At 48.8% G+C, this 128,001-nt stretch overlaps 5 protein-coding genes and 1 pseudogene across 5 annotated transcripts; 4 read left to right on the top strand and 2 right to left on the bottom strand.

Annotated features, from left to right (window-relative positions):
- The first annotated feature begins 807 nt into the window (after window positions 1–807).
- LOC116836553 (uncharacterized) lies at window positions 808–48,515 on the top strand. Its single transcript, XM_075071702.1, is given in 7 exon segments — window positions 808–955; window positions 4,595–4,721; window positions 28,965–30,154; window positions 30,156–30,227; window positions 30,398–30,579; window positions 44,773–44,778; window positions 47,552–48,515. Coding segments are annotated over 6 exon segments (2,409 nt in total). The 5' UTR covers window positions 808–955; the 3' UTR covers window positions 48,384–48,515.
- Window positions 11,135–13,984, top strand: LOC142047605 (uncharacterized; annotated as a pseudogene).
- LOC116836450 (uncharacterized) lies at window positions 17,709–21,036 on the top strand. Its single transcript, XM_075071662.1, has one exon. The coding sequence runs from the start codon at window positions 18,455–18,457 to the stop codon at window positions 19,250–19,252; it is 798 nt and encodes a 265-aa protein (XP_074927763.1). The 5' UTR covers window positions 17,709–18,454; the 3' UTR covers window positions 19,253–21,036.
- A 7,624-nt stretch (window positions 48,516–56,139) lies between the features above and the next one.
- Window positions 56,140–62,709, bottom strand: LOC116836439 (uncharacterized). Its single transcript, XM_032800031.2, has 3 exons — window positions 62,580–62,709; window positions 61,602–61,728; window positions 56,140–60,487 (listed from the first exon to the last, which is right to left on the bottom strand). The coding sequence occupies exons 2-3, from the start codon at window positions 61,726–61,728 to the stop codon at window positions 59,292–59,294; spliced, it is 1,323 nt and encodes a 440-aa protein (XP_032655922.2). The 5' UTR covers window positions 62,580–62,709; the 3' UTR covers window positions 56,140–59,291.
- A 6,599-nt stretch (window positions 62,710–69,308) lies between these two features.
- On the bottom strand, window positions 69,309–115,841 carry LOC116836528 (uncharacterized). The gene is given in 5 exon segments (XM_075071695.1): window positions 69,309–72,044; window positions 94,929–95,941; window positions 112,324–113,611; window positions 114,599–114,715; window positions 115,728–115,841. Coding segments are annotated over 5 exon segments (3,546 nt in total). The 5' UTR covers window positions 115,762–115,841; the 3' UTR covers window positions 69,309–70,950.
- A 3,341-nt stretch (window positions 115,842–119,182) lies between these two features.
- On the top strand, window positions 119,183–122,038 carry LOC116836796 (uncharacterized). The gene is made up of 2 exons (XM_075071477.1): window positions 119,183–119,210; window positions 121,194–122,038. The coding sequence occupies exons 1-2, from the start codon at window positions 119,183–119,185 to the stop codon at window positions 122,036–122,038; spliced, it is 873 nt and encodes a 290-aa protein (XP_074927578.1).
- The last annotated feature ends 5,963 nt before the right edge of the window (window positions 122,039–128,001 follow it).

The raw sequence follows: 128,001 nt of genomic DNA, 5'->3' as shown, positions 1-128,001 counted from the left end.
ACCAGAGGTCGGCAACCTTTCAGAAGTGCTGTGCCAAATCTTCATTTATTCACTCTGATTTAAGGTTTCGGGTGCCAGTAATACATTTTAATGTTTTTAGAAGGTCTCTTTCTATAAGTCTATAATATATAACTAAACGATTGTTGTATGTAAAGTAAACAAGGTTTTTAAAATGTTTCAGAAGCTTCATTTAAAATTAAATTAAAATGCAGAGCCCCCGGGACCAGTGGCCAGGACCCAGGCAGTGTAAGTGCCACTGAAAATCAGCTTGCGTGCCGCCTTTGGCACCCGTGCCATAGGTTGCCTACCCCTGCTCTAGACTATTTGTGTTTTTTTTTTCTTTTTTAAATTAATGTATTTAAATCTGTAAACCTGTAGTTGAGTGGAGGGGATTCCCTGGGACTTCTAGTTCTCAATGCACGTGTTTCCCAGTCGTTAACCCACTGCATGGCAGCCACCCACCTTGTGGGGGGGAGATCATGGGAGGGGAAAGAGGAGGGGAAGGGGATCTGCTTTCCAATCCCTACCCATGGGCAGCCTCTCCCAGGATTCACTTCCCGATGCAGGGGACACGTGTCGCAGGGACACTGACTTTACGTGGGATTTGTTTTGCAGATCTCCGGAGTGAAAGGGCAGAGAGAGAGAAGCATTAGGACACGGTTCCTGCCCGGTCCCAGTTCTCTGTGTCATTGAGGGAGGTGGAGTATAGGGAGGGGGCGGTTTATTAGCTGTCCTATCCGTAGGGCCCTGGTTCTCGTTCAGACGGGGGAAGGCGGCACCAATCTGTTTCTGCTTCTCTTCCTGGGTCAGATCCTCCATTGCGAGCTGGGAGCCCTGATTGAGGAGCCGGCGGGGGGGCAGAGACCGGCATTAACCCCCCTCTGTGCCCAATCCAGGTGGGGACTTTCTCCGGTGGCTGGAACCGGGCTCTGCTGACCTCAGCTGGAGACTCCAGGTGATGAGAGAGAGAACTGGGGGTGGGAGGCAGGAAAGTGAGTGCACAAACAGGATCTGAGTTTGTTTGCAGCAATCAGGAGCCTCATTTTGGGGAAAAAAATCAGAGGGGGCCCAAAGTCCTGTCAGCTGATGGAGCATTATGTGTGATTAAGTATCAGAGGAGTAGCCGAATTAGTCTGTATCCACAAAAACAAATCTGTTAGTCTTTAAGGTACCACCAGCTTCCTCCTTGCATATGTGTTTGGAGTAGGACCTCAGAGTTAGGAACTGACCTGTCAACCACATGCCTCATTTGGAAGCGGAAATATGCCATCAAGCAGCAGCAGAGCCGAACCAAAAAAAGCGAATACAATACAATGTCGTGTTTAAATGTAAATTACTTTTAAAAAAATGAAAAGAAGGGTTTTTTTTAAAAAAAAAGATCTGACAAGGTAAGGAAACTGTTACTTGCCTTGTTTTGTTTAAATTAAGATGATGAAAAGCATCATTTTTCTTCTCCAGACTAACATTTCAAAGCTGTATTCAGTCAGTGTTCGGCTGTAAACTTTTTGAAAGAACAACCAGCCTTACGAACGTTTCAGAGTTACAAACAACCTCCGTTCAACTCTGAGGTTCTGCTGTATATTACCATCCTGCAAAGTTGGGATGGGGAGAGGGTTAAATGACAGCAGTGAGTCGCTTCTGTCCTTCTGCCTAGCATCTGCTCCAGGATCCCAACTCAGGAGGAGAAATAGGTATGGTGTTGGGGGGGCCATGAATAGATCCCAGTCTGTCTCTTTGTTCCTCAGAGGATGTGTTGTTAGGGAGGGAATGGATGAAACATAAAGAGGTGTAGAGAAAAAGGAGTGGGTGGAGGAAGGGTGACAACAAAGGAGTTTCGTTGGAGGTTGTTATTTCTTTTAAAAATCAAATCCCTTTAGTGCCTGTGCGATATTCCCCATGAAGTCCTTGGAGATGTGGAATACTCCTAGACTGTTGGAGTTTAAGGGCAGAAAGGATTGCCAGATCATCCAGTCAGGCCTGAACTGAAGTGAAGTGAGAGCCCAGCTGTGATATTGTGAACCTGTACTTGTGTTTTAAGACTTGAAGAGCGTGAAATGGGCTAAAAGTGCAATAAAGTAAAGTTTAACAAACGGGGAGTGGAGAGCGCCAAAGACGCACCTCGCCTGGGGTGCCACTTGGTCTAGGGCCGGCCCTGGTCTCAGGATCAGGACGAAGAAGGTCTAGGATCCCAGGAGATGGAGACGATGAGAGCCATGATGGTGAAGCATTGCTCCAGTATCCTCTCTCTGTTCTACCATCTTTTCCTCTCAAAGCCTCTTTAAGGACCCCAAAAGAGAGTGATGGGTGGACTCACCCATCCCCTTATTATTCTTCCACCAATGATGCCTAATATATGTTCATTTAGTTAATTAATTTCCAGTTCCACATCTTCTGTTTTCACCAAGCAGGATTTCAACACAGTCCTTAGTTATATCAGGAGGCCTTTTTTGTAGACTAATTTAGTCTGTCTCCCTTTTGTACCTTTTTGTCGTCACCATTTGTTATTATGGGTTATGGTGACATTCTGTGAACTTTCACATACTTTTTACAGTTGAGATCCCAATTTAGTATAAATCTGTGGGCCCAATTATCCTAACAGCCCACCTCTATGTATTGCCCTTTTCTCTCTTTAATTATGAAATAATCATATAAAAATCTCTCACCTATTACCTTTTTCATTCTTGAATGATCAGATACTCTATAAAATCCCTGCAGATTTGACCCTTTTTTCTTGGTCCAGTTATCAAATGATTGTATACAATTCCCTTAGATTTTCTCCTTTGTCTCTCCTTTATTGAATATTAATATCAAATCCTCTCCATTTTTGCCATTTGTCCCCCTGTAGTTCTCAAATATTGATATATGCCCTTTCTCAGATTTGAGCGGGTTTCCCCACCCTTTTCTGACTGTACCAGCTTCGGGTTTAGGTGGGAAATGATTTCTCTGGCTCACTCCCCGGAAGTGATGTGGGAGACGGGGTCTAATTTATCTAGAATGGATTTAATACCCCTTTTATGTTTTGCCCCTTTTCGCTCATTATCTGATATTAATTAAAACACCGTATCCTCAGACATTCTCAACTTCATCTCAATGGCATATTGATGTAAAATCGCTGCTTTCTACCCCTTTCTCCTTAATTTTTCTCCTCTCAGATCAAATCTCCTTACACTTTGCCACTTGCCCTCCATTTCTTGATTATTGATGTAAAAATCTCCTCGGAACTTGGATTCTTCCCACCCCTTTTTTGGCCAAGTTTGCCACTTGGCCGCCCCCGCCCTCCATCTCTGCTCCCCGTGTGTCTGTGAGTCCCAGAGATGCCATTGATGACACACATACCAATTAGCACCCCTGGGAGCTGATCTGGCTGTCAGAGCATGAAGGGCAGGCCACAGCGAAGGGGATACTAGCAGGACCTCCCCCCAACTAGAGGAGAAAGGAGACGGAAAGGGAGAGAGAAACTGAACAGGGCAGCAGGAGCAATAAGTGGGGAGAGAGGTTCCCAGCTCCTAGGCTGGCCCAGATCTATTCCCTGCATCTTCCCTGGGCAGATTGAGTTCCTGGGAGTGAGGCGAGGAGCCGAGGGAAGGAAAAGCCAATTTATGGCTCTGCCGAGCTGCCACGCTGCTGGGAGGACGCGCTGCCCCAGGGGGACATTGTCAGGATGGGAATCTTCCCAAGCAGCCTCTTTGATTTTGCTCTTTTCTAGCGGTTGGCTCAGCGACTCTGTTACTGGGAGATGCTAAAAATGTCTTGGTGGGTTTAGCCCTAGTGAGAAGGGCCAGGTCTGTGCTGGAATAAAGTGACCCAGTGTTTTCTCAGCCTGCCAGCGTATAGAGCCTCTGCCTGCAGGGAAAGAACCGAGAGGCAACTGGGGTGTGAAATGGACTCAAATGCCTTCTGAAATGTCCTGTTGCCCTGCTCATCCTGACAGGCTGCAGAATCATGTCCATGTTTTGCTCGAGATTGTCCCATCCTCCGAGGGGATGGGGAAGGAAAATGACTGGCTCAGGCTGGGAATTTTCAGGAGCTGTTGGAGGAGAGCAGGGGTAGTCTAGAGGGGCAGAGGCAGGAAATAGACAGGGGGAGAAACTGCTGGGATGTGTTCAGTGTGGGGCCTGATTTTTGGAACAAGCCCATAGGGGAGGTAAATTCCCCCATTTGTGGAACAGGGAACAACTGCACTGGACAAGGCTGGGAAAATGGACCAGACTCCCACTGGTACAGCCTGAACTCACCAGGCAGAGGCTGCTCTGAAATATGAGGGGGGCACCCAGCGGTGAGGCCCAGAGGAGAGGTCCTGTCCCCTCACCCCCAGATGCTGGGAATGGGGAGGGAGCTGGGATTCCTACCAGCCTCTGGCTAGTAGGTGTGTGATAACCAGGAAGGCCCCTGCCCTCCTCCATGGGCTCGGAGGGACAAAGAGCTCTCTCTTTCTCCCCACCCTGAAGCCTCCTGGCTGCTCTGAGCAGGGTGGGGGTGGGATTCTGCTACTCTGGCCCTCCCAGAGCTTCCATTTTATCAGCCTCCTCCGCTGTGACTAGCGAGATTGTGGTTGGGGCAGCAGGTGCTGAGTGGGGGACTTGCGTTGTTTCAGATGCCGGTGACCGTCGAGGAGGTGGCTGTGTATTTCACCCAGGGGCAGGGGGCTCTTCTGGACCCCGCTCAGAGAGCCCTCTACAGGGATGTCATGCAGGAGAACTACAAGACGGTGACCTCGCTGGGTAAGAGATTCCTTCTTCCCTTGGTTACTGGAAACTGCCACATCTGTGATGTGCTCTGTTGAGCATCTGCTCAGGTTCTTCCCTGCTTGCTTCAGTTTTGGGGGAGTGGCCTCCGTCTTCCCTTGCTCCAGTGGGAGACAGAGTTGGATCTCAAAACCTGAGCTCAGGGAGACAGAAACATAACGGAGATGCAGCTTCATCCCCACAGCTTTCAAGGGGGCAACAGCAGTGTATTGTCCTGTCTGTGTTACTTCTCACTCACACACAGAATCTTTGTTCGCATCCCATCCTGGGACTAGGTTCCATCTGTGAGGTAGGCTCTGGAGGTTTAGAAATAGGCAGAGATTTAACTCCACAGCTGTGTCTAAGCCAGGATGTCCTCCAGAGTACACGGATCCTGGAAACTCCCACTGTGCATACAAACCTTATTCTCCCCTCCCACACATAGACTCATAGGCCTGGAAAGGACCTCGAGAGGACATCTAGTCCGGTCCCCTGCGCTCATGACCGAACTAAGCTCTCCAGCCGTGCAAGAAAAGGGAGATCCCGAGAGGTCCCCGCACAGGGACGCAGTCTGGGAAACTGACGCCGAAACCATCTGGCGAATGAAGGAAAAATCTGGGACTCCCACTAACGTGTCGTGCACGAGCTGCCCCAGTTCTGCCTCATCCCACACAGGGCAGGGCTGTCGCCAGCAGGTGTCCTATCCTGACTCAATGTTTCCCACCCATCTGATTGACAGCTGGCAGGAACTCCCTCTCTGACTTTACATCCCCGAGTGTTTGGAGGCAGAATCCAATTTCTCCCTTTTTTGCACTTTGTGCTCCAGGATCCATTACAACTGGGTTATTCCTTCTCCCAAACGCTAAAGAGCGGCTTTTTAGTTTTTTTATTTTTTGAAGAAGAAGGTGGCATGTGAGCCAATAAAATGTTGAGAACCGCTGCTTTGGGCCTCTCCTCTCTCTGTGTCCAGACAGGAGTGTTTTCCATTACATTTTTTTATTTTTCTCCCTCTCCTCTCTGCCCCCCTGGGTCAGGAGAGGATTTCTGGAGAACAGGAGTCTGTAGGAAACCAGTATTTGAGGAGAAATCACAGCAGTACAGCAAGCCCAACTAAGATCAAACCTGGTCCTTCTCATGGTCCAGCTGTGCGATATCAAGCCATCTCCTACACTCTAAAGTGGTTCTTTAATGTGTCTCTTTGCAGCACATGATATTAAAACACCCTGTGATTTAATTATTAAGCATTCTAAGTTATTAACCAATCAGGACGCTTTTACTATGTTATTAACCAATTAAGTTATCAACTTGTACTAAATTATTCATATATTTGCAGTGAAAATAATATCTTTATCTATCTCTCCCATCTGTCTACCACACACCCCATCTATCTGTCTGTCCTATCTGTCTACCACACACCTCGTCTGTCTATCTGTCTATCTATCCACCACACACACCCTCTATCTATCTGATCTATCCACTACACACCTTATCTATCTGTCTGTCTGTCCACTACATACCCCCTCTATCTATCTGATCTATCCACCACACCCCCTCTATCTATCTATCTATCTATCTATCTATCTATCCCCATACACCTCATCTATCTATCTATCTAAACTAAATACTTCCCCTGTCATACTGTTTAAATATGCATATACAGTACTTTAGGAAATGAAACAATTGAGTTCACACTGCTTGGCTCTTTTGGGTAATGCTGATCGCTAATTTGGCTCCTGAACCACTGAGATCTGAGTATCCCTGCTCTACAGCAGCGTGGCAGGCAAGACTTAAGCTGTTTAATTCATCAGCAGGAGCTGGCTTTGCAGAATCTCCAAACCAGCTGTCCCATAGCTTTTGGAAGCTATTTGAAAAAGCCAACTCCACAGTAGGGATGTGGCTGGAACATCGTAAGCTGCTTAGGGTAGAGATACAGCTGAAGAACCTGGCTTTTGGGAAGTAACAAACTAGAGAGCCTTAGCTGTAGCGGGGGGATGGGTGTGCTCTGACTGGGGTGAAATATGGTAGCCAGGAGAGGACTTATTGATACCCCACATATACAAGATAATATTTGTACATCCTGACTGGACCTTTCAGTGGCTTAAGTCCATCTACTTCTTTCTCTATTTCCAGAGGAGACCCTTACTGCTCTCCCAGGATCTTTCCCACCTCTATCAGACATTCCTGGTTCTACCCCAGTTACTCAAGGAAATTTTCACAAGTTGTATTTCTTCTAGGAAATCCTCAAATATTTGCTTTCAGGCAACTCTAGTTAATTTGTGTGACAGTGACCAGATGTGGAAAATGTCCCAGGGTGGTGTTACACCTCTGTACCCTACAAACTGTCCTGGTTTTGAGTGGAATTCTAGAATCAGGAACTAGATCATCTTCTACACCACAGATGGAGCTCAGAGAAACCCCATGTAGTTCAGGGCAAATGGTTGTCTGAGAAAACTCGTAAGAACTTCCTGGAGATACAAGCAGTGAAGAAGGTGGTTCTCTCTCTCTCTACTTTTAAGTTTGCCTCTGGATTAGTTTGTCATTCATGTGAAAAGCAACACTAGGAACGCCATGGCATGCTGACTCTTCCAGGCATTAATAAGAAATTACGTGTTAAAAATCCTGAATGAAGCAAGAAATATTCTCTTGCTCCTGGCACAGGATAGTCTTTGCTCTGAGGAGATAAGTGAGAACACCAGGTATCTAATGATTAAAACAACTGCATTGGACCCAAAAAATCCACCCTACCAGTTAACTAGGGTTGCCAGTTTTGATGGGGTGTATTGCTGGAGGTTTCATCACATGACCTAATCTTTAATTAGCAATGGAGGGAAGGATAGCTCAGTGGTTTGAGCATTGGCTTGCTAAACCCAGGATTGTGAGTTCAATCATCAAGGGAGCCATTTTGGGATGGGTGGGGGGGAATCTGTCAAGGACAATACTTGGTCCTGCTAGTGAAGGTGGAGGACTGGACTCAATGACCTTTCAAGGTCCCTTCCAATTCTATGACATAGGTATATCTCCATATGTAAAAACTGTAATACCCGCGGGAGTAAGAAAACCAATCTAAATATTGCCTAATGTAATAAGATTTAAGGTTTAGATCAGTAGTCCCCAACCTTTTTTGTCTGGCGGGCACCAGACGACAAGCCACAGAGGACATGGCAACGCATCTGCCGAAATTCTGCCAACAAGCGGCAACTTCAATAGACGTCACCGCCAAAATGCCACCGACAAGTAGTGTCATCCAGAAGTGTGACTGCCGAAATACCGCCGAAAATTGGCAGCATTTCGCCGGCGACGCCTCTGGATGACGCAGCTTGTCGGCGGCAGTTTGGTGGATGCTCGTCCACAGGCACACTTAGATGCCCCAGTGGGCACCATGACGCCTGCGGGCACCGCATTGGGGACCCCTGCTTTAGATTGTACATTTTTCTTTTATTTTCTGTGGTAACTTTCTCCAATTTTTTATACCTACCACTTCTAATCACTTTAAAATCACTCTCTCTAGTTAAGAAATCTGTTTTATACTTCACTTAAAACAGCATGGTTTGGTTGAGGTGCTTGGGAAATCTCAGCTCAGTTACAAAGGCTGGTGCACGTGCTCTCCACACTGAGGGAGGGGCAGCCTGGGTAATGACCTTATACTGGTCAGGTTTCTGACCAGGGCAGGACAGTGCCGCTCAGCGTACTATGGGAAGTAAGCGAGGAAAACAAGTCCTCTATTATAGTTTTTCTATTGGTTCAATTTTCTTGATCTTTTGAGTTTCCCTCTTGTTTGTGGAGATTGATTTTAGTATTGACTACTTACCTGTCATAATGGATCATTGATCACCAGGTACCTAAGAAGGAGAAAGGTAAAAATTATCAACCCATCCATCATTTTCCCTTCTCTGAAGTGGGCTCTGGTGCTCCATGAGACCCGACACACGTTTTACAGTAAATTCCAGTTGAAGGGGAAATATCTCAATCCTTCTTTATTTCCCCATGGAAACCTCCAGCAGAGAGGTGGAGAAAACTTAGGAGTCCCACCTTTGGGGATCTTGCTTTGCTGTAAACATTTCCATTTTTGTGTACCAAATAAATAAGCAGATGAAGTATCCTGCCTGGAGATGACAAATCTTCTGTAAAGTTTATTCATCAGAACTTTACTCCTGGGGGAATTCTGCACACATTATTTTAGAATTCTGCAAAATTCTGCATATTTTATCTGTCCAAATAACACGATATAATCATGCCAGTTTCAATTATTTTGGTAATTTATTTCAAAATGTCTCTTGGCAAGTACGTCTATAACAATAAAGACAAAAAAAAAAAGATTCTGGTAATTCTGGTTTCTGACAAGTGGATTCCTTACCAGGCATACAGTAACTTCTTGCTTAACGTTGTAGTTATGTTCTTGGAAAATGTGACTTTAAGCGAAACGATGTTAAGTGAATCAAATTTACCCATAAGAATTAATGTAAACTGGGGGGGTTAGGTTCCAGGGAATTTTTTTTTTGCCAGATAAAAGACATTATTACATATACAGAATAAGTTTTTAACAAGTTCTAATCAGAGGATTGTCCGGGGACCTGCTCATGAGCTCCCTGAGCTTCTCCTAAAGCAACCATGTTGATATCAGGTGGGATATTTCCCGGGGAATGCCTTGCTGCTAAAAGATGAACTAGCACTCGGCTGAGCCCTCAAGGGTTAACACATTGTTGTTAATGTAGCCTCACACTACAAGGCAGCATAGAGGGAGACAGGAGGGAAAACACACAATAGACGCAGGGCAGCAGTTGTAAACACTTCCTTGGGGAAACTGAATGTGATGATGAACCCACACTATCCCTCTGGAGTGCACCACTCCCTCCTCCGGACAGCATATGCACGGCTGCACAGATGCCAACTTTCCAAAGTACCCGGAGGGGGGAAGAGTGCTCAACCCCCAGCTCTGCCTCAGGCTTGCCCCCATTCCACCCCCCTCTCGATACGCTTCTTCCTCCTTTCCCCCCAGAGCCTCCTGAATGGTAAAACAGCTGATTGCTGCGGGCAGGAGGCGCAGGGAGGGAGGGGGGAGTTGCTGATCCGTGGGGCCACCAAGAGGCGGGAGGTGTTGTGGGGGTAGAGGGAGGGCTGCCAGTCCACCCTGGTTCCAAGCCCGCACAGCTAAACAACTTTATAAGGAAATGTTGCGCAACTTTCAATGAGTATGTTCTCTAATAGGTCAGGGACAAAACAGCGTTAACTGGGACGTCGTTAAGTGAGGAATTACTATATCAGTACAGAACTTTTTTCCCCCACAGAAAATACATTCTGCCCCAGAAGTTCTGCAGTTCTGCCTTTTGCCCACCAGAGGCTGCTATAGCACCACAGCAGCCTGCTGCGTTCATGCTGCTTGCCGGTTTGGCACCACAGCGGCCTCTGGTGGGCGAAAGGCTAAACCGCAGCAGTTCTTGGGCAGAAAAGTATTTTCTGTCGGGGGACAAAAATCTGCAGAAGAGCTGAATGCTGCGCATCCTCAAAGGCGCAGAATTCCCACAGGAGTAGAGTTTATAGCTTTTCTTCCGCACTTTGGCATTTGTCTTGAGAGTTAGAGAGAGAAAATGTTCACAGAACACCTCCATCTTCTGGCACAACATTGTGATGCTAGAAAAAAATTATTTTCTTTTATCTCCCTGCTCCTAAAATGAAGAGGAATGACCCAATGGTAATGGATTACTGAGCACCAGAGGCTCACTTCAGAGAAGGAAAACTTGCAGACAGGTAAGTAACTTTTATCTATCTCAAAACTCCGTCAGTTCTTGTGTTTTCTTTCTTCTCTTTGCTGTTCCCCTTTCTTTCCCTTTGACTCTAGCACTGGGAATGATTCTAGTCTGAATTCTCTCTGTATCGCAGCAGGTGAAGAGATGCTGAGTGAGAATGAAGAGGAGAATCTCCAGTAGGGAACCCCTAAGCAAGTGGAGCTGCATGGGACGTTATCAGGAAGATCTAAATGGAACGTTTCCAGGAGAGTTGACCACAGAAAATCTTGTGAGAGTCATTGCAGGTCAGAGGGACAGCAGAGAAACCAATTGTGGAAGGAAGTAATTAAATACATTACTTGTGAGGAAGGGTGCAAAGACCTGAAGGAAACCACAGCCCAGCAGAGAATCCACACACGAGAGAAAAAACACACGCACAATGCACAGCAAAAACTTCAGTTCGAGATTGCACTTTATTAGACACCAGCAAACCCAGACAAGAGAGAAACTTTATAAATGCTTTGAGTGTGGAAAAAGATGTAGTGACAACTCGCACCTTATTAGACATCAAAGAATTCACATGGGAGAGACCCTGTAACTGCATTGACTGGGCGTTGGTTTAGCAACAGAAGTACACTTTATTAGGCATCAGAGAACCCCCACACAGGAGAGAAACTCTGCAAATGAATTGACGGTGAGAAACGTTTTTTTCAGAGCTCACATCTTATTTCACATCACAGAATCCAGACAGGAGAGAAACTATGTAAAAGCCAAACCTGTGGGATACATTTCAATCAGAGGTCAAACCTTGTTTGATATCAGAGAGTCCATACAGGAGAGGCGCCCTATAAATACCTTGACGGTGGGCAAAATTTTAGTGACGACTCACAACTTATTACACATCAAAGTGCCCACATGGGTGAGAGACCCTATAAATGCTTTGACTGTGGGAAACGTTTCCTTCAGAGCGCACATCTTATTGCGCATCAGCGAACCCACACGGGAGAAATGCCCTATAAATGCCCCGACTGCGGGAAAAGCTTCAATCGAAGTTCAAACCTGGAGAGACACCAGATAGTCCACATACGAGAAAAAGCACATAAATGCCTTGACTCTGGGGCAAAGGTTAGTGATAAGTCACAACTTACTACACATCACAGAAGCCACTCAGAAGCAAAACCCTATGTATGCAAGGACTGTGGGAACAGTTTCATTCAGAGCTCAGATCTTATTGTGCATCAGAGAGTTCATACCGGAGAAACACCCTATAAATGCCCCGACTGTGGGAAAAACTTCACTCGAAGTTCAAATCTTACTAGACATCAGAGAACCCACACGGGGGAAAAAACCCATAAATGCCTGGACTGTGGGAAAAGTTTCATTCAGAGCTCAGATGTTATTGTGCATCAGAGAAGCCATACAGGGGAAACGCCCTTTAAATGCTCTGACTGTGGGAGAAACTTCAGTCGGAGTTCCAACCTTGCTAGACATCAGAGAATCCACACTGGGGAAAGACCCCATACGTGCCTGGAGTGTGGGAATAGTTTCATTCAGAGCTCAGATCTTCTTCAGCATCAGAGAATCCACACAAGAGGAAAAAAACCATAAAAGTCTCCACTTGTGAGCAAAAGTTTAGTAACAAGTCACGTCTTAGCACACGCTGGAGAACCCATGTTGGAGAAAGCCCTTATTACTCCCCGGACTGTGGGAAAAGTTTCCATCAGAGTTCAGTTCATATTTCACATCAAAGGATCCACATGGCAAAGCGACTGTGTACGTACTCCGAATGCGTGAACTGTTTCATTCACAGCTCACAGCTTTGTATACATCAGATAGTCCATGCAGGAGAGAGACCCTATAAATCAGTAACTCTCAACCTTTTGAGACGACTGTTCCCTTTTCCGGAGGCTGATTTGTCTGGCCAACCCCCAAGTTTCGCCTCACTTAAGAACAACTTGCTCACAAAAAGAGACATAAAAACACAACAGGGTCACAGCCACCAGTACTGAAAGGTGGCTGCCTTTCTCATTGTTACCCTGTCATTCTTAAATAAATTGTCAGCTGTAGATTGAGAAACACTGATATAGATGCAGTGGCGACTAGTAACTGTTGATGGTGGGGACACAATGGCAACCCCCTCCCCCTTGCCACCAGAGCCGCTGTCAACGTCCTGGTGATGGCCCGGCCCCCCTTCAGCAGCCCCCTCTGACCACAGCACCCTGGGCAGTCACTCATGTCACCCTCCCGGGGCCAGGCTTGAGGAAAATGGCACTCTGGGGGAACTGGTATTTTGGTGTTCTGGCGCCGGCTGCCTCCCCGGCCCTGCACCCATCCACTCCCAGGTCCCTACTTCCTCCTCCAGCCCCCTACCCATCCCCCCGGTCCCTGCTTCCTCCAGCCCCCCTCCCATCCCCCCAGTCTCTGCTTCCTCCTCCGGCCCCCCACTCATCCCCCTCAGTCTCTGATTCCTCCTCTGGCTCCCCACCTATCCTCCCATCACCCCTGGGCCCCACTGCCTTCCTGCCTCCCTTTCCATCCCCAGCTCACCTGGGCCCCACTGCCTCCCCCTATTGCCCCAACTGACTCCCCGAGCGCCCTTCTGCATGCCCCAGGCAGACTAGTCCAGACTCGTAGCTGCCGGCGAGGAAGGGACAGATTCAGCCGGCTTTCCCGCGCCCCCAATGCTGCCAGCCCGGTCTCGCTTCCCTGCTCTAGGCGACACCTAGTGGCACTCAGCGGGAGCGCTCGCTGTTGCTGTCTTTCCCAGGCACCTTCCTCTCAGCTGCGTTCAGCCCAACACCCACCGTGGCATAAATTGGGTGGGGGGTAATATGACCCAGCATGACCCCCCACCCAACACGTCACCTATTGATATAGCATATAGAGCAGTGTAAACAAGTAATTGTTTGTATGAAACTTTAATTTGTCCTGACTTCGCTAGTGCGTCTCATGTAGCCTGTTGTGAAAGTAGACAACTATCTAGATGAGTTCACGTACCCCCTTGAAGACCTCTGCTGTCCCCTCCCACAAACCACTGCAATAAATGCCTCGATGGTGGAAAAAGTTTCAATCGCAGCTCACGCTTTATTAAACACCACACCGGAGAGAGAATGTGAGTGACAGGGAAGCTTCAACTGGACTCTGACCGTATCAAGCATGAACAAATGAACACAAGGAAGAGACCTCTTAGATCTTCTGAGCAGGGAGTATGGAGCTAACACCACGTGGGATGGTGTAGACTCCTTCTCCACACTGGAAGGACATTCTCCCAGTGCCTTGATTAGTAAAAAGAAACCCCAAACCATCCATTTTCTACTTCCCAAATCAGGGACATTCGACTACCTCGCATCCAACTGTGTGTCTCAGGGCACAGCGTCTTTTTCAAATTCTCTTCGTTTTTCTGCCTGCTGTAAAATGGAACTCTGTTGCTGGCGCTCCGAGCAGCAGTGTGCTGAGCTGAAACGCACTTTACTGAGTGGGGCAGGAGCTTTTCATTTCTGTCTTTGGAATAATTAAAGTGAAATTCAGTTCCTTAAACATCCAGAATCTTTTCTCTAGCATAATGACTAAAAAATGGTCTTTGGTGGACTCGGAGGCTGTCTACGAAGCCTCTTTTAGGTGTTAATTCCCCAACCCTGGGCTCCAGATTCCAGAGCTTTTCAGACCCTTCCAGGAGTCTGTGACGGAAAAACCCTTGTGTCCAAGGGAAATCCTTTCTGGTTGGCATTCCTGTTCACCTGTCTCTTGCAGCGGGACACAGTGAGTCTGTGAGAGCTCTGCTGCTTGTTTTGTTAAAGGCTGGTAGAGCAGTCTTGGAGAGAAACAGTGATCAGTTTTGCAAAATGCTCTGATGGCTGATGTACAGTGCTATTTCAGAGCTAGGTATTATTCATTGCCCAAAAATCAAGCGTGAGGTGCACAGTAAGTGGGGGTAATACAAGCATTACAAACCCACACAATGTGTCGTTAAAGTTACACACACACAGTCCAGGCCAGGTGGGCTGAGGGAATGCAGGGAGGTCACCCAAAGCATCTTAGCTCAGCCTTGTCAATGCACTGTCAGACTTCCCCTAGAGTCGAAACACACTGTGCTCCTCGTACTGAGTCCAGCTTAAATCAGGAGAGATCCCACTGGAGTCACTTGGGCCCCAGTCCCCTCACTCACCTCCGAGTAAATCCAGAGTGACCCCCTCTCCTTGGCGTTACATGGTGTTTATTCCAATTTCCCCCAGTGTAAATCAAGAGTAGCATTGGTGCCTTGTAGGCTGATTGCCCCCTCTCTCCAGGGCCGCCCAGCAGGGCCCCTCTAAAAGAATATAGTATTCTATAGGATTGCAACTTTTTTTTATGGAAGGAGCCCCCAAAATTGTTTTGCCCCAGGCCCCCTGAATCCTCTGGGCGGCCCTGCCTCTCTCAGCCTCGTACAAATCCAGAGTCAACCCATGGCAGACCCTGGAATGGTCTACAGCAGCATGAAGCACTTGTAGGGGGGAAATCAGATGCTGATTTCTGAACATAAGAACGGCCATACTAGGTCAGACCAAAGGTCCATCAAGCCCAGGATTCTGTCCTCTGACAGTGACCAATGGCAGGTGCCCCAGAGGGAATGAACAGAACAAGGAATCATCAAGTGATCCATGCCCTGTCGCCCAATCCCAGCTTCTAGCAAACAGAGGCTAGGGACACCCTCCCTGGCCATTCTGCTGCTGCATGTCTAACCCACAACCGCTCAGTAGGACACTTTGCCCCTCTTGTTTAGTGGATGGGCCATACAGAGAGGCTGATGAGCACTGGATGATAGTCTTAGGGTGCATCGACACCGGAAAAAGAAAGACCACAGCAGCAAGTGTCAGCCCAGGTTCACTGATTTGGGATCATGCTCTGGGGCTGAAAATAGCAGTGGATATGTTCCTTCTCAGGCTGGGCCTGAGACTGACCCCTCTTAGAGCGGGAAGGTCTACACTGCTATTTTCAGCCCCGTAGCCTGAGTCAGTAGACCCGGGCTCGGAGGCTCACCACCATGGGGTTTTCTTTGCAGTGTAGAGAGACCCTGGGGCGAGTGTTGTTTACAGGTCAATGTAAGTCTGGACTCATATTCATGCCCAACCCCTACCCACCTTCCGTCTAGACACAAATTTGACTCAGGGCAGTAAGCCCTGGGGACCTGGGCCCTAGGACCCAAAAAAGGGGAGGGGGTGTCTGAGCTCAAGTCCTTTTGGAATTTGGGGTTCACATTGCATTATTTTGCAGCGTGGACTTAGCTGGGGCCCAGGTCTTCAGAGTCATGCTTTGAGAGTTCACCAGTGCTCTCCCACAATCCCCTGGGCTGCTTGGTGTTTGGCCCTGGTCTTGGGTGTCCCCCTTCTCCCCACCGTGTACCCAGTCTCCACAGAGCTGGGGCAGGAGGTCTGGGGGAGCATGTGTCTGCTGGTCCCTCCAGGTGCAGAAGGGGTGCTGCTGTGTTCAGGCTCCCAAATGCTCCGCTTAAAGAGACAGCGCTGACACACTCACGTTCCTCCCAACACACACATGTGCATGCACTCTCTGACACACATACACACTCCCTCCTACACGCATAAACACACAGTCACGCACACACACACTCTCCCAACACACACACACACACACTCTCACACACACACTCTCCCTCACCCACACACTCTCTCTCCCTCACACATACAATCCCTCTCTCTCATACAAACACACACACTCTCTCTCTCAGACATTCCTCCAACACATACATACTCTCCCTCACACAGTCCCCCCAGCATACGCTCTCTTTCTCTCTCACACACACACGTTATCGTTGTTGTTGTTACTTCTTGGTACTTCTTGTCAAAATGTGCAAGGCACATATATTCTCTGTAATTTTATCCTTTAAAGTTCATTAAGGACACAGCGCTGTTAGTTCAGTTTTTTAACTGGTCTGTGCATTTCATCATTTTATTTCTCTCTTACACTTCAGTTTAATTCTTTGACAAGTGAGTTCTAAAAGGCCTAACCTGTCCTGGCTGGAGTAATTATCATTAGTACTTTTATCACCATATTGGGCTTCGTCTCATATTCTCTTGCTCCTGGTAAAGGATAGTCTTTGCTCAGACTCCCAGGCCCATGGCACCTCGGGGGTTTCCCCTGGAACCAGGGAGGTTTTCCCTTCTGGAGCATGAATGGTCAGGAGAACGCATGGACTTCCTGCTCAAATCTAGACACTGCCCACAAACCTGGGCTTTTCTAGGGATTCAGATAACTGGATCTTCATGATGCTCTTGACAGGACAAGAATCCTATTTTGTCTCACAGTTGGGGAGATATAGGATCTCTCTTTCTAGACAGGTTCTTGATTGGGTCTGAGTGCTAGCTTAGGTCATTTCCTTTGCAGAATAGCACAATCCTTCATTCAGGTAATTTTGCCATGTATCCCCAGTCTTCAGTGTATTTCTCTTTCCTGACACTGGGAAGAAATGTGGTGGTGTTTGTCTGAAATGTATTTGGACAAACAGTTCTGCAGTCTCTCTCTTGGCCTTTTGTCATATCTTGAGGGAAGGAAGAAAGGAAAAGAAGCCCTCAGATAAGAGCTGTTTTTCCTGTTGGCTCAATTTTATTCACGTTTTAAGTTCCCCACTTTTTTGTGGAGATTGGTTTTAGTTTTGGCTTCTTCCCTAATGTAATGGATCATAGATCACCAGGTACCTAAGAAGAAGGTAAAAATTATCTACCCATCCATCGTTTTCCCTTCTCTGAAGTGGGCTCTGGTGCTCGATGGGAGGCCCCACGCAAATTTTGCATTAAATTCCAGTTGAAGGGGAAATATCTCAAACCTTCTTTATTTGCCCTATGAAGCCATCATCGAGAGATGGAGAAAACTTAGGATTCCCACCTATTGGGAATCTTGCTTTTCATTAACCTTTATTTCCATTTTTTTTTTGTATACCGAATGAATAAGTAGGAAAAGTGTCCTGCCTGGAGATGGCTAATCTGTAAAGTTTATTCATCAGCACTTATATAGCTTGTCTTCTCAACTTGGGCAGTTGTCGTGAGTGTTAGAAAGGCAGAATGTTCACAGAACACCTCCATCTTCTGGCACAACACTGAGGTCCTAGAAACATTTATTTTATTTGATCTCCATGTTCCTAAGATGAAGAGGAGTGACCTAGTGGTAATGGATCACTGAGAACCAGGGGCTCACTTCAGAGAAGGAAAACTTACAGATGGGTAACTAAACTTTCCCTTTCTCAAAACCCCAACAGTTCTTGTGTTTTCTTTCTGCTCTTTGCTGTTCCCCTTTCTTTCCATTGACTCTACCACTGGGAATGACTCTAGTCTAAATTCTCTCTGTGTCCCAGCAGGTGAAGAGATGCTGAATGAGAATGAAGAGGAGAATCTCCAGTAGGGAACCCCTAAGCAAGTGGAGCTGCATGGGACGTTATCAGGAAGATCTAAAGGGAACGTTTCCTGGAGAGTTGACCAGGGAACATCCCATAAGAGTCATTGCAAGTCAGAGAGACATCAGAGAAACCAACTGTGAAAGGAAGTAATTAAATCCCTTATTTGTGGGGAAAGGTGCAAAGACCTCAAGGAAACCACAGCCCAGCAGAGAATCCACACACACCAGTGGAAAAAAACACATGCACAACGCACAGCAGTGTGGAAAAAGATTTAGTGACAACTTGCACCTTATGGGACATCAAAGAATTCACAGAGGAGATACCCTATAAATTCATTAACTCTGGGAGTTAGTTTAGCAACAGAAGCAAACCTTATTATGCATCGGAGAACCCCCGCACAGGAGAGAAGCCCTACAAATGACTTTACTGTGAGACACGTTTTTTTCAGCGCTCACATCTTATTTCACATCCCAGAATCCACACAGGAGATAAACCATATATAGGCCTGTGGGGAAAATTTCAATCGGAGGTCAAACCTAGTTTGATATCAGAGAGTCCATACAGGACAGACACCCTATAAATGCACTGAGTGTGGGAAGGAATTTAGTGATAAGTCACGCCATATGGGACATCAGAAAACTCACACAGGAGATAAACCCCGTAAATACCTTGACAGTGGGAAAAGCTTTAGTGACAACTCACAATTTATTACACATCAAAGCGCACACATGGGTGAGAGTCCCTATAAGTGCCTCGATTGTGGGAAAATTTTCCTTCAAAGCTACAATCTTCTCGTGCACCAGCGAATCCATACAGGGGAAACACCCTATAAATGCCCTGATTGTGGGAAAGGCTTCAATCGAAGTGCAAACCTTACTAGGCACCAGAGAATCCACGTAGGAGAAAAAGTGCCTACCAGCCTCAACTCTGGGGAAAAGGTTAGTGATAAGTCACAACTTACTACACATCACAGAAGCCACTCAGAAGCAAAACCTTATGTATGCGAGGACTGTGGGAACAGTTTCATTCAGAGCTCAGATCTGATTGTGCATCAGAGAGTTCATACTGGAGAAACACCCTATAAATGCCCCGAATGTGGGAAAAACTTCACTCGAAGTTCAACCCTTACTAGACATCAGAGAATCCACAGGGGGGTAAAAACTCATAAATGCCTGGACTGTGGGAAAAGTTTCATTCAGAGCTCAGATCTAATTGTGCATCAGAGAAGCCATACAGGAGAAACACCCTATAAATGCCCCGACTGTGGGAAATATTTCACTCGGCGTTCCAACCTTATTAGACATCAGAGAATCCACACAGGGGAAAAACCCCATACGTGCCTGGACTGTGGGAAAAGTTTCATTCAGAGATCAGATCTTCTTCAGCATCAGAGAATCCACATGAGAGGGGGGAAAACGTAAAAGCCTCCACTTGTGAGCAAAAGTTTGGTGACAAGTCACGTCTTACCACACATTGGAGAACCCATGTTGGAGAAAGTTCTTATTAATCCCCGGACTGTGGGAAAAGTTTCCATCAGAGTTCAGTTCATATTTCACATCAAAGGATCCACATGGCAGAGCGACTGTGTACGTACTCCTAATGTGTGAACTGTTTCATTCACAGCTCACAGCTTTGTATACATCAGATAGTCCATGCAGGAGAGAGACCCTATAAATCAGTGGTTCTTAACCTTTCCAGACTACTGTACCCCTTTCAGGAGCCTGATTGGTCTAGTTTCACCTCACTTAAAAATGACTTGCTTACAAAAGCACACATAAAAACACATCCTCTCCCAAGGCCCCTTCCCCCCCACCTGTGGGGTATGATTACACGGCAGTGTAGGTCTGAGCTCATATTCATGCCAGCCCCCACTTCCATCTATTCACAAATTTGCCTGACTTAGGCCAATAAGTCCTTGGAACCTGGGCCTTAGGACCCGAAAAGGGGGGTGGGTGGGTCGGAGGCCCAGTCCTGTTGGAACTCGGGGTTCATTTTGCAGCATGGACTTAGCTGGGGCCCGGGTCTTCAGACTCGTGTTCTGAAAGTCCACTAGTGCTACCCCACAATCCCCTGGGTGTTTGGCCCTGCCGTTGTGTTCTGACCTCTGAGCTGCAAACAGAGAGATCTGTCCCCTGCGTTAGCTACGGCCGCTGGTAAGAGGACACCCTTTGCCCAGTGCGCTAGTCATGGGACTAGCGTCAGCTTCTGATCAATCTGCGGTCTCAGGTGAGCCAGACATTGGAGTCGGTGAGAGCACCGGAAATGACCAGGTGTACCAGAAAATAGCTGGCAGCCTGGCAGAGTTGGGGATTAATCAGACCCATGACCAGTGCAGGGAGCCAGGGCTGGCTTTAGGGGTCAGTTGGCTGGGCCGCTGTGCTGGGGGGGGGGCGTATTGGTCCCTCCCACCCACCTGCCCTGCCGACAGCCAGTGGGCTTGGAGGCAGCCAGACAGGTGCAGCAGTGCCTGGAGAGGGCAGACAGACCAAGCTGCAGTGGGGGTGGCTGGTAACTCCTCCGAAGCGGGGGTGCCCCTCCTCCCCTGCTGCCCTGCTCCACTGGGTCTGCAGCTGCTGCTGCTCCTGCTACCCTCACCCCCACAGAGCCACCCCAGCCAAGCTCGGGACCTGGAGCCTGCCTCCTGTCTGCAGTGGGGGCAGGGGGCTCGGATCTCAGGGTGTCCCCCTCCCCTCACCTGCGTACCCGGTATCCACTGAGCTGGCAGTGAGGGGGAGCATGTGTGTGCCGGTGAGTCTGGGTGCCCAGTGGGTGCTGCCAGTGCTGCTGTTCCGGCTCCTGAATGCTCTGCTTAAAGAGACAGTGTGCTGACACACTCACTTTGGAACACTCACACTTCCCTGATACACACACACACACACAGTCTCACAGACACACACTCTCTCAGACACTCCCCCAACACACACACACTCTCTCTCACTCCCCCAGCACTCTCTCGCGCACACACACGCATATTATTGCTGTTATGGTTACTTCTTGGTACTTCAAGGCACATACATTCTTTGTAATTTTTTTCTTCCCAAGTTTGTTAACGATCACAGTGCTGTTATTTTCGATTTTTAACTGGTCTGTGCATTTCATCATTTTATTTCTCCCTTATGCTTAAATTTAATTCTTTGAGTAGTGAGTTCTAAAATGCCTAACTTGTCCTGGCTGGAGTAATTCTCACTGGTACTTTTATTACCATGTTGTGCTTTGTCATTCATTATTTAAAGTGGTCCGATCAAATAATAGTATCCTTCTGGAATGTAAATTTAGCTTGCAGTCACCTGAGCAGTGCCGGTTCAAAAAAAATTAGCTAAACGCATAATTGTAGATACTGTGCAGATGAAGGTTGCTTATTTTCAAATGGCATTTTTAGTTAGATCTGTAAAATAACTTCAAATTAATAGGAACATAAATGCGGTTCCAAGTCTGATACTAATAGTAATGATGGAGTCAAACGTTAGTGAGTCACATACGTGATTGTGATCGGTAAACATAAACGCCAAAATAATTAGAAAACTAAATTCCTGTTCTTAATAAAAGAGGGGGAAAAAACCTTACATATGTTAAAATGAAGTAAATAAGTATTGAGTGGAGTATAAAACAATTGACTAAAATAGAGTCGATAACGGCAGTAACACAGTGTGTCTGTTAGAGAAAGCAAGCAGATTTTAAGCAGATTTTATTTATTTTTATTTCTCTCTCCTAAAGATAGTCTGGAAAGTATCACGCTTGTAAAAGCAGCAAAGAATCCTGTGGCACCTTATAGACTAAGACGTTTTGGAGCATGAGCTTTCGTGGGTGAATACTCACTTCGTCAGATGCATGCAAGTGACATGCATCTGACGAAGTGGGTATTCACCCATGAAAGCTCATGCTCCAAAACGTCTTAGTCTATAAGGTGCCACAGGATTCTTTGCTGCTTTTACAGATCCAGACTAACACGGCTGCCCCTCTGATATATATCACAATTGTGTTTCTGATACCTGTATTAAAGCTCCAGAACTGATCCCTCAAGGCTTGGGATTGGAAATATCTTGCGGTATTGTCTCCTGATTGTTCTAAACTTTCATATAAACTGAAAACGTGGCTTTAATAGGTGTTTGTATAATTTTCTTTCTTTCTTTATGTAGAAATTAGATACAGTGCTCCTGTCAGATAATTCCTAAGGTGTTATCTGCAAAAAAATCTAGTTGTCAGGTTAAAGTTGCACCTCCCACTAACATCTGAAATGGCACCCCGAGGGAATCAGGAGTGGCCAGAGAGCTGCAGGATGGCAGTCAACCTGTGGAACTCTTTCCCATAGGATGTTTTGAAGGCCAAGACTATAACAGGGTTAAAAAAAAGAACTAGATAAATTCATGGAGGATAACTCCATCGATGGCTATGAGCCAGAATGGCCAGGGATGGTTTCCCTAGCCTCTATTTGACAGAAGCTGGAAATGGGCAGCAGGGGATGGATCACTTGATGATCACCTGTTCTGTTCATTCCCTCTGGGGCACCTGGCACTGGCCACTGTTGGAAGACAGGACGCTGGGCTAAATGGACCTTTGGTCTTTCCCAGTATGGCCATTTTTATGTTCTTATGAATAGTAAAGAGCTACAAAAGGATCAGGCTGAAAGGACCAGGCTGAGTATTATAATGAATCGTGTTCATTAAGGTAGGGCTTAAGGGCCCACTGAGAAAGGGTCTTCCTTGGGCTAGGCACTGTGCAAACAGAGGAGCAGATCACAGCCAAGAAGGAAGCCAGGGAACTAGTCCACAGACCTCTTCAGCCGTGAAGCCAGGCCGACCTCCATCACCATGACCAAAGTGAGAGCTAGTCTACACTAGAAGAGCTACAGCTGTGCAGATGCACCAATGCTGCTGCACCACTGCAGCGCATGTGGTGAAGATGCTCTATGCCGCCAGGAGACAGCTCTCCTCTCGGCATAATAAATCCACCCCCGCAAGCAGCATAAGCTGGAATGCATTTTGTCCAGACTTCAGATCAGGTTTATGTCTCTTTTCTGCGCTGTTTCCAATTTTTCAACATCCTTTTTAACATGCAGATACCAGAACCGTATCTGCTGTCTCAGTATTGGTCTCCCCAGTGCCATTGACAGAGGTAAAATGACCTCCCCGCTCCTGTGTTTGTACATCCAAGGGTCACGTTAGCTCTTTTTGCCCCAGCATGGACTGGGAGGTCATGTTGAGTTGCTTGTCCATCATGATCCCTAAACCTTTTGCAGCCTCACTGCTTTTCCAAGGGTATTGGGGCCTTGAAATGCAATGCCTAGAAACCCCAGTCTCCCCCTAAAATCCTACCATAAACAAACTTTAAGGAGTATTTTTTTTAATTTATTTTAGGCTGATATAATCCACTGCAGCCTTTGCCTTTGGCCTGAAGAAAGGGAGAAAAGCGGTGGGGAGAAGACATGGGGTTTTAGCTGGAATGCTCTGGGTTTCATGCCGGGCTAGGGTCTGAGACAGTACAAAGTGATTCACTTGGGATCTGGCTGCCCGGTCCCTTGAAATGCTACAGCTGCAGCCTCCCTGCCAAATACCCCCTCCAGTTTCCTCTGCTGCACCCTCCCTTCAGTTCCAGCTTCCCCCCTACCCCATCTTTCTCCTCCCCCACTCTCCTCCAGCAGTGTCCTCTTTTTCAGAACCTGAAATATAATAACCCTGTGTAAACCCCTGATAAGCAGGTGTCCGTATAGCCCAGTAGCCAGGTGGCAGGATAGGGACAGTGCAGGGGATCTGGAATTGACCCAGCAACAAAGCGTTACTGTAGGGAATGTAATTCACTCTCCTTCCCAGCTCCCTTTCTGGGTCCTACACAACCCCCTGGGGCAGTCTGGCCCAGCACTTGGCGGGGGGGGGGTCTTGCACAGACGCCTGTCAGTGGGGGTGGAAAGGAAGAGCCCGAAGGATCCCTGGGAGGAGGAGAAGTGCGATTTCTACGGGGACCGGGGATTGGCCCCAAATCCGAAGGGGGTGCGGGGGTCGCGGGGTCCTGGCCCCCAAGGGAGCCTTTCTTAGAGACCCGGGCGGTGGGTGGGATTCGCTAGAGGGCAGAGAGCAGGGATTTCGGGCGCCCCCCCCCGGCTGAGCGGGGTGTGGGGCGGGGGGTCCGTAGCTGCTGCCCCCATAGGGCCCTGGTTCGTGCTGGGAGGGGGCGGGCTGCGCTCGCTCTGCCTCTGTTTGTCTTCCTGGGTCAGATCCTCCATTGTGCGCCGGGAGCCCGGGCTGAGCCGCTGCCGCTCCCCGGCGGGGTCCGTGCGGGGCGAGCCCGGCACTAACCCCCCTCCCCGCCCCGGGCTCTGCCCGCCCCAGCCCCGAGCCGCAGCCTGCAGGTGAGGGGGGCCCCGGGGGAAGGGCCGGGGCCGGGCAGGAAAGTGACTCTGCACAAGCGGCCCCAGATCTCACCTCCCCCGGCAGCTGCTCCCTGGCTGGGAAGCGCCTGGCGGGGGGACCGGAGCTGCGGCCCCAGCAGCGAGTTGCCGCCCGAGCTCTGCCCAGGATCTGCTCCCGGGGCCGGCTGGGGGTTCAGGCGGGAGGGGGGGCCACAGGCGGGCCCCAGGGGGGAGAGCGGCTGAGGGGGGCATGGGCGGGCCAAGGGGGGTTCCCTGTTGTGTCCCTGGGGCTGGGTTGTCAGGGAGGGAGGGGTGAAAAATGAGATTGAAATGGAGGGGAGAGGAGAAGTGGGGGGGTTATTGTTGATGTGCAAATGTAACCCCGCTGCAAACCTCTGAGCCCCTCCCTCCCCGAGACAGGCCCCTTCGTGCCCCAGCGATGGGTGAATCTCCCCAGCCCTGAACTGCTGCTGGGCCCTGTTTGCTCCATCAGAGACACCTGCTCTGAAAGGGGGCAGGATCCTGGTCTGCTGAACAGCCCAGAGTGTGACCCGCACACAGACTGTATCCTAATGCACATCTGCCAGGCAGCCTGAATAACCTGCTACTGGTGTAGTGCGGGGGGGGGTGTTTATAGTGAGATCAATCTGCTCAAATTTTGTTTCTCTTCTACATACATAGGCTTGGAAGGATGAGATTTTTGTTATAAATATGAGTAAAACGTCAGTTTCTCCTTAGACACACAAAGGGTGGGTGAAAAAATATTTCCATCAGAAATAATTGAAATGTACAGATTGGCAAAGGAATAAAATGCTGCGTGAGAATTTCTTAAAGTTCGATTTAGAGATATTTACCTGGTATATTTTGACAGGTGATAAGGACTGTGTGTTTAACATTTGTAAAGCTTGAACTTTTTCAATTCTCAATATCTACAGTCATTAAGTAATTGTTGTCTGATCTCCCCCACAATTTTGAAAATGTAAATCAATAAAAATTGAAACTAAATCCTTAAAACTAAACATTCACGTTACTATTGAAATGATAAAAATAATCAAATTCTGCTAATCTTGTACATAAATATAACAATACAGTCCCCACTAGTCTAATCCGTTTTCTCTCCATTAATAAAATATTCCTGTGTAACCCCTCCGATTTTTTCCTTTTTCTGAGTTCCCAGATTTTTATGTAAAATCCTTTCAAATTTTGTCCTCTTTCTATTTATTAATTAACATATTATCTGCATAAATGTTTTCCTTATTTTTCTCTAAATACACACTATAAAGAAAAAAATAGATTTTGCCGTCTCCCTCTCTAATTAGCTGAAATCAGTCCTTTCCTATTTCCCTAATTTTCTCTCTCAATTGTCAAATAGTGATATAAAATCTCAAAATTCACTGAGGTTTGCACTCTAATGTTTGTATTATATAAGATTTTCTTAGTTTTGGAGAAACATTGTCCTGAGTCACTGATTTCATTACAAGGGGAAAATGTCACCAACTCTAAAGGCCTCTTAACTCTAGCAGAGAAAGGCATAAGAAGAATGAATGGCTGGAAGATAAAGCCAGAGAAATTCAAACAGCAAACTAGGGGTGATTAAATACTGGAAAAAATTACCCAAGGAAGTGGTGGGCTTTCCATTTCTTGAGTTCAAGATACCTTTCTGATAGACGTGTTCTAGTCCAACACAAGTGACTGGGCTTAATGCAGGAGTAACCGGATGAATTTCTCTGGTTGGATTGTACAGGAGGTCAGAGAAGATTTTCTAAATTCAGTGTTCCCTTTTCCGTTTGGGCTTAAAAATCCCTAACACCAAATGCAGAGTGAGTGGGTGGGTGGGGGATTGAAATCCCCAATGATCAACTCTCCCTGATATCTGAGAAGGAAATTGTTTCCTCCTTCTTTAAGCCTCCCCCAGGTAGGGAACCAGTGTCTCCCAGATACTGATAGGAAAATCACTGAAGGCTAGATGTGCAAAGGGATTTAGGCATTACAATGATCAGCATAGCAGCATGTAACATTTAGGTGCCCTGCCTCCCGGTGGAAACCACAGCCCTGAGTTAGGCTTCCAGGCTTCCTGTATTATCCCTGGGCAGAGCTAAGCACCAAAAAATGCTGACTGGAGAGCTGCCAGAGCTAGCCAACAGGAAATGCTGAGGAGAGGGGTGGGTCATGCACCCACAGGTGCCGACTTTCCAAAGTGCCAGGGGTTGCTTGACCTCCGGCTCTGCCCCAGGCCTCACTCCCACTCTACCCTTTCCCCCAAGGCCCTGCCCCCACCCTGCCTCTTCCCACCCCCGCTCCCTCCTGCCCCACCTCTTCTAACCCCCTCTCCTGAGCGCCACATCCTCACTCCTTCCCCCACTCTTCCCCAGCCTCCTGATGCCTTGAAACAGCTGATTGCAGCAGGTGTGGGGAGGGAGGGGGTGTCATAAGGTATAATTCCCAATTCTGAACCTTAGCGTCCAAAATTTGGGTACCTGCATGAATCCTCGAAGCTTAATTACCAGCTTAGATCCTGTAGCGCTGCCACCAACCAGGAATTCCAGTGCCTGGTACACTCTGGTCTCCCCAAAACCTTCCCTGGGGACCCCAAGACTCAGATGCCTTGAGTCTCACAACAAAGGGAAATAACCCACTTCCCTTCCCCCCTCTTTACCTCTTCCCAGGCTTCCCCTCCCTGGATTACCCTGGAAGATTACTGTACTTAAACTCCTTGAATTACAAAACAGAGAGGACAATTCACCTTCCCCCCTCCTTCTTTTTCCCCCTCCCAGTCTTTCCCTGAGAGAGACAGTAATCCTGGCACAGAGATTCCTATCCCCTTGAACCTCAACTAGAAAAGAAAATCAAACAGGTCTTAAAAAGAAAGAAAAGACATAAAAATTGTCTCTGTAATCAAAATGAAAATATTACAGGGTCTGTTAACTTATAAAAAATGAATAAACAGCCTTATTCAAAAAAATACAATTTAAACATTTCCAGCAAACTACACACTTGCAAATACAGAAAACAATGTAAAAACCTATATTGTTTTTCTATCTGTACTTACAACTTGGAAACAGAAGATTAGAGAGCCTGGAGATAGTGTGATCACCCTCAGAGCCTAGAGAGCACACAGACACAGAACAAAGGACCCACACCCAAAACTTCACTCCCTTGAGATTTGGAAGTATCTTGTTTCCTGATTGGTCCTCTGGACAGGTGTTGTTTGTTCACCCTTTACAGGTGAAAGAGACATTAACCCTCAGCTATCTGTTTATGACAGGGGGAGGCACTGATCCACGGGGCCTGACGGTGGGCAGAAAGTACTGGGGGAGTGGGGAGAGCTAATGGGGGGCTGCTGATGGGTGCTCTGCACCCACCATTTTTTCCCCTTGGGTGCTTCAGCCCCGGAGCACTCATGGAGTCGGCGCCTATGCATACACCCCTGCCTCTCAAAGGGACCTATCTCTGCTTGGTCCATCTCAGCTGCGAATGCCACCATGCAGAGGCTGCTGTGGAATACAAAGGGGGCACCCAGCGGTGAGACCTAGGGGAGAGGCCCCATCTCCTCACTCCCAACTGCTGGGAATGGGGAAGGGGTTGGGATTCCTGTCCCTGGACCCTGCTGAGGGGGCTCCACCTCCTCTATCAGCCTCTGGTTAGTAGGTGTGTGACAAACATGAAGGCCCCTGCTCTCCCCCCTCCTGAGAGGGACAAGGAGCTCTCTTTTTCTCCCCTCCTGAAGCCTCCTGGCTGCTCTGAGCAGGGTGAGGGTGGGATTCTGCTACCCTTTCTCCCACCCTCCCAAGAGCTTCCATTTTATCGGCCCTCCTCCCCTATGAATAGCGGGCTTGTAGCTGGGGCAGCAGGTGCTGAGTGGGGGACTCTTGTTGTTTCAGGGGCCAGTGACCTTCACGGAGGTGGCTGTGTATTTCTCCCAGGGGCAGGGGACTCTGCTGGACCCTGCTCAGAGAGCCCTCTACAGGGACATCATGCAGGAGAACTATGAGACGGTGACCTCGCTGGGTAAGGGAGTCCTGTGCCTTTGGTTATTGGAAGCGGGGTGGGGGGTGGTGGTGATGTAGCGAGTTTGGCTTCTACTCAGGTTCTTCCCAATTCCCTTAGGTTACGTCTACACAGCATCGAGGAGGTGTGATTCCCAGCTCGGGTAGATATACTTGCACTAATTCTGCTCGAGCTAGTGCCTAAAAAGAGTGGCAGAAGCATTGTATTGTCCTCTCTGTATTCACTCATGTCTATTCCCCTCCCTTCCTGGGACTAGCTCCATCCATGGGGCAGAAGTCACCCACCCACGCTGACGGAGATCTGGCAGGAGGTCCCTGCCCCCAGATTTTACCTCCCCCTGAGTGTTTGGAGGGGATCTGGAGGCAGAATCCAGTTTCTCTTGGTGCTCTGTGTTGTCTGTTACAAATAGGTTATTACTTCCAAGCATGGATACTACATTTTTTCTTTAATTTATTTTTAAAACCTCTGTTTCTGGCTTTACCCTGTGGTGCCGTTGTTGTACCTGACGCAGTACAGTGTGAAGGTAGAACGAGTGAGAGGGCTTCAAAAAACAGAGCAGTTTCCATGCTTGGAAGATGAGGAGGAATATCCGAGTTCTAATGAATCCAGGCGCACCAGGGATCCACTTCAGAGATGGAAAAATTAGAGAGGGGTTAGTAAATGTTCCCTTTCTCAGTCTCCCCAGCAGTTGTGTTGTTTTTCCCCTCTTTGCTGTTCCCCTTTCGTTCCTTTCTCCTCAGCACAGGGATGACTCCTGTCTGGATTCTCTCGCTGTATTCCAGGGCATGCTGAGATGGTGAGTAAGAATGAGGAGGAGAATCCACAGCAGGAAGGTGGTGAGGACGTGGGTCTGCAGGGAACAGTATTGGGAAGATCCAAGCAGAATTTTTATAAGAATCATAAACAAGGGAAAACCTGCAGAAACCAACGCAAGTCAGAGAGGCTGCTGGGATACGACCCAGGGAAGAAAATGTGTGAACCCATAAATCATGGTGGAGATTGCGAGGACCTCAAGGAAATCACAGTCCAGCAGAGAATCCCCACAGAAGAGAGAAAAAACACATGCACCGAGTGTGGGAAAAGCTTTATTCGGCGGTCACACCTTATTTCCCATCAGAGGATCCACACTGGAGAGAAACCCTACAAGTGCCTTGTCTGTGGGAGAGGTTTCAGCCAGACTGCACACCTTATTTCACATCAGAGGATTCACACGGGAGAGAAACCCTATAAGTGCCTTGACTGTGGGAAAGGTTTCATTCAGGGTTCGCATCTTCTTAGGCATGAGAGAACCCACACAGGTGAGAAACCCTATAAATGCCTGGAGTGCGGGAAAAGCTTCATTCAGAGCTCAGATCTTATTTCACACCAGAGAACCCACACAGGGGAAAGAGCCTATAAGTGCCTTGACTGTGGGGAAAGTTTTGATTGGAACATGCAGCTTGTTAGACATCAGATGCACCATACTGGAGAGAAACCCTACAAATGCCTAGATTGTGGGAAAGCATTTAGTGACAGTTCAGCCCTTATTATTCATCAGAGACTCCACACGGGAGAGAAACCCTATAAGTGCCTCGACTGTGGAAGAAGATTCAATCAGAACTCACTCCTTACTAGACACAAGAGAACCCATTCTGGAGACAAACCCTACAAGTGCCTGGACTGTGGGAAAAGTTTCAATCAGAGCTCATACCTAATTGCACATCAGAGAACGCACACAGGAGAGAGACCCTATATATGCCTCAAGTGTGGGAAAAGTTTCAGTTGGAGCTCAGATCTGACGGCACATCAGAGAACCCACACAGGAGAGAGACCTTATAAGTGCCTGGAATGTGGGAAAAGATTCCTTCAGAGCTCAAATCTTAGTGTGCATCTGAGAATCCATACAGGAAAAATGCCCTATAAATGCCCCGACTGCGGGAAAAACTTCAGTCAGAGTTCAAACCTGACTAGACACCAGAACACCCACATGGCAGGAAAAACCTCATAAATGCCTTGACTGTGGGAAAATGTTTAATAGTAAAGCACAATTTAATACTCATCAGAGAACCCACCCTAGAAAGAGACCCTATAGAAGTATTGACAGTGAGCGAAAGTTTAATGACAAAGTACACCCTTAGTATACATCAGAGAACCCACACAGGAGAGAAGCCCTATAAATACCTTTACTCTGGGAAAACATTTTTTTCAGAGCTCAGATCTTATTTCACAGTACAGCATCCATATGGGAGAGAAACCATATAAATGCCAGGACAGTGGGATAAATTTCAATCATAGGTCAAACCTGATTCGACATCAGAGGATCCATACAGGAGGGACACCTTATAAAGTGTGGGAATTTAGTGACAAGTCACGCCTTTTGGGACATCAGAGAATCCACATGGGTGATAAGTTGCAGGAGTGGGTGAGTGAGATTCTGTGGCCTGCATTGTGCAGGAGGTTGGACTAGATGATCATGGTGGTCCCTTCTGACGTTAAAGTCTGAGTCTATGAGTCTATAAATCCTATAAAAGCTTTATTTATTCCTCACATCTTATTGTGCATCACCAAAACCATCCAGGAGAAACACCCTATTGGGAAAAAGTTCCCTTGAAGTTCAAGCCTGACTAGGCACCAGAGAATCCACATGGGAAAAATCACCATAAATGTCTTTCAACTTTTTCCCACAGTCGAGGCAAGTCACCACTTAATACACATCCGAGAACCCAAACTGGAGGTCGCTTCTATAAACGGCTGGCTTGTGGGAAGAGTTTTACTCAGAGTTCAGTTCTTATTTCACAGCAAAGGATCCACAGCGAACGCAGAGATGCTTTGAATGTGGGAAATGTTTCATTCAGAACTTTTTACACGTCACAGCCCCTCCTCCCTGCTGCAGCCCTGGCTGCCGAGCCGAGGGGCCTTTCTGCCTCCAAGAGTTGTCTAGTGCAGGAAAACTGGTCAAGTAGCTGGCATGTTTAGCCCTGGCCTGGACCAAACCTCCACCACTTCTAGTGTAGACCAACCCTGAGCATCTCATTTATACAGTGGTCCCAACCTAAGTTCCCTGTAAGCTGCGTGGTCGCAAGGCCACCCAGAAAGTTTTCAAGTGCTGCGCACTTCAGGTGTCCCTCCCACCACTGCCACGCTGCTCCTGCCCTCTGCCTTGGAGCTGCTCCCAGGAGCCTCCTGCTTGCTGTGCAGAGCAGGCGGGAAGCGGGGGCACTGATGTCAGGGTGTCCCATGCCCCTGTACCCCATCTCTGCAGAGCGGGGAGGCGAAACGCAACAGGGCTCAGGAGTGGGGCGGAGGGAGCTTGCTGGCGGCTGCTGCTGTGTCTGTTTTGAGTGCCAATCTAGCTAAAAGGGGCAAGGCGTGTCTCTCACACACGCACACACACAATGTGTGTGTCTCGCGCACATACAGTGTCTCATGCACATGCACTGTGTCTCTGTCTCACACGCACTGTCTGTCACACGCGCACACTCACACTCTGTTTTTCACACTCACCTCCCAGCATATGCTTGTATTATTGTTGTTCTTGTTACTTCTTGATACTTCCTGCAATGCACATATATTCTCTGTAATTTTATTCTTTCAAAGTGCTGTTGTTTGAGGTTTTTGACTGGTCTATGCATGCATCATTTTTATTTCTCTCTTACGCTTAAATTTAATTCTTTGAGTAGTGAGTTCTGAAATGCTAAATATCCTGGCTGGAGTAATTATCACTATGGTAACTTTTTAGAACTCTATATATTATCTCTAGGGTTTTTGTTTCTACTGGTGGGGCACATCCACATATTACCTCGGTAATTTGGTGCACAAAACAAAATTCATTCCGCACATGAATGGAAAAAATTAGAGGGAACATTGGTCGCAACCTCCACCAAATCAGACTCCTGAGGGCTGGAGATGAAAGTGTCGCCGACCTGGAGGGGGAATTTGACTCAATCCCAAACACAGTGTGATTGTTCTGACCCTAAATCCCAGTTTCCATCTGTGGGTAAAGCAGCTTCTGGCCTTTTTCTTGCCCAGCTGTTTGTTTTGCGATGGGAGTTTGGGTTTTCTCCTTTCATTAGATGACGTTAGAACTTTTGTAAGTAACATGACCATATAAGGAGGCGCTGAATGGGACAGATGTAGACAGTTCAGTCTGTTCTCCTGATTTTGAATCATCTGGAACATGCTCTGGGATGCTGATTTATCTGAACCTGGAGTGTCTTACAGCCCACCCTGTATTGTGGATTGTTCTCTATTTGCTGAAGGCGATTTGATCCCGTAGTAGGATATTAGTTTTGTTTTACAGGACGTAGCGCAGATTTATCAGAGACTTCATAAGACAAAGGACCATTTGCCAGGCCACACTCATTTTATTTGTACCATTTTCCAACTCTTGCCATGAGATTTGAGTGTTGTTTGGACAATGATTATTATAAATCACCAGCAGCACAACCAGTGATGGGGCCAGTTGCAGTCCAAGAGGCAGAGACTGAGACATGGTCTACAACTACATATATGTCAACCCAGCTATGTTGCTATGGGGGGTGAGAAATCTAAAGCCCATAGCTGTATAGTTAAGCCGACTTAACCCCCTGCATAGACAGCACTAGGTTGAGGGAAGAAGTTTTCCATTGACCTAACTACCGCCTCTCGGGGGGGTACGTTATATTTAAATTCATAACTTTACTAGACACTACAAATCATGTATTGAACAGAGACACTCACACTGGATTTATGGCTTATTACAGGGGAAGCCAAACTTACCCTCCGACCTTCATATAATCTTCAGAAGTTTGTGAGCTGGGCATGCCTGCTGGGTGTTGGGGCTTCTCCTCTGCTGCAGGGCGGTGGGAGTAGGGGCTTCTGCCCTGTAGGGAACACTGAGACTCCCCTCCCTGCTGGGTAGAAACCCCTAATGCCACCGCCCTGCCTCAGGGCAGAAGCCCTGAGCTCCCGCCAACTCCCAGTTTGGTAGGCGGAGAAGGGGGGGCACCGTGCTAAGCTACATGGCTGCATGTGGCTCACAAGCCAGGATTTGGCCACCCCAGCTTATTCCAACAATCTGTAACCCACATCCCCTTTCTCCTCGCTTCTTGTTTTCCCCCATGCAAGCAGAGAGGTGTTAACTGGCCTCTTCGCCATGAAGGATCCTTTGAAATACATGTTAACTTATGCTTCTGTTCCCTCTAGTAGTTACCTGTGACCCTCTCAGTACGACGACGCAGAGCTCTGTGTAAGCTCGAAAGCTTGTCTCTCTCCCCACCAGAAGTCGGTCCAGTAAAAGAGATCCCCTTCCCCACTGTGTCTCTCTCACATCCTGGGACCAACCTAGCAACCATGCCACTGCGTACGCGGATTTGCTTTGTAAAAGGCTTTGAGCTCCACGGGTGAAAAGTGCTAGTTAGAAGTGAGGTGTTACTATTCTTGATTTCATGAGGGTGGCACAAACATTGTTGCTTCTTTAGGCTGAGTTCATCACACACCCAATGGGCACATCGCATCCCCACACGGCAGGGTGAGGCTAGCCTGAGGAGGGGCAGAGGGGCTGAGTTGGAGGGGAGGGGATAGGTGGATCCAGGGGCACAAAGGAGAAGAATTGTTTGGAGCACAGCGGTGCAGGGCCTGGCTCGGCGTACAGCTCAGGCTACATAAGCCAGGAGTCACGCAGCAGGAGGTGGGGTAGTCTGGCCTAGTGATCAGAGCCGGAGTCAGGAACAGAGCAGGGCTGGACTGCCAGGAAGAGGAACAAGCCCAGCTGCAGGCATAAGCATTGAGACGCAGGGTCCTACCGAGCTGAAGAGCCGTCCTGGCAATGCTACTCAGCTGCCGTTCAGCCAAGCTGCAATTTCAGCTGCCGTTAGCTGGCTGATCCCAGGCCCAGTTGCAGGCTCCCATTCCTGGCACAAAGCAATTGGCCCTCTGTTAAGCGGCTGTGATATGGCTGCTCCACTGCAATGGTCTCCACGGGCTTTTAAAGTGCTCACTAATGACTTCATGGGAAGGGAATGGGAAGCTGGAAATCATTAGGGGGGGAGGGGGATTTCTGTGTTGCAGGAAAAGGTGGGCTAAGTTCCCTCTAAGCTGAGCGGCCTATTAAGCACTGCGAGGGCACTCAGGGCTGTAGCAGGAAGAGATGCCCCAGATGTGCCACGGCTGGGGAACAGGCACCCCTCTCCTGGCCCTGACCCAGCCCAGCCTGGACCTGCCACAGCCAGGGGACAGGCGCCTCCCCCCACCCCAGGTGCTGCTGCGGGGAGAAAGAGCTGGGGAGGGAGTCCTCCTGACCATAGGCCCAGGAAGCCCCACTGCACCCCAAACCCCTCATCCCCAGAGCCCACACCCCCAGTCGGAGCCCCCACACACACACACCAACGCTCTGTCCCAGCCCTGAGTCCCCTACCACACTCTGAACCCCTCGACCCCACCTGCCACATGAATTTTGCCAAGTGCACGTAACAAAATTCACTGCGCACGTGGGTGGGAATAATTAGAGGGAACCCTGAGATGGGTCATGGAGGAGAGAGACACACCCGTTTTCTTTCAGGTGTTTAAAATTACTGTAGCCAGTGTAGATAAAACTGTCACAGTGCTGGGCCAAAGGCCTTTATCTGGGATTTCTCTCCCTGCCCTCTAAGCAGCTCCATGTTCCAACCATTCTGAGACACAGCCATCATCCCAATTCAACCTTTGCAATGTGTCAAGGAGAGAACGACCACTTAGGAATCACAGAGCATCCTTGGCCTTCGGCTAGCCACAGCAGTGCCTGAACTGCTGACAATTGCCCACCAGAACATATTCCCTTTCCACTAAAAACGGAATCTAGGAATTAAACTGACAAATGAACTTTGTTGATCCTGAGTGAAGACTGCCCGGTGGAGCTTGGAGTTATGCAAACTGCCAACCTCTGAAAAGCCTGAAATGCAGAACTAAGGGACACGCTAAAACGTCGTCAATCATTTGAGCTATGCCCATAGCGCACATGCACTCCCGCTCGGCCTGTGCAGAGCGTGCCTAGCACTATGATACTTGGGCACATGACAATGGTAGGACAGAATCTATCCCTTCTTTTTGCTAGCGCAGATCTTAAATAGAAACAACCTACTGAATAGAAACAACCTACACTTGTGAAATTTTACAGCCCCTTCCCTCTCATGCCAAGGAGATCTCCAACGTTACACTTTAATTTACCCATAGCCCACGGGCCACACTCATTGCCCACCTAACTACTGACAGTCCTCATGGCAAGAAGCCCACTGGAATCAGTCTGGCTTATCTGTGTCTTAGTATTGTTAAAATAGATGTCAAGTTTATAAGAGTGTGTTTAGAGTTTATAAGCTGCTTGTAAGATGCTGCAGGCATTAATCTTGTTATAAGAGGATATTAAGTGTCTGCTCTGTAATTGTGTAAGTCAGCAAACAGGAAAGAAACATTAGCTCGTGTAAAATCCTCACTTCCTACAGAAGGAATGGCATTTTCTCTGGTGCCTGGCAAATTACCGGACTTCAACTGTTGTAAACTACTGATCTTGTGAAGGCACATCAACAGCAGATGACCCATCGGACACCCTAGAACAAAAGACTCTGTGCATCACTCTTCCTGCCCTGCCCCCCAGCAACATGAGGTGAGGATATGCAGGCAAATTTCTACTGTTGGGGTCGCAAAGAGGAATAAAAAATCCCCTGCAAAGAAGTACTAAATTGTATGTTGCTGGACTTTGCAAGGGCAAAATTTCTAAGCAAAAGCATGGGATCCCCAGCTATACAGCCCAGGATAGTGCTAAAGGACTTGTAAAGGTTACTTATGATAGAAACTCTTCTTACTTTTTGGAACTAAAGACTGTAACTCATTCGTGTGTATATGTTTAACTGCTTTAACCTTGTAAATAACTCCCATTTCTTTCCCTTAGTTAATAAATCTTGCTAGTTTATTACTGGATTGGCTACAAGTGTTGTCTTTGGTGTAAGACCGACAGTGCAATTGACCAGTCCTATGGGAGTAACGTGAATGTTGTTGTGATTTGGGGTTTAAGGGACCATCTATCACCAAAGGAAGCTCACCTAGAGGGCAAGACAGACCAGAGTGTCCAAGGAGGCTGTCTGTGACTCCATGGTGAGGCTACTGGGGCCTGAAGAGTTTACACTTAATATCTGGTTCGTGAAATCTAAGTATAGAACTCAGCTGGGGGTTGGGCCCTGTCTGTAGTAGTCTGCCCTGAAGTTGGCATTCATGTTCGGGCTGCTAAACGACAGCTTTCCACTAAGCCAAATATGCCATGCTGCAGATTGAGCCGATTAGTTCTTGTCCTACCTTCAGGGGCCATGGATAACCATTGATTCCCATCCTCTTTGCAACAGCCCGTAAGATATTGGAAGACTAGGGTCAGGTCCCTGCTCCATCTTCTTGTTTCAAGACTAAACCTGCCCAGTCTTTTTTTAACCTTTCCTCATAGGCCAGGGTTTCTAAACCTTTCATTTGTGTTGCTCTCCTTTGGCCTCTCTTCAGTTTATCCCCATCTAAAGCTGTTTCAGGGCCTGCTGCATTTCTGCTCAGCTTCGATTCCATTCCCCCAAAATTGGGGGAAAAAAGAACCCTTTGACAGAGGCAGATTTTAGCAACATGTTTCTATTTCTCCCCACAGCCAGATTCAAACATCCAGGGCTTGGCTGTTACTCTGGTTCAGAGGCTGAAACCTGTTGCCTTGAACTCCTTGAGGTCTTGTTCATCATTTCCAGCTAGCAAGACCGTTCGACTCGCCGTCCGACACTCACCTATCAAGAGAGCTAAATTATCTGGCAAATATTGTGTTCTGTTTTGCTCCTCCCAAGGGACAACGGTTGCCATACATGAATGAACTAGGGTAAGTGTCGAACAACTGTGACCATTGTGGTCAGGATCAAGGACATGGTTTGACCCCAAAGATGGCACAAAAAAAGTTGGTAGAATCCCTCTACTCTATGAAAAGCTGTTCCTTTGCGGGGTGCTATATCATTGGAATTCAGAGCTCTAATGACCCAAAATTTTGGTCACTGACTTAAAGTGTCCTCATTTAAGCTGGCCTTCACTTAACTGTTAGCTGGTGCTCCAGTAGAACCATGCGTTAGAATCCTACGCAAAGGGTCCTTCTGGTCCCATGAGTGAGAAAAGGTGGAAAATACTGGAAGTGAATCATTGGCTGTGCAACAGGTGTGAACCTGAGGGTTTGGGTTTTGTTGAATATTGGGCTATGTTCCCATGGGAGAGGAGGGCAGTCTGAATGGGACAGTCTGCATGTTCCAGATAGGGGTGCTCATCTTCTCTGGAGACAAGCTGGAGCAGCTAGGCCCATGTTAAATTAGCAATGACAGGGGCACATGCTAAGACACGTGCAGTACAAATGCAACTCAGCGTGCCACATACAAATCAAACCCATGTGGCAAAGGATGTGAAGAGGGGGCTAAAAAATCAGTTGCTTTGTACCAAACGCTGGGAATCTGGGTGATAGGCAGAACTCGCTGGAGGTTCTCCCTGATGAGATTTCTGGTCCATTCTTGACCCATGTGCAAGTTGTCTTTCCTTAATCTTCTGTAACAGCATTATTTCTTGCCCTACCCATTTTCTTACCACTTCATCTTTTATTTTCTGCAGTCTTGAAGCTCTCAATATTCCCGTCAACCAGCTCATTTCTGCAGTCAATATCAATACTCCAACTCCACCTCTACAAGATATGCAGGGCCAAAAACATTTTAATAAAAAAAATCAGCATATATGAGACAACTGTTGAGCCGATACTGCTGTATAGGTCAGAATGTTGGTGCATAGCTCAATGTGCTAGCTTACAAAGACCAGGAGAAGATATTGGTGTGGGTCTGTGATAGGCCATTGAATCAAACTAGAAGAGTTACTGCGTAAGCACCTGTCTGTAATTTCTGGAAAGAAAAATTGTGTTGATTATGGATTACTCCAGTTTGTGAGACATATGCTGGAGGTTTCATGTAGCCAGGAGTAAAACATCATTAGATTGTCTAAAAATTATAAATGACGTTTGTCTAAAACAAAAGATATTGCCCCTCAAATTAAGTAATTATTTTGGACCTTGTGATGGATAATTACTGGACTGGAAGTGGGTGATTGCCTAGGGATCAGTGATCATGACTTGATTACGTTCAATATGGGGAAACAAAGATTAATCCTAACCAGTAACATATATATGGTTGGTGCTTCAAAAGGAGAAATTTCCCAAAGCTAAGGAAAATTATGAGCAAAACTGACCGTGAAGAAAAAATTAGAAAAAATGTGATTGAAAATGGGGATTTCTTTAAGAAGTTATTAGATGGCAACAACATAAACAAACAAACAAAAAACCAACATGATTCTACAGTTGAAAAAGAGGACTGCTTTGACTAAAAGCCTATCCCGGTTCAACGGTGAAGTAAAGGCAGCAATTAGAAATAAAAAAGCAATATAGAAGAAGGGGGAAAAAGAGGAAATATAGTGTAATAGATATATATTAGAAGTTCTGAAGTGTAGAAAATTGATAAGGGAAGCTAAAGACATCAGGGACTAACCCATGGTTGGCAGGGCTTAGGACAGTAAGAAGGAGTTGGTAAAGTATATTAGGAGCAAAATAAATCTTAACAGTGGTATACGCCCACTACTAGCTGGAGATAGTAAAATTGTTATTAGGGGTGCAAAAAAGGCAGAAGTGTTTAATAAAAATTCCTGTTCTGTGTTTGGAAAGAAGCAGGATGATGTGCTTGTATTACATGAAGATGAAAAAATACTTTCCAGTCCACTAGTAACTAGGGACAATGTTCAACAACATTTACTAAGGATAAACATTTTTCCATCAGTGAGGCCTGGATAACTTCCACCTCAGAGCTCTAAAAGAGCTTTTTGAAGAGAACTCTGCCCCAAAAATATAAATTTTTAATAAATTATGGACTAACAGAGGCATTCCTGAAGAATTCCAGAAAAGCAAGTGGGATGACCTGGATAACTGTAGGCCAATTAACCTGACGCTGAAGTGCTGCTGATCGTGGCTTCTTTTTTTTTCCCACCACTTGTGTCATAGCTTCCTACTCAGATTTAAACCTTAGCGTTCATAAACTGAGAAGCTAGCATGAACTCTCTAAGCTTAATTATCAGCTTAGATCTGATATCGCTGCCACCGGACAGGAATCAGTGCCTGTCTCACTCTGGTCTCCCCAAAACCTTCCCTGGGGAACCCCCAAGACTCAGATGCCCTGAGTCTCACAACAAAGGGAAACAACCGACTTACATTCCTTATCCTGCTCTTTGCTTCCTCCCAGATTTCCCGCCGTGGTATACTAGGAGATTTCCCTGCTTAAATCCTTGAAACACAAAACAGAGAGGACAATTTACTTCCCCCTCCCAGTCTTTCCTGAGACAGACAGATAATCCTGCACAGAGATTCCTATACCCTTGCCATAACTAGAAAAAGAAAAGTCAACAAGTTTTTAAAAAAGAAGGCTTTATATAAAAGAAAGAAAAGAGACAAAAAAATCATCTATGTATCAAAGTGACAATACAGGGTCAATTGCTTAAAAGAAAATATGAATAAACACCCGTATTCAAAAGAAATACAATTTAAACTTCCAGCAACTACACACATGTAAATACAAACAAAAAACATATAAAGCCTATTGTTTTGCATACCTTTGTATTTACAACTGGGAAACAGAAGATTTAGAAAGGTGGAGATAGATCCTGCTCATAGCTGGAGAGAGCAACAGAAGAAGACAAAGACCCAAGACCAAGAAACACACAAATTCCCTCCCTTAAGCTTTTGAAAATACGGTTTCCTGATTGGTCCTCTTGTCAGGTGTTTGGTTCCCTTTGTTAACCCTTTACAGGTGAAAGAAACATTAACCCTTAACAATCTATTTATGACAACTTGGGGCACCAAAAATGCTGGAGCTGGCCCTGGCTACTAGCATCTATTAATACTTTCTATGATTATTTGCTATTAAAAATATCAATTAAGTAGCACAGTGACATCCATTGGCAGGGTGTGAATGTAGGGGAATGATGAGGGGCTAAGAGGAATAAAAAATAACATTAAAAAAAGTAAAGAATTGAAAGGAGTGAAACCACAGTGGATTACAGGAAAAGATAAGGGATTATTTTCAACATTAAAAATGTATATTGGAATTATAATTTTTGAGCGTGTGGGGGGTGAATGTAAAATATTTATCTGACTCAAGTCTCCTTTAGGAGCTCAATACATCCTATCGCAGGGGTAAGCAAACTATGGCCCACGGGCCAGATCTAGATCTGATCCCTCAGGGCTTTGGATCCAGTCATCCGGCCCGCGGCACCCCAGGCACCGCGGCACCCCAGGCACCACGGCCCCTCCAACCCCGGGCGGAGGGGCAGAGGGTTCTGTGGGTTATCTCCCGGCACCGCCCCCGCAGCTCCCATTGGCCGGGAATGGGGAACTGCAGCCAATGGGAGTTTCGGGGGAGGTACCTGGAGGCGGGGCAAGGTTAGCACATGCTGAACCCTCCGCCCCACCTTCCCCAGGGGCTGGAGCACTTCCTGGAGCGGGGGTGCGCTGGGGTGGGCAGGTTGCCTGCCCTGGCCTGCGTGCGCGCCGCTGTCTCCCTGGAGCCAAGCAGTGCCCGGCCGGAGCTTGAACCCCTCTTGCACCCCGCCCCCCAACTACCTGTCCTAAGCCCCCTTGTACACCCTGCACCCCAACCTCCTGCCCTGAGCCGCTTGCTGTGCCCTGCACCCCCTCCAGCACTCCAACCCCCCGCACCCTTCCTGCCCCAAGCCCCCTTGTGCATCCTGCTCCGAGCACCCTGTACACCCTGAACCGCTCCTGCACCCCAACCCCCTGACCTGAGTCCCCTGCTGCACCCTGCACCCCCAACCCCCTGCACCCTTCCTGCCCCCCAATTCCCTGCTCGAAGTCCTCTGCCTGAATCTCGTACCATCCTGCCCCCAACTCCGTGGCCTGAGCCCCTGCTGAATCCTGCATCCCTCCTGCACCCCAACCCCCTGCCCTGAGCCCCCTCGTACACCCTGCACCCCTCGTCTGCCCCAAGCCCTTTCCCTGAGCCCCTTCCTGCACGCCGCACCCCCTTCCACACCCCGCACTCCAGCCCCCTGCCCCGGCCCTGCATACAATTTCTCCACCCAGATGTGGCCCTCCGCCCAAAAAGTTTGTCCACTCCTATCCTATCGGCTAGGGGTAATGGGATGCCCTGGGCCTTCAGATGTGCCCTTCTGCAAGGGAGAGAAAAAGCCCCTCTGACCCACAACCCCTATTTTTGCAACTACTGCTGCTGGCTCACCCTATCTGGGGTGACTCATCCCTTCTGCCCCTCCCTATCTCCGGCGTCTCCCCTTTGCCACCATCAGGCAGAGCATCTGCCCCGTTCCTAACCCGCCCAGCTCCTACCCCCCGTCCCCATCCCTGATTTTGCCCCTGAGCCCCTCTCTTTCCCCTGCTGCCAGCTGTCCGACCCTCCTGGGCATTCAGTCCCCCCCCCCCAACCCCTGCAGAGATTCTGCCCCTTCATCCCCTCGGATTTGCCCCCTTAGCCCCTGGCACCAGCAGGGAGACATTGTCAGGTCAAGGGCGGGCAGAGTCCGGGCAGCAGCTTCAGCAGATGTTACTGAGCATCCTCCGCTCCTGGGCGCCTGCCCCGGCCCTGGCTCTGTTTCCCTTCCCGGGCCAGGCGCTGCCGCCTCCTCCATTGTGCGCAGGGAGCCCGGGCTGAGCCGCTGCCGCTCCCCGGCGGGGTCCGTGCGGGGCGAGCCCGGCACTAACCCCCCTCCCCGCCCCGGGCTCTGCCCGCCCCAGCCCCGAGCCGCAGCCTGCAGGTGAGGGGGGACCCGGGGGAAGGGCCGGGGCCGGGCAGGAAAGTGACTCTGCACAAGCGGCCCCAGATCTCACCTCCCCCGGCAGCTGCTCCCTGGCTGGGAAGCGCCTGGCGGAGGGACCGGAGCTGCGGCCCCAGCAGCGAGTCGCCGCCCGGGCTCTGCCCAGGATCTGCTCCCGGGGCCGGCTGGGGGTTCAGGCGGGGGGGAGAGCGGCTTGGAGGTTGCATGGGCGGGCCCGGGGGGGAGACCGGCTGGGAGGGGGCATGGCCGGGCCCCAGGGGGGAGAGCGCCTTGGGGGAGGGGGGCATGGGTGGGCCCAGGGAGTTTCCTGTTGGGTCCCTGGGGCTGGGTTGTCGAGGAGGGGTGAGAAATGAGACTGAAATGGAGGGAGGAAGGTTATTGTTGAACTACAAATGTAACCCCGCTACAATCCGCTGAGCCCCTCCCTCCCCTGAGACAGGCCCCTTCCTGCCCCAGAGATGGGTGAATCTCCCCAGCCCTGAACTGCTGCTGGGCCCTGTTTGCTCCATCAGCGACACCTACTCTGAAAGGAGGCAGGATCCTGGTCTGCTGAACAGCCCAGACTGTGACCCACACACAGACTGTATCCTAATACAGGGTTTTCAATCTTTTTCCTTCTGAAGCCCCCACAACATGCTATAAAAGCCCCACCACCCAGCTGTGCCACAACGGTTTTTTGGCACATAAAAACTGGGGCTGGTGTTAGGGGGTAGGAAGCAGGGCAATTGTCCAGGGCCCCACACTGCAGGGGTCCCTGCAAATCTAAGTTGCTCAGGCTTCAGCTTCAGCCCTGGCAGGCAGGGCTTCGGCTTTCTGCCTTTGGCTCGAGCAACTCTAACACCAGCCCTGCCTGGCAGACCCCCTGAAACCTGCTTGCGGCTACCTTTGGGGCCCCGGACCCCTGCTTGAGAACTTTCGTCCTAATGTATGAATGCAAGGCAGCCTTAACAACGTGCTTTTAGTGTAGTTTGTGTGGGTTATAGTGATATAAATCTGTTCATTTTTTTCTCTTCTATATAAATAGGCTTGGAAGGATGAGATTTTTGGGGGTAAACGTCAGTTTCACCCTACACATGCAAATAGATGAAAAAGCATTTCCATGAATAATAATCAAGATATACAGCTTGGCAAAGTAAGAAAAAAGCTGCTTGAGAACTTCTTGCAATGTGATTTAATAGAGGGGAGGGGGCATGTTTTGACATGTGATGCTGACCATTTGTGTATTAATGGTTATAAAGCTTTAACTTTTTGAGTCCCACTGTCTACAGCCATGAAATAATTATTGTCTGACCCACTCCGTAGTTTCCCGGAACTGTGAAAATTCAAATAAAAAAAAAATCAAAGAGAAATCCTCACAAACATTGATATTATCCATTGAAATGATTAAAAAAAAATCAAATTTTGTCAAGCCTATGTATAAATATAGCAATACGATCATCGCTAATCTAGCCCGTTTTCTCTCCATTAGAAAACTATAGATTTGGAACCCCTCTGCTGTTTTTTCTCTTTTCTCACTTGCCAAATTTTGATATAAAATCCCCTCAAAATATGTTCAGTTTCTCTGTTTATACACTAATATGTTATCTGTATAAATGTTCTTACTTATTTCTCTAAATAACCACTATTAAGAAAAGAAAAAGATTTTGTCTTCTCCCTTCTAATTAGCTGGCATGTGAATCCTCTCATATTTCCCTAATTTTCTGTCTCAGTTGTCGAATAGTAATATAAAATCTCAAAATTCACTGACATTTGCATTCTAATTTTTAAATTAGATGAAATTTCCTCAGTTTTGAAGGAGAAATATTGTGCTGAGTCATTGATTTGGTTGTGAAAAGAAAATATCAGGTTCGAAAAGCTTGAATATAGCAGAGAGAGACATAAGGAGAAAGAATGTCTGAAAGCTGGAGAAATTCAAATGGAAATTTAGGATGATTAACCACTGGAAAAAAAACTACTATGGGAAGCAGTGGATTCTCCAATTCTTGAGTTCAGGAGGTCAGACTAGATTTTCTAAATTCAATGGTCTCTTCCCCTTCTGGCTTTAAAAATCTGTGACACCAAATGGAGAGTGGGTGGATGGGAGATTAAATCCCCAATGATCAAAGGAAAATCACTGAGTGCTAGACGTACAGAGACTTAAGCATTACTTTTAGGTGTGAAGCCACAATCCTGATTTAGGTTCCCAGGCTCTCTATATTATACCGGGGCAGAGCCAAGCACCTAAAAATGGAATCCACAAAACAGCATGCTGACTGGGGAGCTAGCCAATGGGAAACGCTGCGGAGAGCGGTGGGTCATATGTCCCTGCCCCTCAAAGGGACTTAGATGGCTATCTCTGCTGAGTGATTCCTAGCCCTAAACCCTCTCCTGGAGTTTGGTGCATAGGGCTATGGGGTACCCCTCAGTCTCACCCGTTGAAGCTGTTCCACCACGTATAAATGGTTGCATAAGTGTTGGGTGAGAGAGAGGGAAACTGACTCCAGCTCTGGGGCAGGGCGTTCACTTGGGTTTTAGGAGACCCAGGTTTCAGACTCACTCCTCCCATGTCTATTTAGGCTGGGTCAGCTCAAACAAGAAAGGTCTATCTCCTTTGTGTATCTTTCTCTAGCAACATTTGTTGTTATCAGTGGTTGTAACTTTTGTATGAATTTTCACTCTCTGTCTGAAAATGAAGCTCCCCACAGGGGTAGGGCTGCCCGATCCCAGTGGCTACAACACATCCTGCAGGGGGACAGGAAACCGTTCAGAGAGGGGAGTTTCAGGTAGCTGCTGGTGGGTTTGTGTTAGAAGGGCTGGAGCAGGAAACACGCAGGATAAGGGAGGTGGTGACAGAGTCGGGAAACCCTGCTGGGACATGTTCAGTCTGTGGCATAATGTTCAGAACAAGCCCTTTGGGGGGATGCAAATTCCTCCATTTGTGGAACAGGAAAGAAATGCACTGGGCAGGGCTGGGAAAACGAACCAAACTCCAGTGCAGGCACCTGAACCCACTAGCCAGAGGCTGCTGTGAAATTTGAAGGGGGCACCCAGCGGAGTTGCCCCGTCCCCTCACACCCAGCTGTCGGGAGGAACTGTCACCGGTTCTGGAACAGCTCTGAATCAAACCCAGGCAGGACCCTCTGCTGTGTGTCCCCCCCCTCGGGGCACACTCTCACTTCCTGCTTGGCTTCAGCGCCCCTATTCCGCACTGGGAGCTCCCACAGCGAGCCCACCTGGGGGAAGACCTTACACCCCTCTGAAAGGGGAGTCCTGCACCCCCAACTTCCACAGTGACTCCCAGCCCAGCGCTGTAAAACAGAGGGATTTATTTTAGTTCTCTGGAATGCAGCGTGGAAAAGTTCTTTGTTACTTCAGAACACAAGAAGTTACAGCAAAGCCAGAGCCCAAAGTCCTGATTCTCCCCCCTGCCCCAAAAAAGGAGAGTAACAGCCCATCCTCAGTCAGGCCCAGTTGCTCCTCCTCCATCCTTTGGTCATCCGGCCTCCACCTCTCTGTCTCTTCTCAAACTTGTCACAACTGGCTGGCTTCTTGCAGTGGGTGCCTCCCCACTACCCACCCCCCCAGCCATCCATTTCTAATTTACAAAATGTCCATCCGTTGCTTGGGACTGAGCAGCTAGACAACAGTCACACCTGGCCCCCTAGGGTTCGCTGAGAAGATCAAACACCCTTGCAACAGGCAGGGGAAACTGAGGCGCACACACAGTGTTCATACAAAACATTTACGAAAATGTCCTGCTTTGGCACAGCCTCAAAGCCTGCAACCTGTATAAGCCTCTGGCTAATAGGTGTGAGATAAATGGGAAGGACCCTGCCATCCTCCATCCGCTGGGAGGGACAAGGAGCTCTCTCTTTCTCCCCTCCTGAAGCCTCCTGGCTAGTCTGAGCAGGGTGAGGGTGGGATTCTGCTACCCTTTCCCTCCGCAACCCTCAGAGCTTCCATTTTATCGCCCCTCCTCCCCCATGAATAGCAGGCTTGTAGCTGGAGCAGCAGGTGCTGAGTGGGGGACTCTTACTGTTTCAGGGGCCGGTGACCTTCGAGGAGGTGGCTGTGTATTTCACGCAGGGGCAGGGGACCCTGCTCAGAGAGCCCTCTACAGGGACATCATGCAGGAGAATTATGAGATGGTGACCTCGCTGGGTAAGGGATTCCCGTCTCCATGGTTATTAGAAGCTTATTGGGTGGGGAGGTCTATGATGTGGCCAGTTTGGCTTCTGCTCAGATTCTTCCCAAGTCCCTTAGGTTACGTCCACACAGCATCGGGGAGGTGGGATTCCCAGCTTAGGGGGATTTACATGCACTAGTTCTGCCAGAGCTAGTGCCTAAAAATAGTGGCGCAGATAGCGGCTAGTGCTAGTCGCCTGAGGACATGCCCAGGGGCAGGGCAGGATTATACTCAAGTGGCTAATCCGAGCCACAGCCCGTGCGGCCATGGCCACATTGGTATTGTCAGACATTAGTGCTTGTGTGTCTACCAAGTTGGGGATCACACTTCCCAGCAGCTGTGCAGACAGACCCTGCAATTTCAGGGGAATGAACCCATACTTCCCACAGCCCATTTGACAGACTTTGAGCCCCACTCCCTCAGCCATGGGATAAGAGACTCGGAAACACAAGGGAGACCTAATTCATCTCTATCCTGCATCCTCTGAGGTGGCAGAAGCATCGTCTTGTCCTGTCTATATTCATTCTTGTCTCTTCCCCTCCCTTCCTGGGACCAGCTCCATTTTTGGGGCAGATGTCACCCACCCACACGCTGACTGAGATCTGGCAGCAGCTCCCCACCCCCAGACTTTATGATCCCTGGGTGTTTGGAAGGGATGTGGAGGCAGAATCCAGTTTCTCTTTTGTGTGTCCCTGGTGCTCTGTGTTGTCTGTTGGAACTAGGTTATTTCTTCCAAGCATGGAGGCTCTATTTTTTATTTAATTTATTTTTAAAACCTCTGTTCCTGGCTTCACCGTTTGGTGCCGTTGTTGTATCTGGTGCAATGCAGTGTGAAGCTAGAGTGAGAGAGAGAGAGTGTAAAAGAAAGAAACTCCTTTATGCTTGGACGATGAGAAGGAATATCCCAGTTTTAAAGGATTATGGAGCACCAGGGACCCACTTCAGAGAAGAAAAAATTAAAGAAGGATTAGTAAATGTTCCCTTTCTCGGTCACCCCAACGGTTGTTGTGATGTGTTTCCCCTCTTTGCTGTTCCTCTTTCATTCCTTCCTCCCTGGCATCGGGGATGACTCCTGTCTGGATTCTCTCTCTGTATTCCAGGGCGTGCTGGGCAGCTGAATGAGAAGGAGAATCCACAGTGGGAAAATTGTGAGGACATGGATCTGCAGGGAACAGTATTGGGAAGAACCGAGGGGAATTTTTACCAGGATCGTAAACGAGGAAAACCTTGTGGAACTCAGCGCAGATCAGAGAGATTGCTGGGATGCAACCCAGGGAAGAAAACACGTGAACCCATAAATGATGGTGGAGGTTGCAAGGACCTCAAGGAAACCACGGCCCAGCAGAGAATGCCCAGAGAAGAGAAAAAAAACACATGCAGCGAGTGTGGAAAAATCTTTATTCGGCGGTCACATCTTATTTCACATCAGAAGGTCCACACTGGAGAGAAGCCTTACAAGTGCCTTGTCTGTGGGAAAGTTTTCAGTCAGAGCTCAAATCTTATTTCTCATCAGAGGATCCACACAGGAGAGAAACCCTATAAGTGCCTTGTCTGTGGGAAAGGCTTCAGTCATACTGCAAACCTTATTTCCCATCAGAGGATCCACACAGGGGAGAAACCCTATAAATGCCTTGACTGTGGGAAAGGTTTCAATCAGGGTTCAAACCTTATTAGGCATCAGAGAACCCACACAGGCGAACAACCTTATAAATGCCTGGAATGTGGGAAAAGCTTCATTCAGAGCTCAGATCTTATTAGGCATGAGAGAACCCACACAGGTGAGAAACCCTATAAATGTCTGGACTGTGGGAAAAGCTTTGTTCTGAGCTCAGATCTAATTTCACATCAGAGTGCTCACACGGGAGATAAACCCTATAAGTGCCTGGAGTGTGGGAAAAGTTTCAATCAGAGCTCATACCTAATTTCACATCAGCGAACACATACAGGAGAGAAACCCTATAAATGTCTCGAGTGTGGGAAAACATTCAGCTGGAACTCAAATCTAATTTCCCATCAAAGAATTCACACAGGAGAGAGACCGTATAAGTGCCTGGACTGTGGGAAAAGGTTCATTGACAACACAGCCCTTATTAAACATCAAAGAGTGCATACAGGAGAGAGACCCTATAAATGCCTCGACTGTGGGAAAAGTTTCAGTCGGAAGTCAACTCATATTGGACATCAGAGAATCCACAGAGGAAAGAAACGTTGAATGTGGGGTAAGCTTCAGCTGGGGTCAGCTTGTATCACACATCAGGAAAGTCGTACAGGGAATAAACCTCTTAAATATCTTTAACATGGAAAAAGCTTAGAGTGGAATTGACATTAGAAACTCCTCACAGGAGAGGAAGTGGGGCTGGTCACAGTTTATTTAAAAAAATCTGATTCCCCTGCATATATCTTTGATTTCTTTCATGCTAAGTCAGATTCGGGAGGGCTGTGGGTGAAAATGTTGCAAAACTGGAGGGAGAATTCAAATGAATCCCCCACAGTCTGTGATCATTCTGAGCTTAAATTCCAGTTTCCATCAGATGAGAATTTGGGTTTTCTTCTTTCATTAGGACGGTGTTAAAACTTTTGTAACCATCATGACAATATAAGAAGCAGGTGTTGATAGTTCAGAGGAGAGTGTGGGTAAGTCTGTTCTCTTGATTTTTGAATCAACTGGAACATGTTCTGGGATGTCACTGTATATGAACCTGAAAGTTTCTTACAGTCCACGCTGTATTGTGGCTTGTTCTCTATTTGCTGAAAGCCATTTGGTCACCTAGCAGGATATTGGTTTTGTTTTGCAGGACATTGTGTAGATTTAGTGGGGACTCCAAAAGACGAATGACCATTTGCCAGAACACTCTTCCTTTATTTGTACCATTTTCCGAACCTTTGCCATGAGATCTTAGTGTTATTTGAACAATGATTATTCTATGTCACCATGAGCACATACACCGATGGGGCCAGTGCGAGAGTTGCAGGCGGAGAGGCAGAGACTGAAATGGGGAGGGAAGTTCGTGCTGGATCCCTGCAGTGATGGGAGATAGGTCAGGAGAGAGATAAAGGGCTGGGAAACTGCAGGGTTTTCTCTGGAGAGCCAGACAGCCGAGGCTGAGAATTGTTAACTTGCTGCACTGGAGCCGGAGAGAGACAGGAACTAGCCTGTGATCACTGGGTGAAACTGTCCCTGAATCCCAAAGAGCTTCAAATGACACTGCTTGTGGAGTTGCTGGGTCTACCAGTGATTCCTGGGAGGACAAGACTGAGCAGTGATAGGAAGGAAACTAGGGAAGTCAACAGGCCTGCCTGGCACTGAGGCCAGCTGACGTCCATCACTGCGACTGGAAGGCAATGGGGAGTCTGTGAACCAAGATGGTCACTGCTACCCCCCTCCACAGCGTCCTTGACAGAGACTCTCTCTGTCACGCTCACCACATACATGCCAAGGACATCCCTGGGGCATACCCTCAGCCAGGATTGGAGATGCCGCACCCTTCTCCAGATCCCATTAACCCGAGCTCCCTGGCTTTTCTGCTGTCACAGCGTTTGTGTCCCTGTGACTGAATCCCAGCATCTCTAATGGATCCACTGCATTTTTTCTGCCGACTGTACAATGTTGCTGATGCCTGCGGGAGGTGGGAGCAGTGCCTTGCTGGGCGGGGGCCGAAATGCTCTGAGCTGAGGGTACTGGGTGTGGGGAGGAGATTTTAACTTTTATTTCTGGCTTGGAAAGAATAAAGTAGAATTTAATTTCTCAACCTCTGAGTCCTTTGTCTTGAATCATGAGTAAAAATGGCCTTTAACGGATGTGGAGTCCACCTGGGAATTTTCTTTTAGGTTCGCCCCACACACACACACACACACCTGCTTAAGGCTCTGGGAGGGAGTTTGGGTGCGGGAGGGGTGTAGGCTCTGGGAGGGAGTTTGGGTGAGGGAGGGGGTTTGGGTGTGGAGTGATAGCTCTGGGCTCGGGCAGGGGGTTGAGGTGGGTGAGGGCTGTGTGCTGAGGCAGAGGGTTGGGGTGCGGGAGAGGGGTGCGGTGCTTACCTCAGGCAGCTCTCTAAAGTGACCCGCATACCCCTCTGGCAGCAGCTCCTAGGCGGAGGGATCAGGGGTCTCTGTGCGCCGCTGCCCACAGGCACCGCCCCTGCAGCTCCAATTGGCCGCAGTTCCAATGGCAGAGTGAGTGCTTGGGGCGGGGGCAGCGTGCAGAGACACCCCCACCTGCCAAGGGGGCCACAGGAACGTGCCAGCTGCTTCCAGGAGCGGTCCATTGTGTGGAGTGAGGGCGGGCAGGAAGCCGCTTTAGCCCTGCTGCGGGGGCGGCAGGCAGGGCAGGGACGGGAGATGCTCCGGCGGAGGAGCATGGGGGGAGCAGGCGGGGCCAGGGGAGAGACCCGGCCCTGAACATTGATGGAGCCGAGCCTCCATGCTCTGAATATTCCTGGAGCATGGGCACCATGGGCCCGTACAACTCACCCATGAAGAATCCCGTTAGCTTTTTTTGCCACAGCAGTGCACTGGGAGCTCATGTTAAATTGTTTCTCCACAATGACCCCTGAATCCTTTTCAGAATCACTGCCATCTTTTCCTTAGTTACACCCTGCATCCCTTAGTCCTTGATGTGCAGCTTGGTATGTGGCCTTATTAAAACACTGTGTGTTTGAATGGGCCCGACGACCCTGTCCTCCTCATTCTTTACCACTCTCAATATCTGTGTCGTCTTCAACTTGGCTCAGCAGTGATTCTATACTGACTTCCAGATCCCTGATGAAAATGTTGAGCAGTGTGAGGGCTCTAGAACCAATCCCTGAGGAATCCCCACTAGAAACACCTCCATTTGATGATGATTTCCCGACTGACAGCTACTTCCTGAGATCTGTCATTTAGCCAGTTCTTAATTTAGTTAACGTGTGCTTTATGGATACTGTACAGGGGTAATTCTTTTACCAGACTGTCATGCAGTTAAAAAGTGTTAAGCATATTACATTTACCCAGTTATCTTTATTAACCAAATATTTAATCACTTCAAAGAATGAACTCAGGTTGTTGTTTTTTTTTACAAGACCTATTTTCCGTAAAGCCATGTTGACTGGCATTAATTATGTTCCTATTCTTTAATTATTTATTAATTATATTAATTAATTTTTCTGTAATTTTTTATGTCAGGCTAAGCGGCCTATAGTTACCCAGGTCATCGCACTTGCCTCTGGAATTCTTCAGGAATTTCTCTGTTATTCCACGATTTATTAAAAGTTAATATTTGGGGCAGAGATCTCCTAAGGAAGCTCTTTAAGAGCCTTGGGGTGGAAGTTATTCAAGCCTGCTGATGGAAAAAAGTTTATCCTTAGCAAATGGTATTGAACAGGCTCCTTAGTTACTAAAGGACTGGAAAGTACTTCATCATCCTCATGTGATACATATATCATCCTGCTGCTTTCCAGACACAGAACAGGAATCTTTATTAAACACTTCTGCCTTTTTTGCATCCCTAATAACAATTTTACTATCTCCAGCTAGTAATGGGCCTACACCATTGTTAAGATTTATTTTGCTCCTAATATACTTTACCAACTCCTTCTTGCTGTCCTTAGTCCTGCCAGCCATGGGTTATTCCCTGATGTCTTTAGCTTTCCTTATCAATTTTCTACACTTCACAACTTCTAATGTATATCAATTGCTATCTATTTCCTCTGTTTTTCCATTTATTATGTTGTTTTATTATTTTTTATTATGCTTTTTTATTTCTAATTGCTGCTTCACTTCACCACTGAACCAGGATGGGATTTTAGGCAAAGTTGTTCTCTTGACTGTAGAATCATTACAGGGTTTTTGTTTTTTTGTTCTGGTTTTCATTTGCTTGTTTATGATGTTGCCATCTAATAACTCTTCTTAAAGAAATTCCCATTTTCAATCACATTTTTTCTTCCCAGTCAATTTTGCTCATAATTTTCCTTAGCTTTTGGAAATTTCCCCTTTTGAAGGACCAAACATACTGGTTGGGACTAATCTTTGTTACCCATATTGAATGTAATGTCATGATCACTGATCCCTAGGCACTCACCCACTTCCAGTCCAGTGATCATCCATCATGAGATCCAAAATAATTACCTCATTTGAGGGGCAACATCTTTTGCTTTAGAAAACTGTGATAATTTATAGACAATTTAATGATGTTTACCCCTGGCTACGTGAAATGTCTAGCATATGTCTTCCAAATTGAAATCACCAATAACAACACAATTTTTCTTTCCAGACATTACAGACTGGTGCTTATGGAGTAACTCCTTTTGTTCGCTAATTTGATTGAATGGTCTATAATAGACGCACACCAGTGTCTTCTCCTGGACTTTATAAGTTAGCACATGGAGCCATGTACCAATGTTCTGATCCATACAGCAGTACTGGCAGAGGCGTTCTCTCACATATGCTAATTTTTTATTAAAATGTCTTTGGCCCTGCATCTCGTGCAATGTTGGAATATGAGGAAAGCCAATGAGTGAAAGATATTGACTGCAGAACTGAGCTGGATGAGGGGGGATATTGAGAGTTTCAGGACTGCAGAAAATAAATGACAATGTGATAAGAAAATGATTTGGGCAAGAAATAATGCTGTTACATAAGATTCAGGGAAATGTGAATGATGGTTTAGTTATGGATCAAGACTAGATCAGAAATCACATGTGGTGATTTTAATATATGGAGATATGCCTAGCTCATAGTGTTGGAAGGGACCTTGAAAGGTCATCAAGTCCAGGCTGCTGCTTTCACTAACAGGACTAAGTACCATCCCTGACAGATTTTTGCCCCAGATCCCTAAATGCCCCCCTCAAGGATTGAGCTCACAATACTGGGTCTAGCAGACCAATGCTCAAACCACTGAGCTATCCCTTTTCCCACCCTGCTTAGTAACTAAGGAGGCTGTTCAATACCATTTGCTAAGGATAAACTTTTTTCCCATCAGCAGGCCTGAATAACTTCCACCTCAGGGCTCTCAAAGAGCTTCCTGATGCATACCAGAGTACCAAGCAACTAGACGTAGAGGATGCCCGAGGCTGCGTTGGTTAGTCGTGGTGAAGAACAGAGAATAAAAAGATTTAAAGATGATGGAAGCCAAGAATCTGATACAAGACAGAAGGTGGTGGGAAGACTTCATCCAAACCCATCATTGCTGCTGAGCTGATGGGCAGGAAACAAAGGAGAAGATGACACTGAACCATATGCATGTAAGATCCTGCAGTTCCAAGTTATCAATCACTCTAAAACAGGTAATGGCGTCTGTCATAAAGAACACCACCCCCGCCCCCCCCAACACCTCTTTTGCCTGCAGAGATTTTAATGTTGTGATCATAAGGATCATCCCATCAATCTTCAGTAAAGCCAGTTCTATCAAATGTCTTCTCATTCGGGAGAACCTCCAGCCAGTCCTACCTCTCACCCAGATTCCCAGCGTTTGGTATAAAGCAACTGATTCCCTCCTCCCCCCCCCCCCCTTTGCCACATGGGTTCAGTTTGTTTGTGGCATGCAGAGTTGCATTTGTACTGCACATGCCTTCTTAGCACCATCCTCTGTCATTGCTAATTTAACATGGGCCTAGCTGCTCCCGCTCGTCTCCAGAGAAGATGAGCCCCCCTATCTGGGAGATGCAGGCTGTCCCATTCAGACAGCCCTCCTCTCCAATGGAAACGTGGCGCCATAGTCAACAAATCCCAAACCCCCAGGTTCACACGTGTTGCACAGCCAATGTTTCAGTTCCAGTATTTTCCACCTTTTCTCACTCATGGGACCAGAAGGACCCTTTGCGTAGGATTCTAACGCATGGTTCTACTGGAGCACCAGCTGGTCGTTAAGGCTGGCTTATTACTGCCATGTCGACTTTGGGTCAGTGAACAAAATTTTGGGTAATTTGAGCTCTGGGTTCCAGAGATACCGCGTCCCTCAAAGAAAGAACTTTTCGTAAAGTAGAGGGATTCTACCAACTTTTTTTTGTGCCGACCTAGGAGTCAAACCATGTGTCTGAGCCTGACTGCAATGGTAATAGTCATTTGACACTTATCTTACTCAGTGTACGGCAACCGCTGCCTCTTGGGAGGAGCAAAGCAGAGCACAATGTTCGCCAGAAAGTTTAACTCTTGCGATTGGTGTGTTGAACACTCATCTGCCGAACGGTTTACACGGCGCAGGTGAAGACAGAGGGTCAAAGGGACTTGCTAGCCAGAAAAGATAAACAAGACCTCTGGGGGTTCAAGGCAACAGGTTACAGCCACTGAACCCAAGTGAAAGCCAGGCCCTGGAAATTTGAGTGTGGCCCTTGGGAGAAACCGACTTGTTGCTAAAATCTGCCTCTGTCAAAGGGTTATTTTTTTTGCCAATTTTGGGGGAATGGAATCGAAGCTGAGCAGAAATGCAGCAGGCCCTGAAACAGCTTTAGGAAAGATGGGGATAAACTGGAGAGAGGCCAAAGGAGAGCAACACAAATGAAAGATTTAGAAACTCTGGCTTATGAGGAAAGGTTAAAAAAGACTGGGCAGGTCTGATCTGGAGAAAAGACGATGGAGTTGGGGACCTCATCACCGTCCTCCAATACATTACGGGCTGCTATAGCAGATGGGAATCAATGGTTATCCATGGCCCCTGAAGGTAGGACAAGAAATAAAGGTTCAATCTGCAGCAAGGGAGATTTTGCTTAGTGTCAAGCTGTCTTTCAGCGGCTCAAGACCATGAATGCCAACCTCGGGGCAGACTCCCACAGACAGGGCCCAACCCCCAGCTGAGTTCTATACTTAGATTTCACCAGCCAGATATTAAGTGTAAACTCTTCAGGCCTCAGTAGCCTAACTCTGGAGTCACAGACAGCCTCCTTGGACATTCTCGTCTTTCTTGCCTCTAGGTGAGCTTCCTTTTGTGATAGAGGGTCCCTTGAACCCCAAATCACAACAATATTCAGGTTACTCCCAGTCTCATAAGACCGGTAACTTACCCCAGGCCAATTGCACCATATCTCTTATATCAGAGACAACACTTGTAGTCAATCCAGTAAAACTAGCTAAAGATTTATTAACTAAGGAAACAAAATGGGAATTATTTACAAGGTTAAAGCAGTTAAATGTGTACACACAAACAACTCACAGTCTTTAGTTTCGAAAGGTTGAGTTTCTATTGTAATCAAACATTGCATGTTTTTTAGGGGTATCCCAGGCTGTATAGCTGAGGATCTCATGCTTTTGCTTAGAAATCTTGCCCTCGCAAAGTCCGGCATCATAGAGATAACTTAGTCCTTCTTGTTGTGTGTGTCTGGGGGGGGGGGTGAGCTAGGTCGATGTGAGCTATGGCGCTCCGGGGTGTGTGTTATTTTTTTTGCACTCCGAAGTGACGTAACTTTCATCGACATAAGTGGCAGTGAGATAGCAAATACAGTTCTAGTGTTTGCACGTTAAAACAGATGTTGAAAATACTGGAAACGGCACAGAAAAGAGCTGCAAACCTGATCTGAAGTCTGAACAAAATGCATTTCGGTGACAGACTTAAAGTTCAATCTGTTTCAGTGGTTCTCAAAGTGTGGGTGGGCCCCCACAGTGGGTCTCAACCCTGTTTTAATGGGGTCGCCAGGTCTGGCATTAGACTTGCTGGGACCCAGGGCTGAAGCCAAAGTCTGAGGACTTCAGCCCTGAGTGGCAGGATTTGGGCTCCCTCCCCCTCTCCTCCACCCACGCGCCCAGGGTGGTGGGGCTCAGGTGGGCTCAGGCTTCGGTCTCCCCTCCTGGAGTCGTGTAATAATTTTTGTTGTCAGAAGGGGATCATGGTGCACTGAAGTTTGAGGACCCCTTTATCAAATGGACAACTGAGAGGGGACGTGTTTGTGATATACAAGTACTGGGTCCTGAAGGGATTTTAAATCTAGCTGTGAAAGGAATAACAAGAACAACTGTCTGGCAGCTCCAGCCAGAGAGATTTAGTTGAGAAACAAGGCACAAACTTGCAACAGTGAGAAATTTAATCAGTGGAGCAAGCAGTCTTCAGATCACGACTGGACATTATTCTTCAGACAAATACAAGAGACTGGGCTCGATAAAGAGGTAAAACTGGATGACACTCTTTGGCCTCTGTTACAGATCAGACCAGATGATCTAATGGTCCCTTCTGGCTTGGAAAGCTATTAATATTATGGAAACGTGCTCATGGAAACATAACTGACAAGTGGACCATGAAAGTAAGATAGCCAGTCCAGAAATATAAGCAAGTCAGTAGTAAAATGAACATCCAAATGACTAATGAAGTAATTGATGAGAAGCATATGCTCTCGTCTTTGCTGAACGGGGGAATTCGTTAAAAAAATTAGAGCAGAGAGGAGGAGGGGTATATAAATAGATATGCTTGGAGGAATTTGATTTTTTTAAATAATTTTGCTGGATAACATTTATTTTAAATCATTTTTTATTATTTTTTACCAATGTCAGTGTTCCCAGTTGCACAAAATTTTGCATTTTAAGCACTATTTTACTTTATTTAAATTGTCACTGTTGTGGGAAATTATAGGGGGTGTCAGACAATGGGCAGGGCCAGACAATAATCCTTTAATGACAGTAGATGTTGAGATTTAAAATGCTAAAGCTTTATAACCGTTACACACAAATTCTCAACATCACGTGTCAAAATATACCAAGTAAATCTCCTTAAATCAAATTCTAAGAAGTTCTCAGGTGGCAGGTTTCTTACTTTGCCTGGCTGTACATTTCAATGATCAGGTATGGAACTATTTTTTGTTGGTGTGCTTGTGTGTGTGTGCCGTTAAATCAATGTTTATCAACATTTACTGATAAAAATCTAACTCTTCCAAGCTCCCCCCCCAAAAATATATTACAAGGGGAAAACCGAAGTAAGTATTACTGCAAATCCAAACCAGTATCAAATATTTTAGGACTACACTAATCATTTAGGCACATCGATTCTTTGAACACCTGTGTAATACAGATGAGAGAAATGTTAACCATTTATTCCTTTACTGTGTTTAACTAAAGCAAATCTTCAAGAGAAGGCAGCCGGTCAATCTGAGGACATGACGTAATGGAGAACCTGCTGCTTCCCTTGGTGGTTTGTCCCAAAGGTTGATCACCCTCATTGTGATGGGGGGAGGGACAGCTCAGTGGTTTGAGTATCTTAGACCCAGAGTTGTGAGTTCAATCCTTGAAGGGGCTATTTAGGGATCTGTGGCAAAAGTCTGTTTGGGGATTGGTCCTGCTTTGAGCAAGGGGTTGGACTAGATGACCTCTTGAGGTCCCTTCCGACCCTGAGATATTCTATAATTGTTAAAAAATGGTGCCTTGTTACTAATTAGAATTTGTCTGGCTTTAATCTCCAGCTATTGGTTCTTGTCAAACCTCATCCAACCTTCTCACTCTAGTTCACAGCTCTTGTTATCAATCCAGCACCTCTGCTCCCAACTCCCCCAGCCACTGGCAAAAGAGCAACATTTGACAATGGGTAGAAAAGTGCAGTGAATCCACAGGGTGCCAGGATCCAGCCAAGGGAGCAAATGCTCTGAGAGCAGGAAGCTCAGGTTAATATGAGCCAGAGATCAGCAGGAGTTTAGAGCAGGAGCAGCAGCTCCAATCCCAACAGAGGGTTTTATCCCCCCTCCATGGATGTCCCTGGCACGTGAAGAGTGAGTGAGGCAGAGAGAGTCTGTGGCATCCCTACACGGGAGATAGTGATAGGTGGGTGAGGGCTGACAGCTGGGCTGTCAGGCTCTTTGATTCACTTTGGCCTTGGTGATGGGGGTCGGCCTGGCTTCAGGGCTGCAGAGGTCTGTGGATTAGTTCCCTGGCTTCCTTCTTGGCTGTGATCTGCTCCTCTGTTTGCACAGTGCCTAGCACAAGGAAGACCCTTTCTTAGTGGGCCCTTAAGCCCTACCATAATGAACATGATTCATAATAATCAGCCTGATCCTTTATGTAGCCCTTTACTATTCCAGGAGGGCTTCACCCAACATTTGTAGGACAGCCCCTGTCTCTCTCAGGCCCCAGTGCAGCAAGTTCACAGTTCTCAGCGTCGGCTGTCTGGCTCTCAAGAGAAAACCCTGCAGTTTCCCAGGTTTGCATCTCCCACTTCCTACACTCTCCCCGTTCCTGACAGGATCTCACCTCATTGCAGGGATCAGGCAGTGACCTCCATCCCCATTTCAGTCTCTGCCTCTCAGACTGCAACTCTCCCACTCGCCCATTGGTGTTTGTTTATGGTGGTTATTTAGAATTATAATTGTTCAAACACCACAGATATCTCATGGCATTGGGTGGGGGAAAAGGCCAAATAAAATTTATAAAGGCCTCTTCTGGCAAAGGGTCATTTGTCTTGTAAAGTCCCCGGTAAACTTACTTTTCATCACATCAAACTAAATTAACATTCAAAGACAAGAAGTATTTCATTTCCATTGTAGGGCTTAGTGTGTGGATGCTGGGTGGGGCTGGTGGCCTGTGATCCCTTCTGACCTTACATTCTATGATTCCATGTGACCAAAAGGCCTTCAGCAAAGAGGGAACAACCCACAATACAGACCAGGCTGTACAATACGGTTAGGTTCGTGGAAAGTGACGTCCCAGAGCATGTCTCTTTTGACTCAAACTCAGGAGAAAAGATTTACTCCTGGTTTCCCCTAAACCTGCCTCATTTGGAGCCTTCTTATATGATCACATTATTTACAAAAAAGTTTTATCATCATCCTAATGTAAGGAGAAAACCCAAATTCTCTTCTGCAATCTGAGCTGGGTAGGAAACAGCCCAGAAGCAGCTTTACCCATAGATGGAACCAGGGAACGAAGATCAGAAGTATCAGGCTGCGTTTGGGATTTATACAAATCCCCCCTCCAGGTGTGAGACACTCATCTCCAGCCCTCATGAGTCTGACTTAGCGTGAAAGACATCAAAGACGTGTGCAGGGGAATTGGATTCTTTTTTAATAAACTATGGCCATTCCTAGTGATGGAATTGATAAAATTTCTCTTCTGTGTGGAGTCTCCAGTGTCAGTTCCACTTGAAACATTTTCCATGCATAAGGTATTTAAGAGGTCTTTTCCCTATATGGATTCGCTAATGCCCCATACGCGCTGACCCCAACTGAAGCTTCTCCCACATTCAAGGTTTTTCTCCTGTGTGGATTCTCTGATGTCGAATATGGGTGGAGCTCTGATTGAAAGTTTTCCCACAATTGAGGCATTTATAGGGTCTCTCTCCAGTATGGATTCTCTGATGTTTAATAAGGGCTGAGTTGTCACTAAAACTTTTCCCACAGTCCAGGCACTTATAGGGTCTCTCTCCTGTGTGAGTTCTTTGATGTGAAATCAGATCTGAGCTCCAACTGAATCTTTTCCCACACTCGAGGCATTTATAGGGTTTCTCTCCTGTATGTGTTCGCTGATGTGAAATAAGGTATGAGCTCTGACTGAAACTTTTCCCACACTCCAGGCATTTATAGGGTTTGTCTCCAGAATGGGTTCTCTTGTGTCGAGTCAGATGTGAGCTCCGATTGAATCTTCTGCCACAATCGATGCATTTATAGGGTCTCTCTCCCGTGTGCAGTCGCTGGTGAGTAATAAGGGCTGAACTGTCACTAAAACCCTTCCCACAATCCAAGCATTTGTAGGGTTTCTCTCCCGTGTGATGCATGTGATGTCTAACAAGCTGCATGTTCCAATCAAAACTTTCCCCACAGTCCAGGCATTTAAAGGGTCTTTCTCCCGTGTGGGTTCTCTGATGTGAAATAAGATCTGAACTCTGAATGAAGGTTTTCCCGCACTCCAGGCATTTATAGGGTTTCTCACCTGTGTGGGTTCTCTCATGCCTAATAAGATGGCAACTTTGATTGAAACCTTTCCCACAATTAAGGCACTTATAGGGTTTCTCTCCCGTGTGGATCCTCTGATGGGAAATAAGATTTGAGCTCTGATTGAAACCTTTCCCACAGACTAGACACTTGTAGGGTTTCTCTCCAGTGTGGACCCTCTGATGGGAAATAAGATGTGAACTTCGACTGAAGCTTTTCCCACACTCAGTACATGTGTTTTTTCTCTCTTCTGCGGGAATACTCTCCTGGGCTGTGGTTTCCTTGAGGTCCTTGCAATCTCCGCCATCATTTATGGGTTCACATGTTTTCTTCCCTGGGTCATATCCCAGCAGCATCTCTGACCTGCACTGATTTCCACAGGCTTTTCCTGGTTTACGATTCTCATAAAAATCCCCTTTGGATCTTCCCAATACTGTTCCCTGCAGATCCACATCCTCAACACCTTCCCGCTGTGGATTCTCCTCCTCATTCACCATCCCAGCACCCTCTGGAATACACAGAGAGAATCCGGACAGGAGTCATCCCCCGTGCCGGGGGGAAAGGAATGAAAGGGGAACAGCAAAGAGAGGAAAAACAACACAACCACTGTGGAGACGAGAAAGGGAACATTTACTAACCCCTCTCTAATTTTTCCTTCTCTGAAGTGTGTCCCTGGTGCTCCATGATCCACTAGAACTGGGATATTCCTGCTCATCCTCCAAGCATGGAGGCACCTCTTTTAAACCCTCTCTCTCACTCTAATTTCACAATGTATTGCACCACGTAGAACAATGGCACCACAGGGTGAAGCCAGAAACAGTTTTCAAAAAAAAATTTTTTTTTTTTAAATAGAGCCTCCATTTGGAAGAAATAATCTAGACAACACAGAGCACCGGGGACCAACAATGGAGAAATTTCATTCTGCCTCCAGATCCCTTCGAAAGACCCCGGGGGAAGTAAAGTCTGGGGGCGGGGAGCTCATCCCAGATCTCAGTCAGCGTGGGTGGGTGACATCTGCCCCATGGATGGAGCTAGTCCCAGGAAGGGAAGGGAAGAGACATGAATAAATACAGACAGGAAAATACAATGCTTCTGCCACCTCAACAGATGCAGGGATGGAGATGAATTAACATCTCCTTTGTGTTTCTGACTCCTCAGTCCCATGGCTGGGGGAGTGGAGATCAAAGTGTGTCTTAAATGAGTTGTGGGGACTATGGGGTCATTCCTCTGAAATCGCAGGGTCTGTCTGCACAGCTGCTGGGGGGTGTAATTTCCAGCTTGGTAGATGGACAAGCAGCAGCATCTAAAAATAGCAGTATGGCCACAGCAGCACCGGCTGCGGTTTGGACTACCTCCCTGACTACAATCATGCCTCTGGGCATGTAGTCAGGCGGCTAGCGCTAGCCACTATCTGTGCTGCTATTTTTAGGCATTGTTTTTGGAAAACTGTTGCATGTACATCTACCTGAGCTGGGAATCCCACCTCCCAGTTGCGGTGTAGATGTAACCTACATGACGAAGGAAGAACCTGAGAAACCCAACTGAAAACATCACAGCCACCCCTTCCTCCAACTTTCTCTCCCTCCAGGTTTCCAATAACCAAGGGCACAGGAATCCCTTACCCAGCGAGGTCACCATCTCGTAGTTCTCCTGCATGATGTCCCTGTAGAGGGCTCTCTGAGCGGGGTCCAGCAGAGCCCCCTGCCTCTGAGTGAAATACACAGCCACCTCCTCGAAGCTCACAGGCATCTGGGACAACAAGAGTCCCTCACTCAGCACCTGCTGCCTCAACCACAATCCCACTAGTCCCAGGGGAGGAGGGCTGATAATATTAAAGGTCTGGTGGAGACAGAGGAGCAGAATCCCACCCCCACCTTGTTCGGAGCAGCCAGGAGACTTCAGGGTGTGGAGAAGGTGGAAGCTCCTTCTCCCTCCCAGCCGGGGGAGGGGGCAGGGGCCTTCCCGTATATCACACACCTGCTAGCCACAGGCTGGCACAGGAGATGGAGCCCCTCAGCAGGGTCCAGGGACAGGAATCCCAACCCCCTCCCCATTCCCAGCAGCTGGGAGTGAGGGGATGAGGCCTCACCGCTGGGTGCCCCCTTTGTATTCCAAACAGCAGCCTCTGTCGGGGGGGGGGAGGGGGAGCTCCAGCACTGGGAGTCCAGGCAGGTTTCCCAGTCCTGCCCGGGGGGGGCGGGGGTTCCAGTTCCAGAAATGGGGGAATTTCCACCCCGGATCCCAATAGGCGTCTTCTGAACATACTCAGGTGATTAGCTCAAGCCCCTACCAAGGCCGTGTATTTCTCACCCCCCTCCCCCGACAACCCAGCCCCAGGGACACAAGAGGGAACCCCCCTGGGGCCCGCCCATGCCCCCCTCCAGCCGCTCTCCCCCTGCCCGCTTGAACCCCCCGCCGGCCCCGGGAGCAGATCCTGGGCAGAGCCCGGGCGGCGACTCGCTGCTGGGGCCGCAGCTCCGGTCCCTCCGCCAGGCGCTTCCCAGCCAGGGAGCAGCTGCCGGGGGAGGTGAGATCTGGGGCCGCTTGTGCAGAGTCACTTTCCTGCCCGGCCCCGGCCCTTCCCCCGGGGCCCCCCTCACCTGCAGGCTGCGGCTCGGGGCTGGGGCGGGCAGAGCCCGGGGCGGGGAGGGGGGTTAGTGCCGGGCTCGCCCCGCACGGACCCCGCCGGGGAGCGGCAGCGGCTCAGCCCGGGCTCCCGGCGCACAATGGAGGATCTGACCCAGGAAGACAAACAGAGGCAGAGCGAGCGCAGCCCGCCCCCTCCCAGCACGAACCAGGGCCCTATGGGGGCAGCAGCTACGGACCCCCCGCCCCACACCCCGCTCAGCCGGGGGGGCCGCCCGAAATCCCTGCTCTCTGCCCTCTAGCGAATCCCACCCACCGCCTGGGTCACTGAGAAAGGTTCGCTTGGGGGGCAGGACCCCGCCACCCCCGCACCCCCGTCGGATTTGAGGACAATGCCGGACCCCATAGAAATCCCTCTTCTCCCCCTCCCAGGGATCCTTCGGGCTCTTCCTTTCCACCCCCACTGACAGGCGTCTGTGCAAGATCCCGCCCCCGTGCTGGGCCACACTGCCCCAGGGGGTGGTGTAGGACCCAGAGAGGAAGCTGGGAAGGAGAGTGAATTACATTCCCTACAGTAAGGCTTTGTTGCTGGGTGATTTCCAGGTTCCCTGCACTGTCCCTATCCTAGGGTGTCCAGACAGCAAGTGTGAAAAATCGGGACCGGAGCGAGGGGGGGCGTAATAGGAGCCTATATAAGAAAAAGACCCAAAAATCGGGACTGTCCCTATAAAATCGGGACATCTGGTCACCCTACCCTATCCTGTCACCTGGCTACTGGGCTGCACGGACACCTGCTTGTCAGGGGTTTACACACATACAATCGCCCTGAAGTTGAACTCTGTGTAACCCCTTCTAATGTGCAGAAGAGACGGGACTCTGACCTATGCTTCAGCAGAGAGTCTAGCTGCTGCTCAGGAAGAATGGGGGTGAAATAGAATACGGCCTGGTCTACGCTCAAAAGTTGGGTCGACCCAGCTACCTCCCTCAGGGCAGGCTGTGAAAAATCCAACCCCTGAGCAATGTAGTTCAACCAAGCAAAGTCCCCATGTAGCTCAGACCTTGCCAGGTATTCCCCATTTTGTATCTGCGCATTTGATTTTTCCTCCCTAACAGGGGCGGCTCTAGGCATTTTGCCACCCCAAGCACGGCAGGCAGGCTGCCTTCTGCGGCTTGCCTGCGGGAGGTCTGCCGAAGCCGCGGGACCAGTGGACCCTCCACAGGCAAGCCGCCGAAGGCAGCTTGCCTGCTGCCCTCACGGCGACGCAGAGAACCCCCCACGGCTTGCCACCCCAAGCACGCGCTTGGCGTGCTGAGGCCTGGAGTTGCCCCTGCTTCTTAAGGTCAGGTCCACTCTACAAACTGACAGCGGCACAACTGTTGCTCAGGGGTGTGAAAAATCCACCCTCCGGAGCGACGCAGGTATATTGACCTAATCCCTGGTGAAGATAGCGCTAAGTCGGCAAGACCATGTTGGAAGACCCACTGGCCTGATACCTGGGAAAGAATTCTCTGTAGTGACTCAGAGCCCTCCCCATCCAGTGTCCCATCACTGGCCATTGCGGAAATTTGCTGCTATAATCCTGTGACTTTTTAAATATTGGGAATTGGGGAGCAAAGGAGTGGGAGGAAATGGAGAGAGGGGTTTGGGGCTGCAGAAGGGGCGGCGGGAATGGGGAATAGTAGTAGGGGAAGGGACAGAGGTTACGGGGCTAAGGACAGTGGGATGGGGTTGAGGGAAGTGGGAGGAGAGAGGCGTGGCACTGGGACATTGCAAGAGAGGGGCACCTCTCAGCCCCATATAATCTCCTTCCATGTATGTGCTGAGATCTGGGTGTCCTTGCCCCTCCAGTGCATGTCCAAGCCCTCTCTCTGATCTGCATGTGATCCAGCATCTGGGGAAGGCCCAACCCTCTGGAGGAGGAGCTGAGAACAGGCGTGCTGGGAGCCTGGCTGGTCAACATCCGCACCAGAACTGCTTTTCCTCATGGGTGCTGGGTGAATCACAGGTTCGGGGAGGCTAGCCCCTGTCCTGGCCCACCCCTTCTGCCTGAGGCCCTTCCCTTCCCATCCCCCTTCCCCCGCCGAAGCCCATGCGCCCACCCCCAGTTGCAGGGCACTGGGGGGGCCCAGCCACCCCAAGTCCCAGCCTCAGCAAGCTTCCCGGGAGAGGAGCAGCCTGCCTAGGCTAGGGCCAACTAGCAGCAAGCATGGGGAGGAGGGGTGCCTCGGGGCTGTTTGGGGTTACACAGCCTTCTCCAACCTATTATATGCACCGCCACCCATGCCAGTCCGGTCTCCCCAGTCACCATCCCAGAGCTGAATCAATCAGGAGGCCGGGGCAATGTTTTAAATAAAGGGGTGAAACAGCCCTGCTGCGGGGTGGAGTCCCAGCTCCTGTGCAGAGTGCTGTTCCAGCTTCGCTTCCTAGCAAAGCCCTCCAGTACATTAATAGCCACTTCATATGGGGAGAAGACAGTGTTCTAAAGCAGAGGTGGGCAAAAATTTTGGCCTGAGGGCCTCACCTGGGTATGGAAATTGTATGGTGGGCCATGAATGCTCAGAAAATTGGGGGTTCGGGTGCAGGAGTGGGTGAGGGTTCTGGCTGGGGATGAGGGTTTGGGGTTCAGGAGGGTGCTCTGGGCTGGGACCAAGGGGTTTGGAGGGCAGGAGGGGGATCAGGGCTGGGGCAGGGAGTTGGGGTGTGGGAGGGGGTCAGGGCTGCAAGCTCCAAGCAGTGCTTACCTCAAGTAGCTCCCAGAAGCAGCGGCATGTCCCCACTCCAGCTCTTACGCAGAGGCGCAGCCAGGCAGTTCTGCATGCTGCCCTGTCCAAAGGCACTGTCCCTGCAGCTCCCATTGGCCATGGTTCCCGGCCAATGTGAGCTGCGGGGGCAGTGCTTGGGTTGGGGGCAGCGTGCTGTGCCACTTAACTGGCCCTATATGTAGGAGCCAGAGAGGGGACACGCCACTGCTGGGAGCTGCGTGGAGCCACAGTACGCACAGAGCAGGGCAAGCCCCCGACCCTGCTCCCCAGAGGAGCTTGAGGGCCAGATTAAAATGTCTGAAGGGCTGGATGCAGCTCCTGAGCCATAGTTTGCCTACCCCTGTTCTAGAATGAAAGTCTTATAGAGATCCAGGGAACAGATGCTTCATCTGCTGAACCTAAATAACTGTACCACTTTAGATACAGTTTGACCAGCCAGTGAGAACCAGTCTGTTATCAACCCATGGTCTGGAATGCTGCTTTCTGTGGAGATCCCCAGATTGTCAAGGGGTTCAGAAGCATTTTGAAAGGGCTGAGACGCTGTCGTTCTTCTCAAGCTGTGAAGGGTCCAGGGGACTTGAGTCCAGAAAGCCAAAGTGTGGGAGGTCAGACTAGATGATCATGAGGGTCCCTTCTGATCTTAAAGTCTGTGAATCAATGAGACACACACAGCACATACAGTGGCCACACTACAATGACTGAGAAATCATCTCTGCGAGACCATCAGAGGGGACCGTGTTTTGATGTGCGTGCTCGAGGTCAGGAAGGTAGATATCGTGTGGGAACCTTATATTTGAACATCTGTAACAGCAACAAAATGGCGACGTCTGTATACGGAACGCCTGTAGATTTGCTGCCCAACAGCTTTTCTTTAAATGATATTCACAGGATTCCAAATCCTGTCTACAATGGGTTGTCCTCTTTATAATAATTTCTGTGTGCCTGAGATGTCTGTTTTTCCCAGGGCACCCTGTGGGACTCTCTCTTCCAAGCCGACTGGGCAATGTTACCACCTACTTAACAAGGTTTTAGATACATACTGTTGTAGGAGCAGCAGTGATCTGTATGCTCTGTATAACCTGTATGCTCAAAAGGTCTGTTAAACTCTCCCACCCCCACATCCCTCTTTGAATACCTGTGATGTGGCTTTCCCCCACCTCTCCCTCCTGGAATGCTTGTGGGATGAGCTGTTTAAACAGCTGGAAGATCAGAACAGCTCCAAGGTAGACAAGGTGTCTGGGACTCTAATTAGGCAGCGATCACACCCCCAATGCATGGACACTGCATGGACACAGCCTGAGGTGAAGTGTGACCAACCAAGTCATCCCTAGTAGCAGGCCATGAGAAGCAGGTCCTTAAAATGGGAAGGGGCCATGTGCTCAGCTTGTATCTCTCATGAAGGCCCTTCACCCGGACCGCCTGGCCAGTGGTTTGCTGTGTTGCATTGCATCGTGCCTCAGAAAAACATACCTTCATCGCACCATCCATCGCTGCGCTGTGGGACACTTACCTTGAAGGATCCTGACATCTCCAGTGCCGTGCCTGTCCTGGGAGCGTGAGTATGCGAGTGTGAGTGTTATACCCCCCACACACACCTTCTTTTGAGCTTAGCTATCAGTATAATAAACGTGCTGCTTTCTGCCAGATTCTGGTGGGTCATTAGTCCTCCCTAAGCTTACTAGCTGGCCCAATTTCAGGTAACACATACAACAGCCCTGAAGTTTAACTGTGTCCTGCCTTGTGAAAAGAGCTCTGGCCTGGCTTTCACCAGCGAGTAACGCTGAGGTGCGGGCAGAAAGGGAGCATAATAGAATTATACGTAATATTGTGTGAGTGACCCCAGGCCTCATTACGCCAGCGGGGCCGTTTACCTTTCTGGGTTGGTTTTTATTCCACTTTGCGTGGCCCTGGCTGACAATGAAGTCGCCCCAAACCAGGTAGGACAAACTCTTTAGGGTGACCAGATAGCAAGTGAAACATCTCGACGGGGTGGGGGGTTATAGGTGCATATATAAGAAAAAGCCCCAAATACTGGGACTGTCCCTATAAAATCGGGACATCTGGTCACCCTAAAACTCTTGCACAGAGATGCACTGTATGTTTGTACAAACAATAGGGTCCACACTGCAATGAAAGACCCCTAGCATGGCCAGGCCTGGCTCAGCTGGTTGGACTGCACAGGGATCAGTCTGTGGAGCTATAAAATTGCAGTGTAGATGTTCAGGCTGGGGTTGGAGCCCCATGGGGGAGGGTCTCAGATCTCAGGCTCCAGTCCAAGACCAAATGTCTATGCAGTTCATTTTAGCCCTGTAGTGAGATAACCCAGGCTCACACTCAAGGCCACAGGGTTTTTTTAATCTCAGTGTAGACATAACCCAAGCCACATCCCTAGCTCGTCCATTGGAACCCGTGGGGCCAGATCTTCAGCTGGTGGGAATCAGAGGGGAGGATCTGGCCCATGGGACTTGCAACACACACACATATTCCAGGCAGTCCCCAGCTGGGAAGAGGGATGTGAAAATTCACTCCTGACACAGCCCAGCAAGGGGCAGGGATGAATCAGTCACACTGAGCTGATCGTTCCCACTCAAATCCCCAGCCAGCTGCTCAGGGGCCTGGGGCAGTTTAACCTGAGTGAGGGGGCATGGATCTCAGTGTCATGGGTGGGACTCGCGCTGCAGGTTTCTACAGTTAAAGGGCAGAGAGGAGGCACTGCTGACTCTGTCCCTGCTGGGTCTCAGAGAATCTCAGGGTTTGAAGGAACCTCAGGAAGTATCGAGTCCAACCCCCTGCTCAAAGCAGGCCCAATCCCCAGACAGATTTTTGCCCAGATCCCTAAATGACCCCCTCAAGGATTGAACTCACAAACCTAGGTTTAGCAGGCCAATGTTCAAACCACGGAGATATCTCTCCCCAATCCCTCCTGCTTGATGGGGTGGAGCAAAGTGAGTGTGCGGGGAAGGGGCTTATTAGCTGTTGTCTCCAGGGAGCTGTTGCTCAGATGGAGGACAGTGTAACTTTACAGATGGCTACCATCACAATTCGGTACCAGTCACAGTTACTGACATCTACTGGGTGTTCTTTTCTGCTGCTCTGTGACAATGTGCGGGGGGGGGGGTGCGCCTGTCACATCTGATCCAGGGGTAGCAATTTGTGACAGATGGAGGTACGCCTGTCGCAACTTGCCAGCTTTCACCTTTCTCCATCTCCCGATCCAGGGGGCAGCACGGTGTCATTGCCCATCACAATTGGCTACCATTGAGAAAGCTCTGTTGGAAATTTGGACACAAAGAAAGAGAGGGAGCGTTGTCATTTGCAAAAGCACAGGTACAGAGTTAAAATGCAGGGTCATTGTATGTAAACCCCATAATGACGCTATTGGTTTTTTCTTTATTAGTCTCATTGCCCAGGGATGCTGCTGCGAAGGCCAAAACTATAACTGGGTTCAAAAAGGAATTAGATCAGTTCATGGAGGACAGGTCCATCAATGGCTATTAGCCACGAAGAGCCTGCAGAGTTGGCTGCTCCGGGATCAGGGCCGGCTCCAGGCACCAGTGGAGGAAGCACATGCCTGGGGTGGCACATGCTAAGGGGTGGCATTCCGTCAGTTCTTGGGGTGGCACAGTCCGGGTGGCTCTTTCTTTTGTTTTGCCTGGGGGTGGCAAAAATGGTAGAGCCGGTCCTGGCTGGGATGTGCTGTCTGTGGTGCTCAGGGTTGGGAAAATAAAGCCTCAAAGACAGGGCTGCCCAGAGGATTCAGGGGGCCTGGGGCAAAGCAATTTCGGGGGCCCCTTCCATAAAAAAAATAAGTTGCAATACTATAGAATACTATATTCATGTGGGGGCCCCGTGGGACCTGGGGCAAATTGCCCCACTTGCCCCCATCTCTGGGCGGCCCCGCTCAAAGAAGATTCCCAGACAGCCTCTGAATCCATTAAAGGCCATTTTTCCTTATGACTCAAGACAAAGGACTCTGGGAGTTTGAGAAACTAAATTTGACTTTATTCTTTCCAAGCCAGAAATAAAAGCTAAAATCTCCTCCTCACACCCAGAGCCCAGCTCAGCACATGGCATTTCAGCCCCAGCTCAGCACGGTGCTGCTCCTGGCTCCCACAGGCATCAGCAACGGAGCAACGTTGTACAGTGGGCAGAAAAATGCAGAGGATCCATTAGAGATGCTGGGATTCAGTCACAGAGGCAAACACTGTGAGAGCAGGAAAGCCAAGGAGCTCGGGTTAATGGGAGTTGGAGAACAGTGCAGCATCTCCAATCCCGGCTGAGGGGTTTATCCCCCAGGGACGTCCTTGGCGTGCATGTGGTGAGTGTGACAGAGAGAGCCTCCATCGTCCCAATAAAGGATGCTGTGGAGGGGGGTAGCAGTGACCATCTTGGTTTACAGACTCCCATTGCCTTCCAGTCGCAGTGATGGACGTCAGCTGGCCTCAGGGCCGGCCAGGCCTGTTGACTTCCCTAATTTCCTTCCTATCTCTGCTCAGCCTCGTTCACCCAGGAATCACTGGTAGACCCAGCAACTCCACAAGCAGCATCATTTGTAGCCCTTTGGGATTCAGGGACAGTTTCACCCAGTGATCACAGGCTAGTTCCTGTCTCTCTCCAGCTCCAGTGCAGCAAGTTAACAATTCTCAGCCTCGGCTGTCTGGCTCTCCAGAGAAAACCCTGCAGTTTCCCAGCCCTTTATCTCTCTCTTGACCTATCTCCCATCACTGCAGGGATCCAGCAGGAACTTCCTTCCCCATTTCAGTCTCTGCCTCTCGGCCTGCGACTCTCACACTGGCCCCATTGGTGTTTGTGCTGATGGTGCTGTATGATAATCATTGTTCAAACAACACTAAGATCTCACGCAAAGGGTCATAAAATGGTACCAGTAAAATAAGACAGTGTTTTAGCAAACAGTCATTTGTCTTTTGGCATCCCCAATAAACCTGCACGATGTCCTGCAAAACAAAACTAATATCCTACTAGGTGACCAAATGGCTTCAACGAATAGAGAACAATCCACAATACAGCGCGGACTACAAGACACTCTAAGTTTCATAATAATCAACATCCTGGAGCTTGTTTCAGATGATTCAAAATCAGGAGGACAGACTTACCCATGTTCTCCTCTGAACTCTCTATACCTGCCCTGTTTGGAGCCTCCTTAGACAGTCACCTTAGTTACAAAACTTTTATCATCATCCTAATGAAAGGAGAAACCAAAACTACTGTCTGCAAATAATCGGAGGTTGGTAGGAAAGATACCAGAAGCTGCTTCACCAGTATGTGTACACTGGGATTTAAGCTCAGACCAATCACACAGAGTGGGGAATTCATTTGAATTTCTCCTCCAGGTCTGTGATACTTAAATCTCCAGCCCTCATGAGCCTGACTTGGCATGTATGAAATCAAAGACACCTGCAGAGGAATTGGATTTTTTTTTTTTTAAATAAACTAAAGCCAGTCCTAGTGTTGGAACTGATAAAATTTCTCTCCTGTGTGGTGTCTCCAATGTCAATTCCACTTGAAACATTTTCCAAGTTAAAGATATTTAAGAGGTCTGTTCCCTGTATGGATTTCCTGATGCCTGATACAAGCTGACCCCAGCTGAAGCATCTCCAACATTCAAGGTTTCTCTCCCATGTGGATTCTCTGATGTCGAACATGGGTTGATCTCCGACTGAAACTTTTCCCGCAGTCGAGGCATTTATAGGGCTTCTCTCCTGTATGAATTTTGTGATGTTTAATACGGGCAGAATTGTCAATAAACCTTTTCCCACAGTCCAGGCACTTATATGGTCTCTCTCCTGTGTGAGTTCTTTGATGTGAAATCAGATTGGAACTCCAGCTGAATCTTTTCCCACACTCGAGGCATTTATAGGGTTTTTCTCCTGTGTGGGTTCTGTGATGTTTAACGAGTCTTGATCTGTCAGTGAAGCTTTTCCCACACTCAAGGCTTTTATAGGGTTTCTCTCCCATGTGGGTTCTCTGATGTGAAATGAGGTACGTGCTCTGATTGAAGCTTTTCCCACAGTCTGGACACTTATAGGGTTTATCTCCTGTGTGGGTTCTCTTGTGTCTAGTAAGGTGCGCGCTCCGATTGAATCTTCTCCCACAGTCAAGGCATTTATAAGGTTTCTCTCCCGTGTGGACTCTCTGATGAATAATAAGGGCAGAACTGTCACTAAATGCTTTCCCGCAATCCAGGCATTTGTAGGGTTTCTCACCTGTGTGGTGCTTCTGATGTCTAACAAGCTGCATGTTCCAATCAAAACTTTCTCCACAGCGCAGGCATTTATAGGGTTTTTCTCCCGTGTGGCTACTCTGATGTGAAATAAGATCTGAGCTCAGAACAAAGCTTTTCCCACAGTCTAGGCATTTATAGGGTTTCTCACCTGTGTGGGTTCTCTCGTGCCTAATAAGATGTGAGCTCTGAATGAAGCTTTTCCCACAGTCAAGACATTTATAAGGTTGCTCGCCTGTGTGGGTTCTCTCATGCCTAATAAGATGCGAACCCTGATTGAAACCTTTCCCACAATCAAGACATTTATAGGGTTTTTCCCCTGTGTGGATCCTCTGATGAGAAATAAGGTTTGCGGTCTGATTGAAACCTTTCGCACAGACAAGGCACTTGTAGGGTTTCTCTCCAGTGTGGATCCTCTGATGGGAAATAAGGTGTGATCTCCGCATAAAGCTTTTCCCACACTCAGTGCATGTGTTTTTTCTCTCTTCTGTGGGGATTCTCTGCTGGGCTGTGATTTCCTTGAGGTCCTCGCAATCTCCACCATGATTTATGGGTTCACACGTTTTCTTTCCTGGGTTGTATCCCAGCAACCTCTCAGACCTGCGCTGGTTTTCGCAGGTTTTTCCTGGCTTATGATTCTGGTAAAAATTCTCCTCGGATCTTCCCAATACTGTTCCCTGCAGACCCACGTTCTCACCACCTTCCTGCTGTGGATTCTCCTTCTCCTTCACCATCCCAGCACCCCCTGGAATACAGAGAGCGAATCCAGACAGGAGTCATCCCCCGTGCTGGGGAGAAAGTAATGAGAGGGGAACAGCAAAGAGGGGGAAAACACACAATTGCTGGGGAGACTGAGAAAGGGAACATTTACTAAACCTCTCTGTAATTTTTCCTGGTCAGAGGTGCACCGTGATCCATTAAAACTGGGATATTTCTCCTCATCTTCCAAGCATGGAAACTCCTCTGTTTTTAAGTCCTCTCTCTCTGTGTAGTTTCACAGTATACTGGCACCACAGGGTGAAGCCAGAAACAGAGGTTTTAAAAATAAATTTTAAAAAATAATAAAGCCTCCATGCTTGGAAGAAATAACCTAGTTCTAACAGACAACACGAGCACCAGGGACCCACAACACAAAAATTGGATTCTGCCTCTAGATCCTTTCCAAACACCCAGGGGATCATAAAGTCTGGGGACGGGGAGCTCCTGCCAGATCTCAGTCAGCGTGTAGGTGGGTGACATCTGCCCCAGAAATGGAGCTAGTCCCAGGAAGGGAGGGGAAGAGACATGAATGAATATAGACAGGACAAGACGATGCTTCTGCCACCTCAAAGGATTCAGGATAGAGATGAATTAGGCCTCCCTTGTGTTTCCGAGTCTCCTATCCCATGGCTGAGGGAATGGAGATCAAAGTCTGTCTTAAATGGGCTGTGGGGACTATGGGGTCATTCCCCTGAAACTGAAGGGTCTGTCTGCACAGCTGCAGGGAGGTGTGATCCCCAGCTTGGTAGATGGACAAGCACAAGCATTAAATAATACCAGTGTGGCCATGGCAGCATGGCCTTGGCTCAGACTAATCACCTGAGTACAACCCTGCTCTACCTCTGGGCACTCAGGTGGCTAGCCCAAGCCGCTATGTACGTGGCTATTTTTAGGTGCTAGCTCTAGCAGAACTCGTGCATGTAAATCTACCTGAGCTGGGAATCCCACCTCCCCGACGCTGTGTAGGTGTAACCTAAGTGACCAAAGAAGAACCTGAGTAGGAATCAAAATGGCCACATCACAGACACCCCCCACCCCACCCCCAGGCTTCCAAAAACCAAGGCAACACAACTCTCTTACCCAGAGAGGTCACCATCTCATAGTTCTCCTGCATGACGTCCCTGTAGAGGGCTCTTGGACCGAGGTCCAGCAAAGCCCTCTGCCCCTGGGTGAAATACACAGCCACCTCCTCAAAGGTCACCGGCATCTGAAAAATAAGCACCAGAGATATAGAATCCCACCCCGACCCTGCTCAGATCAGCCCAGAGGCTTCAGGAGGGGAGAACGAGAGAGCTCTTGTCCCTCCCAGTCGGTGGAGGATGGCAGGGGCCTTCCCATTTATCACACACCTGCTAGCCAAAGGCTGATACAGGAGATGGAGCTCCATCAGCAGGGTCCAGGGACAGGAATCCCAACTCCCTCCCCATTCCCAGCAGCTGGGTGTGAGGGGACCGGGCCTCTCCCTGGGTGCCCCCTTTGTATTTCAGAGCAGCCTCTGTCTAGTGGGTTCAGGCTCCAGCACTAAAAGCCCAGTCAATTTTCCCAGCCCTGTTGGTTTCTTTCCCGTTCCAGAAATGGGGGAATTTTTATTCCAGCCCCCAAAGGGTCCTGTTCTGAACATTATGCCACAAACTGAAGATGTCCCAGCAGGCTTGTCCCATCCTGTCACCAACTCCCTCGCCCTGTGTATTTCCTGCTCCAGTCCTTCTAACACAAACCCACCAGCAACCCCCTGAAAATCCTCTCTCTGAACGGGTTTCCCGTTCCCCTGCAGGGTGTGTTGTTGTCACTGGGATTGGGGAGCCCTACCCCTGTGGGGAGCTCCATTTTCAGACAGAGAGTGAAAATTCATACACGGTTACAACCACCGATAACAATAAATGTTGCTAGAAAAAGGCACGCAAAGGAGACAGGCTGGGTCAGCCTAAACAGAAAGATCTAAATAGACATGAGAGGAGTGGGCCTGAAACCTGGTCTCCTAAAACCCAGGTGAGTGCCCTGCCCCAGCCAGGGCTGGAGTCAGTCTCACTCCCTCTTACGCAACACATATGTAACCATTTCTATGTGGTGGATCAGCTTCAATGGGAGAGACTGAGACGTACCCTGGAAAAGCCCAAAGCCTTTTGTACCAAACTCCAGGAGAGGGCTCACAGCTGAGAGTGATCAAGTAGAGATAGCTGCCTGTGTCCCTTGAGGGGCAGGGGCGTATGACCCACCCCTCTCCTCAGCATTTCCTATTGGCTAGCTCAGGCAGTTCCCCACTCAGCATGCTGTGTTTTGTGGATCCAATTTTTAGCTCTGCCCAGGTATAATATAGGGAGACTAACTCAGGGCTGCAGATTCCACTCAGAGGCAGGGCATCTGAACATTAGGGGCTGCTATGCTGACCTTGTAATGCCTAAATCCCTTTGTACATCCAGCCCGCAGCAATTTTCCCATCAGTATCTGAAAGACACTGGCCCCTTAGCTGAGGGAGGCTCATTAAATATGGAGGAAACAACTTGATTTGCAGACATCGGGGGAAAGTTTATCATCGTGGAGTTTAATCTCCCACCCACCCAATCCCCATGTGGCATTATGGATTTTTAAGGCCAGAAGTGGAAGAGACCATTGAATTTAGAAAACCTAGTCTGACCTCCTGTATGATAGAAGCCAGTGCAATTCATCCAGTTACTCCTGCATTGAGCCCAGTCACTTGACTAAAATACATTTACCAAGACATCTAGCACTGAATTTAAGAGATGCAAAATCCACCGCTTCCCTTGTTAGTTTTTTCAGTAGTTAATCGCCCTAATTTTCCATTTGTATTTCTCTGGCTTTCACTTTCAGCCATTCTTTCTCCTTACGCTTTTCTCGGTTAGAATTCAAGAGCTCTTTGGAGCACCAGATCATTTATTCTTGTAATCAAATCAATGTCTCAGGGCAATATTTCTCCTCCCCTATATAATTCAAAAATTAGAGTGCAAACATCAGTGGATTTTGAGGAGATTTTGTATTCCTATTTTATAACTGAGAGAGAAAATACAGAAATGATTCGTGTGTAAGTTAATTAGAAAGGAGAAGTCAATTAATTTTTCTTAATAGTGGGTATTTAGAGAAATAAATTCTCAGATAATATATGAATCTATAAATAGAGAAATTGAACAACATTTGAGAGGATTTTATATTAAAATCTGGCAAGCGGAAAAAAGGGAAAAAATCTGAAAGGTTATAGAGCGGTATTTTATTAATGGAGAGTAAAGGGACTAGATTAGTGATAATTCTATTGCTATATTTATATATAGCCCTGGCAGAATTTTTTTTGAACTATGTTAATGGATAATATCAATGTCTACTTTTAAGGGTTTCCATTTTGTTTTTATTGATTTAAATTTTCACAGTAGCAGGAAATTACAGGGTGAGTCAGACAATAATTATTTCATGACTGCAGGGCTGCCCAGAGGTGGGAGCAAGTGGGGCAATTTGCCCCAGGCCCTGGGCCCCACAGGGGCCCCCACTATAGAATACTATATTCTTATATTGCAACTTTTTTTTAATGGAAGGACCCCTAAAATTGCTTTGCCCCACGCCCCTTCAATCCTCTGGGCAGCCCTGCATGGCTGTTGATATTGGGATTAAAAAGTTAAAGCTTTATAGCCATTAAAACACACATTGTCAGCATCACACGTCAAAACATACCAAGTAACTATCCTTAAATCAAACTTTAAGAAGTTTGAGAACATGACCTAGGAAGGAAGGCTGAAAGAATTGGGTTTGTTTAGTTTGGAAAAGAGAAGACTGAGACGGGACATGATAGCAGTTTTCAGGTATCTAAAAGGGTGTCATCAGGAGGAGGGAGAAAACTTGTTCACCTTAGCCTCTAAGGATAGGAGAAGACCGCAATGGGCTTAAACTGCAGCAAGGGAGGTTTAGGTTGGACATTAGGAAAAACTTCCTAACTGTCAGGGTGGTTAAACAGTGGAATAAACTGCCTAGGGAGGTTGTGGAATCTTCATCTCTGGAGATATTTAAGAGTAGGTTAGACAAATGTCTATGCGCGATGGTTTAGACAGTATTTGGTCCTGCCCTGAGGGCAGGGGACTGGACTCGATGACTTCTCGAGGTCCCTTCCAGTCCTTGAGTCTATGAATCTAAGTTCTCAAGCATTATTTCTCTTACTTTGCCTCTCTGTTCATTTTGATTATTATCCATGGAAATACTTGTTCATCTGTTTGTGTGTGTAGGGTGAAAGTGACGTTTACCCTACAAAAAATCTAATTTGTCCAAGCCTATTTATACAGAAGAGAAACGAAATTTGAGCAGACTGATCTCACTAAACTCCCCCCCCCCCCACTACACCAGTAGCAGGTTATTCAGGCTGCCTGGCAGATGTGCATTAGGGTACAGTCTGTGAGCGGGTCACACTCTGGGCCGTTCAGCAGACCAGGATCCTGCAGGTGTCTCTGATGGAGCAAACAAGGCTCAGCAGCAGTTCAGGGCTGGGGAGATTCACCCATCGCTGGGGCGCGAAGGGGCCTGTCTCGGGGAGGGAGGGGCTCAGAGGTTTGCAGCGGGGTTACATTTGCAGATCAACAATAACCTCTCCACTCCTCCTCTCCCCTCCATTTCAGTCTCATTTCTCACCCCTCCCCTCCCTGACAACCCAGCCCCAGGGACACAAGAGGGAACCCCCCTTGGCCCGCCCATGCCCCCCCCAACCACTCTCCCCTCTGGGGCCCGTCCGTGGCCCCCCTCCCGCCTGAACCCCCCGCTGGCCCCAGGAGCAGATCCTTGGCAGAACTCGGGCGGCGACTCCCTGCTGGGGTCGCAGCTCCGGTCCCCCCGCCAGGTGCTTCCCAGCCAGGGAGCAGCTGCCCGGGGCGGCGAGATCTGGGGCCGCTTGTGCAAAGTCACTTTCCTGCCCGGCCCCGGCCCTTCCCCCGGCCCCCCCCTCACCTGCAGGCTGCGGCTCGGGGCTGGGGCGGGCAGAGCCCGGGGCGGGGAGGGGTGTTAGTGCCGGGCTCGCCCCGCACGGACCCCGCCGGGGAGCGGCAGCGGTTCAGCCCGGGCTCCCGGCGCACAATGGAGGATCTGACCCGGGAAGGTAAACAGAGCCGGGGCCGGGCAGCCTCTGACTATCACCCAGACCGGGCCCCGCGCAATTCGCAGCTGGGCTGCTAGGGACGGAGGATGCTCAGTCGAGGTCTCTTCCAGTCCTACACGTGTGTGACAGTCTGACACCCCCCGGGTGCTGGGCCGGGCTGCCCCAGGGGCACTGGCTGCAGGGAACGGGTCTAGCGCTAGGACCCAGAAGGGAGCTCGGGACGGAAGTGAATTCGCTACAGTAACGCGTGGTTGCTGGTGGATCCCAGTTCCCTACAAGATCCCCGAGCCCCGGGGGCTGGTGCTGGGAGCCCGGAGCCCTGGCTGCAGCCGGGAGAGGGGAATCTCCAACAGGGCGCTTCCCGCTGCTCCCCAGGAGCCTCTCCCATGGCAGAGCCCCCAGCCTGACCAGCATCTCGGTATAGGGAAGCCAGATTCCCCCCACACCGGAGCTGAGATCCCAGCCCCGAGCGGGAGACGCTCTCCACTGATCAGCCTCTGCTCTCAGGCACAGCACACCCTGGAGGGAAGGTAAGAGGGACCTTCATTGCACTCTCCGCCCTGAGCGAACGGTGCCTCCGGGTTTCACTCTGGCTGCAGGCAGCGGGGGTGACCCCACTGATTTCCCTACACCCAGAGCCGGCTCTAGGCACCAGCAAACCAAGCATCTGCTTGGGGCGGCACATTTTTCCAGCCATTTTTTGTGAGTTTTGTGTTTTTTGCTTCAGGCGGCAAAAGCCTAGAGTGGGTGTAGTGAAGGCTATTGCTCCTTGTAGAAATGTGCTACCTGCAGCGTTTTCCGAACCGTATAGATTGTTAGAAGCCGCTATTGTATTAAACTGCTACTCGATGTAGCAAATGCCCACATACAGCAGTTTCTTGCACGGTAATATATGTGAAATTGCTACGGTAGAGAGATCGGTAGCAGTTAGTGACACGTATAGGTTGTAAGAAACAGCTTCTGGAAAAAGATGCTATTTTATTTGTATGTGTGTGGTAAACTTTTTCCCAAATCTGGACTTTAGCGTACAAAACCTGGGTGCTTACTGTGAAGCTTATACCCAGCTTGGATCTTATTTCGCTGCCACCAGCCGAAGTTTTCCAGGGTTTCGGCCCCCTCGGGTTCCCCAAACTTTTCCTTGGGGGACCCCTCCAAGACCCAGAGCCCCTGGGTCTCCTCTATCTTCATCCCCCAGCTTCCCCCTTCCTGGGTTAGCCGGTGCGATGCTGTCTATTCCCTTTGAATACAACCAGAGAGGCAATCTAGCTTCCCCGAGGCTATGCATTCAAACCTAGTCAGCTCAAACACAGAGATTCACCCCCCCTTTGTCCCGTAGCCTTTTCCCGCCCTGGGACAATAGGAAAGTAAGACACAGAGCTTGGGCTTTTCCCTCCCCCCTAGCCTATCACCGAATAACAGAGCTCTGGGCACAGAAATTCCTCTCCCTCGCCTCCCTAGAAAAAGAAACTCCCACAAGTTTTAAAAAGAACTTTATAAAAGAAGAAAATACAGAACAATAATACTGCATTAAAAACTCAATACAGGAATATGGCTTATAAGAAAATAGGAATAAACAGTCTGATCTAAAAGATAGCCCAATTAAACCAGTCCAGCAAATCAACACCCATGTAATACACAAAAGCACATCACAGCCGATTACTTTGGTTCGTTTGTACTTACACTTGATAGTAGTATATTGAAGAAGATGGAGTTAGAAGAAAAGCTTGTTTACTCACAGCCGAGGAAAACAAAAAGACCCCGAGTTTCCAGTTCCTCCCAGACTTTAAAAAAAATCCAGGTCTCTGATTGGTCCTCTGGTCAGGTGTTTGTTCCCCCTTTGTTCACCCTTTACAGGTAAAGAAAATTAACCCTTACCTATCTACTTATGACAACGTGCTAGAAAACTGTTATCATATTTCTATGCCATTATCTCAGTCATTAAGATTTTGAATAGAAACATATCCAGGCCTGATCCCTGGAGAACCTCACTGTTATGTCCATCATATTATCCAGGAGCGGTGTCAGGGTTTTTGGTGCCCTAAGTAGGGGTCCTTCCACGCTCCCTGTCGTTGGCGGCAATTCTGCGGCAGGGGGGTCCTTCCGCGGCTCCTGTGCTTTGGGCACTTTGGCGGCAGGTCCCAGAGCGAGTGCTGCCCCCAAATCCTGGAGCTCTAGGTCGCCTAAAGGGAGTGCCGGCCCTGAATTTATCGTTCTGTCCAGCTAGGTTTCATTTCCATAGTTTGTTTATGAGGAGGTCATGGAAGACCCTATCAAAAGCCTTACTAAAGGCAAATAGACCACAGGTACTGCTTGTAGGCTGTACACTGTTAAAGCTATCCAGTTGGTTTTACACGTGAGACTGCTTGAAATACCTGTTTTAGCAAAGTTGGACCTTTTGCTGCTGCGGGTTGCACGGTCCTACAGGTAGCAGTTTCACACGCACACACGTGTATGAAATTGCAAACTGCAGGGATGTGCTTACCTGTAACACTGCAATGTGATGAAGCTACTGTAATCCTGCAGGCAGCAGTTTCTCACACACACCCGCATGTGAGACTGCTCTCTGTAGGAATCAGCTACAATGGCAGCGGGTCCTAACGTCTTGCCAACGATGAGTGGCCATTACATTGCAGTCTGCCCAGTGAGCAGCGCTAGATGAGACTGGCAGTAGCCCAGAGACAAGGTGGTTTAGAGGGTTAGGAGTTCCCTGGGAGGGGAAACCCAGAATAAGGGTTACTGTGGGGGCAGCACCCCAAGGTAAAGGCATGGGGTCGGCAGGGACACGGGTGCAGCGGGCAGATGAGACACTGGGCAGTATGATATGCTCTGTATACTGGAGAGCTAATTCCCTAGACGACCAGCAGGAGGCGCTGCGCTGATGAGTCTTGACAGTGCCATGGCTTAAAGGCGCTTTGTGGCAAGAACCACCAGTAGAGCAATGTATGTGTAATGTAACTATGTAAAAACTCCCACCTTAACCTATTACTTCCAACTCATGAGATAAAAGAACTAATGCGCTGGTGGCGAGGAGACCCAGTGCTGGGGTAGCAAGGGTGCGGATGCGGGGGGAGGGAGAGCCCAGGGCTTCGGCGGCAGGGGTGGGTGGGGGAGGGCACTGGTGGGGGGGGTGAGAGCCCAGGACTGGGGTAGGGCAACCAAATTTTTTTTTTGCTGGGTGGCAAAATACCTAGAGCTGTGCCTGCCTCGCACTGAATCTCTCCCCACCCAGTTTTGGACTAGTTACATCCAATTAGTGACTGTTTGAATTTAGATGAAAATGAAACATTAATATACATCTATAAGAGTACAATACAGTGTATGATAAAATACAGTATTGAAAGATATAGATAAATGATAATAAGAAAGTATGCACATAGACTAGCTTCTTATACAGCTGTTTTTTATGACAATGTCAGTGCATTCATGTCGGTGATGTTGGCCAACCTAGTAATTTCAAATGATGATTGTAAGCAAAGTCTAAATGAGCTCTCCCTGACGGCTAGTGATGAGCCAGGGGCTGTGGGAAAGGCTTCAGGACCAGATTGTATACATTCACACCTACTCTACCGAGGTATCCAGCAAACAGATCTGTGTTGCCCGAGTGATAGATTTTGGCTGGGTTGGTTACAAATCACTTGAATGCGGGAGGAGGGGGTAATGAATGTTGTGTTGTTGTATGAGTAAAGGCAGTAGAACTGTACTTAGCCTGTGCTGATTGAGGGCATCCATAGAGAGGGTGTGGGAGGTGTTTTGCTTGATGGTCTGCCTGAATCACAAGTACTTTTGACCTGCCGCTCTCCACTGTTTAAAGACAGAGCTGATTAGGCTCCATAGATAGTCTTTGGTTCTGTTAAGTGACCACTGCAGCTGAAATCACTGATAATCAGGTCTAAGTGCTTAGACCTGCGTGTGAACAGTGTTTCGTGGAAGAGACAGCCAGTCTGCACTAGCAAGCGAGGTCCCCCACTGGAGAGCTCAGCTGAAATCACTGAGAGATAGTGGCCTCAGAGACCAACTCGCAGAGGCACAGTGGCAGGTGGCAGCAGAAGGTGACAGCGCAGGGCCATTGGCAACAGAGCGGTGGAGTGAACAGTGGCAAATGAACAACAGTGGCCAGAATGAACAGTGAGCAGCTGAGGAACGAGCAAGGTGCCTTCTCCCCCACCTGGAGGTGAACTCACATGAAAGCACCTCTGAACTCTGAGTTTCCACTGACCAAGGACAACACCGCTGAGTGGGTGTGGTGGAGGAAAAAGTGAGGGGCATGTTAAATAAACATTTGTTTGTTGGATTAATTTTAGTGACTTGCTCCAGAATGCTAGTTTTGTGACTGGAACGGAAACTTACGTAAATATGTTTCTTAGTAGGCTAAGTTTTTAAAATGCATTATTTGCCAAGTGTGTTATCTCACATCATTGCTATCTTGAGAGGCATTATGTTGGGGAGTTCTGTACTAAACATTTTTATTATAATTAATTTTTACATAAGAATGGTCAGATTGGGTCAGACCAATGGTCCATATAGCCATGTCCGTCTTCCGACAGTGTCAAGGCCAAGTGCTTCAGAGGGAATGAACAGAACAGGGGATCATCAAATGATCCATCCTCTGTTGCCCATTCCCAGCTTCTGGCAAGCAGGCTAGGGACACTCAGAGCATGGGGTTGCATCCCTCCCCATCCTGGCTAATAGCCACTGGTGGACCTATTCTCCAGGAATTTATCTAGTTCTTTTTTAATCCTGTTATAGTTTTGGTCTGCACAGCATCCCCTGGCAAAGAGTTCCACAAGTTGACTTTATGTTGAGTGAAGAAGTTCTTCCTTTTGTTTTGTTTTTTTTTAAACCTGCTACCTATTAATTTCATTGGGTGACTGCTAGTTCTTGTGTTATGTGAAGGATTAAATAACATTTCCTTATTCCCTTTCTTCACACCAGTCAAGATTTTTATAGATGTCTATCATATCCTCTCTTAGTAGTCTCTTTTCTAAGCTGAAAGTTCCCAGGCATTTAAATCTTTCCTCCTGTTTCATACCCCTAATCATTTTAGTTCATCTCTGTACCTCTTCCAATTCCAATATCTTTTTTGGGATGGGGTGACTAGATCTGCACACAGTGTTCAAGGTGTGCACATACCATGGATTTATATAGAGGTGATATATTTTCCGTCTTATTATCTATCCCTTTCTTAATGATTCTCAACATTCTGTTTACTTTGACTGCCGCGGCACATTGAGTGGATATTTTCAGGGAGCCATCCACAATGACTCCAACATCTCTTTGTCGAGTGGTCACAGCTCATTTAGACCCCATCGTTTTGTGTGTATAGTTGAGATTGTTTTCCAATGTGCATTATTTTGCATTTCTCAACATTCTGCCATTTTGTTGCCCAGTCACTCAGTTTTGTGAGATCCCTTTGTAACTCTTTGCAGTCTGCTTTGGACTTAACTGTCTTGAATAGTTTTGTATCATCTGCAAATTTTGCCACCTCACTGTTTACCCATTTTTCCAGATCATTTATGAATATATTGAACAGTAATGGTCCCAGTACTGACCCCTCAGGGATACCACTATTTCTCTCTCTCTCCATTCTGAAAACTGATAATTTATTCCTACCCTTTGTTTCTCAACTTTTAATCAGTTACTGATCCCTCAGAGGACTTCCCTCTTATCCCATGATGGCTTACTTTTCAATAGTCAATTTAAATTAAATACATTTTTTTTTAAATTATATTTTTTTAGAAATCTAGACCTGTTGTGTTTTGGTGTATTTTGCATTATCCTTATGATAAATTTGCATTATCCTAACAAAACATTTACTTTATTCATATCTCTTTTATATATTGCAGGTCAAAGTGAAAATGAAAAGACAAAAAACAATACAACAATTTTTCCACTCAAGGGCCTCAAAAACTGACCAAGGTGAAGAACACATCAAGAACCAAGCATATATCAACATGTCATCTGAAGGTTCAAGTGGTATATCTACATCCGACCAGCCCGAAGCACAAATTCAGCTACCTACTGAAGAAAGTGTCTCCAAAACCTAAAGGCAGTTCCCGATGTTTGTCGGTCAAAGTATTTCCATTTATTCAAGTTACAAAAGATGGCTATTGGTGCACCTCTTGCAAAAAAGCTTACGAAGAAGGCAAGCTTCCCAATGCTATAATTGGTAAAAGTGGAGGAGCTTGGTTTGTCAGACCAATCAGCAAAGCCAATGCTGACAAACTACGTGAAAAGGCAGCAAAACACCAGGCCTCTGGACAGCATCGATATGCAGAAAGCCTTATAAGCCCACTTTCAAAGCCAATTTTAGAAGTACATAATGAGGCTGTTAAGAATGCTGGAGACACAACACAGTTCATGCAAAGAAACATGGCTGTGGCTTCATACTTTCTATTTAAGCAAGAGATACCACACACTACAAACTGGTGGCCAATGTTAAGTGCATTGTCATTTGTTCATCCTGAAGTTGAACACTGGTTCCGAGCAAGACCAGCAAATGTTCACCATCTTTCTGCAAGAAACTCAGCTGACTGGCTAGAAGCATGTGGTGCAACAGTGAAAGACTCAACAGTGGAAAAAGTGAAGACCTCTGTCATAAACAGATAGCTAAGGGTTAATGTTTCTTTTACCTGTAAAGGGTTAACAAAGGGAACCAAACACCTGACCAGAGGACCAATCAGGAAACAAGATTTTTCAAATCTCAAGGAGGGAAGTTTTGGGTGTGTGCCTTGTCTCGTCTCTGTTGCTCTCTCGCTCTGAGAGTGATCTCTCTATCTCCAGACGTCTAATCTTCTTTTTCCCAGTTGTAAGTACAGGTATAAGGACAATAATAGGCTGTTTATAGTGTTTTTGTATTTACATGTGTGTAGTTTGCTGGAATGGTTAAATTGTATTTCTTTTTGAATAAGGGCTGTTACTCATTGTTGTTTTCTTTTAAGCCAATGACCTGTACTATTGTCACCTTGATCAGAGACCATTTTATGTCCTTTCTTTCTTTTTATATAAAGTTTCTTTTTAAACTTGTGTATTCTTTCTAGTGAGGCTCAAGGGGGATAGGAATCTTCTGTGCCAGGATTCGGTCTCTCTCAGGGAAAGACTGGGAGGGGAAATCTCTGGTGTGTTAGAGGGTACAAGTTGAATGTTGGTAGTAGCCTGCGGGAGGGGGGAGACCTGTGATCCTCAGGTTGGTGTTTCAAGGAATTGAAGAGGGTTAATCTCCTAGTGTACCCAGGGCGGGAGAATCTGGAGGAGGTGAAAGAGGGAAGGAAGTGGGTTATTTCCCTTTTTGTGAGACGTCAGCGGCATGCTGAGTCTTTGGAGTCTCCCAGGAGAAGTCTTACGGGGGAGACCAGCAAAGTTGCTGCAATGTCGGAGATCACTTTGAAATTACAGGCTGGACTGGAGAGCGTACGGATCAGATCCAGAGCTGGTAATTCTAGAAGTTGGAGGTTTTCATGCGGCCCTCACATTTGACGCTTAGTTCAGAATTGGGACTTATGCTTTTGAACCTCTCTCACCACATTCAAAAAATTTGCATACATGGCTGATGAATCACCGATGCCACATGGGCAATCAGTATAGTCCATTGGTACATTTCTGAGTCAGGGTAGGCCAGTAAGATGCATTCTGATGGTCAATTATAGAGACACATCAGCGCATCTGTGACACACCAATTGTAGAAGAGTTATGAGCTGTCAGTTGGACCCAAACAGATGGTTGCTTGGATTGATGAGCTGCAAAACTTCTCTGGAAGACATGGGGAATACAGCTTCTGCTCAGAGAAAAGTGTAACCCAATCCTCCTTACACACTTAAACGAGGCTCATCTACTCCAACTACACTGATGTATGAGCTGCGAATCTTCAAAAGACAATTTAAAAAGCTATACATTTTAATGTCTTCATATATTCTTTTTTTCAAGCAAGAGTCCAAAAAGCTGCAATATTTGGAAAATATAGATGATACCACTGGACGAAGTTCAAATTTAGTCCATTGGAAACAACCCACTGGCTTTCTCAGAGCGATCCTTGCTGTTGCTATAAAAATTACCGCAAAGCCGTTATTACTGGCTTTGGAAAGTATCTACCAAGATGGGATGGATCTAAGCAGTGAGGCTGGTGGATTACTTTTGCTACTATGTTCAGAGAAGACTATCGCCGTTCTCTCTCTTGTAAGACTACTGTTGAAACCACTTGGGTCATTAAAGAATGCGATCCAGGCATCTTCTACAACAGTAGTAGATCTTTGTCCAGCAATAGAAGCTATATATGGATCAATCAGAGAGCTATCCATTGAAAAAGTACTGGAAGAAGCAAAGACTTCAGTCCAGAAGTTGACTAATGAAGGCATTTATATTGAATCCTTAAGCAAAGAGGACAAGAAGTGTTAAGACAACTGGAGAAGTGCACAGACTTGATTCTTAAGAATCTACAACAGCGACTTCTAGATTCTACTCAACCTCTACGTAGCTTTTACAGATGCCTGTCCTATAAAACAACGACAGTTGAGTGGAGTGAGGCACTACCAGCAATGAGGCTGCCATGTGATCAGGACAGAATAGAGAATTTGAACACAGAGTGGAATATCATACGAGGAATGAATGAAGATTTGACTTCAACTTCTTTTTTATCATCGTTAGTGGCTCAGCCCGATCTTTGTGTTATGTTTCCTGAGATGAAAGAAGTAGGACTTCATCTCTTGCTATTCCCAGTCACAACAGCTACAGCTGAGCGTTCTTTTTCATCATTGAATAGAATTTTGTGTTCTGAAAGAAGTCACCTTCTGCCTGATCATGTGAATGAACTAATGAGCATATCAATTGAAGGAATGGACGTACCGGACACACAAGAAGCCACCGAAGATGAACGCATTGCATTCAAGAAGTTCATTAACAGAGTTGTGCAAAATTATAACAAGAAACCAAGAAGGATGTAGATGTCGTGCTTCATAGAAGGCTTGAGTAGCCAACTTTTTAATTTGTGTGATGATTTTAAAACATGAGTTAAATCTAATAAAATGGTCATGAAACATTTTTCAGTTTTTACTATGTTGCCATACTGCCCACCTTCACCCTCATGGTTTCACCCCTTATCGGCACTGATATTGCCCCATAAATTTGAACACCCCCAACAAATTTCAATTCCTGGGGAAACCACTGGGTGACCTGATCCTGCTGGCTCTGCCCTGAGCAGCTGGCTGGGCATTTGAGTGTGAATGATCAGCTCAGCCTGGCTGATTCGTCCCTGCCCCTTGTGGGGCTGTGTCAGGAGTGAATTTTCACATCCCACCTCCCAGCTGGGGACTGCCTGCAATATGTGTGTGTTGCAAGTCCCATGAGCCAGAATCTCCCCTCTGATTCCCATCAGCTGAGGATCTAGCCCCACGGGTTCCAGTGGAGCTATAGCCAATTCACACCAGCTGGGGACATGGCTTGGGTTACGTCTACAATGAATTTAAAAAACCCTGTGCCATTGAGTGTGGCCTGGGTTAGCTCACTCAGGCCTGGGCTGCAAGGCTAAAATGAATTGTGTGGCTATTTGGTCTTGGGCTGGAGCCTGAGATCTGAGACCCTCCCCCATGGGGCTCCAGCCCCAGCCCGAACATCTGCACTGCAATTTTATAGTCCCACAACCTGAGCCCTGTGCGGCCTCGCCAGCTGAGCCTGTCAGGGGCCTTTCATTGCAGTGTGGACGTACCCTTGAATTGTTTCTACAGACCTACAGTGCGTCTCTGAACAAGAGTTCTTCATCATTCAATTTCCTGGACTAGGGGAAATATTTGTGCCACGTTCCTCTCCTACTCAAATTCCTGCAGTACCTAAGGCACTTGTCTTAAAAGCTGAGTGAGACGTTTCACCTTATGGAGTGTGAATATCCAGGAGAGCTCATAGACTTTCTGCTCAACCCTAGAAACTGCCTGCAAATTCTAGGGTATCAGAGAATTGCCATCTTCTTTAATCCTGTTTTGTCTCACAACTGGGGGTATATTGGAGCTCCTTCTAGATGGATTCCTGATTGGGTATGAGTGCTAGTTTCTTATGCAGAACAGCACAGGGCTTCCTTCAAGTAATTTTGCCATATGACTACGGGTGCTGCAGTGTATTCTCTTACCCGTCACTAATGGATCATGGATGCATACATGAGGGAACAAGAAGGGATGGGCCGGAGATAGGAAGCCCGTGGACCAGCCAAGGAAAGAGAAGACCCCATGAGAGAGAAGCAACTCAGCATGCAGTTAAGCCCGGAGGCGGCAGGGGAGCCAGTCTTCCTTCCTGAATGCAGATGGTCCCCAAGGGAAAGGATGGGCTTGTACGGAGCATTGTGGTCCTGTTGTTTGTTGTGTTCTATAGGATCTCTGCTCTCTTGTGCCATAGCTGTTAAGTAAACGAACGACGGGGCTGGAGTCTGTGCAAAGCATCTGTGTGTGCCAGGTGCTTCATAACTGCCGTCTCTCCCCTGAGAGAGCTGAGCAGGTAAAGGAGAAGGTTCATGACTTCGGGTGGAGTTCTGGTGAAGGTGTGTTTAAGCAACGGGGATAGGTGGGTGGGAGGGAGGAAGAAGCATCGGCACAAAACCCAGGAGCTAAGCAGCTGGATACCGGGTTCCAGCTCTCAGGCAGGGGGTGCCAGACAGATGGGGACCCCAAAAGCGGGGCACTGGCTGGGCTCCAGCTAGGCTCCAGAGACTTAACCCACACCAGTCTAGCGTGTGGCCAAGAGGCATAACTGGCATGTAATGGAGATCAGGGGAGACTATGCTTCTCTAAACCTCATGCTGCTAGGCAGGGGGGCAGTGGCAGATTGGGGGGCTCCTGAAAAATCTCCCCCCACCACATCCCCAGGGCTGAAGGAGCTCTCACTCCCTACTGCAGTTCTGGAGGTGTAGTTGGGGCACAGAGCTTTTCTGGTCTCAGGTCAGCGGTGGGAGCAGAGGGCAGGGCCTCAGGGAAGAGGTGCCTCCTTGTGGCTCATCTGGGGAATTCACTCTGCCACCTGGTCGGTCGCCCCTTCTCATGGCTACTCAAGTCTGTCGTTCCCCTCACTCGCTCCGCTGCCTCTTGTGTTCCTGGTCCTGTAGCACTTTCCTCTTCGTAGCTTAGCCCTCCAGCCAAGTCACATTAAAGATCTCCCCACTTCTGGGGTACTGCAAGCTCTTTGAGTCAAACTATCCCAGGTAGGCCACTCCCCACAACCTGGTCTGTACCACCCCTCGGGGCAGGTAGGGGAACCCGGGCCCGCCCTCTACACCAGATTCCAATCCAGGGTCCCTCAGCCCAGCCGCTCTGGGCTTTTACTTTGCCAACACTCACTGCTCCTTCCCTAGACTGCTTCCTACTCTGTCTTGTACATTTAAGAATCAGAAATCCCAGCTGCAATCTCCATGACCCACCTATAGACATGTCCTTATATCTACCAGTTCTGTTTTTAAGATAAATAGGTGGAAGTGATTCTAATCTCTGAGCTGAATTCCTGCCTAAGGGGCCAGGCCCACATCCACAAAAGGACAAAGGCGCTTGATGAAGTCTCACATTGGATCTGAGGCAATAGGGCTCATTCCCCTGCAAGGTAAACCTAAAACTACGTATGAACCTGAGTATAAGCTGAAGTGGGCTCATCACAGACCCCACAGTAACTGAGGGGACGGGAATCCCTTATCCAGCGAGGTCACCATCTCATAGTTCTCCTGCATGACATCCATGTGGAGGGCTCTCTGAGTGGGGTCCAGCAGAGCCCCCTGCCCCTCAGTAAAATACCCAGCCACCTCCTCGAAGGTCACTGGCATCTGAAACATCAGTTCCCCCACTCAGCACTTGCTGCTCCAGCCACAATCGCAGTAGTCACTGGGGAGGAGGGCCAATAAAATGGAAGCTCTGGGGGAGGGAGGGGGACAGAGTAGCAAAATCCCACCCCCACCCTGCTCAGAGCAGCCAGGAGGCTTCAAGGTGGGGAGAAGGTGGGAGCTTCTTGTCCCTCCCAGCCCATGGAGAAGGGCAGGGGCCTTCCTGGTTATCACACAGCTACTAGCCAGAAGCTAGTACAGGAGATGGACTCGAGCCTCGGAGCAAAGTCCAGGGACAGGAATCCCAACCCCCTCCCCATTCCCAGCAGCTGGGATTGAGGGGACCGGGCCTTTCCCCTGGGTCTCATTACTGGGTGCCCCCTTCATATTCCAGAGCAGCCTCTGGGGAGTAGGTTCAGGCTCCAACGCTGGGAGTCTGGTCTAGTCAACCCTGGCCAAGGAGCTTGTTATCTGTTCCAGGAGAATTTCTATCCCTATTCAATGGGCCAGTTCTGACAAACAAGCCCCAAATTGCGCACGTCCCCTGCAGGTTTGACACATCCTGTTCCCCTCCCTCCCTTCCCCTGCGTATTTCCTGCCCCTTTCCCTCTCGGACAAACCCACCAGGAGGTCCATCAAAATCCCTGACCTGAGCAAGCACCACACCACAGCCCTTTCCCCCAAGTCTCTCTATCATCTGCAGGTTCTGGCTTAGGATCAGCAGAGCCCCAGGCTTCCCGAAGGGACTAGTTCCAGCCGTCGGAGAAAGTCCCCACCTGGCCTAGGCACAGAGGAGGCTTGGATGAAGATTTCTCCATGGCACAGACCCAGCTAGGGGGGCAGCAGCTGCTCAGTCTGGGATCCCAGATCACAACTGATTGGGAACATCTGACTGGCCCAGCTTCTGGCCAGGCCAGGAGGTGGGATCTTGGGAGGAAGGGAAGGAGCAGAGGGGTGGGGCCCCATGGCAGGAGATGGGGGCAGGGAAATGTTCTTTGTGTCCAGGGCCCCAATAAATCTTAACCCACCTCTGCCACACTGTACATTCACAGAAAAGATAGGATGTTCGCATCTCCTTTAAAGAAAGAGAAACAACAGTGGGTTATCTTGCCTGGAGTTAACAATCGCTTCAACGCAATCACAACACTGGGTTGGTTTAGATAAAAAAAGTAAAACAAGTTTGTTTAATTAAAGAGAGAGAGATTTTCAGTGAATCCAAGGAGAAGGTATAAAGGGTTACAAACGACCAAAAGTAAAAGATATGTTTTCAAATAGCAAAGATCTAATTTAACAAGTTACCGTCTTCGTTCAAGGTAGTAAGTTTCCCCACCAGTCATCCTGTTCCAGCAATGGCTGACTAGCTTTTCATCGGGATCCCCACAAAGTCCAAGGCTTGTTTCCTCGGGTGAATGATAACTTCGGGGTCCTCTGCCCCTCTCTTTATAGTGCAGTAAACCTTTGAAACGTCTTCTCTCAAAGTTCATTGCCCTGGCTTCAAGAGGCAGGACCCTGCTAGACCTCAAAGCAAGGGATGGAAGTTATGAGTAACCTGGCAACACACTCTTGGACAGCATGGAAAGAGAATAGCAATGGATCTCTGCTAATCAATGAGTGCATCAAACTAGCGACCACAGATACCTTTCTCCACCTACCTGCCATAAAGATAACATCATGGATTCACCCAAGATCCAAACGATGGCATCTTATCAACTACTTCATCATCCAACAATAAGATCTACAGGACAGACCATGGCCTGATAGGCTCCAAACTGTTGTTGGTAATATGACCAGTGCATTGCAAGTCATCAACTGAATCGAGGGCCAGGAGTGATTGGGGGAGGGTGAGCTTGGGGCCAGAACCCGTCACCCCACAGCCAGGGAATGGAGCCCAAAGCCCCATGGGTGAAGCCTGCCATCCACCACCCCAGGGCTGAATCCCACCACCACTGGGAATGTGGGGAACACACACCAGCTGTCTGCTCCTCCAGCTTTTCTGTCTTCAGGGGCAGCCAGGGCCCAGCCGCTGCTGGCAGCCCCAGGGGAGGGGCTGCTGCTTTACACACACACCCCATCACCACCCAGAAGGCTGTGGCTACAAGAAAAGCCCCTGGTGGCCACATGCGGCCACAGTGGCCGCATTTGAAAAACACTGAACTAAACCAATCAGACAGCTCAATGTAAAGCGATGACAAGGTGAAGCTACCCAAGTGTGGCTCTGTAACAACATCAGAGCAGGTCTGTCCAACTATTAGTGCCCCATGAGAGCAGGGGACTGGACTCAATGACCTCTCAAGGTCCCTTCCAGTCCTAGAATCTATTAATCTAATGTACATAGCAAACGGGCCACTCTTTCGTATATCAAGCCACTCTTGTCAAAACGATGTCACCAAGATGGGTTTAGCAAGAATGACCCAGACATCTAACAGCTACTCATTAAACAACATGAGATGGACTGTCGAATTCTTGCATCTGACGAAGTGGGTATTCACCCACGAAAGCTCATGCTCCAAAACGTCTGTTAGTCTATAAGGTGCCACAGGATTCTTTGCTGCTTTTACAGATCCAGACTAACACGGCTACCCCTCTGATACCTGTCAAATTCTTGCATCTCATGTCCCTGTAGGCATAGTAATAACATACAGGAGTCGCATCGGGACACCCAATCTAAGTTTAGAGACATGCAGGATCAGTAGTGAACTGCCAAGGCAGATGAAATCCAGGGCTATGCCACCTGTTAAAAGACCAAAGACTTTTATGCTGCTTTGAAAGTTGTATATGCTCCTACACACACGACCCACAGTGCCTTAGAAGAATGTGGATGACCTAACACCGATCACTGACAAAGGAGAAATCCTTCAGAGGTGGCAATAGCATTTCAGTGAACTTTTGAACCCACCATCTAACGTTACAGGTGAGGCACTAATTAGAGTAGTGGGTCAGTCAACATGTAATTACAACACGCACGCTGCCCTGTCCCTTGACGAGGTCAGCACTGCAATCAGTGCCATGAAGAACTTCAGGGATCCCGTGCATCTGATGGCATTCCTGCAGAAATATATTTAAATATGGAGGCCAGACCTTGCTAAGGCAACTGCCTGGACTCTCTCTCAATATATGAAATACTGAAGATATACCACAAGATTTTAAAGACACCACCATTGTCACCATATACAAGAGGCAAGGTGAAAAGTCCGACTGTGGCAGCTATCTCGTTATTTTCCGCCGCTGGCCAAAAGTACTCTTTGATTGTCAACCACGTGCTATCAGAGTCACCACGTGGTTTCAGGCCAATGAGAGACATGGTATTTGTAGCTCATCAGATGCAAGAGAAATGCAGAGAACAGCACCAGGACGTTCACAGTATCTTCATCAACCTGGGGAAAGCGCTTGACACAATCAGGAAACCTGGACTTTGGCAACTAGTTTGTAAAGTTTGGTTGTCCAGAAAAATTCACTGCCATTCTGAGACTAGTTCACGATGGAATGCTCGGACCTGCATGGAAAGTGTTCTGTCTGACCCCGTTTCCTACCACTAATGGTATTAAACAGGGATGTGTAACTGGTCCGACCCGTCTAACCTCTTCTAGGCAGCAGAGCTCGATGATGCTACAAGGCAGAAAGATAGGCACTGAGGGAAACTGTACTGCAAAAACTTAGATGCCAAGTGACACTAGGAACCCACTGGGCTAGAGCAGGAGTTTTGTGCATCATAGTGGTCCCAAAACTGGGATCTGGCACCTAACCAGGGACCCAGGAGCCTAACTCCTTTGGGGAATTCAAGCCCTTTTCCTTCTCCGAGCCACTCTCATAACTGCTTCTGCTTTCTGCTGGCTTTTCTTCTCTAGCACACGCTGCTTTCCAAACAACCCCTAGTCCACATGGCTTACCTCTGCTCAGGCATTGCCGCGTGCCCTTCTGCGCTGAGCGGCAGCCTCCTATTACAGAACGGGGCTTAGTTCTTCCATCCATTTATCCAGAAAGAGGGGTAGTTAGTACAGCCGCCAGCCTTAAGGAGGTCTATAATTCACGTCAGCCATTAACACTTTCCAGCATAACAACAACTCCCATTCAGCTCCACTCATCGTCCTGATGGAATTTGAGGGTATGTCTACACTACAGAGACCATACTGGCACCAGTATAAGCCCATCGTGTAGCTGCAACCTACACTGATGGAAAGGGTTAGTAGCTAGGTCAACAGAACTGTTCTTCCATCAACAGTGTTGCATCTACACAGGACGCTCGGTTGGTCTAGCTATATTCCACGGGCGGGGGGGGGGGGGGGGGTGAATTTTTCACTCCCCTGACGGATGTAGCCACGTTGACCTAACTTTTAAAGGTACACCAGGCCTAAGATGCTGACACAGTGAATGACTGATCTCCCATCTACCAAGAACTCATGTCACGAATTACAAATTATACACACTGAACAATTTACATAGTGTTTTGTTTTTTGATTCCTCTGTCAGGACGGTTTCACATCATCATCCCTATCAGCTACACTCCCAACCAAATCTTTTTGAGTTTAAAAGGGTGCTACCCAGAGTGACTTTATCGCCCAGAGAGAAAGGAAAGAAACAACGTAACAACTTACAAAAGCGTAACTATTTACACAGTCAGGACATCTGCACATCACCACCCAAATCAACTATACGCCATCCAAGGGTACGTCTATACTAACCGCCGGATCGGCAGGTAGTGTTTGCTGTATCGGGGATCGATTTATCACGTCTCGTCTGGACACGATAAATCGATCCCCAAATCGACGCCCGGCAGGAGGAGTAAGCAGCAGGAGGAGTAAGTAGAGTCAACGGGGGAGCCGCGGCAGTCGACTCGCTGCCGTGAGGATGGTCAGGTAAGTGGAACTAAGATGCTTCGACTTCAGCTACGCGAATAGTGTAGCTGAAGTTGCGTATCTTAGTTCAAACCCCCCCCCCCCCCCCACTAGTGTAACCCAGGCCCAAATCTCCTGTGAGCTTTGCTCTCCCTGCATGTTTTCCTTTCAGCTACCTGGGAGACGCAGCTTTCAGTGGCTCCTGAGGATTGTCTGTTATTTCTATGGCATTTACTTCACCCCTTCTGTTCTAATGGGGAATTAATCCCTGTTACAACTCTCCCAGCCTCAGTTTCCACACCTACCTTTTCAGTTTCTAAAGGTGGCCAAAATGAGATTCTACTGCCTGGATATGTTCTCAGATGGACAGGAAACCTGAAAAATCATTTGGCTCTTAAAAAGTTGGATAGCGCACAGAGCACGGCCTACAGGAGCAACCAACTCAATTTCACCTTGGAGGGCAGGGACAAAGTGAAATTGACAAGAGCCTAGCAGGTATACGGTCAAGAAGTTGAATAATTGCATTTTAGTCCTCCTGAAACTGAATTTTCTTTCTTTCTTTCTTTTCTTAAGATCTCTTTTGGTGAAAAATTTTGAGTTTGTTGGCCTTTTGTCCTGATTGATCATAAAAATATTCTTAAAAAAAACATTTTCACAGGAAAGATGTTCACGTTCCGGGCAGAAATCCCTACGAGCCGAAGGCCACAAGTGTGTGCAGGAACTAGGAAATGGATACTTAAAAAAGCCAAAGGGAGAATTTCTCTCCTGTGTGGAATCTCTGAGGTCCAATATGCTGTTTGCTTCACTGGAACCATTTCCACTCTGAGGACATTTAAGAGGTTTCTTCCTTGTGTGGATTTGCTGATGCACTGTATGCTCAAAGCCCCAATGGAAAGTTCCACCATAGTCAAGGCTTTTTTCCTTTGTGCAGTCTTTGATGTATAAGAAGATTTGAGTTCTGACTGAAGCTTTTCCCACAGTCCAGACACTTATACGGTCTCTCTCCAGTGTGGGTTCTGTGATGTCTAATAAGATCTGAACTGTGACTGAAGCTTTTCCCACAGACCAGGCATTTGTAGGGTCTCTCTCCCGTGTGGCTAATCTGATGCATGATAAGGTTTGAGTTGTCATTAAACCTTTTCCCACACTCGAGGCATTTATAGGGGTTCTCGCCCGTGTGGATTCTCTGATGTGCAAGAAGCCGTGAGATCAGAATGAAACTTTTCCCACAGTCAGAGCATTTAAAGGGTTTATCCCCAGTGTGGAGTCTTTGATGCACAATAAGGGCTGAACTTTCACTAAACTTTTTCCCACACTCCAGGCATATAAAGGGTCTCTCTCCTGTGTGGGTTCTCTGGTGTCTAACCAGGGTTGAGCTCCGATTGAAGCTTTTCCCACAGTCAAGGCATTTATGGGATTTAACTCCCGTGTGGATTCTCCGATGGTTAATAAGAACTGAGCCGTCACCAAACATTTTCCCACATTCTGGGCACTTGTAGGGTCGCTCGCCCGTGTGGACTCTTTGGTGTGTAATAAGCTGAGAGCTCTGAATGAAGCTTTTCCCACAGTCGAGGCATTTGTGGGGTTTAACTCCCGTGTGGATTCGCTGATGGTTAATAAAGGCTGAACCATCGCGAAACATTTTTCCACATTCCGGGCACATATAGGGTCTCTCGCCTGTGTGGACTCTTTGGTGTCTAATCAGATGTGAGCTCTGAATGAAACTTTTCCCACACTCCAGGCATTTATAGGGCTTTTCTCCCGTGTGGAGCCTCTGATGCCTAACGAGGTGCTCTCGTTGATTAAAACTTCTCCCACACTCAAGGCATTTAAAAGGCCTGTCTCCAGTGTGGAGTCTTTGATGTGAAATGAGGTTTGAGCTCCGATTGAAGCTTTTCCCGCACTCGGCGCATGTGTTGTCTCTCACTCCTGATGGGATTCTCTGCTGGGCTCTGGTTGCCTTGGGGTCTTTGCAAACTCCCCCATGATCAGTGGATTTACCCACTTTCTGCCATGGATGGGTTCCCAGCTGCCTTTCTGGCTTGTGCCCATTTCCCCAGGCATTTTGCCGCTCATGCCTCTGGGAAAAACTCCCTTCAGATCTTTCCAATAACATCCCACATGGTTCCACTTGCTCAGGACCTTCCTGCTGCAGATTCTCCTCTGTGGTTTCACTCACCATCCCATCACCTGCTGGGACAGAGAGAGAGTGGATCCAGATAGGAGTCATTCCCAGTGCCAGAGAGAAACAACAGGAGAATAGCGGAGAGGTTTAACAACACAATAACTAGAAGAAAGAGTGAGAAATTCAATGCTGTCCCCACATATCAGCCAAACTGCAAGGGGGAAGTAAAGTCAGGGAGGGAATTCCTTCCACCTGGCAGCCAGGGTGGGTGTGAAGCTGTGAGTGACACCCGCCAGGAGGACGTGACTCCTGCTAGCTACTGCCCTGACCTGGGTGAGATGAGGCAGAACTGAGGGCTCTCGCTCACAGTACATTTATGGGAGTCCCGGCTTTTTCCTTCACTCCCCAGGTGGTTTGTGCTCGTTTCATCGATTCCTCACCTGTGCAGGCGCCTCTCGGGCTCTCCCTTTCCTCGCAGGCCTGGAGATCGGGCACCCATGGCTCTTCCCCGCGCTCCAGCCGGGCGATCAGTTCAGGTTTGGGAAGGGGGCATCCTGCTATGGGGCAGGAAGAGGGAAAATCAGGTGAGGTTAGGGCGTGTCAGGCATTGGGAGAGTATTTGTCGCAAAGAACAATCCCTGATTTTAACCTGGCCCCACGCTGCGCTGGAATCTGAACAACTGGGAACGCAGCCACTGAAGCCTGATGGGTGAGGCAGACATCATTTGGGGGGGATGGGTTGTTCTGTGGGAGTTTCCAGGATCTGTGCACTCTGGGGGACTTCATGATGCAGACACAGCTCTGGTGTCAAGCCTCTGCCTATGTCTAAACCTACAGAAGTCAGAGCCCTGCCCAGGGCTGGAGCTAGGCCCAGGAAGGGAGGGGGACAGGCAAGGGGCTGGAACAATTTTTATAGTGGAGGGGCTGAGAGCCATGGAACCAAACTGTAAACCCTGGATATGGTGGAAACCACTTCAAGCCAGGGGGTGCGACACCACCGCCAGCACCCCTAGTTCCAGCACCTGTGGGGACAGGGAGAAATAACACAGGCAGGCAAATACATGCTTCCGCCCCTCCTCCCCCACCCGGAAAGCTGTGGGGATAGGGACGACTTAGCATCTCCATTGTGTTTCTGCCTCCCGCATCACTTGGGAGGGGTGTGGAGTTGAAAGGCTCTGTCTCACTGGATCTGGGGACTTGTGCAGCCCATTCTCCTAAAAACTAAGTGACCTGGAAAGAACCGGAGCAGAAGCTAAACTGGGCACCTCACGGACCGTGCGGCTTTAATAACCGAGGGGCCAAGATTCCCTTACCCAGCGAGGTCACTGTCTCGTAGTTCTCCTGCATGACATCCCTGTAGAGGGCTCTCTGAGCGGGGTCCAGCAGAGCCCCCTGCCCCTGGGTGAAATACACAGCCACCTCCTCGAAGGTCACCGGCATCTGAAACAACAAGTCCCCTACTCAGAACCTCCTGCCCCAGCCACAATCCTGATAGTCACAGGGGAGGAGGGCCAATAAAATGGAAGCTCAGTGACATACTGTGCCCGTCCTCTCTCGACACATAGTATTTTCTACCCTCCTCCTTTGGGAGCGACCTCTCTTCAAATCCCTTACCCAAGCAGGTTCCACTCCCACCGTTTCCTGTCCCTGTTTCATGGCCCGATGGGACGATCTGGAGCGAGATGTGGTCATTATTCTGCAGTCTGTCGGGGCGAGAGGAGCAACTGGGGAGCTTTCAGAAGAGGCTTTCGTCTATTTCACACACCCCTCCCCCCCCCCAAGGCTCTTTCCCTACATAGTAGACTCTGCCGTGCTGGGAAAACGCTGGGTCACTTTATCCCAGTGCAGACCCAACAAGAGCAGAGTCCCCCCAGCAGCACGGGGACTCGCAAGAAGCAGGAACTGACTTCTCCTCTTTCTGTTCCTCACTGTGGCAATTTGGGGGTTCAGCCCAGACCATTAAGGGGTTTTGTCACCCCTGCTCAGCAACTCTGGGTGCCTTAAATGTTATGTCACTTTGGCTTGCAGCCAGCAAACAAATCTTGCAGTCACATCCCGGCTTTCACAGTTTTGCCAGCTCTCAGGCTTTTGTCATGAGTCTCATGATCATTATTGTTTTCTTTAAAGCCCCAGCTCCTGGAGTCAAGTGAATAGGTGATCATTTCAGCCTTCATTCTTAAGGAAAAAGGCAAGTTTCTAGCTCACGTGGCCGTAGAGAAAGCTTCAGCGTGTGACCCCAGTGCACCCAAAAGGCCCCAAAAGCAGAAGGCAAATAAAAATCTCTTATTTTTACATGATCTCATGATTTTAAAGCCAATCACATGATTCTGGGTGAGCCTGACTTATGTTTTTTGAACATTTGGGGTTGGCCATTCTGCTTTCCTCACCCGATTGAACCCCTGATTATTTCTAAACCTACAGAGGCCAAAGCCCATTCTGTTGGCAGAATGACCCCCCAAAATCCTCACCACTCCCAAATTTCCCTGACACTGTCTCCCCGCAGCGTCCTGCTCTCTCCCGGAACAAAGTTCCTTAACCCCACTTCAAGAGGTGGGAAGGCGCCACCTCTATCTCCTGTTGAGATTAAGGCTACGTCTACACTGCACGATTATTTCGAAGTAGTTTAAACCGATATTACAAAACCGATGTTATAAAATCGGTTTTGCGCGTCCACAGTGCGATCACAAAATCGATTGCTTGTGTCCATGGTCCAAGGCTACCATCGATTTCAGGAGCGGTGCACTGTGGGTAGCTGTTCCTCAGCTATCCCATAGTTCCCACTTCCGTGTTGAGAGCACAGTGCCTGATGGGGCAGAAAACATTGCCCCGGGTGGTGCTGGGTACAGCCTCACCCCTCCCTTTGTGAAGGCAGCAGACAACCCTTTGGCGCCTTTTTCGCGGAGTGCATTGAGCAAACGCCATAGCACAGCAATCTTTCCCTTTTTTTTTTCACGTGGTGGTGGGGGGAAATAAACTGAGGAGCTGTTCCCTGAACCACGCCAGACACTGTGTTTGAACCTACAGACATTGGGAGCTCAGCCAAGAATGCAAATAATTTTCAGAGACTGCTGTGGACTGTGGGATAGCTGGAGTCCTCAGTACCCCCTCCCTCCCTTCATGAGCGTCCATTTGAGTCTCTGGCTTCCCGTTACGCTTGTCACGCAGCGCTGTGTATCCTGGAGTTTTTTATTCAAACGCTTTGGCATTTCGTGTTCTGTAACGGAGCTGGATACAACAGATTTGTCTCCCCATACAGCGATCAGACCTAGTATCTCCCGTACGGTCCATGCTGGAGCTCTTTTTGGATTTGAGACTGCATCGCCAGCCGTGCTGATCAGAGCTCCACGCTGGGCAAGCAGGAAATGTAATTCAAAAGTTCGCGGGGCTTTTCCTGTTTACCTGCCCGCTGCATCCGAGTTCAGATTGCTGTCCAGAGCGGTCAGTGGTGCACTCTGGGATGCCGCCCGGAGGCCAATAACGTCGATTTCCGTCCACACGAACCCTAATCCGAGTTATCACTATCGAATTTAGCGCTACTCCTCTCGTTTGGGAGGAGTTCCGAAATCGATTTAAGGAGGCGGTAAAATCGATATTAATGACGACGTCATGTGAACGGATACAGCGTTAAATCGGTATATCGGCCATTAAACCGATTTAAAGTCGCAGTGTAGACCTGGCCTTAGAGTAGTTCTCAACCAGGCGTGGGGGTATGCCGAGGTCTTCCAGGGGGCACATCAACTCATCTAGATAGATGCCCAGTTTTACAACAGGCTACATAAAAAGCACTAGTGAACTCAGCACAAACTAAAATTTCAGACAGACACTGACTTGTTTACACTGCTTCATAAATTATACACTGAAACGTAAGTACAATATTTATATTCCAGTTGATTTATTTTATAATTACATGGTAAAAATGAGACAGGATGCAATTTTTCAGTACTAGTAGCTGTGACACTTTTGTATTTTTAGGTCTAATTTTGTAAGCAAGTCATTTGTAAATGAGGTGAAGCTTGGGGGGTATGCAAGACAAAGCAGCCTCCTGAAAGAGGGACAGTAACCTGCAAAGGCTGAAAGCCACTGTGTTAAGTGATATCACACACACACACACACACACACTCTCTCTCTCTCTCTCTCTTTTCTCTCCTCATGCCTTTATCAGCCTGGCATGCAAATGTGCTTTTTTTCTTTGTCTCTGGACACACCTTGCTCCATGTATATAGGAGACATTTAAGCAGGCAGATCCGCATTCCTTTGTCTCTGGAAAAAAACAGTTTATCAGCTCCCCCTGGCATGCCTTTTAAACACATTTCCCATCATGATTTCAGTAGATCTATATATAATCTATTATGGGTCGACCAGACACACATCTTGCAAGATGAATGATCAGTGAGTTCCTGGCTTCCCAGCGACATATTACACGGCGTCTTTTAGCTGCGCTGAACTGGTCAGCCAGTTGAAACACACAGCTGCATAGGGTCTCACACACCTTGTTCCCATGAAATTCTGCCCGGGGAGGACAGATGCAGTCAATGGAGCAGGGCAGGTCTGGGAGTTGGGAACCTCTCTCTCTCCACTTATTTGCTCCTGCTGCCCCTTTTAAATCTTTCTCTCCCTTTCTATTTCATGTCGCCTCTCCCTCTGGCTGGGAGACTTGGTTACTGTCCATTCCCAGGGGCACTGGCTTTCCCAGTAGCTAGATCGGCTCCTGCAAGCGCTAATGGGAAGGAGAGCCTCTGAGTATCAGTGGCGCAGCAGCTCTGGTTTAATACAAACAGGGTGAAGTTCTTTTTCACGTTGCGTGCAATTAACCTGTGGAACTCCTCGCTAGGGGATGTTGGGAAAGCCCAAAGTAGAACTGGGTTCAAAAAAAGAACTAGATAAGTTCATGGAGGATAGGTCCACCAGTGACTATTAGCCAAGATGGTCATGGATGCAACCCCGTGCTCTGGGTGACCCTAAATCTCTGACTGCTAGAAGCTGGGAGGAGAAGATAAGAGTGGATCTGTTCTGCCCTCTTCTGTACATTACAGCCCCCAGCCTCAGCTGATGGCCACAGCTTCATTCCCGGGCCAAGGCCAAGGCTGGGGGTGAGGCCGGAAGTGGAACTGCACCTGGCCACGGGCCTGGCTGCTGGCCCCCACTGCAGCCCGGCTGCAGCTCCGCTCCCACCCCCAGCCTCGGCCCATAGTTGCAGACCCGCTCCTGGTCCCAGACCCACCCCAGCTGTGGCTCCAGCCTGGGCTCCTTTACGCCTGACTGTGTCCCCCCCTCCCTGGAGCCACAGCCCCACTCCTGGCCCCAGCTCTGGAGGGAGGTGGGGGGACGGGGCACGGACAGGGGTAAGGGGGCCGTGACACTCAAAAGTTTGGGGTCCGCTGATCTAAACTATAGATGCTGTAAATACACCAGGTCCATGTTTTCTTTTCTTTTTCATGACAACAACGGTAATGAGAGAAATCTCAAGCCGTCTGCACGTCGAGAAATGCTGCCAGATCTCTGAAACTGAACGGTTTTAGTAAAACTACTCTTACAAAAAAAAAACAAAAGAAACAGCGGACAGTAAAATGTGGGGTTCAAACAGGGCCAACACGATTTTGTATCAAACCGAACAAGCTGACAGGAGTCAGGTGGAGTTAAAGATTTACACAGCGCTTGACGTACTAAAAGTGGGCCAAATGGGTGGCCCACCCCGAACTGTGTCCTGGCCCACAGTATTGGACTGGCCGTTCTGCACATACATATGTGAGCATGTAGCAGGGTGCTTACCCTGCTCCTGCCCTGACAGGGTTAAAAACAGCCCTGGGAGGGGGCTGTGGCTGGAGAAAGTAGGTTTTAGGCTAGGCTGACTAGGGGAAGTGGCTGCAGCTGGGGCCACGCCCCAAACAGACTCAGCTGGCTCTATAAAGGCAGAGAAGCCAGGGGCAAAGGAATCTCTCTCTGTTTGTAGAGGGAGAAGGTCCTGGCTGCAGGGAGCTAGACACAAGGTACCTGAGTGGAGCAGGGCTGGGGAAAGGCAGAGGAGCTGGGGAGCTCCAGCCTGGAAAGCCCCAGGCTGTGGCCTTGCATTGGGCTAAGAGGTACTGGGGGTTGCAGGGGGCAGCCCAGGGGTAGGCCAATGCAGCACGTCCAAACCCTCCTTGCCAGAGATGGGTAGGCTGATACTGCAGTCTGCCCCAGGGCGTCGAGCTAGATGATGACTGGCAGTAGCCATATACAGGTCTCTCACAACTTACGTGCATTTAACATGTGCGATTTCAGCATTATGCTGAAATGCCTGGAGTCCGGGAGGGGGCGTGGTCTCAAGTAGAAGAGGTGTGGCCTCAAGATTTAAAGGTCCTAGGGCACCAGCTGTGGCTGAGAGTCCAAGGGCCTTTAAATCGCCCAGGGGCATCCTAGCTGCAGAGGTGGCTGGTAGCCCCTGGAGTGAACTAAAGGGCCCGAGGCTCCAGCCACCGTGGAGCTTCAGGCCCTTTAAATGCCAGCCCGGCTGCCAAAGCTGCGGGTGGGATTTAAAGGGTTTCTCTGGGCTCCCCACCACAGCAGGAAGCCTGGTGGAGCCCTTTAAATCCTGCCTGCAGCTTTGCCAGCTGGGTGGGGTGGGGAGCCCTTTAAATCCAGCCCGCAGCTCTGGCAGCGGGACTGGGGGGAGCATTTAAAGGGCTTCACTGGCCCTTTAAATGCCCTCCCACCGCCAGAGCTGCTGGTGGGATTTAAAGGGCTTGGGGTTTTGACTATATGCGGTTTTCACTTCACGCGATAACTGCAGAACGGAACCCCTGCCTAGATGCGACAGACTTGTACTGAGGCAAGGTGGGGATAGCGGGTGGGGCATTCCCTGGGGAGGGGAGACCCTACGACTGAGGGGTTACTGCCAGGGGGCAGCACCCCAGGTAAAAAGGCACCAGGTCCAGCGAAGGAGAGGGCAGGTGGATCATCGGCCTGCAGAGGGTGCTCCAGAGCTGAATCGAGCTAATTCCCAGAAGTCACCAGCAGGAGGTGCCACAGGGGTGAGTCTGCTCATCTACAGAGCAGAATTAACATGGTCGGGAGTCCTTCCTTGATTCTGGGACTGCCTACCTGTGAGTGCTGGACTTAGCTACCTTGGTAGCATTCTTCTAATGGCGCTCTTACAGGCAATAGCGATATAAGATGTCTGTGTGTGTGTCATTTGCAGACTCCGAAGAAACCCAAAGACAGCACTCAAATAGGCCTGTTAATAATTTTCAAACCAGATCCCCAGCTAGTGTGAAGCCACCCTAGCTCCACTGATTTTGTTTGCACCCGTTGGGGATCTCACCTGCAGGGGTTGTGCAACACGCTCCGGGCTTGCCAACCCCAAATGTTAAAAAATCACAAGTCGGGCTCTAGAAAAATCATGCGCTTGTCTTTAAAATCATGAGATTGTGGCAAAATAAGGGATTTTTATTTGTCTTCTGCTTGTGGAGCTGCTGGGGTGCAGTGGGGTCCCCGGCCACGCGGGCTAGCTACTTACTTTTTCTTCAAGAATGAAGGATGAAATCATCACATCTCCACTCAACTCCAGGGGCAGGGGCTTTCAGGAAAACAATCATGATCGCCCAAGACTCGGGGCACAATCCGGAGAGTTGGCAAGGCTGCCACGCGCACGGATTCCCCGGTTGCGAGCGAGGGTGGGAAAATTCCAGGGTGCCAAAGGACACCCCCCAGCAGCACACTCCAAAGGAGTGGACGATTAATAAAACAGGTGGAGCTGAGCATCCCACTCAACTGACTAAAAACCCCAGCACGCTGCACCCAGCCCAGAGAGCAGCCAGCCAGCAAGAGCCTCCTGACCCTCTCCCCTGCAGATAGGGCTTGAGGGAGGCATTGGTCCCTGTTACGGTGCAATGGGAAGGTCTCTCTTACCTTCCCTCCGAGCGGTGCCCGCCTTGGGAGCTGGGGCCGGGAAAGGGGGCCCTGCCCTGGGAGAGGCTCCTGGGGAGCAGCGGGAAGGGCCCTGCTGGAGATTCCCCTCTCCTGGCTGCAGCCAGGGCTCCGGGCTCCCAGCACCAGCCGCCGGGGATCGGGGATCTTGCAAAGGGACGATGGAACCTGGAATTCACCCAGCTACAAAGCCCTATTGTAGCCAGTGCAGTTCACTTCCTGCTGCTGGGACAGCATGACTCCAGCGATGGCTCCCTCCCCAGCTCCTCCTGGGTCCTAGCGATCATAGGCGCTGGAACTAGGGGGGCCACTTCCCCCACCCCCAGCTTGAAGTGGTTTCCATCATATCCGGGGTTGCAGTTTGGTTCAATGGCTGTCAGCACACACCCACCCACTGTACAAATTGTTCCAGCACCCCTGATAGCCCAGGGTGACCAGACAGCAAATGTGAAAAATCAGGACAGAGGGGTGGGGGGTAATAAGAACCTATATAAGAAAAAGACCCAGAAATCAGGACTGTCCCTATAAAATCGGGACATCTGGTCACCCTATGATAGCCATATACCCATTGGGCCATTGCTTAGGAGGAGCAGCCTCTCCCAGCTTTAAGGAGGATTCACGCACAGAAGCTTCCATGTCCATGGAGCATGGAAAGGAGGTGCAGGGGTAGAGTGGAGATTTCACACACTGACCCACACACCTGTCTCTCATTCTCCTGTAGGGAAGAGGGATAGCTTAGTGGTTTAAGCATTGGCCTACTAAATCCAGGGTTGTGAGTTCAATCCTTCAGGGGGGGCCAGACACTGAGGAAAATGGGACAAAAATCTGTTGGGGGGGGATTGGTCCTGCCCTAAACAGAGGGTTGGACTAGATGATTTCCTGAGGTCCCTTCCAACCCTGATATTCTATGATTCATCCATACCTCCTTTGACTAAATAAAAAGAATTCAATCTAATAACATGTCTGATCACAACATAAACCAGAGTCCAAGCACCAGGTCTTCTGCCCAATATGCCAGCCAAAGCATTCACTGCTAACTCACCAGCAGTCTGGTGTTCTGAAACCACAAGCCCTGTTTCACTGCTCTTTTCTACCCTCTCTCCTTTGCCTTGCATCTGTATTTTTGTTAAAAATAAAATAAATGGCCTTCACCCATCAAAACAAAAAGTAAAATGAACTCTTTCCTTTCCAGCAAAGAAAGGGGATTAGTACAAATTTATTAAAACTCCTAATATTTAACTAAAAAAAAAACTTGAATAAAGTCTGATTGTTTGTTTTGCACGATGGCTCGACCAGAGCTTCGCTATAAATACTTGATTTAATTCCGAGACTCTGTGCTTCAATAAACTTTTAATGTAAATAGTAGATATTATAGGAGGCAAATAATATTCATGCAAATAATTCATACATCGACAGCACTCAATCAAAACCTGATGGGATTTTGTATTTAAATTCAATAAGTGAGAAAAGGAGAAAAAAACATAAGAAGTCCTACAGCAATACTTGACTATTGGAAAGAAAACAGGTGACATCAGAGGCATTTCTATTATATCTGTTTAATTAATTATATTATATATTGGTCTACTAGATAATTACCTAGAAGACAGAAGTGAAGGAAGATGAGAGGGGATTTATATTGATTGCACACACGGAAATACTAAATTTGAAGGTTTCAAAGTAGCAGTCGTGTTAGTCTGTATCCGCAGAAAGAACAGAACTAAATTTGTTAGTCTCTAAGGTGCCACAAGTACTCCTGTTCTTTTTACTAAATTTGGAGACCATTATCAAAGTGACGCGTTTCAACACACCCAGCTAGGCCGTGCCAGAATCAAGGTGCCCAGCTCAGTGGTAAGTACGTTAAGATCACTGCCCTTCACTGCTGGGGAGATTTCCCCATCTCAGTGGAATTCGGTGGGACCTGCTGGTTTGTCTTTGGGTCAGTAATAGGGTTAGATTTTTTTTAAATGAATTACCACCCCCACCCCACTGCTCCCACTTCTCTTCCCATTTCCCTCCATCTCTGATATCGCTTGTTTCCTTTCCAATAGTCAGACATTTCTGTAGGAGCCCCTGGGACTTTTCCCCCGTGATTCACCACTCAGAGGAGCTTCGCTCTGCGGCTGACCGTTCCAGGGACTCCAGATTGAAATGAGGTAAGAAAGGCAATTCCACCACAGTGACTTTGGTAGGATTGCACTGATTTGCTACAGGGTGCGCAAGAGGAGATTGTGGCCCAGTGACCCCAGTGGGGTTGCCCTGGTTTAATGAATGAGGGGTGCAAATGGAGAGTCGTTTGGTGAAGGGCAGGGCCGGCTCTAACTTTTTTGCCACCCCAAGCAAAAAAGAAGAGCGCCTCGCCGCCCAAAGCCCCCGCCCCCCACCGAGCGCTGTGCCCCTGCCCCCCTCCGAATGCCATGCTGCCCCAAGCCCCCGTCCCACTTTGAGCGCAGCGCCAAGCCCTGCCCTCCAAGCACCGTGCCGCCCAAAGCCCCTCCCCCAAAACAAAAAAAACCCTCCAGACCTGCCCTGACGAATCAAAACAAACAAACAAACACCTGAGCGCCACCCTGCCCCAAGGTGCCGCTCCAAGCACGTGCTTGGTCGGCTGGTGCCTGGAGTCGGCCCTGGTGAAGGGGTTTCAGAGATACAGTTCTCCCTAGAATAGTGGCTTTGAATTTTCAGGAATGCACTGAAATTGACATGCCTATGTAAACTGCTTCAAAAATTGCAGCTGATACTGGCACAATATGTCCAGGTGATCACAGCATGTGATTCATGCTCCATGGTACAGAGGAAGATGAACCCCTCCCCCTCTTTCCCAGGTCACAGCTAATTTAATCTGGAGAAAAATTCTCTTCCAACGCCAAATATGGCAATCAGCATAATCCTGAGCACCTGAGCAAGAGAATCTAGAAAGGAGGTTTTGTACGACCCGAGAGCACTGATTCACCCTGTCCAGTGTCCCGTCTCCAGCCATGATTGATCTCTGATGCCTCAGAGGAAGGTGGTGGGGAACACAGAAAACATCAAGCCAATTGTGCATCAAGGGGAATAAATTCCCTCCTGACCCCTGCCAGGTGACCCGCTGAAGCCCTGAAGCATGAGAATTGATTATAATCATTATCATCATGTAGAGCTACAGATCTTTGCAAAATAGCAGAAGTCCTGTGATCCCTCAGTCACAGGTCCAAGTCGAGGGCTCCGTCTCTAAAGTGCTGAGAGGGAACCCAGCTAGGTCCTCAGATGTTTTAGGCTTCAGAGGCTTAAACAGAATCCAGCCACTGCCCCACTCCTGGATTCCTGAGGCACACTGTCAGGTCACAGACCCTGTGTCTAGCACCCCCTCCTGAGAACTGGAACTCACTGTCCAGCTGCTAGCCTCTTGGCTCAGTGCTGATCTTTCAGACCACCCCCTGCACCTCTTCAGTTAAACACAATCTGATCCAGAAATCCAACCTAAGGTGTGATACTTCTCAGCTACCTCTTCAAGGGGCCATGTAGTAGTTGTGAGGCATATAACTACTCTAGGCAGAATTTGATTGTTACTTTTTCATAATTTCACCAGTTAATAGCAGTGTTTATTTTGAAGCTTTTTTATTTAAGATTTTTATCTTTTAAAATGTTCACAATAGCAGGAAAATTGCAATTTCACCGTAGCAGGAATAACTGTCACAGTTGACAGGTCCGACAATTATTTAATGACCATATGCGTCAAGAGTCAAAACACTCAAACTTTTATAAACCATTAAACCACAAATTGTCAGCATTCCACATCAGAATATACAGAATACGTATCCTTACATCAACCAATCGTACTTGTTTTTACTATTCGTTCCGCAGTGCTTTTGAAATAAGCCTCATTGAAAAGGTCTAAATACCAGCATTTGGACTCTATATGTTTCTCAAGCAGCGTTTTTCTTACTTTGCCTATTAGTAAATTTCAAGTTGTTTTCAGTGGAAATATTTTACATCTATTTGTGTGTGTCCAGTGAAATCAACATTTATGATAAAAATGTAACACACACACACGCTTTGCACGGGGAACACCATTGCTCTTTTACTTAACAGCTAAAGCACACATGATCATACAGAACACAACAAGCATTCTCAGAGCAGTGTCCCTCAGTAGTTCACCCTGTCCTTGGGGGCCTTTGAGGGGGACCACCTGTGTTCAGATATGGAGGCAGATTCCCTGCCTCATCCGGCTCCTACATGCTGGGCTTCCCCCTCCTCTTGAGGTCCTGCTCTGAAGAAGCAGCTCCTGCTCTGTTATAATGTTTACCCCTCCCCAAATCAAATGACATTCTCCCCAGGCCACTGCAGATGCTTGCCAGGTGACTTGGTTGCTAAGTGATCCTCCCTGATCGGCCTATGAAAACAGCTTTGCCTTGCTTAGCTGCTCTCTCTTGACCTGTGCGGATGGCGAGTGGTCAAAGGTTAACGGCCTTCCATTGTTAGCCCCATGCCAGCAACCCTGATGGAATTCTAGTTCAGGATGGAGGTCGGAAGATGGTGGGAAGGTAGAAGTCAGCCTGGCGATTGAAAATGGGGTTTGCAGTTTGACACAGCTGCACATGGAAAGATCAGAACCTCACAGAGCATACATAAATTGTTCACAGATTTCCTGGCTCGTCACCTCTGCTTTCCTCAAGGTTTTGTCTCTGATTCAGGCTAGGGAGAACCCCTCCTGCCTTCTCTCTGAAGCCCATGTAGTGGCAGACCCCTCCCCAAAAGAGGTACCCCCTTTAAATATAGTCTCTGTCCCCTTTTGCCAGATTCCCAGGCTGAGACACTCCAGCCTCTTCCCCGGTCAGGTTTCTGAGTAGAGAGTTCATAGTTGCATGAGGATGGGGCAGTAGCTAGGAACATAAGAACGACCACACTGGCTCGGACCAAAGGTCCATCTAGCCCAGTATCCTGTCTTCTGACAGTGGTCAATGCCAGGTGCCCCAGAGGGAATGAACAGAACAGGGAATCATCAAGTGATCCATCCCCTGTCGCTCATTCCCAGCTTCTGGCAAGTAGAGGCTAGAGACACCATCCCTGCCCTCCGCTAAGAGCCACTGATAGACCTGTCCTTCATGAACTCATCTAGTTCTTTTATTTAACCCTGTTATGGACTTGGTCTTCACAACATCCTCTGGCAAAGATTTCCACAGACTGACTGTGCGTTGCATGAAGAAACACTTCCTTTTGTTTGCTTTAAACCTGCTGCCTATTAATTTCATTTGGTGACCCCTAGTTCTTGTGTTATGCGAAGGAGTAAATAACACGTCCTTATTTACTTTCTCCACACCAGTCATGATTTTATGGACCTCTATCGTATCCTCCCTTAGCTGTCTCTTTTCCAAGCTGAAAAGTCCGTCTTATTAATCTCCCCTCATACAGAAGCCGTTCCATGCCCCTAATAATTTCTGTTGCCCTTTTCTCATCCTTTTCCAATTCCAATATATCTTTTTTGAGATGGGGTGACCACATCTGCACGCAGTATTCAAGATGTGGACATACCATGGATTTATCTGGAGGCAGTATGACATTTTCTGTCTTATCATCTATCCCTTTCCTAATGATTCCCAATATTCTGTTGGCGTTTTTGACTGCCGCTGCACATTGAGTGGGATGTTTTCAGAGAACTATCTATGATGACTCCAACATCTCTTTCTTGAGTGGGAACAGCTCATTTAGACCCCATCATTTTATATGTATAGTTGCAATTACGTTTTCCAATGTGCATGACTTTGCATTTCTCAACATTGAATTTCATCTGCCATTTTGTTGCCCAGTCACCCAGTTTTGTGAGATCCCTTTGTAACTCTTCGCACTCTGCCTGGGACTTCACTATCTTGAGCAGTTCTGTATCACCTGCAAATTTTGCCACTTCCCTGTTTACCCTTTTTTCCAGATCATTTATGAATATGTTGAACAGCACCGGTCCCAGTACAGACCCTTAGGAGATAATCAGTAATTGACTCTAGATCAGTGGTTCTCAACTCGAGGCCCAATCAGGACACAGCTGCAGCCCATGTGACATCCTCAGGGCCAGACCAGGGCTGCCCAGAGGATTCAGGGGGCCTGGGGCAAAACAATTTTGGGGGCCCCTTCCATAAAAAAAAGTTGCAATACTATAGAATACTATATTCTTGTGGGGGCCCCTGTAGGGTCTGGGGCCTGGGGCATATTGCCCCACTTCCCCGCCCCCCACTCCCCCGGCCCTGGGCCAGACAGGTCATATATATACTGTGTAGATGCAGCCCATGAAACACAGAGAGAGCTGCAAATGCAACCCACAACAGTAAACAGGTTGAGAACCACTGCTCTAGGCTGTTCTCCTGATGGCTTCTCGAGAGATCTCTCTTCAACAAGGAAGCACTTTTCCTGCAGGCCCGGCACGCTCTGCAATGCCACTGTGTGATGCCATTGTGAAAAAGACAAATACCATCTGGTTTGTATTAACAGGAGCATCGCTTGCAAGGCTTGGGAGATAACTGCTCCAAAGAACTCGGCACGGATGAGGCCTCAGATGGAGAACTGTGTCCAGTGTCCACATCAGAAACATACAAACAGATTAGATAGAGACCAGAGGACAGCAACAAAAAGAACAGGTTGTGAAACCCTGACTTAGTAGGAAAGGTTGAAAGAATTGGGCATGGTTAGTCGAGAGAAGAAAAGGCTGAGAACATAAGAACATAAGAATGGCCATACTGGGTCAGACCAAAGGTCCATCTAGCCCAGTGTCCTGTCTACTGACAGTGGCCAATGCCAGGTGCCCCAGAGGGAGTGAACGTAACAGGTAATGATCAAGTGATCTCTCTCCTGCCATCCATCTCCACCCTCTGACAAACAGAGGCTAGGGAACCATTCCTTATCCATCCTGGCTAGCAGCCATTAATGGACTTAGCCTCCATGAATTTATCCAGTTCTCTTTTAAACGCTGTTATAGTCCTAGCCTTCACAAACTCCTCAGGCAAGGAGTTCCACAAGTTGACTGTGTGCTGCGTGAAGAAGAATTTCCTTTTATTTGTTTTAAACCTGCTGCCCATTAAGATAACAGTCTTCCAATATGATAAGGGCTGTTTATAAAGAGGAGGATGATCAATTTTTCTCCATGTCCACAGACGGCAGGCCAAGGTGTAATCAACTTAATTTGCAGAAAGGGAGATTTAGGTTAGTTATTAGGAAAAAGTTGCTGACTCTAAGGGCTGTTAAGCACTAGAAAAATTTCCCTAAGAAGGTTATGGAATGCCCATCAATGGAGGTGTTTAAGACCATGGGGGACAAAGACCTTTCAGGAATGGTCTTGGTATATTTAATCCTGCCTCAGCAAGGGGGGAGGGTGTAGATGACCTTTTGAAACTTAGCTGCCCAGAGGACTTTACAGGCAGGAGTTTAGGCCCCTAGGGAATGCAGGCACCTGCAGGGTTAGACAGTAGCCAAGCAGCACTTTTGAGGAGCTCAGTGGTGCCTGGGTGTTGGATTTAGGAACTTAATGTGCCGAAGTCCCTTCGAGGATCTAGCCTTTTACCAACAGCTTGGCATGTGGATGTAAGCTCAGAACAGCCATGCTGGCTTGGGAATTCCTTCAAATTCTCCCTCCAGGTCTCTGACACTTGCCTTTCCAGCCCTCATCGGTCTGATCGTGGCTCAAACAAGTCAAAGTGTGACTCCTGAGCATGGAGAATTGACAGCACTGTGGCACGAGACACTGGGGGAAGTGAAGCGGGAGAACGGGGGAGGATAAACTCTTCATGTCTGCTGTGTCAAGGGGGACTGTGACAATGGAGGGGGGAAGGAGGGAATCCCCACTCCCCCGCTCACCCTGTTCGCTTTAAGTAACACGGAGGCTGTGAGGACACATTTTTCTCTCTCTGCTCCAGCTCTCTACTCACTTACGTTTTATAAAAGGAAAAAGGTACCAAAGAAATGGCAGCTCTTCAGAACAGCATTGGGCATCCTCAGAATGACTGGGAAGAAGCCAATCTGTCTCTGAAGGGGGAACTCAGGGACTCACAATCACTTGGCTAATGGGGGAGGAACCGTACAAATGAGACACTCTGAGTCAGCCGACACTAGGAACAGTGAGGGAGGTTTGGTCGGAGTTGGGGTCATGCTACCCAACGCTAACCCCCTTCCCAAGTCCAGACGAGCCCTTGGAGGCTGATGCTGCTCAGGCTGCAGTGGGATTCTTAGGCTTCTAGGCTTTTTGAGGCTGCCCACGATGGAGCGCCATAGAAATCAGTCCCCTGCAGTGGTGCGTTCTGAATGCAGAGCGGACACGTTCAAGGCTTCTCTCCTGCGTGGAGTCTCTGATGTCGGATGAGGTGCGAGTTCCGAATGAAGCTTTTCCCACACACTGGGCATTTATAGGGTTTCTCTCCCGTGTGAATTCTCCGATGCACAATGAGGTTCGAGCTCCAATCAAAACTTTTCCCACAGTCAAGGCATTTATGGGGTTTCTCCCCTGTGTGGGTTCGGCGATGTCTATTAAGGGCCGACCTGTCACTTAACCTTTCCCCACAGTCGAGGCATTCATAGGATTTCTCACTCATATGGCTTCTCTGATGTGAAATAAGATCTGAGAGCTGACTGAAGCTTTCCCCACAGCTGGGGCATTTGTAAGATTCCTCCCCCGTGTGCAGTCTCTGGTGTCTAAACAGGTGAGCGCTCCGATTAAAACTTTTCCCACAGTCCTGGCATTTGTAGGGTTTTTCTCCAGTGTGGTTTCTCTGGTGGGAAAGAAGATCTGAGCTGTGATTGAAGCTTTTCCCACACTGGGGGCATTTATAGGGTCTGTCTCCTGTGTGGATTCTCTGATGGGAAAGAAGATCTGAGCTGTGAATGAAACATTTCCCACACTCCGGGCACTTATATGGTCTCTCTCCTGTGTGAATTCTCTGATGCGCAATAAGCCGTGAGCGCCAATCGAAACTTCTTCCACACTCCAGGCATTCGAAGGGCGTCTGTCCAGTGTGGATTCTCTGATGTGAGGTAAGACTCGAACTCCGATAGAAGCTTTTCCCACACTCGGGGCATTTATACAATTTCTCTCCCCTGTGCAGCCTCTCGTGCCTAATGAGGTGTGAATTCTGATTGAAACTTTTCCCGCACTGGAGGCATTTATAGGGCTTCTCTCCTGTGTGCACTCTCTGATGCCTGATCAGCTGTGTGCTTTGAATGAAACTTTTCCCACACTCCAAGCACGTATAGGGTCTCTCTCCCATGTGAATTCGCTGATGGGAAATAAAGTTTGAGCGCCGGCTGAAGCTTTTCCCACAGGCCGTGCAACTGTTTTTTCTCTCTCCCAGGCTGATTCTCTGCTGGGATGTGGTTCCCTTAAGATCCTTGAATCCTCCTCCCCCACAAAAAATGGATCTGCCTGCTTTCTCCCCTGGCTGGATTCCCAGCTGCCTTTCTGACATGCATGGACTCTCCCAGGTTTTTTCCTGCTCCCTGTTCTGGGAAATGTTCCCTTTGGATCTCTCTGAGAACATCTCATGCGGTTCCACCTGCTCAGGACCTTCCAGCTGTGGATTCTCCTCATTCTGACTCACTGTCTCATCACCTGCTGAGAGAGAGAGAATCGAGACAGGAGTCATTTCCAAGGGTGGAGTGAAAGGAGAGACAGGGGAACAGCGGAGGAGGAAACATGGCACGATAACTGTTGAAGACATTGAAAAATACACTTCTGCTTTCACTTCCCATCCAAACACACAGGGAGAAATAAAGAACATAAGAACGGCCACACTGGGTCAGACCAAAGGTCCATCTAGCCCAGTGTCCTGTCTTCCGACAGGGGCCAATGCCAGGTGCCCCAGAGGGAATGAACAGAACAAGGGATCATCAAGTGATCCATTCCCAGCTTCTGGCAAACAGAGGCTGGGGACACTATCCCTGCCCATCCTGGCTAACAGTCATTGATGGACCTATCCTCCTTGAATTTATCTAGTTCTTATTTGAACCCTGTTATAGTCTTGGCCTTCACAACATCCTCTGGCAGAGAGTTTTACAGGTCGACTGTGTATTGGGTGAAGAAATACTTCCTTTTGTTTCTTTTCAATCTGCTGCCTATTCATTTCATTGGGTGACCCCTAGTTCTTGGGTTATGAGAAGGAGTAAACAACACTTCTGGATTTACTTTCTCCACGCCCGTCATGATTTTATAGACCTCTATCACATCCCCCCCTTAGTCATCTTGTTTCCAAGCTGAAAAGTCTTAGTCTTATTAATTGCTGCTCATACAGAAGCTGTTCCACACCCCTCATCATTTTTCTTGCCCTTTTCTGATCCTTTTCCAATTCCAATATATCTTTTTTGAGATGGGGCGACCAGTCTGCACGCAGTATGAAAGTCAGGCAGGGACCTCTGCTGGCTGTCAGTCAGGATGGGTGACAAATCTTGAGAATTGCCCAACATGAGACACCTGCTACTCCCACCTTGACCTGGGTGAGATGAGACAGAACTGGGGGAGTCGCTCACAGCACAGTCTTGGGAGCCTTGGCTTTTATCCTTTGCTCACTAGACGGTTCCCGTGTCAGTTTCACTGATAACTCACCTGTACGGGCACCTCTTGGGATCTCCCTTTCTGCAGAGCTGTTGAGATCGGGCACCCACGGCTCTTCCCCTCGTTCCAGCCGGGCGATCAGCTCAGGTTTGGGAAGGGGAAATCCTGCTGGGGCAGGGGGTGAAATCAGACGAGATCAGGCCATGTCAGGCATTGGGAGAGGATTTGTTACAAGAGCGTTCCCTGATCTCAACCTGGCCCCGTGCTGTGCTGTGTGGATGTGGAACATGAAGGGACCGGGACATGGTGACCAAGCCCCCTTGGGACAAGCGAACCGGGATGTGTTGTGCCCTCAGCTGGGAGTTTTCGGAGCTGTGCACTCTGTGGGACCTGCTGACTCAGAGCTAAATCCCCTGCCTGTTTCTAAAGCTTCCCCATGGAGGGAACTAGCCCCAGGACTAGAGTGGAATGGGGACTGCGTGTAAGAGACTTAACACTGACTGGTAAATACAAGACTTTGCCCTTTTGCAAGGGGATGAATTAACATTTCCATTGGGCTACTGAGCTTCTGTTCTATGGAAGATCCGGAGATGAATTTCTACCTAGCGCTGGATCTGGGGAATACAGGATCCAGTCCTCTGAAATCATAGAATCATTGGACTGGAAGGGAACCTTGACAGGTCTTCTAGTCCAGTCCCTGCACTCCTGGCAGGACTAAGTATTATCTAGACCATCCCTGACAAGGGTTTGTCTAACTTGCTCTTAAAAATCCCCAATAATGGAGATTCCACAACTTCCCTAGGCAATTTATTCCAGTGCTTAACCATCCTAACAGTTAGGAAATTTTTCCTAATGTCTATCCTAAACCTCCCTCGCTGCAATTTAAGCCCTTTGCTTCTTGTCCTATCCTCGGACGTTAAGGAGAACAATGTTTCTCCCTCCTCCTTGTAACAATCTTTTATGTACCTGAAAACTGTGATCATGTCCCCTCTCAGTCTTCTCTTCTCCAGACTAAACAAACCCAATTTTTTCAGTCTTCCCTCATAGGTCATGTTTTCTGGACCTTTCACCATTTTTCTTGCTCTAAATCTAGGCAACCAGCGAAGAGCATGAGCAAAAGCCAAAAAAGCATCTCAGAGTCCCTACAGTTTTCATAACCAAGGCGACAGGAACCCCTTACCTAGCGAGGTCACCGTCTCGTAGTTCTCCTGCATGACGTCCCTGTAGAGGGCTCTCTGAGCAGGGTCCAGCAGAGCCCCCTGTCCCTGGGTGAAATACACAGCTACCTCCTCGAAGGTCACCGGCCCCTGGAACAAGAGAGCCCGGTCAGTACCTGCCGCCCCAGCCACAACCCCACTATTCCTGGGAGAAGATGGCCAATAAAATGGAAGCTCCTGGGTGGGGAGAGAGTAGCAGAATCCCACCCGTGCCCTAGTTCCGCCCTTTCCCCCTCCCTCCTGTGTATTTCCTGCCCCTCCCCCTCTAGTACAAACCCACCTGCAGCTCTCTGAAAATCCCCTACCCGAGTTTGCTCTGCCGCAGTCATGGTCCTTTCTTGTCACCTGGGAGGACGGGACAATCGAGACGGCCACGGGGTCGCTATTCCACAACCTGCCTGGGTGAGAAGGGCAATCGGGGATAGTTCAGAAGAGGCTTCTGTGCATTTCACACCCCAGTCCCCTCCTCGGTCTTTACCTGCAAATGGATGTTCTAGGTTCCAGGCAAACGCTGGGTCATTTTATTTCATTGTGGAACCAGCAACGACCACCAGGATGAAACCCACGGAGATAGTTTTAAGCCCTCCCAGTAGCAGAGTCTCCGAACTACACGCTAGGAAGGAACAGAATCAAAGTAGCCCTGATGTCGTCCCCATGGGCAGCGCTTCACCCTAGCACCCGGGGATCCAGCGGGGGCAGGACCTGACTTCTCCTCTCTCAGCTCCTCACCTGGTTCCCAGGGACGTCAGTCTGCCCAGGGACAATGCAGGGGATGGTTCTTGGGTGGTTACAGGAGCTGGGAACATCTCTCGCCTTTATTTCCCCAGCTACAGTATCCTACTGCTCACGTTTTCCCTCTCTGCCAGCCCTTTTCCCCTACACCCCTCAGTCAGCATCCTGTCCCACTTCCCCTGCACCCCCTCCTTCTGCATCCCTGCTTCCCCACCCCCTCACTCCCCTTCTAATGCACCCTGCACATCCCTATCCAGTCCCCTCCATACCGTCTGGCTCCCCCATCCCCCTGCAATTCTCCAGCCTCCTTCTGGTTCCCCACCTCTCCCCCAGATTTCACCATCTCGTGCCAAACACAGAACAGCCTGGCTTTAGCCTCATTGAAAAGAAGGGGATTTGACAGCCATCCGTGCAGAACGTAGGGACTCTCTGACAGTCTTGGCTTGCAGCAGCCTGTTGCTTCAGTCCCATTGGAAGTGCTGGGAAAGACTCACTTATTCCCGCCAACAAAAACAGAAGTTTCAAAGGTGGGGAGTGACTCAAATCTGGGTATTTAGGGAAACAAATACGAATGGCCATAACGGGTCAGACCAAAGGTCCATCTAGCCCAGTAGCCTGTCTTCCGACAGCGGCCAATGCCAGGTGCCCCAGAGGGAATGAACAGAACAGGGGATCACTGCCCCATCTCAAAAAAGATATATTAGAATTGGAAAGGGTTCAGAAAAGGACAACAATCATGATTAGGGGTGTGGAACAGCTTCAGTATGAGGAGAGATTAATAAGACTGAGAATTTTTAAGCTGGAAAGGAGACAACTAAGGGGGGATATGATTGAGGTCTATAAAATCATGACTGGGGTGGAGAAAGTAAATAAGGAAGTGTTATTACTCCTTCTCGTAACACAAGAACTAGGGGTTGCCAAATGAAATTAACAGGCAGCAGGTTTAAAATAAACAAAAGCAGTATTTCTTCATACAACACACAGTCAACCTGTGGAACTCCTTGCCAGAGGATGTTGTGAAGGCCAAGACTATAACAGGGTTCAAAAAATCAGTAGATAAGTTCATGGAGGATAGGTCATCTGTGATGAGTTTATGTTTTCTTCCAGGTCTTTAATAAAAACATTAAATAGTGTGGGCCCATGAACTGATCCCATCCGGACCACATTCTAGACCCAGCTCAATCCTGCTCAGCATCACATACCCTGACTTCTAGGCACCAGGTAAATTCCTGGAACAACTATGGCGTTCGTTCGTAGAACCTGACTTAAGCATGATGAATGGGGAGAGAGAGGTGCCCAAGAATGCGATCCATGTTCCAAGGGGAGCCACCTAAACTAGCCAATGGGAGGTGATGATGAGAGGGGTGTGTCCTCAGTCCCTCCCCCCTGACAGAGACAAGGGCCTATCTCTGCTCACGATCCGCAGTCTGGATTTAACCCCTCTCTTGCAGACATGTGGCTTAGGGATGTGTATGTGGAGGGAAGGGAACGTTGTGGGGAATATGGGATGTGCTAGCTAGGCTGGGCTTTCTGCAGGGAGAGAGACTAGGGTGACCAGATGTCCCGATTTTATAAGGATAGTCCCGTCCCGATTTTGGGGGCTTTTTCTTATATAGGCACCTATTATCCCCCACCCCTTGTCCTGATTTTTCACACTTGCTATCTGGTCACCCTAAGAGAGTCTTATGTGGAGCAGCAGGAATGCAATGCCTTCAATATGCAGTGTAGTCTATATCACACTTAGCCATCCTTATCCTCAAAGGAAACCTGCCCCACGCTTTCAAAAGTGGAGCCGGGATGCTGTCTTTTGCCGGAAGCTGGGAATGAGCGACAGGGGATGGATCACTGGATGATTCCCTGTTCTGTTCATTTCCTCTGGGGCACCTGGCATTGGCCACTGCTGGAAGACAGGACACTGGGCTGGATGGACCTTGGGTCTGACCCAGTATGGCCATTTTTATGTTGCCCGAGAGCTTAAATTCATTACTCTGTTAGACACTAAAAATCATGGATGAAACAGAAACACAGGATTTATGACCTATTCAGACAATCTATAACCCACTAATCCTTTCTGTCCTGTGCCTGCAGAGGAGTTAATGGGCCAGTTACCTTGAATACAATCTGAGCTAACAATTTATGCTACCCAAGCCCTTCCCCCTTTGCAGGGTGATCCTTTCCCAGCCCTGCAGAAGAGCTCTGTGTGGCTGTGGTAGGGTGACCAGATGTCCCGATTTCATAGGGACAGTCCTGATTTCTGGGTCTTTTTCTTACATAGGTGCCTATTACCCCCCCCCCCCCGTACGGATTTATCACATTTGCTGTCTGGGTCTCTCGCCCCAACAGAAGTTGCTCCAATAAAAGCTGCCACCTCCCTCGCAATATAGTCACCTCTGCTGCAGCCAGGAGTCGGGTCGTCGGGTCCCCACCCGCAGCAGCAGGGGGCTTGGCTGGGGTCTCGCAAGGGGCAATGCCGGGCGTTCACACAGCCACAAAGGGTTACCGGAGCGACTGCAATTCACTTCCTGCTGCCAGGATCCAGCGATCGCCCCCGCCCAGCTCCCTTCTGGGTCCTAGCGAGAAGCTCACCGCATCGCAGCCGCCGCCTGGCCCCATGCCCTGCATCTCCGCGTCCCTGAGACAGGGGCAGCCTGTGTCCATGGGGATCCCTTTGAGAAGGGGGATTTCGATGGGGATTTGGGAGGTCCCCAGCACAGGTGCTGAGCTAGGGGTGCTTGGTGGGGGCAGGGCTGCACCCCTTGGTTTGAAGCGGTTTCCCTCATATCCAGAGTTTGCAGTTGGTTCAATGGCTCTCAACGCCCCCCCGTGCACATTGTCCTAGCCCCCCAGATCTGAACAGAACACTGAGGTGAAGGGGTCCTGGCCCCAGGGAGCCTCCCCTGAGCTGCAGGGGAGGGGACATGTTTCTCGGTGACAGTGTGTGGTTTGCTCTGCAGGTTTATGCAGTTCAAGGAGCTTAGAGAAGGAAATTGGCCACATCCCTCCCGGGTCCTGATGGTAGGGAGCAGGGAGGGATGGAGAGGGGACAGGACCACCGTTCATCAGCTGCTGTACCCACAGGCCTCTGGTTCTTGCTAAGAGGTGGCGCTGCACTGGCTTTGTCTCTGTTTATCTTCCTGGGTCAGGAGCCACTGCCTCCTCCATTGCGACCTGGGAGGCCGGACTGAGCAGCTGCAGGGCAAGGGCAGAGCTTCATCCAAGCCCCCTCTGTGCCCAGGCCAGGTGATGGAGAGACAACTCCTGTAAACTCTGGTTAAGTGCCTGTGCACCAATCACCCTAGGAGCCTCAGAGCTCAGCTCTTGGGGTCGGAAAGCAGCACACGAGGGAAAGGGAAACGGAGCAGGATCTCCTGTGTAACAGGCCAGGGTCGCACTGGTGCAGGGGTGATGGGCAGGCGTTCTCCCCGGCCTGTTGTTCTGGATGTCCCAATGATCATAGTTCTAGGGAGACACAGATCTTTCTTGGTCCTGGGACTCTCCCAGGAATCTGGTCCATGCTTTTATTCTTCAAGATCCCTCTCTTTAAGGGCTCCAAGAGTGATCAGCCGGATAGATCCTCCCCTGGTTGTTTTCTTCACTTGTCAATCCTAAATTCCAACATGCCAGTTTTGATCCATTAATTTCCAGTTCCGTTTTCCTCTTGTTTGCCAGTCACAGCTTAACAGAGCTTGAGTGGTGTCCATAGACTTTCTGTTTGGATTAGTCCCGTTTTTTCTGTCTCCCTTTCCAATCTTTGTCTATCAGTAGGGCCTTACCAAATTCACGATCCATTTGGGTCAATTTCACAATCATAGGATTTTTTAAATGGTAAATTTCATGATTTCAGCTATTTAAATCTGAAATTTCACGGTGTTGTAATTGTAGCGGTCCTGACCCAAAAAGGAGTTGTGTGGGGGAGGGAGAGGTGGGAGGCCGCAAAGTTATTGTAGGAGGGGTCGTGTTACTGCTACCCTTACTTCTGTGCTGCTGCTGGCAGCGGCGCTGCCTTCGGAGCCGGGCAGCTGAAGAGTGGTGGTGGCTGGCCAGGAGCCCTTGCTCTGTCTCTTCCTGGCCCTGTTGCGCTCACTCCACTTCTCCACCTCAAGAGCCAGGAAGTCTCCCTTGGGTGCAAATTCAGTCCCCTGGCCTGATCATTAAATGGTCTTCTCCCCCCTTGTTAGCCTGATAGCCATAGACAACTCACACCTCCCCACACGTGTCTCCTTGGCCCAGTGCCCCCACCGCCCTGTGCCTAGCCCAGGGCTGCCGTGTGCTCCCTGCCCCATGTTACCTGTGGGGTGGTGGTGGTGGTGGAGTGGGCTTTGTCCTTCTCCTGCTGTTCCTCTTCCCAGCACAGTCAGCCACTGTCCCTGGTACCCGGATGTGGGTTTGAGCATCACAGTCTTGCTTGCCCATTTTCACACTCTTTTCCCTCTCTTTCCCCTGGCTTTCCCTCCAGGAGTCAGCAGAGCAGCGTGGCCCGCACTGCTAGTCTGCTGGAGCCTGTCCAATGAGGGATCACGGAGCACCATGGACCCACTTCGAAGAAGGAAAAATTAAAGATGGGTCAATAAAATTTTCCCTTTCTCAGTCTCCTTAGCAGTTACTGTGTCGTGTTGCCCCTTTTTGCCATTCCCCGTCTCTGCCTTCTCCCCAGCACAGGGGACGACGCCTGTCTGGATTCTCTCTCTTTATTCCAGCAGCCGATGAGATGATGAGTGAAAACAAGGAGGTGAATTTACTGCTGGAAGGTCCTGAGCCAGGGGAAGTGCATGGGACATTATTGGGAAGAGCCAGAGAGAACTTTAGCCAGAGCTGTGAGCATAAGAAAGCCTGTGGAAATCAGGGCCAGTCAGAGAGACAGCTGGAGAACCAGCCAGAGAAAGAAGTGGGTAGGTTTAATGTGGTGGAGGATGCAAGGAACTCAGCAAAACAACAGCCCAGCAGAGAAGCAACATGGGAAAGAGAAAAAAACACATGTGCCGAGTGTGGGAAAAGCTTCAGTCGGCGCTTTCACCTTATTTCCCATAGAAGAATCCACATGGGTGAGAAACCCTATAAATGCCTGGTCTGTGGGAAAAGCTTCAATCAGAGCTCAAACCTTATTTCACACAGAAGAATCCACACAGGAGAGAAGCCATATAAATGCCTCATCTGTGAGAAAAGCTTCATTCAGAGCTCACAACTGAATAGACATGAGAGAACGCACACGGGAGAGAAACCCTATAAATGCGTTGAGTGCGGGAAAAGCTTCATTCAGAGGTCGGATCTTCTTTCCCATCAGAGAAGCCACACGGGAGACAGACCCTACAAATGCCCTGTCTGTGGGGAAAGTTTTGATCGGAGAACACAGCTTATTATCCATCAGAGAATCCATTCTGGAGAGAAACCTTACAAATGCCTCATCTGTTGGAAAAGCTTCAATCAGAGCTCCAACCTCATTTCACACCAGAGAATCCATACGGGAGAGAGACCGTATAAATGCTCTGACTGTGGGAAAAGATTCAGTTGGAGTTCGCACCTTATGCGACACAAGAGGAGATAAATGTCTGCGGGACAAGCTTCACTCAGAGCTCCACCCATACTCGACATCAGAGACTCCACGGGGGAGAAAAACCTTGAATGTGGGGGAAGGATCTTTCGGGGCACAGGTTGTCGGAGGCATCAGCAAATCCACAAAGGAAAGAGACCTCTTAGATCTTATTAGCATATAAAATACTGCAAGGGAAGTTCACACCATACTGGACATCAGAGACTCCTGCAGGCAGGAGAGAAATTCTCTCAGGGCACAGTAAAGAGACCAGACATTTTCTATTTCCCACACACATCAGGAGCGTTTGGCCCCCAAGTATCCAGCTGCCCATGTCTGGGGTGAGGACCCAGGAGCAGCCAATCATGAGCGTATCACTTACATTGCTCCGTCCATGAGAAAACTGAGTTTTACGCTCATCTACTTCCCCCCTCTGGGAACAGATTGTCTCATCCCCTGTTATTCTCTTGTTGCTGTGGGTTGTGCTGAAGGGGAGAACTCTGTTGTTGTTTTGTTGTGGGGGGGTTAGCACCTTTTCTAAAACATGAATGGATAGAGTGGGAGGGAATGACTCCATAACCTGTTGGTCAGGGCTTAGGCACCGATTTCCTCTCTACCTGGTGGGGGGGTGCTTGACTCCTGCCCAGGCCCCACCCCCACCCCTTCCCCAGGCCCAACCTCCACCCCATCTTTTCCCACCCCTGTCCTGCCCTCTCCCCAAGAGTGCCCTGTCCCTGCTTCCCCCTCTTCCTCCGAGTGCCTCCTGCATTCCCCGGAACAGCTGGCAGGAGGTGCTGGAAGGGAGGGGGAGGAGTTGGTCAGCAGGCGAGAGGCAGTGCAAGGGTGGGGGGAAGCTTGGCTGCCGGTGAGTGCTTAGCACCCACTAGTTTTGCTGGAGCACCCACAGATTTGGCGCCTATGGGTCAGGGACCTGTGAGACCCGGTCTCCCTGCTCCAAAGCCTCTTTCATTGCTCATATGCAGCAGAACAGCTTCAACAGGGGAGACTACAGAAGCTCCATATCCGGATATCCCATAGGCTGGTGATCACTCTCCCGTGGGAGAACCCTGTTCACATCCTCTCTCTCTCCCTCAGGCAGAGGGTGGAATCCAACCGGGGTCTCCCATATCCCAGGTAAGTGCTCTTACCACTGAGCTAATAAGTGGGTCATACCACCACCTCCTCCTCAGGCCGTTATGTGTGGAGAGAGACAGGTGTCTAACATACTCTCACAAGAGTGGACATAGGCACCTAAGCCACATGTCTGCAAGAGAGGGGTTAAATCCAGACTGCGGATCGTGAGCAGAGATAGGCCCTTGTCTCTGTCAGAGGGGAGGGACTGAGGACACATCCCTCTCATCAGCACCTCCCATTGGCTAGCTTAGGTGGCTCCCCTTGGAGCATGGATCGCATTCTTGGGCACCTCTCTCTCCCCATTCATCATGCTTAAGTCAGGTCCTACGAACGCCATAGTTGTTCCAGGAATTTGCCTGGTGCCTAGAAGTCAGGGTGTTGTGATGCTGAGCAGGATCGAGCTGGGTCTAGAATGTGGTCTGGATGGGATCGGTTCATGGACCCACGCTATTTAACATTTTTATTAAAGACCTGGAAGAAAACATAAACTCATCACAGATAAAGTTTGCTGATGACACAACTATTAGGGGAGTGGGAAATAATGAAAAGGACAGGTCGCTGACATAGAGCGATCTAGATCACTGGGTTGACTGGATGCAAACCACCTGCATTTTAATATGGCTCAATGTCAATGTAATACCGTCTCGGAAAAAAGAACATGGGCCATACTCACAGGGTGGGGCACTCGATCCTGGAAACCGTGACTCCAAAAACGATGTTGGGGTTTGTGATGGATAATCATCTGAACATGATGATCCAGGGACGGTCTAGGTAATGCTTGGTCCTGCCATGAGCGCAGGGGACTGGACTAGATGACCTCTCGAGGTCCCTTCCAGTCAGTGATTCTGTGAACTCCCTGTGCTATGTACTAGCGAAAAAGGCTTGTGAGATCCTTGGATAAATTAACGAGTATAGCAAGTATGAGTAAGCAGATTATATTTCTGCCGTGTTTGGCACTGGTATGACCACTGCTGGAATACTCTATCCAGTTCTGCGGTCCATGATTCAAGAAGGATGTTGAGAAATTGGAGAGGGGTCAGAGAAGAGACACGAGAATAATTAAAGGACTGGAAAACATGCCGTATATCAAAAGACTTCAAGAGTTCTCATTCTAGTTATCTTATCAAAGAGGAAATTAAGTAGGTCAGACCCCAGAAGTGCCTCTCTGAGTAGCAGAAAGTTGATAATACGGGACTCTTCAATCTAGCAAACAAAGATCTAACAAGATCCAGTGGGTGGAAATTGAAGTCAGACAAATTTAGAATAGAAAAATTGCCCCATATTTTAACAGCGAGGAAAATTAATACACTGGAACCATTTACCCAGGACTGTGGTGGATTCCCCATCATTGGCAATTTTCAAAATCAAGATTGGATTCCCCCCTCCCAACCCAAAAAGAAATGCTCTGGTTTACACAGAAATTAATGTAGGAAGTCCTACGGGCTGTGTATGAGGGATATCTGTTTAGACAGCCATATAATTTGTAAATCTAGACTTGGATATTCGTTTTGTTTGACATGAGCTCAGATTTATACTGGAGACTTTGTAAGACAAACAATCATTTGCCTTAATAGTGTTTGATTTTTGTTTTATTTTTACCATGTCCATGAGATATTGGTGTCATTTGAACAATGCTGATTATAAATAACACCGGGCATGGACGCGAATGGCTGGGTGCGAGAGTCACAGTCCGAAAGGCAGAGACTGATCTGGGGAAGGAAGTTGCGGCCCGACCCCTGCAATGACATGAGATACAGACAGGAGGGAAGAATGTGGGAGATGGGGGGATGGAGGGGAACAGAACTGGGGAAACTGCTGGGTTTGCTGTTGAGAGCCAGACAGCTGAGGACTGTGAACTCACTGCACCAGCGCCAGAGAGAGACAGGAAATAGCCTGTGAGTGCTGGGAGAAGCTGTCTCTGAATTCTTAAGGATTGCGAACGATGCCACGGGGGGGGGGGCGATAGGGAGAGAGCTGTCCTCTGAAGAAGTCGAAGCTGGGCAGATCTGAGACAGAAGCCAGGGAAGTCCACAGACTTGGCCAGCCTTAAGTTGAAGCCAAGCTGATCCCCATCACCGAGGTCAGAAGAAGCCCAGTGGCTCACCCCTCCCCATTTACCACAGTGTCTTGTATGAGGATAAACACCTCAGCTTGGCTTGGAAATGGAATTTAGTTTCTCAAACTCCCCATATCCTTTGGCTTGACTAATGAATCCAAATGGCCTTTAACAGATTCCGTGGCTATCTGGAGGCCTCTTTGAGGTGCTATTTTCCCTCCACGCTGAGCACCATGGAGAGTTGATGCCGGCTCTCCCAGCCTTCAGACTCTTCTGCTGGGAAAATCCCTTGTCTATAGGGAAATCCCCTCTGGGTTTTGTTTCCCAGTCACCTGCCTTCTGCAGAAGGAGAGTCAATCAGTTTCTGGTGGGGTAGCCACGAGGAGGAATGGCAAGGGGACAGGCAACCTATTTGTAGGAGACATATTGCCACTTCTCCTTGCAGGATCCTATCATCTGTCACTGGAGGGGAAGATGCCCAACTTTCTTCCCTTATGGTTCTGCTCTGTCAGTTCTTCTGAGCTCCCAGAGAGCATAGGTCCCTGTGAGAACGATCCCAGTGCTGCACAGAAAACTTACGTTTTTGTAAAACCAGGTCTTTCTCGAAGCTGTCGCCAGCAAACTGGGCTTTCTAAAACAGTGGTTTTCAAACTGTGGGTTGTGACCCAGTACTGGGTCACAGCATGTCAGGCACTGGGTCACGGCGGCTCTGGTCAGCACTGCTGACTGGGCAATTAAATATCCGTCGGTGACGCTGCCTGGCTAAAGCAGGCTAATCCCTACCTGTTCTGACACCACGTTGCGCCCCAGAAGTGCCCAGCATCAGGTCAGGCTCCTAGGCAGGGGGGCCACAGGACTTTGCGCACTACCCCTGACCCAGTCACCGGCTCCGCACTCCCATTGGCCAGTTCTGAGCCAATGGGAGCTGCAGGAGGCAGTGCCTGTGGGAAAGAGCTGCACAGAGCCACTTGTGTGCTTCCACCTAGGAGCCGGACCTGCTGCTGGTTGCTTGCGGGGCACAGCGCAGTCCATGGTGCCAGCTGCCTTAGCACCCCCGTTGTGCTGCTGACCAGGAGTTGCCCAAGCTAAGCCTGTGCCCCAGCCCTCTGCCCCAGCCCTGAGCCCCTCCCACACCCCAAACCCCTCATCCCCAGCTCTGTTGGGTTGTGGGCATCAGCAATTTTCTTCAACTGGGTCACCAGAAAAAAAGTTTGGAAATCACTGTTCTAAAACACTGGGTCCGGATGGCCCTTGGCGCCAGTAAGGCTCTTTGTCAAGAGGGGAATTGGGGAGAGCTCAGGAGTGGTGCCAGAGCCCAGCCCAGAAGGGCAAAGGTCAACAAAAGGTGTCACGTGGCGTCCCCCGCTACTCTGATCCCAATAGGCCACTGCTTCAGTTTGTGTAACTGGCACCCGCTCCATATAGCACTTACTCCCCTCGCACAGTGACTGTGCCATCAATAGAGATTGAAGATCCTGCGGTGGTGTTGGCCATGTGGCTTACCAGTGGGGGCTCATTCCCTTCAACAGAAAGGCCCCAGGTTCGGTTGGGATAGCCCAGGCTAAGGACACTTCCTTCTATTATAAAATTAAGACAAATAGGCTAAAAGGGACTCAAATCTCAGAGGTGGGCTCCTGGCCCTAGAAGTTTACTCACCCACCTGCCTCTGCCATCATGAACATTTTCCTTTGAAATCCGCAGGGTCCCTGGCAGCAGTCAAGCGAAGCAGGTCAGCGTCAGTGTATGCAGGATCGGCGCCTTTCGTTTTCATGGTTTTGCGCCTCTCTGGGTGTTCATATTAGACCTGGTCCTCATTCCGCATGGACTTCCCATTCTCCTTAGCCAAGCTCAACCTGCCTCAGGCAGCACATGACCAGGATTCATCCCCGAATTTGGTCCCCTGGTTGGCTCATTAGCTTCTCCGGCTCTGGTACAGCAACATGAACGCTGATCCACGCCCTCCAGCTCCTCATTAAATCTAGACTCTGACTATTCATTGAAATGGGATCAGGATGTGTCTTGGGGTTGATTTTATTACTGGAGCGTGACAAGACGCCACCCAACCAAGGCCCGTTGCGGGAGGCACGGTGGATACACATCACTGAGACAGCTCGCACCCGTCTACTTCTGCAAACCAGCCACTGGGAGGGAAACAGGGAAACAGCCGGGAGGGAGCTGTTGTGATTTCAGAGATCAGGCTGCGCTGGGGGTCCACCGGCCCATATGCAGAAACCTGGGGCGCCCCAAGAACTTTTACCCTGGAACAATTTGTACAGTTGGGGTGCTGGAATTAATCCACTTCAAGCCAGAAGCAGGGTGGAGCGGCAGCACCCCTAATTCCAGCCCCTACGCTTTATAGTGAAAATGTAGACACCCAGTGATTGTAGGTGCCTATAGGGTTTTTGGATCACACTAATGTCTAAATCTGGGATTTAGGCACCTAGGCCCATGGGAGTTAGGTGCCTAAATACCTTTGTGGATTTGGCTCTGAATGGGAGTTAAATCTCAGCAGTACCCAGGGCTGCCCCAGGGGGGCTAGTTCCAGCCACCAAAGAAAATCCCATCTGGGCTGGGCACAGAGGGAGATTTCAGGAGAGTTTTCTCCACAGCTTGGGGGAGCAGCAGCTGCCGAGTCCAGGCTCCAGGTTCCCCACTTCTGGGCAAGAACAGAGCCCTCTGCAGACAACAGTTGAAGAAATCCCCTCCAGGCCACAGCCACAAAGTCCACGTCCCTGGAAAATGCATCCCCTGCAGCTCATGGCTTCAAGCAGCCCAACTCCCAGCACCC

The sequence above is a fragment of the Chelonoidis abingdonii genome, chromosome 12 (genome assembly GCF_003597395.2).
Source record: "Chelonoidis abingdonii isolate Lonesome George chromosome 12, CheloAbing_2.0, whole genome shotgun sequence".
NCBI classification, from domain to species: Eukaryota; Metazoa; Chordata; order Testudines; family Testudinidae; genus Chelonoidis; species Chelonoidis abingdonii.
The sequence above is the reverse complement of the archived record's forward strand: the minus strand, read 5'-3'. Positions and strand labels throughout refer to the sequence as shown.

Bases quoted from the DNA above. Each gene is read 5' to 3' on its own strand.
- LOC116836439 (XM_032800031.2), bottom strand. From the start codon at position 61,728: ATGCCTGTGAGCTTCGAGGAGGTGGCTGTGTATTTCACTCAGAGGCAG. The intron at 60,488-61,601 runs GTAAGGGATTCC...TGTGTATTCCAG, and splicing joins CGAGATGGTGACCTCGCTGG to AGGGTGCTGGGATGGTGAAT.
- LOC116836450 (XM_075071662.1), top strand. From the start codon at position 18,455: ATGGGACATCAGAAAACTCACACAGGAGATAAACCCCGTAAATACCTT.
- LOC116836796 (XM_075071477.1), top strand. From the start codon at position 119,183: ATGGGGATTTGGGAGGTCCCCAGCACAG. The intron at 119,211-121,193 runs GTGCTGAGCTAG...TCTTTATTCCAG, and splicing joins TTGGGAGGTCCCCAGCACAG to CAGCCGATGAGATGATGAGT.